This window comes from Hermetia illucens, chromosome 1 (genome assembly GCF_905115235.1).
Source record: "Hermetia illucens chromosome 1, iHerIll2.2.curated.20191125, whole genome shotgun sequence".
NCBI classification, from domain to species: Eukaryota; Metazoa; Arthropoda; class Insecta; order Diptera; family Stratiomyidae; genus Hermetia; species Hermetia illucens.
The window spans coordinates 41,332,971-41,476,467 of NC_051849.1; the positions used below are offsets into that span (position 1 = coordinate 41,332,971).

Consider the following 143,497-nt stretch of genomic DNA (forward strand, 5'->3'; position numbering starts at 1 on the left):
AGCAGAAAAAGTTTTATACCGTAAGGTTGAAGAGATTGGCTGACCGTCATATTCACGGGAAGCGCTAGGGTCGTACTCGCTGTGAATACCGAATTTCCTTAGTTTCAAAAATAGAGAACGTAACTTGATGATAGGTAATGGAAGTGTTCTTAGGTATTAAGAGGGTTTTAGAGTGTGAGGAGTATTGACAAATGCCCCATCAAAAACTGGGAACAGGTATTACTTAAGGATAAGCCAACACTAAAAGATGTATTGCAAAAATTATTTCGTCGAAAACCAGCTAGATATTTCACGCATTAGCTAACGCCGTAAATACAAAATCTACAGCACTGTTTTCCACCCTGCCCCTCTCTACCAACTGACTGATTGTCGGTAGTGGAAACGAAGATTTAGAGTTAGATTAGTGGTGTAACATTCCAGGATCACAACCGATGTGAGGACAGGCGCGATCAATATGGGATTGTATCCACCGTGGTCATGTAATTCGCGTTAACGGGAGCTCACTACCGAAGATTGGCCTAAGCATCGAAGTCCATGGGTAACGACCAAAAACCTTACGGAAAAAACGATGGCTTGGTAACCTAGATGGTGATTTGAGAACCTCTCGACTCCACTCGACCACTTATGAGCGAGAAAAGTGGCGCATTCAATCAAGATGAGCCGGCCACTCCTGCGGACAATTACGCAGTGACAACTAATTATAATACTTCGGTCTACCTATATTAGAGAGTGACTTCCAAGTAATGAAGATATACTTTAAGAATATTGTCATCTGCCATATGTGCGTGTGCATATTACGTTTGAATGAAGGAAGCGAGAACTCTGAACCCTGTGTGCGTTTTCAAGTATCATAGATAGACGTTATCGATTGCCTATAGAGAGTACCTGCTGGTTTAGCTATTTTATAGTTCATAAAAAATGGTGCCCTCTCGTAGGCAAAAAGAACTCTAACAGAATAAAATAGAAAATTGGTATAATCCACAAAACTAATTTTCGTACCGTATTTAATATACTATGAGTATCATAAAAATTTTTCGCGACTATCTTGTTTTCTACACAGTATCTAATTATTTGTGTAGGTTATAGGTAGGTATTCCCCAATAAATATGTTGAATGAGAATCAAATTCGAAATTTATATTGGGTAAACGATAATATAATCATATTGATTACATTTACAAGACATCACATTGATATTAGTCTTACATTTACTGGAACTGTATTTTTATCATAGCATATTTATATCAGCAATAAATATCCATACATTCCTGAACAGAAATTTTTGAATACACAATGATTCTAACTTTCACGAAAAATCATATAAATGAAATCTACCGAATAAGAAAAGAATGAAAGAATTTTATTTAAAAAAAAAATCTTTATTCATCAGCGTTATTCCCTTCAAAGTGCTCGTCATTTAAAATAATGGACTCAAATAATAATAATTGAATATATTATAGAACTTAAAAATTCGCAGTGTAATGGTGCCTTATTAATTCATCTTCATCATCACAGTTTGCTCTCACAAGACCCGCGGAATGCTCCAACCGTCTAAAAACTTCCACGTAGAAGGCGTGTGTGTGTGTGTGTGTGTGTGGTGGGGAGAAGCTACAGCTTCTGAGCACTCAGGCCGTGGTGGCCCATTGTACTCGCCTCCCCCGTCTAACGGAATATTCCGGATTCCGGATTCCGGATCGTAGAAGGCAGTATTCACTGTATCTATATCCTTGGGAGACTAATTCGTTCAACACCTTGAATCGTGCATTACATTTTTTGTTTAATTTTTTCCATCACCGTCAACGGCGCAACAACCGGTACCCGGTCTAGGCCTTCCTTAAAGAGAAACTTTAGACATTAGGCCAGATAAGAGGGGGAGGAAAGGGAGGGTTTCCCCCCGGGCTCGGAGTTTTCTAAGGGACCCGGAATAGAGATTTCAGTAAAAAGAGAAATAATATGTTGGTCTACATAAGTTTCACCCCAGAAGCGTATAATTTTCACCCCGGGCCCGGATTTTCTCTTTACGGCCTACTAGACATTCCGGTTTTGCAACGAAGGCCACCAATTCGATATCCCTAAGAGTTGTCTGACATCTTTTTTTAGGTCAACGTTCTATCTAAGGCACGGTACTTTTTCTACCATCGACATTACCCTTATAAAGTTTCCGGGCTGGGTCATCGTCACCCATACGAAATAAGTGACCCGCTCACCGCAACCTTAGCCGGATTTTATCCACAATTAGACGGTTGTAATTTGGCTTCTAAATTTCATCGTTATGTAGGCTACGGAATTGTACATCCTCTTGTAGGAGGCCAAAGATTCTTGGAAGGATTCCTCTCTCGAGGACTGACAAGATCATTGTCTTGTACAGTAAGAACTTTGATTCGGTGATGAGACCTTTCGAGAGTCACCAATCGTGCGCGGGTTTCGTCGTCGAAACTGTTATCAGTTGTGCTTTTGATCTTATCATAGATAGGGGAAATTATTACCGGTCTCGAAATTGTAGCCTCCTATCTTTATTGTTCTCATTAGGTCAGTGCCATCTGATGCTTTTACTTCCCTGGTTTCTGGTGCTGACCTCGTTTCCATAGTGTCAATATAGTCATTATAGGCCAGAAGTTGGGTGGACTTGAAGATGAAGCACCGCCATCTCGCAATTTACATCAGCATCGTGAATCTTTTTTTCCAGGACGAGGTTAAAGGCGATTCATAATAGGGCATGGCCACAGGGTTCTTGAAAGTGAGCCAGTTTCTTTTATATGGTCTTGCATATTGTTCAGCGTCAGCCTTGTCAATCTTATTAATTTATTCAGGGTACCGAATTGTCTCACGGCGGTGTACAGTTTTATGTTGTCTATGCTACCATAGGCGGTCTTGAAGTCGATGAACAGATGGTGTAACTGATGGCCATATTTCATCGTTTGTAGCACAGAAAAAATCTGATCTGTTGTTGATTTGCCTAGAGTGAAGCTTGTTTGGTATTGGCCGCTAATGTTCTGGGCGTATGGTGCTGTCCAACCTAGCAGAATATCTTGTAAGTAGATAGTAGTCAGCACACGATACTTCAATAATTGCTACACTGCCAAATATCTCCCTGCGTGTGAGTGGGTCATTGCCGGTATACAGTATTCTTCCGTTTCATAGTTAGCCTAAATCGTCAAAACAGTCATTTCGACCTTTTTGCCGACTGGAAGAAAGTATGTTTGTGGCTGTATCAGTGATAACGTTCTACAGGTGGTTGTCGTTTATCAATGCTTCATTTTCATTACCTCTGCTAACTACTGTTATTGCGGCATCCATTTCCCCTTATTTGGTTGTAATTCCCAGGGCAGTTAGTATAAAATTCAATTGTTCCCAACTTTTGGTTAGTAATTATCATTTTGGAACAAGTTTTGCACGCACTTTTCCCAACCTCAAATTCGATTCGTCGTTAGATTTCATTAATATCCTGATAGTCTTCCCCAAGCTATTTTAATGATTCTTTGCAAGATTTCCCGGAAATATGAAAAACTGTGACCACATTTTCAATTTTTCAAAGGTCTCAGGATTCTAAAGTAGCTCAAATGGTACAGAAATTTATGATACGTTATAACTGATTCAAAAGAAAATCGATATTTTGTGGCTTGTACATAAACTTTGTTCTGCAAGTATACTAGAAGCTGTACAGGCAAAAAACTACTTTATAATGGACTATCGTCAGTCACTTCCTTTCAGTGGCAATCATCGGTTGTTTCTTTTTATTAAGTGGGTCAAATTGGTATTGATATTTAAGAGGACGTGATATTTAAGATTGCAAAAAAAGTAAAAAGATTTTGCCGAAGTCGTTGGTGATGGAAAGTCCAAAGCCTGCGAAAAAGAAAAGGTACATTAAATTTTAGTCAATTTAATATAACTTTCATTTCGTAATTATTCCCAAGCTTCGTCTATTTACTTTCTGTTCCAATTTTACCTTACATTATTCAATTAAATTATAAATATTTTTATAAATTCGTGATAAGGTTATACCCATTATATAATATCCTGTTCTTTTTTGAAAGAGAAAGTTCTCAAGTTGCAGAAATGTGAATTCATTTGGTAGCCAATTTCTCTATAGAGAATGAGTATCTCCATCTTGAACTACATTAACTTCATCTCAGTTCAATCGCATCTGACTATTTTTCGAACATATGGAGACTTTGATATTCGTGTAAACACCCTTTATAGACGGTGTGTTCAAATGTTAACATCATCATCAGCGGCGCAACTATCGGTGTTCGGTCTAGGCCTGCCTTAACAAGGAACTGCAGATATCCCGGTTTTGCGCCGAGGTCCACCAATCCAATATCCCTAAAAGCTGTCTGACGTCTTGACCTACGCCATCGCTCCATCTCAGGCAGGGTCAGGATATTGCCCTTATAGCATGCAGGGGGCAAAAATTCTTCGGGGGATTCTTCTCTAGAAGGCGGTCAAGAGTTCGTAATTTTCTTCTCCGAGGAATACATGAGGACTGGCAAGATCATTGTCTTGTATAGTAAGAGCTCTGTCCCCATGGTGAGACGTTTTAAACGGAACAGTTTTGGTAAGCTGAAATAGGCTCTGCTGGCTGCCAACAAACGTGTGTGTCATCGTAGCTGTTATCGGTTGTGATTTTCGACCCTAGATAGGAGAAGTTATCAACGGTCTCAAAGTTGTAGTCTCCTAACTTTATTCTTTCCGTTTGACCAGTGCGGTTTGATGTAGTTGGTTGGTTGGTTTTTGGTACTAGTGTAGCCACCACTTACCACCGCGTACTTTATCTTGCCTTTATTGATGCGCAGCCCAAGATCTCGCGCCAATCGCCGCCTGCTCGATCTGGATGAAGCCAGTTTGTACGTCTCGGGTGGTTCTTCCCATGATGTCGATATCGTCAGTATAGGACAGTAGTTGGGTGGACTTCCCCCTTTTTATGTATGAGACAGATAATGCCTCGTTGCCAGTCGTCAGGCATTGATTCGCCGTCGAACACCTTGAGCACAAGTTGATGAACCACTTGGTGTAACTGGTCGCCTCGAAATTTAACCAATTCGACTGTAATTCCACCGGCTCCTGGCGACTTATGATTTTTGAACCGATGAATTGCATGGATTGTTTCTTCTATACTTGGTGGTGGCAGTATTTGTCCGTCGTCTTCAGTTGGCGGGACCTCCAACTCGCCGATAATAATGATAATAATAATCGTTGGCGCAACAATCCATATTGGATCGGGGCCTTGAAGTGTGTTAGAGCACTTCATTCAAGACCGTAACGGTACACTAGGAGGCAATGTGGTCAGCATTACGCTCGCCCGAGATTATTACCCTGATTTGACTCAGGTACTCATTCACAGCTGAGTCGACTGGTATCCGACGTCAAATCACGATACAAATTCCACTGCCACCAGTGAGATTTGAACCGCGACCTTCCGTATGACAGCCTAGTGCTCTAACCACTGAGCTATCCGGACACCAACTCGCCGATGTTCTGGTTATTCAGTAGTTCATCAAAGTACTCAACCCATCGCTCCAATATGCCCATTCTGTCGGAAATCAGATTTCCCTCTTTGTCTCGGCAGGATGAATATCGAGATGTGTAAGGCTTCATCCTGCTGACTTGTTGGTAAAACTTGCGCGCCTGATGCGATTGCTTCCTGTACTTCTCGAGTTTATACACTTGTTGGTTCCCCCAGGCTTCCTTTTCCGTGTGTGAAGTCGCTTCTCCGCTCAATGGAGTTCATAATAAGTCACCGCGCGTGCCCGCGTCCTTTGAGAATGGAACATTATTCTGTATATAGCATTCTTCCGTTCCACTGCTTGTGAACGGGACAAAGGCTGAAGAAAAAGAAAGAAAGATTGCTGGTTTACATTCATCGTCAAATCAGCCGTTCCGACTCTTTTTGTGGCTGGGGCCAAGTATGTTTGTGGCCGTATCCATGATAACGTTCTTCAGGTGATTATTTGTTGATGCTTCATCTGCAAGATCTCTGTTAACTGCGGTTATTGAGGAATCCATTTCTCTTATTCGAGCTCGGAGCACCATGTCAACGAGATAGTGATCCGAGTCTATATCCGCGTCTATATATTCTGACATTCATCAAGGCTGAGAGGTGGCGGCGATCAACATGTGGTCAATTTGGTTGAAAGTGGTCCCATCTGGAGAGGTCCACGTATGTTTGTGGACCGCTTTCCGCGTAAACCAAGTACTTCCAATAACCATTTCGTGTGTTACTGCTAATTGAATAATCGGCCGTCCGTTATCATTTGTATTTTGATGTAAGCTATGGGAGCCAACGTATCACCTGCATATGGGCATCGTCCCTACCTGGCTTAATGAGGCTTCTATTTACTTTATTCTATTTTAAATTTATCTGGCAAGCGCAGAGTGCATAGCCGTTCGCTTATGTTTTCAAAGCCGATAACAGCAGATTTAATTTTTTGGGTGGCTAAGAAACCTACTCCGAGCATATGGTTTATCCCTCGGTGGATATAGCGCGTCAACCATGCCTACGCGTTGTCGCTCACGGTTACCTGAAACGCGCTTCGACTCCCCCTTCCACTTGCCGGGACGCTCGCACTAGTCCTCTATTGTTCTGTGGTAAATGTGGTAAATCTTCAGCCCTGTCAGTTTCATCAGCGTAATCGAGGTGTTTGAGGAAAGATGTCACCGACCATTGAATTCCTCCACGTTTTCGGGACAAGGCAGTATGAAGAATGTCATCCATAAAAAGAATAAATAATATCGGTGACAGGATGCAATACTGGCGAACTCCGCTTTGGACCTCAAAACCCTCCGAGATTTTACCTCGGTACAGCACGGGCCATTATAGGCCGCTCCGCTACGTAGAGCACTCCAAATACACTCCCTGTTTGCGCTTTCGAATGCTTCCTCGTAATCAATGAAGAGCAGGTGCAGGGAACATCTAAATTTCCTACTCGGTATCGGAGTTTGAGCGCTTCACTCCCACCATAGCTCGCAGCCGCCAATAGAGCTTTCAATTCCTTCCGTTCATCGATCCGCTTCCACGATTCCGCAGTCAACCAGATTCTTTGACGCCCCTTTTGGCAGATTCAACACGCAAGCAAACATAAGCCACCATCAGAGGTGGTCCCATTCGAGGCCGATACCAGCGGTTTTCTTGTTACGCATATTCAGAAGACAATTCCTAGATCTACTTCTTATCGCGAAATAGTCAATCTGATTGCTCGTAAGTTAAAACCCAACTGACCTTATGGCAGGCTCTGTGCTCCATCAATGTGCCATTAATGACGAGGCGGTGGAACTTTCAGAAACCCACGAGCCTCCCACCATTTCCGCTCCGGTTGTCGAGACTGTGTTTCCGCAATACATGTCCGAGCAAATTGTTATCAGATCCCACCTTGGCATTTAGATCACCTACCACGATCACAATGCCACTTTTGGGAAGCTTCCCCTGAACCCGTTCAATTGCTCGAAGAAAAAATCCTTCTCCACTACATCGGAAGTCTCCATTGGTGAGTAGTATTGTCCAATTGTAATGCTCCTTGACCTGGACCAAACTCTTGCAGTTAGAAATCTGTCAGGAACGGACTCTCAGGCCAATAGAGCGCGCCTTGTGGTAGCCGTCGGAAGCATCCTGACACCGAATTCGCCTCTGCTACCACTTGGCTTTCCAGAATACAAAAGCACATTGCTACTAGGGTGGCAAGAGGGAGAGGACTACTCTCTAGAGTTCCAAACTCTTTTTTTCGTTTAGGTGCACAATGTGCAATTTATATCGTTGGAATTCCCGCTCAAATTGGAGAGGGGGGCGCGTCCGTGCAGTCCAAAAACCAATCATAGTCCGTTTTTGATAGCCAATGGTCGTTGCCGTCAAGTCAGTCCCTATCCGAGGCGTTGTTGACGTTTCAGTAGCAACGAAGTTTCAAAATTTGCAAGTTCCTAGCTCACAAATTTCTATCCCTTTTAGTCGTCACTTAGGTGAAGCAGGAAAGGCTTTGATTGTATTCTTAAGCCCCAACTCAGAGGGTCTAGGAAAACAAATTTTTTTTGATAACCACTACCATTTTTATAGTACGATTTGTCTTTAGCCTTAAAATAGGCCTCAAGGTCGGTGATTATCTCTTCATCGGCATTAAATTTCTTTACAGCGAGTATTCTCTTAAGGTCTGAGAACAGAAAAAGTCGCGTGGGGCCAGGTCTGGAAAAGCAATTCGAAGGCCAATTCATACAATTTTGCCATCTCAAGTGTCATGCAATCATCGTTCCTCATGGGGAAACAAGAATTTATACCTGAGGCGTCTAGCTTCCGGTTTGGCGGCTTTTTTGCTAATTATATGTTGTGGTACCTTTGTAGAACTTCTTGGAAATTTTATAATAACCCACCTAATGACTACATATATTGAGTGCAATCTAATATATAAAGCATTTTTTTCAGATGCAGAAATGCTTGCCGGCAAATCATGAAAATTTTAGGGTGTGTAATTTTTGGTGGATTCATTTATGAGAATATTCCGAAAAATCAAAAAAGCGCCAAGTCAACTATGTAAGTAATCTTTCTTCAATTTGATTAGAATTGCTAAAATATACAATAGATAATTTACTGGTAATGAATTTAAAATAAAACAAAATTGGAGATTTGCTTCAATTATAGTTCGGAGAAATTCACATTATCAAAAATCAAACAGTTCTGGGGTAGTTGTCCTTTGCGAAATTTTTTTGGCAATTTATTTGTGTAAAACTTGCATGCAGATGAAATTCTCTTTTTGGAATTATGCCAGCTTATCTTAATAATTTACCATACAAAAAGTTGTAATCTTCAATGGCACGAGTCATTTTCCCCGCTCTATGTTAAGAAAACAGTTTTAGTAGCAGAGAAAGGGAAAAAAAAAAACTTAAACTAAGTGTTGACGAATTGGATATAGTACAGATACCCCGGAACAAGTCGTGATTATGCATTTAGTTTGCCAGACCACCACCACTCCCCTTAATATGATGTTGCCATTTAAAGTTTGAAAATGCATTAAATTTGCACAAAAGTGATAGCTTTGACCCGTTTATATCTTTGCTAGTAATAGTGCGATTTCAACCATCCACCACTATAGTCTATAGTTTAGCCTTCATTACTGCAATATTTGACGATTCTAGGATAAACTTAAGGGGGGCTCCGAGCCAATTTCTAAAAAAACACTTAATATGTAATATCATATAATATGCTATTATTAACTTGATTTAAACAGGTATCGATATGGAGAACATTTTCCAACCTAGACACCATGTGTAAGGACCATCATATTTTTCAGATATTTGGGTTAGGTAATTTCTGAGAACGGTTTCAGAAAGTACTAATCGAAACCTTTCACTTAATACCCACACCTCATACTCAGTGAAAAAAATTGAATATCCCCTTTTGCATGTGTGGAGTACCCGATTAAGCTCAACCTGGAACTATGTTACTCATAGCATGCAATGGGATGCACACGTCCCACCTTTCTAGCAAATTTTATGGCAATAGAAGAAAGCGTTTCTCAGATAATAGGTGTGAGAGAGGTAGACAGTACACAGATTCTAATCAAGTTTTGTTGTACACAATGCCTTAAAAAGCAGATTAAAAATAGAAGAAATGTTTCCTTCATTGTCTGGATCGCGCCAGAGTTCTTCAACGTAGCTGAACGATCGTAACGATTTGCCTTTCATGAACCCACTTTCGCAAAGCTGTATTCCACATCTAAAATTGCTGCTTGAAGTGTTCGACGCTTGCTTCAAGGAGGCCATTTTCCCTAGACTCGCGTTGATCAGTAAGGGTGAAGGAGACCCGGAGCTCCCATCTGCATACCCACCGCTGTGTATGCTTGACACGGCCAGAAAAGTGCTCGAGAAGCTCATCAGGAGTAGACTCGCTGGAGCGATCCGCGCTTCCGGGGACTTATCCGCAAGGCAGTTCGGGTTCAGAACAGGGAGATCTATTGTGGATGCTGTTATGGAGGTCGTAGATGCGGTTCATCAACCCGAGGCACACAGCCGCCGATCTCGACGGATAGTGAGGGATTATATGAAAGACCGCTCCCTGCTCTATGAGACGTTAGAAGGCCAAAGGAGGATGGACATCACGCAGGGAGTAGCACAGGGATCCATCCTAGGGCCGGACCTCTGGAACGCTTACTTCGATGGTCTGCTGAGACTCGATATGCCCGAAGAGTCACGCCTGGTCGGTTATGCAGACGACGTTGCGGCACTTGTTGCCGGACGCACTGTTCAACAGGAGCAAAGCAGACTTGGCATATTGATGCAACGGGTAAGCGGACTGCTCACGATTTCAGCCGGAAGGAGAAACCCAACCCTGCGTCCCATATCGATCGGCAAGTTGACTATAGAGTCAAAACCAGCGGTTAAATACCTTGGTTTAATGCTCGACTCGAAGATGAGCTTCTTCGAGCAAATCAAGGCAGCAGTGGACAGGGCCCAGTTGCAGCCTATTGGGGGCCCTATATCTACTAGGAGACGTCTTCTTATGGGCGCAGGCAGTTCTGCTCTATGGCGCGAAGGTATGGGCTGATTCCCTTGACAAGGAGATGCATCGTAAGCGCCTTGCTCAAGTGCAAAGGCTGGGAGCTTTGTGAGTGGCGTCTGCTTATGGCACCGTCTCCGAACCAGCCGTGATGGTGATCCCGGGAGTGATCCCCGTTGCCCTCCTTCCCAAGGAGCGCAAAGCTATATTCCGCCGTAAGGGCGAGAACTTCAGAGAGGTGGCTTCCCGTGAAGAACGTCAATAGACCCTTACCGAGTGGCAAAATAAGCCAAGTAGCAGATGGGCTGCGCGGCTCATCCACAATTTAGACCCGTGGTTGAACCGAACGCACGATGAGATTGATTACTTCCTTGCCCAACTTCTAAGCGGTCATGGAGTCTTACCTGCAGAGGATTGGGAAAGCGCGATCTCCTGATTGTGTGTTCTACAATGGAGTGGCGGATGACTCTGTATACACCTTTTTCTCTTGCGAAAGGTGAGACGGCTTTCGTCAGGTGCTTTATGCAAACACAGGGGAGCTCTCTTGCGACAACATTGGTGCTCAGAGGTGGCGGTGAGGAAGACGGGCGGCAACCCTGTTGGCCCAACCAAGACTAAGTGGCCGAGGAGAACCTCCATAGTTGTAGCACCGGGTTGAGGTTGAACTCGATCGGCGGAGGAATCGAACGGTAAGGGGTTCTCTAAACTAACAACTCCCTTCCACCCCTCGCCTCCCGTTATTGAATTCCCTGACTTGAAGGCTCCCAAACCCGAGAGCGGGAAAACTAGCCGGAAGTAATGTTTGAAACGGTTCCAGGCAAGTTCTCTGATGGCAAGGAGGTGTTTAGTTAGTAGTCCGATAGCGTGCTGTTGCGGGAGTCCAATACTCAATGCGGAAACGCATTCACATACCCTACTCCCAAAAAAACAACATTCAAAAATTATCGAAAGTCACTACACACATTCCAACACCCCCAAGTGTAGCTGTAAATGGGGACTTATCAACGTATGTTTGTATGCTAAAGATATAGTTCTGCACAGTGTTTGGCAAAAACCAATCTGAACTGTTCGTTTCAATAACTCAGACTTATCAAATCAATGCAGAGATAATACGGTCAAAATTACTCCAGCTCCTGCCGAATTCCCCTGTTCTCATGGATTTATGTCTCCGTTGTCGGTTTTCTTAGTGATGGGATTCTTCGTTTGCAGATCTCCTTTTCAAAATTATTTGGTTCGTTGAAAGCTGAACCCGTTCAATGCAATTTTCTTCTTTTCTCTTCTATTCCTCCTTTATTTTGGGATTGCATCAAAATACTCCCCATATTTATATTTAATCAAATAGAGTTAATAATAGTATATTGTTATATTTTAGAAATTTACAGGAAGGGCTCTTAAGCTCCTCATAGTAGTACAGACTTGCAGTAATATGCACCACAATATGGAGACGCATATTAGAAAGTTTGATAGAACTCTAAGTATTATTAATAATGTCATAGATGTACATACATATATCGTATGTTCACTTTTTGTGGAGTTTAAGCCATCCACACAATCTCTTGGTTGTTATTGCTTTTTATCTTTGATTTTTCAATGAGTCTCTAATTTTATTATCTTCACAGTTAATGCTGTGCAATTGATAAGATTACAGCAGCCAGCCAAACATGACAAATCGGGAAACCAGAAGCTGGAGGCTTCAGGTATGAAAGGTTTTGTGTATTTCTTATATAAAGACATTTGAGAGTGCATTTGCCCCATTAGTACCACTTTCGGGTGATATTGGACAGCAGCAACAATTTTGACCTATTATGACTTTGTTGGTAAAAGTGCGATCTACACCAAACTTGGTAGAATCATGCTCTATGTTATAGTCTATATTACTGCGATTCGTAGTACTAAGATAGGAGGGGACGGGGGTTTGCAGCCAATTGCTAAAAATTATAGTAATATACTATTAATAACCTTATTTGCAAAGATATCGGTATGGAGGGAATTTCGGAGTCTAGGCACCATATAGTGGCAGCCTTTTAATTTTTTTCCAGAGTAGTTTCTGAGAATGTGTCCGTTAAAGAGATGCTCACTTTCGACCCCCATCTTTCTAACAAATGTCAAAACTAACACCGGTTTCGAAAAGTACTAATCGAGATTTTTCATTTAATACTCCACGTGACTATATTTGGTGACATACAGTATATAAATATATGCACCCTCCTTTGGCACGTATAAGGACCCCCCCCCCCCTTTAAATTTGACATAAAAGGATGTAACTCACTTTGAGGGTTCACGGTTTTCACCTCTCTATAAAATTTGGTGTCAATCGCTATAACCGTCTCCGAGAAAAATGCGTGTGATGGACAGACAGTAAACCGATTTAATAAGGTTTCATGACGACCGGAAGCCGCATTCCGAGTACCGAGAACAAGGCGCTGAAACACAACTATCGTATCGTCGTCATTGAAAAAAGTTAAAGGGAGTGGAAATTGCCTGTATCGTTTCATTTAAGACACCCTACCATATTAAGGTAGGTATGCATATACATTAAAGCCCTGGTGTCATATGACAACACAAACTGAAAACTCTATACCAACAGACGGACAGACAGACGGTTTGTAAACTAATGCTAATAAGGTCTTGATTCATACAAAATTTTAAGAAACACAACAAATCCCTATCACATTACTGCCAGATTGTAGGAAAAAGGGAACTAAATTTTACATATTTAATATTTATTTTGCACTTTTTCCAGAAGCTTCACTGGAACTGCAACAAGAAGTAATCAATTTACAGAAGGTAATGCTTGTTATGTTTCCTCTTGTAATATTGTTTGCATTGGTGGCAATCTCGAGGATGTATCCAATACTCTGCAAAAGGCTACAAGTTCAGTAAGTAACTCCATAATGGTTCAAATTGTATCTATCTTAAATTCTTCTTTCAGGATGCAGTGTGCTCCAGTGGTTACAATTTGACCATTTATAACACTACTTTCCCTAATTCAACATTACAAGAGAATTGGCTTGCTGGTGATTACAATATTATCAAACTTTATCTCCTGGACGTTAACTTGACAGAAGTTGAGGCGAAGGCATTTGAGAACTCAGTTTTCAAATATTTGACTGATCTTGAGATATCCAAAGCAAACATTTCCAACTTGCCCAATGGGGTATTTTCAAAACTGCAATATTTAGGTAGTTTGAAGCTGGATGCTAGTGTAAGAAACTTTTCTTCAGAATACTTGCAAGGGGTAGCACCCTATATCATACACCTTGACATACACGGAATGTCAACGGAAACATCGCCAAAAGCGTTGTTTGGAAGTCTGCCCTTAGAGGGTTTGAAATCGCTGGACTTACGTTATAATAATTTCGGGGATAAAATTGCAAGTGACAGCTTTGAAAATGTTAAAGCAACTTCTATTCTGTTGTTGGCGTCCTGCAATATTAGTAATTTGCCGGTTGGGGTGTTTGATTCTTTTGCGGATGGTTTACAATACTTGGATTTACGAAATAATAACTTAACCACGGTTAGTGGAGACATTTTCGAGCCGCTTATTTCGCTTTACAAATACGTTCAAATTGGTTTGGGTGGAAATCGCTGGAATTGCAGTCCCAGACTCATTTCACTAGCCAAGCTAATGGAAGAGTTTCCACTCGTATTCGAAGATCAGCTCTATTGTGCATCACCGCTAGAACTAGAGGGAATACCTTTGAATTCAAATATTCTATCAAACTTCCTAAACACAACAGGGACTGAGGGCAAAATGAATCGCACAACAAGTAGAAGTACTTCTGCTACCGACGCTTTTCATGAAAGTACCACCGCAGCTAACATGAAGCCAAATGCAGCATTAACTGAAGTCGTGTGCGGTACAAATGAGAATAATGGACACGAAACTGGCAATTCCAACGAAGTGGGGAGTGTTTTAACCATTGAAGATGCGGTGGCTAAATTCAACATCTCCAAAGTGTCAGTCAATAGCGTGGAAATTATCATCGACGGCAATAGTGAAGACCTCACATTGTTATGGTTCAGTGGCGCTTCCAACAACGAGGGAAATATGGAAAACCATTACAAGGACTATAGTTCGGAATGTGCAGAGCTTGGAACGCATAGGTATATTATAAGCGATCTCGAGTTGGGAGTGCTCTACACCATTTGTGTCATTCGGAATGATGATTCTGAAGTACCACCAATGAGCTGTCAATCCTACTTTGTCGAGATCGAATGCGTCGGAGATGACTGGATTTCACAACTTCCTGGTACTACAATTATGGCCACTTGTGGAATAGGAATTGCAGCGGCTATGCTTTTAGGCGCCGTTGTAATGTTTTGTGTTGTTCGTTGTTGCCCCACTCTGTTGGAAGGTTGTGACCGAATCGTGGTTCTTGATAAAAATATAAAGGAGAGGAAGGACAAGGACCCAACGAAAAGGTAACGTTACTGGTAGTTATAATAAATGTACTGGAATCATTGCCTTGCATCTAGGTGGAAGATAGCAAAAAAATGCCGTTCCGTTCCCTCGACTTATGAAGTGATCCCCTGCCGCACGTTCACAGCAATTCGGAAAGACAGCATGTATTTTAAAAGAATTCCTGAACATTCACCACCGCCACTACCCAAGAGGTCGTCCGTAGGAATTGCCTCGGAATTTCCTGCAGAAGGCAACAAATTAAGTTTGGTGACTGATCTTGATGATGGTTATTTTGTACCTTGTAGCCGCGCTTAGGGATATTGGAACCAATTTCTTTTCTTCGAAAGTATTAATACAGATTCAATGTATGTTTTTAACAACTAAAAGTACAGTCTGAGACAAAGAATGATGTTTATTTGATTGTAGACCGGAAACTCGTGGGTATTTCTTAAGGTTTGTTCACATTTTAATAAAAAAGCAAGCGTTTGCATGTAGAGATCCATGAGGAGTGTCTGTATATATGGATCTAGACAATGAGACAGTCTAGGACTTTTCGTTCATACACACTTGAATGTCTTGTTCCTCAATTGTCAAATATAGCAAACCTTACTACGATCATTGCTTAATCATCAGCGGTGGAACAATCGGTGGATTAGACCGACCAGAGTAAGGAACTCTAGACATCCTCATTTTACACCGAGTTCAAGAAGACTATACATGGGGGAAGCAACTTCAACGTCAAAGAAGAACGGAATCTCATTGTGCACCTTTCGTGTAGGGACGAAGTATGTAAGTGGTATTGGTGTGTCGATGTCGCTTAGATGTTTTTTCTGTGTATGTTTCTACATCTTATCCAACAGGAAATGGATGTATCCGAAAGATTGATTTTGGGTGCATCTACAATACTTATTTCCTCCTCACTTCCTAGGAAAGCAAATATGGATCCATTGATGAAAATATTGGGCGTGTTTATTTCCACCAACCTTCCCATAGAGGAACTCTGAAGCATCATTCGTTCAGTGATTCCATTAAGATACATTACCATTAATCCGAAATGCATCTTTAACAGCAGTACAATGTTTGTTGTTATAACTGATGCTGTTACCCGCAAACTGCAACCGCGTGGGCGCTCACCAATGCACTGCATCACATACACGGCACTAACGCACTATAGTCTTCTTGACCGAGGTTTACCAATTCGATATCTCTAACATCTGCCTGACTCTCAGGCAGGGTCTGCCACATCTTTTTTTCTACCATAGATATTGCCCGTCTAAACTTTCCGGCTGGATCATCCATCAAATTAGGTAGTTCACTCAAACCAGTACATTCAGCTGGATTTTATGCACGACTAGGCGGTCACTGTGTCAAAAAATACTTTTTAGAAGAAAAACGTAGGAGTACCATTTAGCACAGTGCAACAGATAAGGGTAGGTTTTAAACCGGCAAACACCCTCTGTAGAGATCAGAATAGCAATATGATCAGCGACGCGATTTCAATAAAAGCAAGATATGTTTAGCATTTTCAACACCTCTTGAACCCAATGATGACACATTTCCACTGAACTGTCATTCCAGATGGTCCAACCGGAGAATAAGTGCCTACACCTCGGACTTTGTGCAAAGCAGAGGCAGCTTTGCTTAAAATAAAATCACATACAGCTCCCAGAATCAATGGCATCCCAGCGGAGCCCCAAGAACGGGCAATGGTGTTCACCAGTCGAATAAACTAATTAGCAGAATCTATACAACCGAATAAATACTGGTTGAAAAGTGTAATTTGTCCGGTGTCCAAAAAGAGTGATCATCTGCGTTGCGAAAACTATAGGAATATCTCCTTGATTTTGACATACTTCTGACGAATATAATCGAGCAATGACTGGGAGATTATACAGACAGCTTCATCGAGGAATACCCAGGAGGATTCAGATCTGGATGACCGAAAACAGACCAGATATTCGCAGTTAAGCAGGTGCTTTAAAAAGTACTGGGAATGGATGCACTAGCTGTTCGTTACTTCTGTGAGGCGTACGATAGTGTAGCTAGTAACACCCTGTACAGAATAATGATCGAGTTAAAAACCCCATCGAAGGTATTCCGGAAAGGATTTTGAAACGAGTGCTGAAAGGCAGACCCGAAGGTAACCGACCAAAAGGGAAGCCAAGGAAAGTCTTTAGATCGTGATAATTGGACGCGATGCATCCAAGAGGCCAAGGCTCGATTCGGAATGTAGTGGCATCGAAATATCCTTTTCTCGCACGCGGCTTCGAGCTCGTCAGATCGTCTGAATCTTGTAGAGTGAGAGCTTTTACCCTATGGTGGAATGTTTTATTGGAAAAGTTTTTGTAAATTGAAATGGGCTCTGTTGGTTGCCGACAACTATGAGTGGATTCCATCATAATAGCTGTTATCTGCGTCATTTTCGATCCTAGATGGGAGAAATTATCAACGGTTGGTTTGGTTTCTCTTATCTTTATTGTTTTCAGTCGAAGTTGTTATTGTTCGTCCTCATTAATATGAGGCCCAAAATCTCGCTCCGGCTGCCACCTTCTCGCAGCTAATGACAATATCGTCGGCATAGGTCAGTAGCTGGGTGAACTTGAAGAGTGCAATGCACATTAAAATTATTGAGGCATTGCATTTGGAGTGAAAAAATTGTCTCAAAAAATTTGTCTAGTTATAATGATCATCCAAGGGGCAATTAGCGCCCATTAGGCAACAGTTCAAAACAGGCTTGGGGACAGAATGTCTACCAAGGTACAAAAGTTGAAGCCCTTAGGGAAGTCACCGGAGGAGTACGGAATTTCGGCGGATTCGAGACATATTGTTCGAGACCCTTTATTTGATACCTCACAAGACTATATTTGTTTCTGCATGCATGGGGATCCCTTAAACCCCCTCCCTTAATCTCACTGTATGTGAGATAATTCACAGGTCCCGCGTTTCGACCGAATTTCGTACCAATAGGAGCAACGGTCTCTGAGAAGTAGATATGACAGATAGGAGACGCAGAAACCTGCGGTGCCAAAAATACCACAAGCGACCCAAGTCACGTCTAACCGTACTGCCAACCTAAAAGCTCTGATCGGAAAGGTGAAGAGAATCCGACGAATTCAGAAAGGAAATCTCATAAGTTAAAAAGAGGCAAAACTGATTGGAATAGTGGAGCGGCGAAATGGGCTCGCAGTCAGTGGTTTTGTGTGTGCAAAAATAAGTGGTGTATATATATATAGCTACTACACGCTACCAACTTCAACACTGTCTGAATTCAAGGAAACGCTTGACAATCTTGTTCTCGAAGCAAGGGAATGAAGTCCAAAGGTGATTGCCGGTGACTTCAATGCTTGATCCCTTGAGTGGGGTAGCAGAGAAATAAATGCAACGGGCCGTGGTTTAGTAGAAGCTTTTGCATATTTGGATATAGTTCTGACCAACGAAGGTGATGTAAACACCTTTTGGAAAGCGGGATCTGGCTCCTATATAAACTTGACCTTTATCAGCCCTGTACTGGCGTGTGGTATGCACATGAAACATGAAGGAATGCTTTAGACGGCTCCGTTCGGAAGCTGACATAATCCCGTGAGGGAGCTCCTAGGGAATCGTGATGGGGCGATTCAGAGGCCGTTCATCTCAGCGAATCACATGCCTCCTCTTGTTAAAAGTCATGCAGGAAATCATACCATTACTTTCAAGCCGGCCATCAAATACTTAGGAGTGATGATAGAGAGTAAACACAGTTATAATCAACAAGCGCAGTATGTTTCCAACAAAGTATCCACTACAACTATGACAATGTTATGGAGAGAAGAATTTGAGGCAACATACTTAGTTCTATCCTCAGTAATAAGTCCGTGATCCGGAAAAGTGTGAAAAAAAGTACAGGTGAACGTCCCCCTTAGTTGGGACAACTTCGCCATGCTGCATCCTACCTAATGACCCCCCGCCCCTCATTACAGAGGTTTAATGCAATTGAGCTAGCCCTCCAGCTTGATGGTTCGTTGCGGTGGGCTTACAATCCGTTATCCACGGATTGCAAGCCCACAATTCAATGTGGCATTGGCATTTTGTCTCTTAGGGAGCAACAATTTGACACAAAAAGAACTACTTTGATTGACTATAACCTTGTTAACAACAGTAGGATTTCTATCAAATTTTCCCATATAATGCTTTCTATTAAAACCTATATTACTGCGTCATATCTAACATAAGATCAACTTAAGGGGGTTCGCAGTAAATTTTCAAAGCATAACAATATACTCTTTTTGACTTTATTTATGCATATATCCTAACTGAGAGTATTTTGAGGCCTAGATGTCATGTGCACGGACCACTATAATTTTTTTCAGATTTTTCGGTTGGGTTGTTTCTGAGAATGGGTCGTTGTATTAGCTGAACCCTTTCGGACCACCGCATTCCTTCCTTTTGCAATCAGTGTAAACAGCTAATACCTGTTTCAAAAAGTACTAATCGATACTTTTCATTTGATACATTACATGGCTATACTCGGTGAAAAAATGGTGCACCCCTCTTTTACGTTGGAAGTGAAATTCAATGCCCACCTTGCCAAAAAACTTCGTGTAAATAGGAGTAACCGTTTCTGAGAAAAGTGCAGGAGAGAGGCAGACAGACGGACAGAGAGTAAATCAATTTTGTTGTTGCAAACAAAATCTGAATAATGATTTAATAGTGGGTGAGTTCTAGACCTGAGACGTGGATATTAATCGAAAACTACCTTTTTGTAAAGACGTTCTACAAATCCTTCACGAAAATGCTAGAAGAACGAATTAAACTGCAAACCGATAAAACGATTGGTGAATACTAAGAAGTCGACAATTAACCAGCTATTCATAGTCAACCAGATACTAGACAAATGGTGGGAATTCAATATTGAAGTTAATCAAATATTCGCTGTCTTCAAGCAAACATATGTATTGACCGAAAAGTAATGCTTGACTTGCGGGTTTCATCGAAACTGGTAAGCCTTACTAGAGTAATAATGTTTCACATAATCGCTCAGGTCAGAATTAATAATAGCCTGACAGATGCGTTTAAGACGAGCGTCGGATTAAAACAAGGAGATGGGCGGGTACCTCCTGTTCGATTTCGCACTGGAACAAGTTATACGAAAGTTGCCTGTGGGCAGAAAAGACATGCTGCTCTATGAGACCCTCCAAATGGTCGCAAATACGGACGATATTAACATCATGGGGCGATCTTTCCCATAAGCAAAGAATATTTGTATAAACTTCGACTGAGCAGGAAACAAAGTTGGTCTACAAATTAGCCAAAACAAAACGGAAATTATGATGCAAGCGAGAAAAATGGCGTCCACCGGACAACTTTGTATACTTAGGTATACAACTGACGAAAGATGGAAATGAAGTTGGCGAAATAAAACGCCAATTCAGCTCGCATCAGAGCCCTCTACTCGGTTCTTCCGATTCTATACGCCAACTGCATACACATGTGAAACATGGACTCCAACACAAGCTTCTGAAAAACTGGTTAATAACCTCGGGTGGAAGGTCCTGAGGTGAATAATAAGAGCTAAACGATGAAACGACCAATGGCGAATCAAATGAAACCTTGAATTGTACCAAATATTTGACGACCTGAAAGTCTCCAGATTAATCAAACTGCGGAAGTTGTATTGGGCTGGTGATGTTCAACGTGTGGATAACATTTGGATACCTTAAAGTATATTTGAAGGGAGAGCAGAAGGACGAAGGCCGGTGGAAAACCTCGAAAGCGACGGTAAATTCTGTAGTCGAAAACAACGCATCGCCCAGCACGTTTTGAAATTGGAGGGTGCAATCGATAGATCAAGATGATTGGAGGAAGAATATCTTGAAGGTTATGCTCCGAATTGAACTGTAGAGCCTCGACGACCAGCTGAGTGCGCGTTATCGTTTAACACCCTCCACTCTAGGAAAAGAACCGCCACTCAAGGGGATGTCACCGTGATGTTGATTACTTCTCCTCCGACCACATTAAAGAAGGTGGGTTCGTTAGCGAAATTGAGCATCTGCGGCTCAGTCTTCTCCAGATATTCCCCATGCCATTATTCTTGGTATGTTGAATAGCTCTTATGAATGTTTTACTGGGACCTTCTTCCTCGTCCTATCTTCCTGCTGACTTTTTTCGGTTAATTTCATTTTATCGTGTTGTCATCACATAGATCATTGTCCAAGCAGTACATTCTTTGGGATACAACAGTGACATTTTGCAATATACACCTACTGACTTAAAGCATGATGATGTCTAGCGATCATGCAGCCCTTACAGCTAGGAGTAGTTTCTTCCTAAACTCTTCGCATTGCTTATTATCGTAACTTGATTACAAGGTACTGACGGTGCACACCATGAATTTTTATCCGATGGTCAGCCAACGAACAAAGAGTAATATTTAGGTGTGGTTGCGAACGAAAGTAACTTCTTCACAAGAGTATACAAAAACTTCACCAGAGATTCACCCACAAATTAATTCATAGAAATTTATTTGAATTCACAAAAACGGTAAATAGTAATATCAAAGACAGTCATCACCACATTAATTCTGTCATCCAAACTTCACTTTAGTTATAAGGTCGATTAACGCCAGTGGACAGTCAGGATACATGAAACTGCAATCAACCCCACTGGCACCATACCTTTCCGCTGCTTCATAGGCACTTCTGTAAACTCTTTCGTCTTCACTGAACGCGTTGTGCATTGAAGGGCTGATGATATAGGGAAGACATTAATATAAATCCAACAAGACTAGCAGAAATCTTCACCTCAAAACAAAACTAAATATCTCAGCAATCAAATTTTCATTTTCCAAGTCGAAAGGATGTCTTGCCACCTCACAAACGCTCTTCAGCAAACAAGTTTCATGGAATCCATAACTGAAATTTGCCTAAAATTACTTCGGTTCCTATAATGGCATTCAAGAGGTGCAAACTACCAACCTAATCATCAAATCCTCTAACGCCATATATACCTGTCCAGCTGATGCATCTGCCGGATGGGTGCCATTCGGAAGGACATACTTGTCGTACGAAAGTGTTCGCGTTTGCATTCGAGAATGTCCTGGCCACTTTGGGATGTCGTAAAAATTGGAAAGTAACCACGGGCAAACGTAGTTCACTTGAAAGCCCCAATCAATGAAAAATTTCATATCTTTCAGAGGTACTGGAACCGATATAGACATTGTGATCTTGAATGAAAATTAAATGAATCTTAGATAACCATCAGTTAAACTGATGACGTGAACGTGATACCTGAAGAACTGTGCTGGCAGGGAATAGTAACCATCCTGACGCCGTAAAGTTGTGAACGATAATAAGGGAAAGAACTAATAGCAGCTGTCTTGAATTCATCTTGAATGGCATACTTGAAGATACTTTTAGTTTAGTTTCATTTATGACTGTAACAAAATTGACACATCAGTCAAACTCCCGTGATAATATCACACCAATTATTTATTCGTTTATTTTCTAATAAACGATAAATTTGTCTAAGAAATTACCATGGTATCTTTCTACAGGTGGAACGTTATCCATATTTACATATGCTAAACAGGGGTAGGTAAAAATACACGATGTGAAATATTTATTTTGTAATTAATGAGAAAATTTTGCTGGCAACTGCATCAATTCATGCATTGGGAGCAGGTGAAAAAACGACTGTTTGTGAAAATATACAGTTACCCAAATCTGAGTCGTAGCATAAGGTTTATACTGATTACTAGCTACGTATTCGCTATAGAATAAATATCCCATCCAAAATAATGTTTTAATAGATTTTGTTCTTGAGTAAGGCTTTTGGGGCCTGAAGAACACTCAACATTCGAACTGAATTCGTGTAAAATAGATTCTCACTAATATGGTTTTACTCTCTGCTCCTTTGCCTTTTATTTATTGTTGGATAGTAAAAAGCACTGGTGCGAACCGTTCACTAAGCTAAGGCAGCATATCAGCTATAAAATCCACATCCTCAGAATCCTACTAAGTTTGGTGGAAATCGCACTATTATTAACGAAGTTGTAATCGGTCAAATTTGTCACTTCTGTGCAAATCCAAGACTTTGAATGTCAGTATCATGCGAAAGTGGGTATTATCATATAATATATGCATATATTACGTGCTAAGTTCTAATCGGAGAAATCTCCACTCAAATATTTTATATAAAAAATATACAAAACCTTTCATATCTGAAGCGTCCAGCTTCCGGTTTCCCGACTTGTTCAACGTTTCACTTCAACAGAATAAGTTCAGGTTTTAATTGCGGGTCAAGCTATTGCCCCTGACTTTTCTTTAAAATCCCTTTCACGTCATAACAATGTGGTTCCATGATTATTCCAACTGCTCTCCATATTATTTCTAAAACTAGCGTATTAAGTTCTCCGAAAACAACTGTGATCCGACAGAAGCCGCGCATCTTTAACAGGTCGCTCACGATATGGGGAATGTCATTCCCGAGGTGCCCGAGTAAGTAGTTCTCATCGCCTAGTTGGCGGTATACGTGTGTCTTAGATAGAAATATTGAGAAAGCCTCTCCGCGAAGAAGGTACCGCGATTGAGATGCATACGTCGGGACGCACTGGTAGCCCCTCGAGCCAACGAAAGCTCTCTGCCGACGTCGACGGGGTGATGCGAGCCTAGCTCTGCCAAGGTAATAGTTGTGGCGTGTATCAGGGGGCGTCCTCCTTGCGACCTTGGTTGAGTAGTGTGCATTGACGGATCAAATAGCAGGGAGGAAGGAAGAATTGAATACGTTCGGCCGCAGCACGAAAATGCGTTGCTCACCACAGCTTCCAGCCAAAGAGGTAGCAAGGTCTGAAACTCCCGACGAGATATGGCTCAAATAAAGAGGAAATCTTGAAGAGTGATGCAGTGATGATGTGAGGACGGCAACCCTAATACACTGTAGTATTCCTCTTCCGGTAAAAAGCCCAGAGAAAAACGCTAGACCGAGAGCCGCTGAATTCTATTATAAGCCGAGTGGGAGCGCAGTCAACTGTCCTTACTGGAGCCGAAGAGGAAAAGCTTACCAGGAAACGCTCGGTAATGGTGAAGCACATGCGATCGGATACGTTCGTCCAGAAACAAACAAAGGCGTGAGCAACGCGCTGATGTGACTGGAAGAACTCCTGGATCGTATTTCCCTATACCGGCGGACATAGATGGCAATCGTACTTCCGGTTGAGAACACTGTAAGCGCTAAGTGAATCGCAGACATCTTACTGCACAGCGAACTGTTGAAAAAGCGGAAAGAGGAAAACACGTCTGAAGGGCATCCAGAGTTAAAAACAAGTCGGAATACCGGAAGCTCGCGCTTCGGGTATAAAGGTTTTGTGTTCATCTTATGTGAGAAACTTCAACGCACATTTTGCTGTCCGTATATAGCTACAAATCCAACATAATCCTTCATATTTTTCCAAACTACGAGACATACGTACATATTACAGCCATAGATATTACGCTCACCCTAAACAAACAAACTGCCTATTACCGAATACTGTACACATATATGCACGTATATAAATTGATCGTACCCATTTTTCCGATTTACTTTTTATATCTATTTGAATTAGGCACTATCCGCAAAGTTCATTAGCACGCATCTATTATATACCTACATACACACATGTCTGGCTGACAAATAACTAAAAAACTAAAACAAAATAATTATCTGCGACCCAATTCATAAGAACTCATTTCGTTGTGGTATTGACGAATTGATATGTCATGATGACGTCGTGCAGGTTGTAGAGTGCACGAAATTCACAAAAAATGGTAAAGTTTCACCCCCTATAACTTTGTTAATAATAGTTGGATTTTCTTCAAACTTGACCAAACTGTGCATTATGTTCTTCATTACACGCACGCCTAATTTTGTACTTCTGGGATGAACATAAGGGGGGGGTGCCGGGTAAATTTCTAAAATGTGGAAATATACTATTATTAACTTTATTTGTGCAGATATCGGAACCGGATATATTTTGAGGCCTAGATTTCGTAGAGATGCACCACTGTGATTTTTTTCAGATTTTTCGGCTGGATAGGTTCTGAGAACGAGACCTGTTACACTTTTTGGGGGTAATATTTTGAGCGCTCACTCCTCCATGTTTCACCCAATATCAAATATTACACCAGTTTCAAAAAGTACTAATTGAGACCTTTCATTTGATACCCTACATGGCTACATTCTGCGAAAAAAAAATTTGCACCCTCCATTCACATGTATGGGAAGCCCCCCTTAAACGTAACACAAGATGGCGCCACTTACTGCATGTAAAGGGATCACCAGATTACATACTCTCACCAATTTTCGTGACAATCGGTCTAGTCGTTTGCGAATAAATCGGGTGTGATAGACAGACAGACAGATAGACAGACAGACCTGTGAGGAGTGGCCAGATCTCCCTTCAGGCGCGACCCCAGCTGGTGGATAGGGGCATACCTATTGATGTGTAAATATGTGTTCATGCACTTTTCTTTTTTGATTGTGCATGGGCTAGTGTTTGCTCATCTCTGGTGCGCGGACCAAAATGGCTATGGGAAGGATACCCAGAACATAAAAGCACCATGGAAGACGAGAGAAGGAGGAAACTTACGGTGCAGGGGCTCGGAACCCCAGTACCGGCGGCTTTTGGGAGTGAGCAAGCGGGCTCCCGGTCGTCGATATCCCTCGACCGCAGTGCCTCGGTGGTGGACAACTTGGCCACCTTGGCATATAATGCTACAAGTGATTTGGATCTGGAGAAGGAAGTATTCAAGCGAAGTACGACTTTACCGAGAACACCAATAACAAGACCAAACAAAGATGAACTAAAAGCAGCTTTTTGGACAACAAAAACCGTGACAACACCCACCGCACATGTTCAAGATGCTCGACAGCAGGAGGTGCTCCAGGAACAAGGAAGAGATCCATTCAAAAGAAGCTCATCAACTTTGAGATCTCCACCAATGCCAAAGACGATGAAGGATAAAGTACAGGCCAAAAGTGAAGGACCATGTAAAAGGAGTAACCCTGCCGGGACTTATAGGGAGCAGAGTCCCGATCCGGAGGAATTACTCTTCACCCAGCTTGGGGCAAAAATAGTTGAGCTGTCCGAGTTTATCAAGGACAAGCACAACGTGCACCAAGCCATAAAGAATATGGTGAGGGCTATTAGAGTTCTCTATAATAGATCGCAGATGGAGGAAAAGAATAATAAGAACACGCCGAACCCCGCTGTGCCAACAATATCACAAGCGACCCAAGTGACGCCTAACCGTACTACCATCGAATCCCAGCGAAATAAGCGAGTATGTGAAAAAGAGGGGGATCCTTTAAGTAATCAGCAGGCGCCTAAGAGAAAAAAAGGCGGACAGGACATCCGGAAAACCAACACCAACAGGTCAGAAGGAGGAAACCATACAGCGAATCTAGGAAACTCGGCCAGCGTTGCGAAGCCTAAGACCAGCGAAAACGATGGATGGACTAAAGTTACCAACAAAAAAGCGGAACGAAAGGCAAAAGTGCGAACTCGTCCAGATGTAATTGTTATCTCCAGTAAGGGCAATGTGTCCTACGCGGAGATACTCAAAAAGGTCAAAGCGGATCCCGACCTAAAAGATCTGAGCGGAAATGTAAATCGAATCCGAAGAACTCAGAAAGGGGATCTCATGTTCGAGCTGAAAAGATCCAGCGTGAGCAAAACTGATGACTTTCGCACTCAAGTGAAAAACTCACTTGGGGAGAATGCCGCAGTGCGTGCCCAAAAACATGAGATCTACCTTCAATGTAAGGATCTCGATGAAGTAACATCGAAAGAAGAAATTTGTATTGCTCTGAAGGAGCAATTCATGTTGAAAGAACACACCGAGGAGTCTATTGTGGGCTTACGAAAAGCCTATGGTGGTACTCAAACAGCCACAATACGAGTACCAGCGGAGGTAGCACAGATGTTATTGGCTGCCGGAAGGGTTCGGATTGGATGGGTTGTCTGCCGTCTAAGGGAACAAATTTCACTGAAGAGGTGCTTTAAATGCCTCATGTTTGGACACTTCGCGAAGGCATGCACCAGCAGCATTGGTCGATCCGATCGATGCAGAATAGGGACCCCAAGTGCCTATTGTGCGAAGGAAAAGAGGGATAGGATAACCGGCATATTGCCGGGAGTGGTAAATGTCCAGAATTTAGGAAGGCGCTCACTGCAATGAGAAAATGAGGTTTATTCAAATAAACCTGAATCATTGCAGGGTCGCTCAGGATTTACTTGAACAGGCCACGTTCGAATCTGAGATGGAAATCGCCATCATAAGCGAACCGTATAGACACCGTCACGGTGGCATATGGGTCAAAGATTCGACTGGTGGAGCGGCGATATGGGCTTGCGGTCGACAGGCCATACAATGTACTGCAAGTCAGGCAGGCAGTGGCTTCGTGTGGGTGAAAATAAGTGGTGTATATGTATACAGCTGCTACGCCCCGCCAAGTTTGACACTGTCTGAATTCGAGCAAATGCTTGATAATCTTGTTCTCGACGCGAAGGGACGAAGTCCAAAGGTGATTGCTGGTGATTTCAATGCTTGGGCCCTAGAGTGGGGTAGTAGGGAATCAAATGCTAGGGGGCGCAGTTTATTAGAAGCTTTTGCGCAGATGGACATAGTTTTGGCTAACGAAGGTGCTGTAAACACCTTCCAGAAAGAGGGATCAGGCTCGGTTGTAGACCTGACCTTTGTCAGCCCTTCGCTGGCGCGTGGTATGTCCTGGTGCGTCAGCGAACGTTACACCCACAGCGATCACCAGGCAGTTTTCTTTGAGACATGTGTCGAACTTCAGGGCAAAGAGCTATCATGCCCGAAACCGAAAAAGATTTCAGGCTGGTCTACAAAATCTTTGGATGAGCAGAGCTTCTTAGAGGTGTGGTTGGATCAACCTGATATAGCAAGCGCCTCTACGGAAAGAGCTGTCCATCTGGCTCAATGCATCGCCAAAGCATGTGACGCGTCCATGTCTAGGAGGTGCGCATTCCCCCGTAGAAGACCAAACTACTGGTGGAATGATGAACTGACCGGCCTTCGATCAGCCTGCCACCGAGCGAGCAGAGCGGCTCAGAGGGCGGTAGGTAGAATCGATCAGGGGCAGAAAGAGTGCGCCTACAAGGCAGCCCGCAAAACCCTCAAGCTCGCCATCCAGCGAAGCAAGAGGAAATGCTTTAGGGAGCTCTGCTCAGAAGCGGACGTAAATCCGTGGGGGAGAGCTTATGGAATCGTGATGGGACGATTTAGAGGCCGTTCGTCTCCGCAGATCACGTGCCCCGCCCTCTTGTTGAAAATCATCCAGGGGTTATTCCCCCAGCAAGAGGAGAACACCGGCACATTCCAACCACCTCTGAATGTGATGGCAATCCCGCCAGTCACCAGAGATGAGCTCCTGGAGATCTGCGGCAGAATAGGAGACAATAAAGCACCGGGTCTGGATGGAGTACCGAATAAGACCCTTAAGCTTGCCGTGAAATCCAGGCCGGACATGTTTGCTGAGTTGTTCGAAGCGTGCATGTCCGAGGGAATATTTCCAGCGGTATGGAAGCGGCAGAAGTTGGTGCTTCTGCCTAAGCCTGGTAAACCACCAGGTGAACCATCCTCATACCGACCCATATGTCTTTTGGACACGGTGGGGAAAATGCTAGAGCGGGTAATCTATAATAGATTACTCCCAGTAGTTGAGAGCCAAGGCGGCCTTTCAGATCGGCAGTATGGGTTCCGTAAAGCCAGATCAACCATTGATGCCATCAAATTGGTTACTGGCTTGGCCGAAGATGCAATCCACGGAAAGGGTAGTACCAGTAAATATTGCGTGGTAGTAACCCTGGATGTGAAAAATGCATTCAATTCGGCCAATTGCAATCTAATCCGGAAATCCCTAGCGAAGGTTGGTATTCCCGCCTACCTCGCCGCAATTGTCGATAGTTATTTAACTGAAAGGAGGCTCTGGTACGACACTGATGACGGACCGCAGGAGTACGTCATTACCGCGGGTGTCCACTACTGTGGAACATCATGTACAACGATGTACTTAATCTTCCCCTTCCGGAGGAAGCCACAGTGGTGGGTTACGCTGACGACATTGCACTGGTTGTTGTCGCAAAGCATCTCGAAGATGCTGAGTTATACTCAAGCGAGGCAATCAGTGCTGTCAAATGCTGGTTGGAGAGCTCTGGTCTGATGCTTGCGGAAGAAAAATCGGAAGCGGTCCTCATCACGAAGCGCCGGAAGAGAAATTACGCCTGTGTTAGAGTCGGGAATCATATCATCACTTCCAAGCCGGCCATCAAATACTTGGGGGTGTTGATAGACAGGAAGCTCAGCAATAAGCAACACGTACAGTATGTTTATGATAAATCATCCACTGCCAGTATGGCCCTGGCAAGGATGATGCCGAACGTGGGAGGGCCACGGCATACCTCTAGGTTGCTTATAGCCAGGGTGGTGACGTCAATCATGCTCTATGCGACCCCAGTTTGGAGCGAGGCATTGCGGATGTCAGTTAACACTAGCAAACTGAATGCAGTCTACAGGAGGACAGCTCTGAGGGTATGCTCTGCCTTCAGGACTGTCTCAGATGATGCAGCATTCGTCATCTCTGGAATGATGCCCATTGACATCTTGGCAGATGAGATGGCGAATATATACCATGCGAAGCCAATCTCTCCCTTATTGCAGACGAAGAAGGCTGAGAGGGAGAGATCCATAAATAGATGGCAAGAGCGGTGGGAACGCTCGGGAAAGGGTCGGTGGACTCACAGGCTCATTCCTGCCATCAAGGAGTGGTTGGAGAGACGACACGGTGAGATTAATTATAATCTCACCCAGTTTCTCACGGGACATGGAGGATATCTCCAATACCTTCACAGGTTTAAATTGGAGACCTCACCCGACTGTCCAAATTGCGATGGAGTCCCAGAGGACCCAGAGCATGTATTCTTCCACTGTCCGAGATTTGTGGAAGAAAGGAGGAACCTAGAGGAGACTCTAGGAGAGGTGCTGGTACCAGAAAATCTGGTGCCGAAAATGCTAGCACATCAAGAGAATTGGGATGCGGTCAACTCCATGATCGCATCAATTCAAGTAAAATTGCGAAAGGCAGAGGAAAGGAGAAAAACGCGGTCACGTGCGCCGCGTATAGAAGAAATGGGATTAAGCTAGAGTGAGCTGACTCCGCCCCGTGATGTTATACCTTATGGTGGTTCCGCGGGGCAGGGAGGGAGTCAGGGGTGGTTTTAGTGGGTAAAAATCCCACACGCTGGTGTGTCCAGACCAGTGTCTTTTGAAGATTTCCACCTCCTTAAAAAAAAAAAAAAAAAAAAGAAAAAAAGACAGACGGACAGACAAACACCGTCTCGATTCTAATAAGGTTTTGTTTCACACAGAACCTTAAAAAAGAGCAAACGAAAAAGGAATAGCAGGCAAGACATTTGCGGGCGTTTTCATTGTTATCGGCTATAGGATGAACCTCGAAAACAATAGAGCAGAAGAGTCTTCCGTACGGAAAACGAAGGGTATGGAAGTTGTTGCTGAATTAATCACAAAGACAATTAACAAGAGATCATACTGCGGGGCGGTCAAGGGGCTACTGGTCGAGAATGTTCTCGTTTCTGGTCTTGGGTCTTTGCAATCCCTTGCAATCCGGGATCTTTACTAAATGTAGTAGAAGTGAAGAAGACCATCAAGCGTGAATATCCGAAGGATGCCCGGATGGTGCTATAAGTTTCTCAACTTCAAAAACTTGCTGTGGTGAAGATCATCGAGCAAACTTCCTAACAGCTGGAAAGTCAAAAGTGGATGCGCAATATGCAGCTTACGAACGCAGATAACCCACACCAAGTATTATAGATACTTGAACTATGGACACACGTCCATAACTTGCCAGACATCTAACATGAAGACAGCAAAAACGTGTGACGAAAAAGAAAATTGCATTTTTTGTAATAGTCGTGGTGCGTCTGGTGCGAGTGTTTACATACTTCGCGCTCGGGGTGATATGCATTCTCCAGGGCTGAACTAGTAAGGGCTATGACATAATCCGCATCCAACAGTTTGCTGCGATGCTAAAAAGTGATCTCATGCTATTATAATTAACGCAATACCGCAACAGGGACCCACCGAATTCGAGTTCTTGACCAAGGTCGCGGGGATGGCTTTCTCTAGATTCGGTGCTTAGCGATAACGTTTCTTGACGCTTACCACAAAGCAGCGACCAAATGCGGCTATGTCCGACTTTTGATGGAGGCTTAATTGAAACCTGTTAGGGATAGAAATGGCGGTCAAAGCCGGGCTAGTAATTTTAAACACCGGATCCATGCCAACGTTCCAGTGCTCAGGAAGCGAATGTTGTCAGCGTTCACGAGGCCGACCCATCTCCTGCGTGTAGAACGTCGAGAAAATGAACAACGGGTGATGCGTCAAAACTCTGGAAATAGGCAAAGTCGCATTGGAGAGCACTTGGGGGGGGGGGGGGGGGGGGGGAGCGGTTGGTGGCATTGCAGCTGACATTATCATTAATTCAGTTATGAACCTGATAACGACGGCCTGTAATGCTTCCATTTCCCGGACATGCCGTGACAAGCCTTCAATGTACTGCTGGACGGCGGAAATTGTCGCCCTGCAAAAGGAGTGCCATAACTTTCGCCGTTTGACATGCCCGGGAGAATACATGCGCCACAATGTTAGAGTACAGATCAGCTAAAAGAAGACTCCGCAGAGTGAGAAAAAAAACAATCCTCCCAACTGGCAGGACCTAGCTAACGAGGGTATACAGGGATGTCGGGGGAATCTCTGCGCAAAACCCTACATATCTAGTACCGACCACATGGACTGCATTGTACGGGTATTATTCCCCAGACATACCCAACGAATTGATGGCAACCGCGCAGAAGACGTCCAGGACTGCGTGCTTTTCAACATGAGGAAACTCAACGAGATGGTTCTTATTATGAAATTAATGAGCTGGTGTTCCACCAAAGGCCAAACTGGCTTCTCGGTGCGTCCAATGCTTGCCGAAAGGAGAACACTTTTCTCAGTCGCTGGAAGGGGACGAGGCTCGCACTGAACTGCCGTCGGCATACCGACCTCTACGTATGGTTGACACGTCGAAGCACTTCGTCTTAAACCCCAAGGCAGTTTGGGTTAAGAGCAAAAATATCGATGGCGGATGCCGTTATAGAGATCATAGATACGATTCATCGATGCTATGCACACATCCGCCGATCTCGACGATAGTACTTCTTGTAACGCTTGATTTCAGAAATGCCTTTATTTCGGTAGGTTGAATAGATATGCTAGCTTTATTAGAAAGTTAATTCCACATGCATCATATCTTTTTCGAATGGTCGAAAATTATCTGAGAGATCACGTGCTCTTCATAGAGCAGGATCAGAGTAGGATGGAAATTAAGTCAAGGCAGCATGGAGATTTATCCTAGGGCCAGAACTCTGGAAGACCCTGTTCAATAGCCTGCTAAGACTCGAAATGCCAGAGGAGTCGCACGGAGGTGTATCATAAGTGCAGAGATGGGGAGTTTTGCGATTGGCGTCTAACTATCGCATTTCTCAAAACCGGCTGTGATGGTGATCCTACTAGCCGGAAGGGAGAAGAGAGGTGATTTGTCAATTTAATGCAGACGAGAGCCGACGGGAAATATCCCAATCTGCTTTTGATGTATGCGAAAATGTCATCGATTGAATTGCTTAATGCCAATTTCGGAATAAAAGTTGTCTGGTGGACATGATGACGCGTAAATAAGGCTTCTCCGTGTTCCACTTGAAACAACTCGGATGTAGGAAGGCGCTTCAGATGATAGGACCGCCGTAGGCCCTTGAGTGGAAGCGTTCCTTGGAAAGCCATCCTGAAAGCCCTTGTACCGACTTCTGAAAAGACGTTGAGACAGTATTATTAAGAACAGCAGTAAAAGGCTTATTTTTGTAGCCAGTGTGTCGTTCAATGAATAGCCGTGCCTCATGGTGCACGTAGATAACAGTGACTTAGTTGAGTGTGAGGAACCTTTGCTTAGAAGGTACTTTATCAACCAATACGTAAACATAGCAGGCAGTATGGAACTATTTGGATGACCACATACGTAGAGTGTAGATTATTTCAATAATAAACAAGTCGGGAAGCCGGGAGCTGAACGCTTCAGCTATGAAAGGTTTTGTGTATTTCTTTTATAAAGACATTTGAATTTGTTGTGAATTTGTTCCATTTGTACGTAGTACGTAATATGCGCATATATTATGTGAGAAAATTCACTTTTGGGTGATATTGACATTCAAAATTTTGAATTTCCAAAGAAGTGACAACTTTGACCTATTATAACTTTGTTAGTAATAGTGCGATTTCCACCAAACTATATTATAGCCTACATTCCTGCAAAATTTCGTGGTGCTAGGATGAACTTAAGGGGGGTTCTGCAGACAATTACTGAAAATTATAGTAATATACTATTATTAACTTTATTTGAAGGGATATCGGTATGCAGGGTATTTCGGAGCCTAGAGTTTCTGAGAATAGCCCCGTTAAAAGAATGATTACTTTCGACCCCCCAACTCCTCGCTTTCCAGATGTCAAAACTAAGACCGGCTTCGGAAAGTAATAATCAAGACCTTTCATTTGATACCCCACAAGACTATATTTGATGAAAAAAACTGTACACTCCCCTTTTGTATGTATGGGGACCTCCCCTTAAATTCGACTCAACTACGTCACTGTTTCGTGAGCGTTCACAGTTCCCACCTTTCCACCAAATTGGGTGTCAATCACTGCTACAGTCTCCAAGAAAAATGCGTGTGATGGACAGACAGTAAACCGAATTTAATAAGGTTTTGTTTTACACAAAACCTTAAAAAGGTTAGGTTCCAAACATGCAGATATTTTTCGCCGCATATCCCAGAATAATCCTTTCGCGTCGGTTTTTCTTGGAAATATTATTAGCTTATGAAAGCTTTAGAATGACCCATACAGGATAATGTTCCCATTAAGTCCCATGATTGCCCTCTAAATGAAATTGCACACTTGCTGTATCCAAAGAGAAACCCAGCGGGCCATTTTCTATACACTAAAAAAGGCGGGAAAAAACACTAATAAACTTTAAAAAAAGTTCAACAAGGCAACAATTTACCTTTTAAAATTTTTAAATGGTCTTAGTTTGCAAAGCGTGGTACAGTTCACACGTTAAAATGTCATTTATTTTTTCTCCAAGATGAGGAGAGCGTCCTCTAGTGTTAGCGAAAAACACCTTTTTTGGAGATGGGTTGTTGGTATATGTTGCCCTGTACTTCAATAATGAGCGATGATATCGGTCTGAAAAAACTGTTACGTATACTCAAAATATTAATAAATATATGGTGGAAAATTCGCATTTGTATCTTTATTCAATTCTTTACAAAAAAATCCTAAAAAAGCGGAGAAAACAGCCTTTACACGAGATGACTTCTTTACGAACGCAAAACCATAAAAATTATTTGTAATATTTATGTACGTAGTTAGTTATGTCTTGTGCAGGCTCATTAAGAAGAGAGAATAAGGGCAGGATTCTCGTCGAACCAGAAACTTTCTAAGAGAGAACTTTAACTAAATTTGGTTAGTTACGCAAATTCAGGGCGCTCGCATTATTTTAACCCAGGGTCTGGTATTTACTGCCTAACACCTGCCTTATGCATTAGTATTTATTTAACTTTATCTATAATAGTTAAGCCGCCATTTGCTGACTAATGCGGGTATACCCATGTCAAGGCAACACCCTTTAGCGGTTGCATTTGGGGGTGTTATCTCATCGATCCTCTCTCCGCAGTACGAAACCCTAAATGCGGAAGATAAAAGTAAACCAACAAGCGTGAACAACCTGCGGTTAGTACGTAAATTCTTTACTGACAGTGATTGTATGCTGATATTAGGATGGTCAATAGCATTAGGCAATAACTGGATACTGAATTGTTTCCTACCATAAAAGATAAAGAGGAGCTATCTAGTCTGCTGTCTGACTTACTGGCTCAAACCATTATTCTTAGTCTGATTAAATAAAAACAATTCTCACCTAATTTTTCGATGGTTGGATGACATACGCTAATTTTTTTTCCGTTGATTGCAATTTGCCGTAATCAGTTCAATGGGAACGGCAAATTCGACATATGCATGTTTATGAGCGATTATGTCGATTTGATATCCCTTTTGATGTTACTATTCCCCTTTTCAAAAGATAAAGGTATTTGATCGATATGAAAACAGTCAAAAGCGGTAGTTCTTGGACGGAGGAAATATACTTATGCGATGGATATATATATGGTTAGTTCGACAAGCAAGAGAAGTTCTTATCTAAATTGCATTAAGCGCAACCTATTTCTTGTGAGTACTTCAATCATCCAAGGTTTCCTATTTATTTGTGACTTCCAGGTCCCTTAAAAGTTATGCTTTTAAAACTAATTACTCCTGTTTCCGCCAAAATATTAACTAAAACAATCCTGAAAGTTGGACCAGATTGACAGCCTCCAAAACATTGTGGAGCAGTTTGCGGAATCTGCTCCACCTGCTCTTGATCGATATCGAGAAAGCTTACGATAACATGAAAACATTGAGGAAGGCTGACAACTCCATTGCAAGTGATGCTGCTGAATTGAACTCACTATACCAGGTTGGTCGCCAAACGACGATTTTATGACCTTAATTATCTTTCTTGGATGCACCATTGCAGGAATAGCGTTCGCCAGTGAAGGCCAAAGCGAGGTTGTCAGCCGGTATGGTAATGGCAACTGTTTTATTCGGAAAGGTGTCATTCATCTCTATTTTCTTCATGATCGACGCACTATTAATGCATAGTATTACTATGAAATGCTGGATGCCTCAAAATTGGCATTTCGCGAAAACGGGAAGACAAAATCCGTCAGAAGCGTGGTTCTTCTTCATGACAACGCAAGGCCTCACGTAGCCAACTCAACGAAACAGAAATTGGACTCCTTTGGCTGGGAAACTTTGAAACATCCATGGACTTATTTCCTTGCGATTTACATTACAATTTGGGTCACTAAATAAAGCGCTTGGACGATAGCGGTTACAAAACTGCACTAGCTATATAGCACTTTTGTAAATCAAACATAATAAACAGAATAATTTTTTAAAAAGCTAATCCCATTTATATTTTATACGCGCTTGTAAATTCGAAAAAAAAGTCGTAGGAAAAGTTGAGGATATCTGACCCACGCAGTGAAATCATTTCACCGGAAAGGATGGACCTCGGGCGGAAGGCAAGGGAACAGAGGAAGAGGATACCAAACATGCACCTAGTGGCCTTAAATGAAGGCCACCATAATCGGTCGGCAGTATGTCTGAGTGGACTTTATACGTAAGAGGGGCACCCCTGAATATCACACACCAGCGAAGCTTCTGGAAGACCATCGAGGATGAACTAAGGAAATGACAATCCACGAGTGTAGCACTTTGCTCTACATAACGCATTGCCCTTTGATTTGCGAGAAGAAAGCAAGTAACCAAGCAAAAAAGCCGAAAATACAATAGTTTCACAACTATCGTAAGTTTACTAAGCAGCTTAAAGATATCTAGTTTAGTCAAAGTTTGCGCGATTTTCTTCACTAATCTGCTTGATACGCTGGATGTTTAGTTTGAACACATTTGCGCATTATACGCGGTGAAGTGTTAACTGTCGTGATACGCCCATAAAATTTGATAAGACGGAATAATAATAATCGTTGGCACAATAATCCTTTTTAGGTTAGGGCATTGAATTCTGTTAGAACACTTCATTCAAGTCCGCAACGTTACACTACAGTACACTGTAGCAGGTAATGTGGTCAGCATTGCGCTCGCCCGAGATTATAACCCTGAATTGACTCAGGTACTCATTCGCAGCTGAGTCGACTGGTATCTGACATCCAGTCACGATAACAAATCCCTCTGTCGGAAGTGAGATTCGAATCGCGACCTTCCGCTACGACAGCCCATCGCTCTAATCACTTGATAAGAGAGAATATTTTGACGTCACCCTTGGACCTGAAGATTTAATCCTCGTGTTCTTAAGGGTCACTTTCAAGTTTTTTAGGTATATTAATGGCGCTAGGTTGGGTGAGCTGATTAGGTATGAATTGGAGTCCACTCACGAATTTGGTATTAAATAAAGTTTTTGTTTTGCGTCGAATACGCAAATTGGAGGCTCTACACCATCCCTTTGATGAACTATATCGGAGTACCTGGCCTCAGACACTGGCGTATCCACGTCGTTAACGCTGAGTTGGTCGTTGTTGTTGATGACGTCTCTTCTCCCGGCCTTTCCATTCTGCTTTTAGAATTCTTTTCCTTGTTGAACATGTAATTTTGCACTTTTAATCTTATTCATCCTCAGATTTCTTCCTACTCTTCCAGCTTTTCACCTCACTATAAATATTGTTATCATTTTGTACATTAGTATTTCTGGAAACTCACCTGCGCACGCTCAGTTATCAATGACCTTTGCTAGCAGAGAATCTATAACGAAATCACCTTTGGAGAGGTATGATGTAAACTTACAAAGAGTAGTTGTCATTTTTCATTTGAAAAATGTAGTTTTCGATGCCCAATGTTTCATTGGATAGAAATTTGTGGTCTAGCAACCTGCAAATTTGGAAACTCTAGTGCTACCGAAAAGTCAACAACGCTTCAGACAGGGATGGACCTTATAGTGAAGACCTTTGGCTATCAAAATGGATTATGATTGGTTCCTAGAAATTGCCACGTGAACTGTAGTGTAACGTCTTGAATGACGTGCTCTAACACACTTCAAGGCCCTAATCCAATATGGATTGTTCCAGTAGCGGAAACTTCAAATATGTTTTCTATGAGCAATTATTACGCAGTGCAAGCGAGACTTCCTAAAAGTGACATTGTGATCGTGATGAGTAGTCTGAACGACAACACCATGCTCGAACATATGTTGGGAAAGCACAGTCTTTGTGATTGCAACGATGGAGGGTGAGGGGTTTTTGGATTTCTGCAGATCCATCGCCTTGCCATTGAGGGCACATCGTTCGAACACAAAACTTGATATACGGCCAGTTGAGGTTACAATTTATCTACACCGTGAAAACAATCAGATCGGCCACTTCGCAATCAGTAGCCTATTTAGGAGTCGTCTCCTGGATGTGCGTAACAAAAGTAGCACTGATAACAGCGCCGATCTGGTGCTGGTGGTTGCTTACATTTTCACGCGTGTTGTGTCCGCCAATTCTTGCAGGATTGCTATTCCTAAGTACAATATCTTCCGCTTGTATGATCCAGTTCTTGCTCGATAGTGGCAGATTTTTCTTGTTTATTGGACGGCAGGTACACTGAGTAACCCACCTGAGAATATCGATCAGCATTGGGCTGCCATAAAAACAGTGGAGGAAGAAAAGACTAAATTTTGTTTTCTAAATTCTGGATAAAGAGCTTTTATTGCCCATATACCAGTATTTCGAGGACCAGTTCTCCTCTTCCTCAGTGAATTTTAGTCTAAACTGCTTATAGACCAGCTTGTCCTTCAATACCTAAATCAAGACCTTAATTGCTAGTTAATATTTAACTTCTTACCTAATTAACCCAAAAAGCCAAAAGTTGATGTTTCCTAAATCATTCTTTCATCCTCAGGTATCTTGTGGCTTATTAAACTTTTTGATGCGTCTAATTCAAGGAAGTCATTAACCTCCTTAATTACCCTTAGGTAATTTTCCGTTGTCAGGTTTCTCCTCGATGATGTGTCTGGCAACCAATGATTTGAGCGCATGCATTGGTTTATTTTTCGTTTTCACCAGATTTGCTTCCCCTATATATTCACTGAACTTTATTATTAGTCTTCTAGTGTGCCCTATATAATCAGTGCAGGTTATCTGATCGATTCCGCTTTTCTAGCTGTCATCCTTGGGGTCCTGGATGCTTCCTAATCGTGTCTTCAGGTGATGTGGTCCGCTGGTAAATATCACTTCGATGTCGCGTTTCTTTAGGAGATTTTTGACCTAGTAGCTGATTTGGGAATGGATGATGATCCTGCCTATGTAAAAAATGTCATCATTATTCCTTCTTTTGTCTTCCAGCTGAAACCGTTCTTTGCCACAGCTTCAATAATTTGGCGTTTCTCATCATTCAAACACTTTTCTGATAATGGTGTGGTGAGCATGCGATAAAAATGCTCTTTTCACGGGTGCTGCGTAGATCATTTGGCACGTCTCAAAGGGACGTCATAAGATCTGGCTAACGGAAGGAATTGAAGTCTCTATTGAATGCTGCAAACAATGTGGGGCGTGACGTGCTCAAACGACGATACCGTGCGAACTTTCGGGAAATTGAACGTTATGTGCGCCCTAACAAATGAGATTTTTTATTGCGCCGGTGAGGGAAGCGGAAGATGTTGCCGAACGCAATGATTTTAGAAGTGCATTCCGTAACACGAAAGAGCTTGGATGGGGGGGGGGGATTCGAACTGATGCGGTACCTCTACTCTGTCAGCATTCACACATTTTAGCTTTCATCCGGTAACATTTAGATGAATTTAGAACCGCTTATTGACAAAACTCCGCATAAATCTTTTCGTGACAATCATTCGTATTCGTAATTATTTATTCAGTAGCTAGTTTTCCACCACCACCAACCAACTACCTTTTCTGCCACTCAGGCGCTCATGATAATTCTTCTGACTGCGCTGGTGCTTCATTGAAAAAATCTGCCACTTTGTTTGGCTCGCGTTTGTCCTTATCAATAAGAAATTCGCAGTCATCATTGCAGGCACCCAATTTAGAAGTGTTTCGTTCAGTTAACCAAGTTTCAGCAGCAACTGGTGGCACTGTCTGAGTGTTGGAACGGATTAAGTTGTTGCGACTCTGCCGTTTTTATCGCAAACACTTTTTGCTAATACTTAGGCAACCGAGTCTTTCAGTTTCGGTGATCAGACAATGCATGCATTCACGGAAATAGGCTTTATCATATTATGGGTATATATACGCAGTGAAATCGTTGGGGTGAAAACCCCCAGGTCTTACCTATCGCTGTTCTTTAGTACCAAAAGAATTCGCAGGATTCCTGATATTGTTCCTAGATACGGTGCTTCCACGTTTGCTTGGAGTCGGGTGTATTCCTAAATATTTTACTCTTTGTTCCAGGTGGATCTTTGCCCCTGGTAAGATGGGCAACGTGTGGCTGCCCACCAATCGTTCCTAGTGAACATAACTAGTTCAGTCTTCCAGGCGTTCACGTTGAGTTCGTTACGGAGGCACCAACTGTCGATCAACGCAATTTCAAACTTGCGTCAAATGCTTGTGCGAAGACCTCTCCCTCCGTCAGGAGTCATAGCAAGGTGGACATTACCAGCAACCACAGCAAATCCTCCCTCTGGGTAGCCCCTAAGACATCATGTCATGTCGATTTTTCTCCACTAATTACACAACTGATTAACAGCAGGTCCATTTCATGCTGTCTCCTCGCGCCACAAATCGTCGCAAATGGGCCATAACTGAAGGGGCTTTCGATGTCGTATTCTTTTCGGACATCGCCTTGGCGTGAGCTCATGGAGTGTTGTTTCCGTGGAATTCCAATTCCGGCAGGCATGATGTCTACAGCAAAGTGGCCACCTATGGATGTATGTGTCTTTCTATCTTGTTCTTTTTTTAGTAGAAAGGGGGTTAAACTGATAGGTCGGGAACTTCTTGCGTTCGTATAGGAAGGTTTTCCTGGTTTAGGAATAAACACTACCTTCACATCACGCCAGTTAATCGAAATTCAAGCGTGATATACATTCCGAATATGTAGACCCAGGTCATCTATTCCCTCTATTACTAAAACAGGAATAATTAAATCCAGGTCGGAAGCTTGTATTTATGGAACGAGTTAAATGCCAATGTCACTCGCTCCAGTAACACTCCTTTGCATGACAAAGGTCAATCTTTCGGGTAAAGTCTGTGCACATGGCGGCCTTCAACGGTCCTCATCTATACTTCGGATTTCAGATTTCACATCCCTTCAATGGCTTTATGAGCCGATACTTGTAACGAGACGGTCCCAAACCTGCCGGCAGCCCGTTTGTTCCTAAATTTTCTTAATATCCGGGTCAGGAACTCTGATAGTGAGGATAGTTGCTGCTGTGGAATGTAATGGTGTTGCTCAGCACCATTACACTCCTCTGCTGGAAGCCACAGAATGAACTTTTCGAATGATGTCATCTCAAAGACCTTCAGCGTTAATGGCGCACACTCCCACACATCATTGATGGCGGAGTAGTACTGTCTGAGCCTACCGAATTAAAGCAAAGCTTAATGACTTGTGAGGACGCAGTCCTTACAGCTAGGAAGGGTTTCCTACTACGCAACTCGGTATTGTAACCAGATGCGTTATGGGGAGGGTCCTTTCCTCTCCACCTAGGCACCATGCGGAGGTTGTGGTTTGCCCGAATACGGTTTGCACGACGGAAATTTGCCAGTAGGCGATTTGCCTGAAGGTGGTTTCGCCAGAAAATAGTTTGCTCGGAGGCTGTTTTCTGCCCAGAAAGAGGTGAGTGGCTTTACCCTTAGTAGGTGGCGCCGACTAGAGCGGGATCAGGAGTACTAGGTTGGTTTCCATTTGAATGTTATCATAATTGCCCACCATGGAATTGTTTTACCAGGGAAAGTAAGTCGATCTCAACAGACCCCCTTTTAACCGAGACAAGGCTATTTTAAACTGGGGGTCATCTGGAACCCAGAGTTAACCGTTTACAGCCACGTCTTAACCCTTGCCATTCAACTCTAGTTACATTTGTCAAAATTTCGCTTGAGGTTTTGAATACAGCTTAGCTTTGGGTATCACCACCGGTTCCCTAGAGGATCTTCCTTACTGAATCGCCTCCAAACCATTTGTTTTCATTGTTGAATTCCTCATTGGTAAACTTGGTAGCAATATCGGAACTGGTCTCTATGGGATTCCTAGCCTTTTCCTAGTTAATAATAAACAACAAGTCTCCATCCCAAAAAAATCTCAAGGAGTTTTACTTTGTATTTTCAAAAACTGAGGACTACCGCATTATCTCGTTCCTCTCCTCTTGTTCTAAAACCCTGGTAGATACGTCAGCTATTAATTGATGATTAATTCAATATAAAAGGGTAACAGCTTCCTGAATTATCTACAATTCTACAATATAAGGCCGCTTATTTTTTGCATTAATAACCTCCCAGTCTTATTCACCTTAACGTACTTGCTCTACTTTTTTGGTGAACAATCTTCGCAATTTCTGAGCTCCTTTCATGAGCTGGATCGACGACAAGGGTTTTTCAAAATTCTCACTTTGACGAAGTCGTAAATCGTGCTTCCAAAATATCTGGTTTTCTATTGCGTTCGTTTTCCGACTACATTTTAATTATAACACTTTTCAACTATGTCGTTAGAGACGTCCTTGAATATTGCTCTGTGATTTGGTCTCCCCTCCGCAAGTCTGACTGCCTTGCTTTCCAAACTGTACAATGAAAAGCCCTTCTCTTTGAAAAGGACTTTCCCCGTGAGAACTATCGTTCCCAATCTGCACACTCAACCTCCCTTATTTGCAATAACACTGGATCTCCAATGATTTGTGTACTCCTTTAGAGCTCTATAATTGCTTAATCTCTCGTAAAATACATAGCGTGGGCATATTCGAGGTTTCCTTCACAAAGCCCAATAACTTCTTACACTGATCACGAGATTATAGTATGTCTTCATGTCCAAGAGCAGATTTCAGATCTACCGATATGAGTGGCAGGTGGATAGGTAGCACCAAGCGATACTTTCATCTAGATATCAATCTATGAGTCTATACATAAACTTCCCCCACGAACTGTGCCACAAATCAGGTAATTGCACTGATAATTGTAATAATCAGTCAGTTTATTACTTACAATTGCTGCTTTGAGGTGTTTTGCTTTAATTAATTGCAAAAAGTGTGATTGAAAGCCATAATTGAAATAACAAATCAGCAGCAATTTGAATCAAGAAGATGGTGCAGTCGAAGTCCTTTCAGCTAGAAAAGGCTAAACATCAAAAATCTATCAGGTGCGAATATTAAAAGTAATTATTATTGGTCGACCAGATATGCCATAATTTCATTCAAGAAAAGTGTGTAACCGGAATAAAATCGGAAAAAATAATATCGTGTTCTAATATATTTTCCTGAAAGGAATTTGACTCTATAATATGCCTAAAACTGTGCTAGATTTCTAATTACGTTTAAGGGTATATTGTAAAAAACGGCAACATTTTTGAAATTCACCATTCATCTTACAGATGCAAGAATCCAGGACGCATCGTATCTAGGATTTTAGGACTGATTGCTCTCGCAGGATTTATATCTTGGTTCATCCTGGCTAATATTCCGGAGGGAAAAAATGTTCAAACCACGGCAAGGTGTAGTTAATTATTTGACTTAAATTATTTTCTTGTGTAGTATTGTGTTGTGATTGTGATGTAACTTTTTGTGTCCCTAAATCCCTTTTTGACCCCCAACTTTTACGTACCCAAAGATACTTTGTGCAACTGATCTTATGCCAGTAAATTTAGCTTTTTCAGTATTCTATAATTTAGAAGACATATACATATATATTTGTTGAAATCAGATGTTTCTCTGAATATAGTCTTTCGAAACTTGAGCATATTGAAACTCGGAGGGCGGAAATTTCGTGTGCTGATGCATTGAAAATGTTGCAAAAGCATTGGGGAAACCGCTCTGTCGAAACCTCGGGCCTACGAGGTACAAAGACTTTAAAAGTGGCCTTACAGTGACAGCAGATTTAACTCGTTTCGGACGCCCATCCACGTTAAACATCATCATTATCAACGGTACAACAATCGGTATCTGGTCTAGGCTAGCTTTAGTAAGGAACTCCTGGCATCCCGATTTTGTGCCGAGGTCGTGACAGATGATCTGAATTCCAAATTGGATTCGATAATACCTTCCTCGGACATATGATTGGGAAACACGGTCTTGGTGATCCGCACGACAAAGGCGAGAGGTTTGTGGATTTTGATAATTTCATCAGTGATCGATCACATAAGCTGCCATAAGGGAAGTTAGGTCTCAACTGACAAAGTGTAAACCCGTACAGATACGATTGTTACCTCCAGTAAGGGCAATCTGTCCTACGCGGAGATACCCAGAAAGGTAAGCTAATCCCGACCTAAAAAATGTGAGCGGAAATGTGAACCGAATCCGAAGAACCCAGAAAGGGATCTCATGTTCGAGCTGAAAAGATCCAGCGTGGGCAAAACTGATTAGTTTTGCACTCAGGTGAAAAACTCACTTGGGGAGAATGCCGCAGTGCGTGCCCAAAAACATGAGATCTACATACAATGTAAGGATCTAGATGAAGTAGCATCGAAAGCAGAAATTTGTATTGCTCTGAAGGAGCAATTCAAGTTGGAAGAACTTGCCGAGGAGTCTATTGTGAGTTTACGAAAAGCCTATGATGATACTCAAACGGCCACAATACGAGTACCAGCGGAGGCAGCGCAGAAGTTGTTGGCGGGCAGAAGGGGTTGGATTGGATGGGTTGTCTGCCGTTTAACAGAACAGACTTCACTGAAGATGTGTTTCAAATGCCTCATGTTTGGGCACTTCGCGAAGGTATGCACCAACAGCATTGATGGATCCGATCGATGCAGAAGGTGTGGGGAGAAGGGCCATATTGCCAGGGAGTGCAATAGGGACCCCAAATGCCTATTGTGCGAGGTGAAAGAGGGACAGGATAACCGGCATATTGCCGGAAATAGTAAATGTCCTGAATTTAGGAAGACGCTCACTGCAATAAGAAAAGGAGGTATATTCAAATAAACTTCAATCATTGCAGGGTCGCTCAGGATTTACTTGAGCAGACCACGTTCGAATCTGAAATGAACCGTACAGAAACCGTCACGGTGGCGTATGGGTCACAGATTCGACTGGTGGAGCGCCGGTATGGGCTTTCAGTCGACAGGCCATACAATCTACTGCAAGTCAGGCAGTCAGTGGCTTTGTGAGGGCAAAAATAAGTGGTGTATATGTATACAGCTGCTACGCCCCACCAAGTCTGACACTGCTTGAATTCGAGGAAATGCTTGATAACCTTGTTCTCGACGCAAGGGAATGAAGTCCAAAGGTGATTGCTGGTGATTTCAACGCTTGGGCTCGTGAGTGGGGTAGCAGAGAATCAAATGCCAGGGGGCGCAGTTTATTAGAAGCTTTTGCGCAGATGGACATAGTTTTGGCTAACGAAGGTGCTGTGAACACCTTTCAAAAAAGTGGGTCAGGTTCGGTTGTAGACCTGACCTTTGTCAGCCCTGCGCAGGCGCGTGGTGCGTCAACGAACGCTACACCCACAGCGATCACCAGGCGATCTTCTTTGAGACATGTATCCAGCCACAGGGCAAACACCCATCATATCCGAAACCGAGAAAGATTTCAGGCTGGTATGCAAAAAATTTGGATGAATAGACCTTCATAGAGGTGTAGTTAGATCAACCTGCTAAAGTAGGCGCCTCTATGGAAAGAGCCGTCCACGTGGCCCAATGCATCGCGAAAGCATGTGACGCGTCATTCCCCAGTAGGAGACCTACTGGTGAAATGGCGAACTGGCTGGTTTTCGATCAGCCTGCCACCGAGCCAGAAGAGCGGCTCAGAGGGCGGTAGGTAGAGTCGATCAGAGGCAAAAAGAGCGCGTCTCTAAGGCAGCACGAAAAGCCCTCAAGCTCGCCATCCAGCGAAGCAAGAGGAAATGCTTTAGGGAGCTCTGCTCAGAAGCGGACGTAAATCCGTGGGGGAGAGCTTATGGAATCGTGATGGGACGATTTAGAGGCCGTTCGTCTCCGCAGATCACGTGCCCCGCCCTCTTGTTGAAAATCATCCAGGGGTTATTCCCCCAGCAAGAGGAGAGAGACGAGCTGCTGGATATCTGCGGTAGAATAGGAAACAATAAAGCGCCGGGACTGAACGGAGTACCGAATAAGGCCCTTAAGCTTGCCGTGAAATCCAGACCGGACATGTTTGCTGAGTTGTTCGAAGCATGCATGTCCGAGGGGATGGTTCCAGCGGCATGGTTGGTACTTCCGCCTAAGCCAGGTAAACCTCCAGGTGAACCATCCTCATACGACCCATATGTAAAAAAATAAAATTAGGTAACTTTTTGTACTTTTAGAATGAAATTAAGGGGGGTTTCTGGTAAATTTACAAAATATGGTAATATTATTATTATTAACAGTTATCGGAATGGGCTGTATTTTGAAGCCTAGATTTCGTATAGATGCATCCTTGAGATTTTTTTTTAAGTTTTTTTTTGGATCTAATGGTTACACTTTTGAGGCAGACATTTGGACCCCTCACTTTCTTATGTTTCAACCAATATTAAAAATTTTAAAAATATTATTTATTATATTATTAATTAAAAATAAATCAAAATAATAATAATAATGCAAAAAATAAATACGAAAGCAAAGTGTACATAAAAGAATTAGAAATCCCTCGCTCAGAGCTCTGGATAATCACATAGTGTCATTGTAAACATTGATTTCTTCATATCAAAAATAAACAAAAAGTTGCTTTTCTTCTGTTGGGAATTTAATAAGAAATAACGAACGTCAGAGTTCACTTTATACAAGGTCAAGGTAGGTAGGTATCCATGCCCGCTCCGAGGAGCCCAATTAGCATTATAGTGCGCCGTTTTGATGCTATAAACTCCTAAGACCATGACTGCTGTTATGAGAGCAGAGAGACAGAGTCCCGACGGTTCAGATCTTCAGAGCCAGCCTGTAGCATTCACGACGGAAAGCAGCTCTCCCACCCTGCAGCTACAAATCTCCCTCAAGTCTCCAAAGAATGGTTTACCCAGTGTCCTTAGCCTGACTCTAGCTAGAGGTGGGCATTCGCAGAGGAAGTGCATGAGGGTTTCCCCCCTTTCTCCGCAGCTTCGGCAATACAAATTGTATGTTATGCCGAGCCTGGCGGCATGGTCCCCTATGGGTCAGTGCCCCATGTAGAACACTGTAATCTTGAATGCATTGGCGCAGGACTTCTCGTGTTCGGGCTATGTTATAAGCTTCCTTGACTTGGTACAAGTGTTAAGTCTTCGCCATCTAAGACTCGCAGCTGCTAAGTAGTGTGAGTAGATTCCGCCCTTCAAAGCCACCAAAGAGACAGCGACTGTATACGCCGAAGGGCTGCCAGAACAGAGCCCTGCCTGGCCAGTCTGTCAACCCGTTCATTTCCCTCTATGTTCCTATGTTCGGGACACCACATTTTGGTACTGTCTCACCAGCCTGGAATATGTCGTCGCTGAGTACAAGGCCTTAGTGGCCGCTTAGCTGCCGGTCACAATGGCTATGTTAGGCTTGGGGATTGGATCATGCTCCACCCTTCAACAGACTTCCAGTATCGCCCATACTTCCACTTAGAATACATTGGCGAGACCTTGGGAGATCATGCGATTCGGATACACTGTGTGTATTCGAGAAAACTCCCTCGCCGACTCCGAAGACCATCTTTGATCCATTGGTGGAGAATACTGTGTCATAACCTTGCAACACACCGCCGGTCTTCCACTTTGCCCTGATTGGAAAGTCCACAACAAGGTTTCTCGTGAAGTTCAGCTTGCGTATGGCACAGTCCGTGGGAAATGTTCAGATTTCTTGAGGTACTCCGTCTAGGGTGTTACTGTGGCCATAGGACTTCGCTACCCAGCATCCGAACTCATGTAGTCTGACGGCACCGCACGCAACAAGGTATTTAATGTGGAGGTCTCGGGGGAGGAGATGCAGGCCCCCAGTAGCGCCTGCAAACGCGTGTTGTTTTTTTTGCTCGAAGCTTGCCACCATACAATAGAGCCGCACATTAGGATTGGACTCGGCACTGCGGTGTACATCCAGAGAATCATCCTCGGCCGGAGACCCCATTGCTCTGCAAAGGTTCTCTTACAGGCATAGAAGGCTACAAGGCCTTCTTAACCCTCAGTTCTATGTTCAATCTCCAATTTAGATTTGGATCCAGGATTACACCTAGACACTTTCTATTGGAAGAAAGAACCAATCTTTGTTCATTCATCCGTGGTAGGTGGAATTCAGGTATCCTTGTCTTGGTGGTGAATTTCATCAGTTCCGTTTTGGTTGAGTTTATGTCGAGTCCGCATCTTGCGGCCCACAGGCGCACTTTTCGCAATGCTCCTCCCATGATGGCGCTCATAATGAACGGAAACATTCCTGACACTAATATCACCAAGTCGTCGGCATACGCCACTACTTTTACCCCGCTGCTGTCCAAAATTTATAAGATTTCGTCCATCACTATTTACCAGAGCACCGGAGAGATGGCGCCGCCCGAGGCCGTGCTTCTGTTTATAGCTCTGGTCAAGTGGTTGCTGGCGTCATTTTCCCGATAGTACGCCGGCTCATCGTTATCGCTATTTTTTTTTACCGTTAACCACTCACCATACTCTCCTGATTTGATACCTTGTGGCTTCTACCTCTTCAGGCAACTACATTTGGCATTGAAAGCAAAGTGCTATACTGGTATTGAGACTATACCAAAGACGCCGACCCCGATTCTGAAGGACATTCCGACAGAATACAGAATTCATTCGACACGCTAATTGATAGTGCGAAATGTTGTATCGATGTGAAAGAAATAAATTGTGTTATTTTTGAAAAGGACTCGTTTACTTTGCCACAGATCTTGTATACATCGTTATATTATAATTCTCATCGAACACCATCCATTGATGGATTCCTTCTTTTTCACCTCCTGTTGATATTGAACCTTGGGACTGAAACGAACACCTCAAACTCCTAAGTTTCAAAATGGTCTGAACTCAAAGTTCATTATCCTGTTACAACACTGTCAATTTTGTCTGATTTTTTTTTAAATGTAAACTGGCAATTTGGCTATTGAGCATTATATAAACTGTATTTCATTAAATAACTTAAACTATCCGCACTATCACTTATGTCAATTTTTTTTAAAATAAATCCACACTATGCATCTTGAACTAGAGTGACCTCCAAAACGGGAAAATTTTCCGAATAGTGTGGATCCACGTCGAATGTGTGAAGTGACTCCGGTAGAGCACGCACCTACCTCAAACCAATCCCATGGAATTCCGACGCTAGCTCAGAGTATGTAAGATATCGCTTTTCGGAAGTAAAGTGCTAAATAACTTTTGTTTGAGAATACCCACAATAATAAGTAGCTCTCATTCTTAGTCGATATAAATCATTAAATTAAGGGACTGAAAGGGCCTATATTTTCCGAAATAAAGTAAGTTTCTAGTTCACTTTCCAAGTACTAAAACCGCTGACTTCAACTTCACACCTCGAACACTAACAATGAACGTCTTCATCGCTGTCCCATTCTTTTACACACTTAATGGCTTCGCCTTTTTCGGCCGTTGATTTCTGTCTCCCGGGCGGATTCGTTGTCGCTGATGTTGGAAGCGGCTTTCTTGTTTTACGGCACACCTATTTATTACCTCCAGCTACCCTTGGCAGATGAATCTAAGGAGGCTATCCCCAGTGCCGGCAAAACGACTGGGTCTAAATACAAATCCGCCTTTGTCTTTAGGGAATTGTCGATCGACAAATTCATTGTCGCCATCAACGGCACAACAACCGGTATCCGGTTTAGGCCCGGTTAAATAAGGAACTCCAAGATATCTGGCTTTGCGCCGAGGTCCACCAATTCGACATCCCAGCGCTCCATCACAGGCAAGGTCTGCCTCGCCTTCTCATTCTACCATAGATGACCTTATAGACTTTCTGGGCTGGATCATCCTCATCGATACTGATTGAGTGACCGCCCACCACAAGCTGGAGTCGAATTTTATCCACAACCAGACGGTCGTGGTATCGCTCATAGATTTCCTTGTTATGTGGCCAAGAGTTCGCAATTTGTTTTGCGAAGAACCCAGATTTCCGAGGAATACATAAGGACTGACAAGATCATAGTCTTGTACAGTAAGAGGCTTTACCCTATGGTGAGACGTTTCGAGCGGAACAGTTTTTGTAAGCTGAAATAGGCTCTGTTGGCTGCCAACAACCGTGCGCGGATGCGTGAGAGGACGCATGATAGGGCATCCCTTTGTCTTAGACGGTTGCTGATGTCGAATGGTCTTGAGAGTGATCCTGCTGCTTTTATCTGGCCTCGTACATTGGTCAGGGTCAGTCTAGTCAGTCTTATTAATTTCGTCGCGATACCGAATTCTCTCATGGCCGTGTATAGTTTTACCCTGGCTATGCTGTTGTAGGCGATGAAAACATGGTGCAACTGATGTCCATATTCCAATAGTTTCCCATCACTTGCCGCAGAGAGAAAATCTGATCTGTTGCTGATTTGCCTGGAGTGAAGTGGAGTGGTATGGGCCAATGATGTTCTGGGCATATGGAGCTATCCGGCCTAGTAAGATAGAGGAGAATATCTTACAGATGGTACTCAGCAACATGATACCTCTATAATTGCTGCATTGATTCGCTCTTCCGCACCTTGAGCCTCAGTTGATGAAACATTCGGTGTAGTTGGTCGCCTCCATATTTAACCAATTCGACTGTAATTTCATCGACTTATGGTTTTTATGTCGGTGGATTGCATGGAATATTTCTTCTATGCTTGATGGTGGCAGCATTTGTCCGTCGTCTTCAGTTGTCGAAACCTCCAACTCGCCGATATTTTGGTTGTTGGGCAGTTCAACATAGTTCTCAACCCATCGCTCCAATATGCCCATTCTGTCGGAAATCAGATTTCCCTCTTTATCTCAACAGGATGAGCATCGAGGTGTATATCGCTGCATCCTACTGGCTTATTGGTAAAACTTTCGCGCCTGGTGCGGTTCCTCCCTGTAGTTTCCTAGTTCACAGAACTGTTGGTTCTCCCGGGCTTCCTTCTTTCGTCTGTGAAGTCGCTTCTCCGTTCGGCGGAGTTCTTGGTAGGTCTCTGCGCATGTCCGCGTTCTTTGAGAATGCAACAATACTCGGTATTCTTTCGTTTCGTTGCTTGCTTACATTCATGGTCAAACCAGCCGTTCCGAATTTTCTTGCGGCTGCGACCAAGTATGTTTTTGGCCGTATCAATGATAACGCTCTTCAGGTGGTTGTGAAAATCATGCAATGCAAAGAATATTATTTGATCTGTTAACTGCAGTTATTGCAGAATCGATTTCTTTTTATTGGTGTTACGGAGGAATGTGTTGGGAATGGTTCCAGTATTCACTATCACCTGATTGCCAGAGAGGATTGTAGATAAAACTTCCGCGCCTAGTGCGGCTGCTCTCTGTACTTTTCGAGTTCACAGACCTGTTGGTTCTCCCAGGATTCCTTTTTCCGTCTGTGAAGTCGCTTCTCCGCTCGCCGGAGTTCCTTCTAAGCCTCCGTGCGTGCCCGCGTCCTTTGAGAACGGAGCATTACTCGGTATGAAGGGTTCTTCCTTTCCATTGCTAGCTTACATTCATCGTCAAACCAGCCAATCCGACTCTTTTTGCGGGTGGGGCCAAGTATCTTTGTGGCCATATTTATGATAACGTTCTTCAGGTGGTTGTGAAGATTATTTGTTGCTGCTTCATCTCCAGGACATTTGTTAGCTGCGGTTATTGCAACGTGATGGTGATCCGAGTCTATATTGGCCCCCCTATATGTTCTGGCCCAAAGGTTGGGGCGTTCATTCAGCACATGGTAAATTTATTTGAAAATGGTCCCGTCTGGAGAGGCTCACGTATGCTTGTGGACCGCTTTCCGCGCAAATCAGGTACTTCCAACAACCATTCCGTGTGACACTGCTAATTGAATAATCCGGAGTCCGTTATCATTTGTATTTTGATGTAAGCTATGGGAACCAACGTATCTTCTGATTACGGGGTCCTTCCCTACTTGGCTGTTAAAATCCCCAAGTATGATTTTGATATGATATCTGGGGCAGGCTTCTAGGGTTCGTTCAACTGCCTCGTAGAAGGTATCCTTCTCCGACTCTGCAGTCTCCTCTTTAGGGGCGTGAACGTTAATGAGGCTTATATTTCTAAACTTGCCTCGCAAGCGCAGGGTGCATAGCCTTTCGCTTATGTTTTCAAAGCCGATAACAGAAGGTTTCATTTAGTAGATGGCCAATATAATATATGGTGTAGTGGCTCTTCTCCAAGAACCCGGTCCCTGTCCAACGCATTTCCTGCAATGGTTTTACATCGGCCCTATGTTGGAGCAGGGTATTGGCTAACTGCTTGGCAGCTCTATATAGGGAGCGCACGTTCAATGAGAAAATGCGCAAATCGTTATTCCTTTATCGTTGCTAGGTTCGTCGTTGTATTATCCGTCCAGTCCGAGGCTTCTGTTGTGGCTTCGTAACAAGTTGTTTTCCGTATAGGGTTGTCAGCCCTACCCAACCCCCAACCTGCAGGACCAGTTGGTACAATTTGTTCTTTCTCCGCCTGTAGATTTTTGTTAAGAAAGAGCTCCCAGCGATCGCCACGTGGAGGTGGAGATAGGGTTTGGTAGTAGAGCAGTTGGTGTTGGTTCAGCAGGTTTTATGCTCCATCCACGTTTCGCTCCGAGATTTATACTGCGCTTTGATCACCATTCTTTTGCATTCCCTTTCTCTAAACCTTCGAAACTATTTGAAATAATAATAACTTGTTTTTTCTTATTAGCTGGTGTTGATATCTTCATTTTTGCAAATACCGATATTTCGGGAACCACTTGTTCCCTCAATCAGTGCTATTTGTTAGCACACTGGTGACAACTCAGCCCTCGGTACGGTAGTCATACCTTCGCTTAGTGTTTGACTAGCTTGGATTCAAGTTTGCCTCTAGATCACATCTGAGCTCTCTCGTTATAATAAGGGAGGGAGGAAGGAAGCTGCTTCTAAAAAAAATTCCATTGGCCGGAAGGTGGACTGCCCTGCATGCATATATATCCATCCGACTTATCGATTATCCGATTTAATATTGATGAAATATAACAAAAAAATGGATAGATAAATGAACCTGACGTGTTCCGAACTGGTGTTTCATTTTTTATAGAACGGCTGTCAGCACTGAAAAAAAGGATAGCTTTATGAGTGATGATGTTATTTGCAATCGTGATTACTGTGATATTACTTGCATCGGAGGACACGTCAATGATGTAGCTACCTTTCTGAAAAATCAATCTGATTCTGTAAGTAATTTTCTTTTGATTTCTAACTGGAGTTCATCTAAATTTTCTCTTCCAGGAGTTGCTATGCTATACCAACAACAAGTTAACCATTTATGGAACTGAGTTTCCCAATGCGACTTTAATGAAAAAATGGCTCACAGGAGATTACCTCATCGCGAGCCTGACTCTAAAAGATACAAATTTGGAAATAATTGAGCCAGGGGCTTTTGATAGTTCTTGTTTTAAAAACCTCACTTCCCTTGAAATTTCCAATGCCAACATTCATTATTTTCCAAAGGGAGTGCTTGCAGATTTAACTTTGTTGAGTGACTTGAAATTGGACAGTAGTGTAGAGGATTTCTCACCAGAGTATCTCGCAGGCATAACGGAGATCATTACATCGCTACAAGTGAGAAGAATTCCTGCAAGGAAATCTCCAAACGATTTATTCGGGATCCTCCCTTTAACAAAACTTAACTCCTTGAACTTGTGCTATAATAACTTCGGAGATACAATTACTGTGGATACTTTCGAAAATATTACACCGTCGAAAAATCTGTTCTTGTGTGGCAGCCAAATAAATTCCTTGCCCATTGGTACATTCAACTCCCTTAAGAATGGATTTATGTATTTAGATTTGCGGAATAATAATTTGACACAAGTTTCTGCCGAAGTATTCGAGCCAGTTATTCCGCTCTATAAGTTACTTGAAATAAAGTTAGGAGGAAATCCTTGGGATTGTACCTACAAACTTTCACAATTAGCTAAACTCATTGAACAGAATAAACGATACTTCGAAGGTCCTTTTATTTGTGATTCGCCACCTGAATTGGCTGGAAAAAATTTATCTGTTAGCATTTTACCTGAGCCTCCATCAACAACCACCACCACTGAAAAAACAACAACGGAAACTACAGAGGAAACAACTGAGAAAACCACTGTGACTTCGGAAACCACCGAGACAACTGAAACTACACAAAGCTCAACCAGAACAACTGAAGGTTCCATTGAAACCACTACCCCAAACAACTCCTGCGATTCAAAGGATCCTTCTTTGGTTGAGTTCACTTGCGAGACCGATGTAATTGGAGATGATGATATCTGCATATCCGACAATCCAGAGGCGAAAAGAATTTTGCGGGTCAAGAAAATGGATGTGAATTTTAACATAGTAAAGGTTTCGCGTGGTTCCGTACAGATTACCATTGACGCAATTGAGGGGAATTCCTCAATTCTATGGTTCTACGATACATCCAGGAATCTGAAGGAGGTCCAGAATAACTACAGAAACTACTGCTTAGGTTGTGCAAATCTCGATACGCAGGATTTTATAATAAACGGGCTGGAACTGGGGGAGCTTTACACTTTTTGTATGGTTAAGGATAATAACTCTGATACTTCTCCCTTGAACTGTCGCTCATACTTTGTGGATTATGAATGCAACGATCAAGAATGGATACTGCAACAATCACAAATGACAATTGTTGCAATTTTTGTAGCGGGTGCCCTCCTTACTATGTTCCTTGGTGCTGTTGTGATGTTCTGGCTTATTCAATGCAACCCCACTTTATTGAAAGGTTGTGAACGAATCATGGTTCTAAATAAGAATGCAAAGAATATTATTGTTCTCCCAAAGGATAAATGTAAAGGGGCACTCAGTGGGGAGATGGAGAAAACTCCGAGTAAAAGGTAATTTCTTCCCAAATGTTATGATATCGGTGATTTAAGAAAACCTCGCTTTAAGAGCATCACAGCAACTTAACCTTACTTGGGATCTAATCTAATCTTTCTTCTCCACTGATAGGGACATCAAGCGAAAACTTTCCACAGAAACTGTAGCAAGTTCTCGAAGCTGTGATCCTCCAAACTATGAAACAATACCCTACGAACCTGTTGCAACGATGCGGAAGGATAGCATGTATTTCGAACGACTCCCAAAGCACTCACCACCGCCACTACCAAAGAGGTTATCTGAAGGAAGTGTTTCAAACTTTCCAGGGGAAGTCGACAAAGTTATTATAGCTGAAAAATTAACTGAAAATGGATATTTGGTTCCCAACAGTCAAGCTTAACAGCACCAAAACCTTACTGTTCCACCTAGGTCATAAATCAGCCTAGAAAATTTCAAAGTCCAAGAATTCAATTATTATCATTATCACATTTTTGTAAAATAAAAATATGTATCCGTAAATATGCAACAAAAAACTAAATTTTACTTATGCAGATGTTTCTCAGATGTAATGCTTATGAAGATATTTCAAACTTTCATTAAAAGTTCTAAGCAGAGAAATTAAACTTCGAAATTGGTTGATTCAGTTTTCATAAATAAAGCCCTGATGAAAATCGGGTTCGCATCTCTCCTATGCATTTTCACTGCGAGCAAGCTTTGTCCTTATGGGAAACAGTTCTTGATAGCAGCGGTAGCTAATGCTTCTGACACTACAAATGCTGACTCCAGTCCCGGCATGGAAAAAATTGAACCCTTTTCAACAAAGGCATCCGAAATTCTACTTTCCTCTACGTCATATGACCAGGTATCCAGGATAATTCCACTGTATGTATGTAGTTTAGCTGAAGATTTCAAGCGATTTTTACATTCCTGTAAATTACGATGCCGATGTCGGGTTACATACATTCCAGCCTGAAGCCCACATCTTGGTTTTATCCGAAAGATGGATACCTGCTTCAAAACCCTGTTCAGTTTTTAAACCATCGGTTTAAATCACAAGAAGCATTTTTCAGGTTCATCTCAGTTTCATCTATGTATAAGGATAACTTAATAACTTAATATCTTCTGTTGAGATAGTAGATCCTTATAAGAATTATAATAGATTCTGTTCTTTCTATATCTGCAGACGAACATCGAAGGATAGCAGCATAAATATATCCAGATTACTACATGAGACGTAAGCTCTCATGGTCAGGTAAAAGTTTGGCTGCAAAACCCCAAAATCTATTAGATCTTCTTTCATCTTATCATCGCCATCAACGGCGCAACCACTGGTACGCAGTCAAGATCTGCCTTAGTAAGGAGGTCTAGACATCCCGGTTTTGCGGCGAGGTGGTTGGCGTCCTTGCCTACGGAATTGGTACATCTCAGGAAAGGTCCGCTTCATCTTCTTTTTCATCTTTTCCCCATTTCCCCCTCCTCCTCCCACTTACGTACCATCGTCCGCGGTAACCTGAAATGCGCTTAAAACTTCCCGCGGGATTACTCAAGGTGCCTGCACTCCTCCCGTACTACTTTGCGCCAAAAGCTGTTGGGGAGACCCATCCGTCTGCCATCCCAGGAGAGTGGGATCTAATGCATGGGATAGCTAGCAATGGAATTCCCACGCTCCGTTCATATTGCGTGCTGGTAACAGGTCTGTTTGCCGACCAAATTTTTCGTTTGAAATATTTTCGTACTCCGATGATACGATGCAGACAGATGTTGACGAAGGGTTGAAGCTTTCGACTGACAATGGTGGCCACTTTCCATATAACAACATAGAAAGAACATTAGCGCAGAACACAGAATCTTTGTGTTGAGATGACTGCATTTCCGGATTTTAAGCAAAGCAGCGAAGGCGGATTTAACGTTGATAATGCGTCGGCAACATTCAGTTCGGTGCCACCATCAGCAGAAGCCGTACCTCCTAGATATACAAATTGATCGGCGCTTCGATGCTCTACCCATTAAAGCAGATACTTATATATATACTTTCACCAATAGAAGACCCAACTGCTGGTGAAATAGTGAATTGTCACATCTTCAGTCAGCGTGCCATCGGACCAGACGAGCAGCTAAGAGAGCAATGGGTAGGATTGACCAGAAGGTGAAACAGCGAGCTTATAAGGAAGCCTGAGGAAACCTGAAGCTGGCTATAGAACGAAGCAAGAGGGACTGCTTGAAGCAACTATGCGCAGAGGCGGATATAGACCCATGGGGAAGCGCCAACATGATTGTGATGGGGAGATTCAGACGTTAGGCAGCTCTACAAATTATATGTCCAGATCTCCTACTGAAAATCGTTCGGGGTTTGTTTTTTCAGGAGAACACAAGGGGTTACAGTCTACAGACATCTTTAGATGTGGTTGTAATTGCCCCGGTAACTAAGGAAGAAGTACTGGAGATTTGCGGTAGGCTGGGAGACAACATAGCGCCCGGCATCGACGGCATACCAAACAAAGCCCTTAAGCTGACCGTTAAGTCGAGGCCAGACATGTAGAAAGTCTGGGAGGCTTATCAGACCGACAATTCGGCTTCTGTGCGGCCAGATCAATGATCGACGCTATCACTGGTTTAGCTGAAAATACGATGCACGGAAGGGGTGGCACTAGCAAGTATTGTGCTGTAATAACCCTTGACGCGTAAAATGCGTTCAACTCTGCCAGTTGGAACTTTATGGAACGTCATGTATAATGATGTCTTCACTATCCCAGTTGCTAGAGAAGCCACAATAGTGGGTGATTGTTGCTGCAAAAATCTGGCGGATGTGGAATTAAATTCATCCGAAGCAAGCACTGCTATAAAAGAGTGGCTGAAATTTGCAAGTTTTGCACTCGCGGAGGATAAAACAGAGGCGGTGCTAATCACGAAGCGGCGTAAGGAAACCACTGCCCGTATCAGAATGGGGAAGCATGTCATCGCTGCATAGCCAGCAATTAAATATCTTGGAGTGATGATAGATGGGAATCTGAATTTCAGCAGCACTTACAAAATGTTTGTACCAAGGCGGCCAATGTTAGCATGGACCTGGAATGACGTCAAATGTTGGGGACCCGTGATGCACTCGTAGACTCGACTAACTAGAGTGGTGAGCTCTATACTCCTTTGCGCAGCGCCAATTTGTGAACTGCATTGCATACTGCATGCAATGCTCAAAAGATGAGCGCGGGGTATAGAAAGACCTCTCTAAGAGTGTGCTGGTTAAGGAACCATCTCAGACGAGGTCTATTCAGTAGGCGGTATGATACCGATCGACATTTGATGATGAGATGACACCTCTCTATGATGGACCCGATTCTTCCCCTGATCGGCAAATGAAAAACGCTGAAAAGGAGGAATCTTTAAGCAGGTGGCAGCAACAGTGGGAACAGCCAAAAAGGGTCGATGGACCCACAGATTGATTCCCAGCATCAAGGTGTGGATTCAGAGAACGCATAGTGAGATAAACTATGATCTAACGTAGTTTCTCACGGGACATCGCGGTTACCGTAAATACCTCTATAGGCTTAAACTGGACAGCTCACCCAACTGTACCAGCTGCGGTTTTCGTCCATTGTCCTAGATTCGCTGAGGAAAAGAAGAGTCTAGAGAAGGCATTGGGAGGAACACTAGCACCAGAAAATATGATTGGAAAAATGCTTGTATGCCAGGAGATCTAGAATGTAGTGAACGACATGGTAGGGCGAAGGGAGACCTAGAGTCATGTCCACCCTACGACGAAATACTTTGAAGTGGTTACGCGGACAAGTGGACTGGAGTTAGGGGGTGGGTTTAGTGGGTACTGGTACATGTGTACCAGTGTCTTTGGAAGATTTCCACCTCCGGAAAAAAAGACAGACAGTAAACCGATTTTAATAAGATTTTGTTTTACACAAAACCTTAAAAAGGCTACAGCGGTTGGTTTTTTGATAAATAGGATGAAACGACGATTTTTTTCGTTTCGTTTTAAGTTTTATGTTTTCAGATTTTCAATAGTTAACTGCCATGGCCTTGACTTTGCTGGGACAAGAAAAACGGTCTCTGCACAGCTCCTTTTTGCTGGAAGAAGGCAAATTGGGACTGGCTACTGCCTGGTATCCAAAACTCACCATTCACGGTCACATTTTAACCCTGTGATCATTCAGCTTTTGCCACGGTTTAATTACTAACCACGGTTGGTTAGTTTGAAATGCACTTCTGATTCCTTAGAGGATCCCCCTTGCTGAGTTCCTTCAACAGGACAAGACAGGACAACGACTTTTATGTCAGACGTTCTTAAAAACAGTCGAACCATCTATGGTCCAAAGTTTCAACTGAAAATTCGTCCTAATCAAATACAAGTTTTATATTTTTGATAACTGAAAATATTCACTGAATTGTCATGTACTTTTGCAAAATTCATTACAATATAATTGCAGGCCGACTCTTGGTGCTCAAATGGTGGAGAGGGTAATCCGCGAAACTAATGTATGCAAACGTAATTTTTGTAATATTGCCTGCAATGGTGGAAGTTCAAGTGATGTGTCTTCATTTCTTAAAAATCAATCTGATTCTGTAAGTATAGTGTCCTTTCTATTAATGGGGAAGCATAATTTACCTAAGCTTTCTTTTTCAGGGGCTGCTATGTTCGTTCAACAACAAGCTAACCATTCAAGAAACTGAGTTTCCAAATGCTACATTAATGGAAGGTTGGCTCGTAGGTGATTACTTTATCGCGGAGCTGACTATTCTTAATACAAATATAGAAACTATTGAGCAGAGTGCCTTCAATAGCTCGTGTTTTACAAATCTGACTAGCCTCGAAATTTCTCATGCCAATATTCATTATTTTCCAAAAGGAATACTTGCCCCTTTACATTTCTTGGAGGACCTAATACTAGACAATAGTGTGAAGGAACTCTCACCAGAGTATCTGGAAGGCGTAACGAGTACCATCAGATCATTGAAAGTAAGCGGCATTACAACAAGGAACAAGCCAAATTCTTTGTTCGGAATTCTTCCGTTGCCAAAACTGGGAACGCTCGATTTGCGTTACGATAACTTCGGAGATACAATTGAGGTCGATACTTTCGAAAATGCTACACCAACTGGAAATTTATTTTTGCCTGCCAGTCAAATTAGTTTTTTGCCAGTTGGTATATTCGATTCGTTTCGAAAAGGATTTCAAAATTTAGATTTACGAAATAATAATTTGATAGAAGTTTCTGGTGAAGTCTTCGAACCACTTATTCCTTTGTACATAATACTGAAAATACGATTAGGTGGAAATCCTTGGGACTGCACCTATAAGCTTTCACAATTGGCCGAACTCATAGAACAGAACACGAGAAAATTTGAAGGACCTTTCATTTGCGCTTCACCGCCTGAGCTGACAGGAAAGAATCTAAGTTCCAGCATTTTACCGGCACCTCCGTCGACGACCACTGAGGAAACAACTGAAATCTCCATTGAAATCACTACAACAAACTGTGGCGAGAAAGACCTGTCTCTGGCTGAATTTATCTGTAAAAATGACATAATTGGGGATAATGACGTCTGTATGAATATGCCTAACCAGCCTGAAGCGCATAAGATTTTGCTTATCAAAAAAATGGATGCAAGTTTCAATATATCCAGGGTCTCATGTGGTTCAGTACAGATTTCTATTAACGCTACCGAAGGGAATTTCACAATTCTCTGGTTCCGTGGTGCATCCAAAAACCGAAAGGAAGTCAACACTAATAGCAGAAACTACTGCTTAGGATGTGCAAATTTAGATTCGCAGAATATCGTAATTAATCATCTCGACCTGGGAGAACTCTATACTTTTTGTGTGATTAAGGATAACCGCTCAAATATATCACCTTTGAATTGTCGGTCATACTTCGTAGACTACGAATGCAATGGTGAATGCTGGATACTACACCAATCTCAAACCATTACCATTGGTAGTTTTGCAGCCTGTGCCCTCCTTGTTGCATTTTTCGGTGCCCTCGTAATGTTTTGGATTATTCATTGTAATCCCACATTGCTGAAAGGTTGTGAGTGGATCGTAGTAGTAAACAAGAATGCAGTGGATGTAGTAGTTCAACCAAAAGGTAAAAAAAAGAAAAAATCGAAAAAACACATCGAGATAACTTCAATTAAGAGGTAATTTTTTCATAAAACTCCTTTACTCTGGTTCACTTGCTCTACTAGCAATTTAAAAAGTTTTCTTTCTATTACTCCGAAAGGGTCACCCGACGAAAACTGTCTCCTGCCATTGCAGTAAGCTCGCGGAACTGTGATTTACCAAACTATGAAGCCATATCTTATAAAACGTCTACAACAAAACGAAGGAGTATCTCATATTTCAACCGAGTTTCCAAGAGTTCTCCGCCACCACTTCCGAAAAGGGCCACGAAAGGAAAGGTCGAATTTCAAGGGCAAAACAGTACGGTTACAGTGGCAGAAGAGTCAACTGAACATGGGTACTTGGTGCCCAACAGCTTAGTTTAACAGCGGAAGAAGCCTTCCTTTATTAATTTGCTTGGAAAGCAGCACTCTTTTTTTTTTCGATGTAACATTTTTATTTACCTGTTCTTTTAATAGATATTTACATACAAATTATTGTTATCATGTAATAAAATGAGAGGTGTCAATAACGAATTTATCTGAAGAATTTCAAAAGAAGGAACCTTCAGATTCCTGAGGCTAATTGCTATTGCAAAATAACTGAACGGCTGTTATGGAAACTATTGCCTATGGTATAGTGATATAACAACTATGGCTTATGTACATATAACTAACCACTTCAATGACCCTTGCAGGAATCAAGGAATCTTCATCAAGGTATACGATCATCATAATTTACAACGCCTCATAAACCGTAAGACGAGAAGGAGAGTGGGGTAAAGTCACGTGATTGCCGAGATTTCTCACTCCGAATATGACAATCATTATTACGTAAAAACTTGAGATCTCTGAAGCCATTATAAGGTAGGATCCCAAGACCTTCTTAATCTGCAGTTTGGCTCAGGAATGTGTAAGGCCCTTTTTAGACCCGTCAGTTCCCGTGACGTCATGTACAACATTTCACGCAAGAATATGATATAGTATATGGTACGTTCAGCTGGTCCCGGAATAACTCCGCCATGGTATTAACATAGTACGCTGGTCCCAAGCCCAGGTAAAGGAGGAAGATTTGAGACATCGTACTTTGTACTATCCTCAGTAAAACAAAAAAAAAACAAAAACAAAAAACGCTGAGATCAGGGAAAGAGATAAATAGAGTATTGTTGGAGTTATTCCGCTATGCTAAATTCTACCTGATCTCTCTTGGTGACAGGTACAGGTGACAGGCCGACCAAGAAAATGCATCCAATGTCGTTAGAAACAAGATGATCGGATCGAGTAATAAGCATCGGAAAAATGCTAGTGGGTCCATCGCAGTCGACGAGGCAGGACGGAAATCGATTCTGTCGAGAAATTGCAAAGGTTCTTGACGCATAGACGGGGTCAAGACGTAAGTAAATTAGTCAAAACAAAACAAATACGGGTCTTCACGCTAAATGCTGGCACCCTAACCGGAAAGACCCTTCGGAAAAGGCGCATTGATATCTACGCTCTGCAAGAAACCCGATGGTCTGGTGTCAAAAGCTGCGACATTGAACTCGAACGCGGTAAAAATGGCTATAAACTTCTCTATTTTGGTAGCCAACACATTCAATACGGTGTTGGCATTGCCATCTTAGAGGGTTTCCGAAATGCCATTAGAGAATTCGAACGATTTGATGATCGGCTGATGAAGCTCACCATTATATCAGCTGATCGGTCTATTCACTTCTTCACCGCGTACGCACCACAGAAAGGTCGACTTGATGCCGAGAAAAAGACCTTCAACGTGCCCGCTGACGACTATACCATCATTGCCGATGACCTTAATGCTCATGTGGGTGAAAAGGCAGACGGTAACAGGTGCCATTGGGGAGAGGGGTTTGGAGCGTGCAATGAGGGTGTCGAGCGTATAATTGATTTTGTGGACTCCCTTGACCTTGTACTTACGAATGCATGGTTCATGAAACGATGTTTTGATCTTCCTACATTTTATAGTGGGAACAGTAAAAGGCAAATCGACTACATTCTCATAGGACGCCGACATTTTACCACTGTCACTGATTGCAAAGCCGTTCCGTATGAGACCATCGCACCTCAACATCGACCGTTGATTACCGTCCTGCGAATTAAGCCACCAATAAAACAGCGCGAAAAACGTACTCGCTGGCAACTTCGCGAGAAGAAAGAAGAAATAACCTCACTTAAGCGATTACCAACCATTACGAATGTAGAAGAATCATGCAACCAGTTTAGTTTAGTTTAGTTAACTGGGGAGAGCCGCAGCTCCGAGCACTCAGGCCATTATTAGGCCCATTGTACTATCCCCGTAAGTTGCCTATTCAATGGCTTCCCGCCTACGGTGTTCGCAGGCTTTGGCGAATCTGAGAACATTCTCTAGAGGCAGAGAGTGTGCAGATTCTTCATTGAAGAAAACCTTGCCAAGGTGTCTTCGTCTGAGATCTGAGGATGCCGGGCAGCTGCATAAAAAGTGCAGGGCCGTCTCCTCCTCCTCCTCAGATTGGCTGCACACAGCCGAAACCACTACCCCAATCTTTATCATGCAACCAAATGAAAGACACGATCCACAAAGCGGCCTCTGTAACCCTCGGGATCACCACGTCAGGTAAGCGGTACGTCAACCGAGATACTGCAATAACGATGTTGAAATGAAGGTCCGTGAAAAGAAACTCCTGTATCACAAATTCCTCGACAATAAAACACTGACCAGTTGCCAAATTTATAAGAATGCCAACCGGAAAACAAAGAAAGCAATCGCTGTCAGGCGAGCGGACCATTACGAAAATCTTTACGATAAACTGAACACTCGGAATGGCGAGAGAGATTTGCATCGACTTGCTAAAATCCCAAATGAACGTACACAGGATATCGAACACTTCTGCGCGGTTACTCGTGGAGAAATACCGTGAGATTGCAATTCTGAATTAAAGAAAGCGTTTGACTGTGTGCCACACGCATTCATCTGGTATGCTCTACGACAATACTTAGTGCTAGAAGAACTCGTGCGCTGGGTTCAGTTGCTCTACCGCGATCGAAAAAGTAAGGTTCGGAATGAGACGGGTGTACCAAAACCGGTTCGTGTCTTTGTTGGTATTCATCAAAGTAGGGCCCTGTTACCACTCCTTTTTATTCATGTTATGGACACTGTCACACGGGACATCCAACGTCCAGCACCTTATACACTGCTTTATGTAGATAATGTTTTCCTAGCATCTAATAGCAAAAATGTTCTCGAGCAACTTGTCCAAAAATGGAAAGATCGCCTCATGCAACACAGTCTCAGATTGAATCTGAATAAAACTGAATTTTCGACGATCTCCATTAAACCGACACAATCACTGTCAGCGGCAGTAACCTACCCAGAACTGGGCGATTTAAATACCTCGGGTCAACCCTATAGAGAAATGCGCTATGAAATTTCTTCATGCATTAACGCAACCTAGATGAAATGGTGTTCCACAACTGGTGTTCTTTGTGATCGGCAATGTCGCCCGTCCTGTCGTTCTCTATGGTTCTGAATGTTGGCCGACAGTAAAATACAATGATCGACGTCTTGCGGTAATGGAGGCGAAGATGTTGCGTTGGACTAGTGGCATGACACGTTTTGATGACATGGGGTATCGTGATCGTGGGAAAATTGCGAGAGAGGCTAACGAGAATTTACTTGCCAAGATTGGTCTGAATATCGAAGTCAATGGTAAACGACCAAAAGGACGTTCGAAACAACTGTGGCTTGATACGCTGGATGGTGATATAAAAGTTTCGTGATTGCATCCACATCAGCCATTCGATAGGGTCAAATGGCAAGGCCGATCACAACGAGCTTACCCCGCCTGTAAACGTGAAAAAGGCTGAAGAAATAGAAGAACATTATCCCAAAATCTGAAATCAAAACGAATATTGGGAAATCCGCGCAGTTACATACCGGGTGAAGAGATCCAGAATGAATCACATGCCATTCCATGTTTATATCGTGTATTTGACAATGTCAATGTGACAGTAATATTAGATTTATTTCGGTACACGACCTTGTTCCTGGCATACAAATTATTTTCAAGTGGAGTTTCCCGAAGGAAACGTAATTGTGCAAAGTGACTATTACGTACTAGATGTATATTCACCAGTAACTTAACAAAACGTAGTGATAAATATAGCATATAGTGGTCAAAGGACAGTACGGGCTCCAGGGTGAAAGCGTAGATTGGTACCCACGATAGGGTGCAAAACCTCGAAAAGGCTTCCTGAGCCAACAGCAACTACTCTGTTACCAAATCTTGTCTCTACCTCCACGTGGTGCGAGGACCAGATATACGTGGGAAAAACAAAAAGAAGTATGAGGTTTGCACGAAGGAAAGGACTGGCAGTGAGCAGAATAAAAACGTCAGTAGCCAAGAAAATCTCCCCCTCGGATACCATCTTGTCGTCATGGGGGAGCTAGTGGTAGTTTACTACTACACTAAGGGTGTGTAAACACACACAAAGATTAAAACAAAGGATTATAATTCTCCAAGTGGTTAGACGTCGCTGACTTCGAATCCACCCGCGACTTTGAGAAATGTTGTGGCCGAGGCACGGATTTTGGAGGCCTCACCGAATTTATGTTCCCCCACGAATAAATCTGTGAAAGAGAGAGGCTCTCCACTTCAGTGGAAAACCTACACCCGGTGTCAACGGCACGGTCAGCCAAAAAGGATAGTACAACAACTCCCTTAATGAGAGGAACTGGAAATCTGACCACGGCGTCGTTGACACTGTTACCTAATTCTTCTAAAATACGGGGGCGAAGGCCGACAGAAGGAAACTTCAGCCACAAAGGAGGAGCGACTACAAGCTTGCCTATCAGAACCGTCTCGTCCGTCTGTTTCCAGAAAAACGGAAGAAAGGGAAGCTGGTAATGCGGACGCAACTGGTCTAATGCCGGTATGTGAAAATAGATCCATGCAGCCGGACTCCGTGAACCTGGGAGAGCTTCTACCCGACGACAACGGAAGGCCCTGTGGTATTGGATCAGCCAAGGGGACTAGGATCTTCTTCGATGAAAGGTCCTCGAGACCAAGGGCCTGCGTTCTGTTGTCAAAATTGTTAGAGGCAACAGTGCTGTTCCCAGGACCTTGTTGCGGTCAACTTACAATACCAGGTTAATGGTAATAGGAGAAATGTCTTAATTGCCTCTGCTTACTTACGCTATGATTCTTGTGGCCTCTGCGACGCAAGAACTAGGGGATCTGGTAGTATATGCAGAATCAAGTGGCCTTGAACTTCTAATAAGTTGTAATGCGAACGCTCAACATATTTGTTGGGGTAGTAGCAAATGCAATCCTAAAGGAGAGAAGCTGTTTGATTTTATCACTTCAGTTGGTCTGATGACCGCTAACGTTCGTGGAGCCAAGAAGAGGTGAAGTAATTGATCTAACAATCTGCACTTCAAAGTTGTTACAGTTGATTAGAAACTGGCGAGTGCTAGATGAGGACTCACTCTCAGATCACCGTTACTTAGAATTTAGTCTAACTATTGAAGGTGAACAGCCTGTGACACAAAGATGAAATCCTGGGAAAACAGATTGGACGAAGTTCACGGAACTTCTTGGCAACAAAGTTGGGCTCCCTAGGCGACTAAGGACAATAGAAGATCAATTGAAAACTCTGAATCGCACACTTTTAGAGTGCTTTGAAGAGGATTGTCCTATTTCCCGAGGCCAACGTGGTAAAGAGGTTCCATGGTGGAACCGATAACTGCAGAGACTCAGGAAATCAACCAGACCACTTCTAAATCGTGCTTCTAAAAGCAATAAAGATAAAGACTGGCTAAACTTCTGGAACTCACAGCGTGAATATAAGAGGCTCGTAAAACGTTCAAAACGAGACACTTTTAGAGCATACTGTGAGCAACTGGAAGGTGAAAGAGAGACTTCGAAACTGTGCAGAGTCCCTAATAAGGATGAGTCGGCCAAGTTGGACTCCCTTAGAAAACCGGATGGTACTTTCACGAACTACAGAGGTGAGTCTATACAGACTCTCTTGGAAGTACACCACCCAGGAGAACAGGTCTCAGAAGCGAGAAGAAGAGAATTGGCGGTTTCTGCAAACGCGTCAACACGAAGGTGTTGCAAAGGGGATTGGGACACTGCGAGAACGGTTGTTGCTAATGAAAAGACGAGAGCTGCCATACACTTCTGTGAAGTTTGCTGATCAACTCACTACTATGCGAACTCCAAAATCTTGATGACTTGACACAGCCGAGATATAATCTCATCATTGATTTGAGATAGAATTTCCGGAGTTGCTGGAGATGAATAGAGCCTGGAAATACCTGGTCTACGCAAAGGATCCATTTTCGAGAATTCTATGCACCCTCTTGGGAATTCGTCCCAATCTCAGCGGAAATTTCAGCTGGACGGTGGAGAAGAGTGCTTCGGCGAGTATTGAAACTGTTGCCTGCAGTGCGGCGTGGTATTGATGATGCTGCCGCCATCGACTCTTGGTCACCAGTTTCCACGATGACCTCAATCCAAACACGGTCTCTGATGATGGCCGGGATTGTTTCGCTGCGAGTAATAAAGCGGGACTAGTCTGCGCCTCGCTACACAGTTATGTGCGCGAATTATGGGAAACGCTCGACGAACCTCTGGTGCAACAAGGGGCGGTTAGATGTTATACTTGCCCTCACCGTTATTTCATAATAGAAGAGGATGATGAAGAGGTTCATTTCTTCAGTTTACTTCATCTGCGTCTACGCGAAACTGCTGAAGCAGATGCAGCAATGCTCCTGGTCGTCGTGACCTCTAGACGTCGAACCGCCCCATTACGGGAGCCCGACCCAGTTACCAAGTCAGACGACTCCCGCCGGTTATCCGTGCGAGACCTCAAATTTCTTCTTCTTCTTACTTTTGGTGGTGCATTTTATCCCTAGCTGTCCGATGTGGTGATAGCTTCCTCAGTGAGTAATCAGCAAGACCGCAAAGTTCCTGCATTTTCCTCACCTTCCCCCTGAGACGTTGCGGTGGCATACAGCCATTTAGACTGAAGCTATCCGCCCCTCCTTTTTTCACAACTCAGCTCTAATCCTCCCGAGGAAAACGTCAGTCCTCTCAGTATATAGGGTTCATTATATTTGACGCGGCATGGGGTGAACGTTTAAGTCGGTATGGGCAGCCACAAGGCCAACATGTTATCTGCCCCCCTCCGATGAAGAGGAAAGGAATGCGGGGACCGCTCGTCGCGTAGATGCCTGAATTGGCTCAAGGCTAAATCTTCCCCGTCCATCCCTCGCGTGTTAGGTTTGTTTTTAGTGTAATTGTGTCCCTTACCTAATTTGGCCGGCTGCCAGTTTAGCTCCTTTGAAATTGAAATTTTTAGTGGTATCAACCCGCCTCGATACGTGGAGCTACAGTTATTGTCACTTGCGTTAGAAACTGATACGTAGGACTGTGACACAATCACTGACTTCCAGTTTCCATACACCAACGACTCCTGGATTTCCTTTCCATGAGTCAGCTTGAGTCATAATATGGAGTTGTCAAAATCAATGGTCTGTGCACAGAAAATGAGGGAGGCCACTTCCTTCCCGTTGGGGCAGTCCGATATTAAGTGAATGACTGGCACCCTCTCCCCTTCAATAAAGTGGCAAATTGCAAACCGAGAACCGGGCGCATCCGGTACGGAACAGGAAACTAAACCGAGGTTGATATACTCTAACCATTTCTTTCTTACAAAACAAAACCTCAAAATAAACGTTGAGTCTTGTAGTAGCGTTACGGCTTATGAAATATTTGCATGCATTTATGGATATAGCACACAAATTACTTGGCATCTCAATCTAGACCGCTGACATGATAATTTCTTAAACAAACTGGCAACTGGTCATCCCGTCTGTGACAACCGGGGGCAAAAACCTAGTTGAAGTCTTAATTTGCTTTTTAAATTTCAGGGAGCAAAGTGTACGTCTCCAGCACGTTTAATATGTTTCCGTTCAGAATATTTCTCATAATACTTTTTACGTACAAAATTTGTAACTACGCAACCGTCGGGTGGTTGCTATTTCCAGCTAGCACTGTGTTACAGGTAAACGTTTTCCAATTTAATTCCTCAAGTAATAATCGAATAATTACAATAAATATGTAAATCGTTTCGAAGATAACAATGTCTGTATCCGCGCCCGTTGAACTCAAGGATATGAGACTTTATTTCGATTGGGGATTCCAAGTTAACTACAATCTACCTTACGATTTGTCGAATTTCTACGACGTTGCAAAGTGGCCAGGACATTCTAGACAACACACAAGGGCTATTTCCTATGACAAATACAACATCCAGAACAGCACTCATCCCGCAGATGCAACTGCAGGCGAAGTGTACATGGCGTTGGAGGAACTTATGATCGGGTCAGTATCCCTCTCATCGCTTTTCTACAAAAGTGAATTGTGTCCTTTTCTTAATTAAATTATCAATTAATTTGTGATGAGTTATTATTTCAAAAATATTCTTTAACAATTCGAGGTTGCCTTTAGTTTAGGATTCCATGAAACGTGTTTACTGAAAAGTGTTTGTGAAGTAGCGCGACATCCTTTCGACTTGGAAAGTGAAAATTTAATTGCGGAAATCGTCAATTTTGTTTTGAGGTAAATAAGTCCTTTTATTTTAAAGAAATATCTGAAGAAGTATTTATTTTTGCAGTCCGTCTCTACACAAATCGTTTGGGGATAATGAGAAAGTTTACAGAGCTGCGTATGAATCCGCAGAAAGATATGGAGCCAGTGGTATTGATTGCGATTTTATATATCCCGAGTGCCCGGTGGCCTTCGTCGAAGCTGTAACCAAAGTCGAATTTGAATAGATTTAACATAAACACGATATTTCTTATGAAACTGTTTAAAGTTTAATCAACTCCGATAAACATTAAAAGATTTGATAATTGCAATGAAAAATTCCTAGTGTCCTTAATTGTCAGTGAGATTCATCATCATCAACGGCGCAACAACCGGTGTGCGGTCTAGGCCTGCCTTAATAAGGAACTCCAGACATCTCGGTTTTGCGTCGAGATCCACCAATTCGGTATCCCTAAAAGCTGTCTGGCGTCCTGACCTACGCCATGTCTCCATCTCTGGCAGGGTCTGCCTCGTCTTCTTTTTCTACTATAGATATTGCCCTTATAGACTTTCCGGGCTGGATCATCCTCATCCATACAAATTAAGTGACCCGCCCACAGTAACCTATTGAGCCGGATTTTATCTACGTAATTATGTAGGCTACGGAATCGTCCATCCTCATGTAGGGGTCCAAAAATTCCTGAGAGGATTCTTCTCTCGAATGCGGCCAAGAATTCGCAATTTTGCTTGCTAAGGACCCAGGCCTCCGAGGAATACATGAGGACTATCAAGATCATTGTCTTGTACAGTAAAAGCTTTGACCTGGAGGTTTGTAAGGCTTAGGCAAGAGTACCTACTATTGCCGCTTCCAAGCCGCTGGAAATATCCCCTCGGACATGCACGCTTCGAAAAGCTCAGCGAACATATCCGGGCTGGATTTCACGGCGCTTTGTTGTCTCCTATTCTACTGCAGATCTCCTACAGCTCGTCTCTGGCAACTGGCGGAATTGTGGCACATTCAAAGATGGCTGGAATGTATCAATACCCACCTCTTCCTGGGGAAATAACCCCTGGATCATTTTCAGCATTTTTCGCCCTGCCTGATGTCTGTGGGGGTAGCGTTCGTTTTAAAAAGTGTTTACGATAACTTAGTTAGCCAAAACTATGTCCATCTGCGCAAAAGATTCTAATAAACTGCGCCCTCTTGCATTTGATTCTCTGCTACCCCACGCAAGGGCCCAACCGTTGAAATCACTACCAATCACCTTTAGACTTCGTCCCCTTGCGTCGAAAACAAGATTATCAAGCATTTCCTCGAATTCGGACAGTGTCAAACTTGGTTGGACGTAACAGCTGTATACATATACACTACTTATTTTCATCCACACAAAGCCACTGGCTGCCTAACTTGCAGTACATTGTATGGCCTGTCTACCGCAAGCCCATATCGCCGCTCCATCAGTCGAATCTGTCACCCATATGCCACAGTGACGGTTTCTATACGGTTCACTTATGATGGCGATTTCCATCTAGGATTCGAACGTGGTCTGCTCAAGTAAATCTTTACCGACCGTGCAATGATTGAAATTCTGGTCACACTCAAACAAAAACTTTCTATCGTATGCAGTTGGTTGCGACAGGATAGTAAAAACCACTCCGGAAGTGTTCAAAGGACAACCTATGCGAAAAACAAACTGGGTGTTATCAGAACACTCAACAAAAAATGTCCAGGCAATGCAGTTCATGGTAACAGAAGGAAAAGACTTTGGGGCAGCGTGTTGAGTGGATCATTACCGATAATACCCGCCATGTCAGGAGGTTCGAACTGCCATAAGCACTTCGAAGGACGGGATGGGACCTAGTCTGGATCGGATGCAGAATTTCTAGTGCAGGAGAAAAGGGCCAAATTTTATTTACTAAATGCCGAATAAAGAGTTTTTATTGCTCATATTCCGGTATTTCGGGGACCAGTTGTCCTTTTCCTCACTAACTTTTTGACAAAAACCCAACTGAAGAAATGGTACAGGAGGTTCACCAATATATACTTCCGTTGACACATTATACGGTCATTAGTGGGCCAGAGGAATTACCTACTATCTTCCTAAAGAAGACACGGGAAAGGGCCTCGCGAACACACTATCGTTACTTGCCAATCCTCTAAAAGTTCATAACGTCCATTATTAATGGAAAGATCAATGCAGCCTAGAGAATAACAAACTTCTGCCCGAGAGCAGCAGTAGAGCAGATAATTGGCTAATTCTAGAACCTTCCTAACAATCTTTGATAATCCAGGATCAGGGCTTTCAAATGTGTTAGAGTACTTCATTCAAGAACGTAACGGTATACTACAAGATTACAGTAACGTTGAGGAGGCAAAGTAATCAGCATTGCGCTCGCCCGTGATTATTACCTGGTTTCACTCAAGTACTCATTCACACCTGAGTCGACTGGTGTCCGACATCCGATACAAATCCCACTGCCCCCTGAGATTTTAAACACGACTTTTCATATGGACCCTCAATTTATAGCCAAAAAGCGTACTGCGGTCATGCTTAGGCCTGCACAAGGTGGTTTTCGCCCGTATATAAGGGAACGACAATACCAGGAAACTACTTCGGCCAAGGCGAGGTAGCAGTAACAGGCAGTGAATTCAAGAAGCTCCGCTCTTCGGTAGATTTCTACGATGGAATTCACATTAATCGCGGTGATCCGTAGACCACCAAGCGATATCGTTGTGACTACACACCCAACGGCGGGATGTTGTTTGTATAAATATTCTGTTATACTGTTTATTATTGTGTGTGTAGCGTATGCTGTATGTTTTCATACATGGTCAGTATTTTATTGAGGATGGTGTTCATCTCGCCACTTGCAACTTGTTGGGGCTTCTTAGCTCCGTCTTGTCGGACTACTTCTGCCAAGGCGTTGCCCGGACAATTCGTGCAGAAGGGAAGTATCATCCAACACCGCTGACACCTTCGTCCTTTGGGCCGATCTCGGCGCCTGCTGCCTTGTGACCTTAACATTGCTATATGCAGGACATCCACGGTACGAAGCCGGATGTCCTCCCCTTCCGTAGTTGGCAAGGAAGATTTTTTCGTTCAGCGAATATTCGGCTGCGACATGGCCTTTCCCGCACTTTAGACATCGCAAGGTCATTTGGCAGTTCACTGATGCCAATTAGATCGCTTTCCCAACTCTCCAGGTTCATCGTACTAAAATGTAAATCTCTTTATAATAAAACGCGACACTGAGAGGAACTTGACCTCAGTTCCCGTCTCCCGAAGCATTTTGAGCACCTTATCGGGCTCTTCCTCCACATCCAAGCCTTTCAGAAGGAATGTTTGCACCTTCTCTTTCTTTGGTGTGTAGGTGAAGTGAGGAGCCTTCACTCGCTCGAGGACCTCCCTTGCTTTCTTCTAATCCGCTATATGTTTACATTTGATTTGAAATCTCTCGGCCCCATCTTTTTGATAACAAAATTCGAGAGCCCCGAGTGGCTAAATCTCTACCACCTAATTCGTAAACATTAATGGGGGCACCCTTTCCCCCTTTTTTTATTTCGGGTGCTATTTGTGTCCCTGGTCGGACCATTTTTTAAATTTTCGGTCCTACTTATGTTATTCTTTTCATCAGTTCTCATTTTATCTTAATTTTTGTTTTTCTTTTTTAATTTTTTTTGATACATGAAGCAAAAACCCGCCCAGTTTTCCCTCTTCACTGCTGTTATTGCCGCACTTTTCACTACCGCAATCAGCCTGGTTAGCACTCTCGTCTGGGACATTTCCACCACCACTGTTGTCACCACCTCTCATACCGTCAGCTCGTTGGTTTCCTATGTCTCCCATATGGATAGATTAGTCGGTAAAATCTTGCTCGCCCTTCAAGCAGCCCGGCTCCTTCATTGCTGCTGGAGTATTTGAAGAAAGCCCCAACTTTTACTTGGCTACCTTTGGAGACGGCGGACCCACCTCCCCAAACATTAGCTGTTCCGTAAGCTGTTCTTTTTTCTCTATTAATATTGACATTTGATTTTTCAGATCTCCGGGTGTCTTCGCCAGCTCGCTATTTCTTCATTCAAGATTGACTATCCTTACTTTTGCTTCTTTTAGATCTGGATCCGCCTCGTTACGGGCTCCACGGCCGATCCGAATACCCCTAGACTTGTGGGGGTCGAGCCCGCCAACCGTCGACTACTCGCCGCTCATTCCGGTCAAGTAGCTAACAAGTCCAAAAAACGATTTTTTGATGATGCAGATTGGCCAGTCTCTAAGTAAAGTTCAGCTGAAGTTTCCTAATCTTATGTACTTGCAAGCCTTTGTCGTGAATCGTTTACATGGTTCTGTCTCTCACACGCAAGATTATTTTTCGACACCTTCTCTAGCTTGATAGTTCCATTCTTACATTTGATCATGCTTTATCTTGATAGTCTCTTTTGTCACCTCCAACACCACCAATCAGCGTACATGCAAGCTCATATAGTTCAATACGTTCAGGTTCGGCAATATTTCCCCAGAAATGCGAATAAAGTATATAACGATGGTAATATGATAAGAATAAAAACTAAGACTGAAGGAATCATCCTGAACTTGACCATAGCGTACAAAGTAGAATTTTATTTGAGTTCCCAAAAAACAGCTATAACACGTAAATCATTTTATTCTAAAATCACATTATTTCAGTTGCTTTTTTTTAAAGTCTCAACTTAGTCGAAATATTAGAAGTATCCACCGCTGTATTAACTTTGTCACTCAAACTTCACCTTAGTTATAGCATCGATGAACGCCAGTGGACAGTCAGGATACATGAAACCGCAATCGACCCCACTGGCACCATACCTTTCCGCTGCTTCATAGGCACTTCTGTAAACTCTCTCGTTTTCAATGAACGCATTGTGTATTGAAGGGCTGTTAGTATAGTGAAGACACATTAATATTAATCCAACTAGACCAGCTGAAATCCTCACCTCAATACAAAACTAAATATCTCAGCAATCAAATTTTCATTTTCCAAGTCAAAAGGATGTCTTGCCACCTCACAAACACTCTTCAGTAAACAAGTTTCGTGGAATCCATAACTGAAATTTGCCTAAACTAACTTTAGTTCATGTGATGCCATTCAAGAGGTGCAAACTACCAACCTAACCATCAAATCCTCTAGCGCCATATACACTTGTTCAGCTGATGCATCGGCCGGATGGGTACCATTCCGAAGGATATACTTGTCATAGGAAAGTGCTCGTGTTTGCATTCGAGAATGTCCTGGCCACTTTGGGATGTCGTAAAAATTGGAAAGTAACCACGGACAGACGTAGTTGACTTGAAAGCCCCAATCAATGAAAAATTTCATATCCTTCAAAGGCACTGGAACCGATATAGACATTGTTATCTTAAAAGAAAGTCAAATGAATCTTGGATTAACATTAGCCAGACTGATGACTTTTACCTGGAGACTTGTGCTGGCAGGGAATAGTAACCATCCTGATGCGGTAAAGCGTTGAGTGACATAAATGAGCAATATAGCTAATAACATGTGTCTTGAGCACATTCTGAATGACGTAAGATAGATACAGTTTAGCTTTAACTACGACTATAACAAAATTGAGACGTGTATAAGTCCAACTCCCGCAATAATAGCATGGCAATGGTCTGGAAAATCAACAATAAATTTGTTTAAGAAATTACCATAGTGTTTTTCTAGAAATAGAACGTTATGTATATTTACATATGGTAAACATGGCTAGGTAAAAATACACGATGTGGAATACTTATTTTGTGATTAATGAGAAAATCGTGCTAGCAATTTCTTCACTTCATAGATTGAGAGCACGTGATCGAACAATTGTTGATTAGAATTTACACTTACCCAAATCTCAGCTGGTGTATAGTTTCTTAACAATTTCTTGAAAGAATATTCCCTGAATACCTTTTTCTTTTGAAAAGGGAATACCCTTTTTTTTAAAAAAAAGCTTTAGGACCCTAGAACAGGGCAAGATCTATTTGACACTCGACATTGGAACTTCACAGCTGCAAAATAAAACCTTACTAGGATCGATTTGTTTACCTATTGTTGGAAGATGAGAGTGTTGAAAAAGCGCGGCTGACATGCGAGCTACCTAAACTCCAAAACAGATTCTGTTATTGGCAATGGCTCATGTTATTCCTCCTAATTTTCCCTGAAATTTCCTCTTGCCTCATAACATTATAGACCGCTACAACTTTTCAACAGGTTTCCCTTATGAAATTCTCTGGTACAAATCCGAGATCGGAACAGCTTCCATATTCGGCCTATGCAGTGTGAATATCGTAGATTTAAAAAGATCATGCTCTATTTGCTTTACAACATATGGACAATATGGTGAGCAGTCATACACAAAATGTAAAGGGTATTCTGCACACTTCTAACGGACTTCATCAAGACGATACTTTCGTTAAGAAGTCGATGAGAACCAAGAATGCGAAAGCTGGTTCGTTCGATATTGTTCGGTAAGTACAAAATATTCACGGTGCACTTAACCGATATGAGAACTCCATTTTTAAGGTTTTGTGTAAAACAGCCTTATTAAAATCGGTTTACTGTCTGGCTGTCTGTCTGTCTATTTTTTTATGGATGGAGGTGCTAATCTTACAAAGACACTGCCTCGCCATTCTGCAGCAGCGTGTAGGATTCTCATCCACCATCCTTCCAGACTCCTCCATTAACCGGTTAGTTATATTTACCCTCCCCCGATTACTCTCACACGCTAGTGCTTCATCCCAAACTGATGCCGCGTATAATAGTGTGGAGCGAACCACTCCGGCCACAAGTAATCTGTGACTGCATCTTGGGCCTCCAATGTTAGACATCATCCGCGCTAATAATATGCTGGTATCCCTTAAATTTGATTTTAGCGTCAATCATCAGGTATTCGATAACCGGTTTCGAAATGATGATGTGACCACCAACACCAATATTAACCTCTTCTACAGTTGGTAATCAAGACCGCCTCCGTCTTTTGTTCCGTAAGATCAAGCTGAACCATTTTGTTAGCGTGAAGTGCACGCTGTCTTCAGATTGTTTCGCGACGACAAGCACAGCTATATCACCTGCGAAACCGATTATCGTGGCCTCCTTTGGCACGGAAAGGAGAAGGAGCCCATTGTACATCACGTTCCACAAGAGAGGACCCAACACTGAGCCCTGTGGTACTCCTGCGGTGACGGTATACTGCTTGGATCCCTCATCCGTATTGTACCAAAATGTCCTCTCCGAAAGGTAACTGTCGAGGAGCTTAGTCAAATAACTAGGGAGACCCGTTTTAGCTAGTGAGCTTTTTATCCACTCCCAACTAGCGGAATTGAACGCATTTTAGACGTCTAGCGTCACCAGGGCACAGCATTTTTTAGACGACATCGCGTCTCGAGCTAGTTACGTGCTACGCTCTAATAGAACAAATGCACACTCAAATGGCTTTATAAAAGAAATGCACAAAACCTTTCATACCTGAAGCGTCCAGCTTCCGGTTACACGACTTGTTTTCTGAATGATTTTATTTTTCAAGCAGTGTACCAGACAGATGGGGCACAGGAACCCCAATATTTTGCAACTTTCTCACAAACAATGTACCAACGGCAGACGGCATCATTTAGGTGCGAACAGTTTGCCACCCTATTGAGCCGGATTTTATCCACAACCAGACGGTCGTGTTGTCGTTCATAGATTTCGTCGTTATGTAGGCTGGGTTCCAGAATACCCCGATAATATAATTGATGAAAGTTTGAAAGCTTGCATTTACTACTTCCACATAGTGGCACCCAGAGAACATTGGCCCGGAACAGCCTTAACTTGATGTTAGTGTTTAGGTAGTCGAGTGACATCAAATTCGTTGCCGCTATCAGCAAAAACCATACTATCTATATATATAAATTGTTCGACACCTTCGTTGCTCTGACCATTAATGCGAATAAAAAAAGTACGTTGACCAGTCAGACTGGGTTTGATGGTGTTAATTTTCAGTCCGACACTGGTCTCCTCTCTTTCCAAATCCAGAGCCAGTTGGCCAAGGTCTATGGCTCTGAAGTCGACGTTATCAGGGCAGCCGAATTATTTGAGTAAAGATGACATAGCCCAAGAAGGAGAAAAAAGGGTATGGGGGACCAGGATGCAACCTTGGTGGACTGCGTTTTCTATTTCATATTCTTCTACCACAATGCAGCGCATGAGATTTTGCGCCATCATATGCTGCTCTGATAATAGTTATGTTATTAGTTTCGCCGGAGATACATTTTCTGTTCATGACGTCGAAAGCTTTCTCGATGAAGGGAGGCGGGGATCTGAACTCCGCGCATTGTTCCAAAATGGTCCGCAGGATGCTGACATGGTCAGGACAGGACAGCCTGCTGCTTGTCGATTAAGCTTTTGGAATGTTTTTTGATTCCATGAAACACGTCGACCGGTCGACTGCTTAAAGAAGTGAATAATAATTTCAGGGACATAATTAAACTAAGGATGCCAAACTCATCACTACCAAGGATCAGATGTCAACCTAAGATACATGAAGAGGGCAACACAACGAAGGATATATTGCAAATTGGTTAGTGGAATTTGCCAAAATAAGAGATGTGTACAGCAAACACACCGTAAGGAATACATTGGAACTTATTAAAAAACTGAATGATACTGGCGACATAAACTTGAGGAAGACATTAATATCTTTCGATGTGAAGACACTATTATCCGAATACACCAGTGAAACAAGCACTTTTCCAGAGAAAAGTATCGCTCCGCTAATTCGACCAAACGTCAGAATTTAGTGAAAGGTGAAAACGTCGATAAGCTTATTATTACTTTACAAGAACGAAAACTACTTCACCTTAAAGGAAAATTCCACATCAAGGGTTCAATGATACACTATATCGAATCATCAGGGAATCATCGAAAAGGGATTAATGCCAGAAATTTGGTTGCGATATGTCGACGAAGTGTCCACCGTAATACAAAAGGATAAGGCTGTGAACATTAAATAAGATACATCCGAAAATTCAATGCACCATGGACATGGAAGCAAGGGATCCCATCCATTCTTGGCCGTGCAAATCATAAGCAACAAAGGCAAATTCGAATTTGAAGTTTATAGGAAACCAACAGCAACCCAGCGCATACATACACAGCTTAGAAAATGGTGGCCATAATTTGATGGTACACGGGCCCTGCATATATCTGCGGAAAATAGCTAGTTTCGACTGGGAAGAGGAGCGAATTGTCGACACAGCTGAGAAGTACGGCTGCAAGGAGACCAATATTAAAAAACTAATTAGACGCTGACATCGGTCTCGAAAGGGATCACCATCTAATACTCACTTACGTGTTGTGCCCGCCTTTTTTCGCAGGGTTAGAAAGCTGCGAACCCCCAAAATCAATATCGACCACTTATATGATCTAGCTGACATTCGACAGAAAGAGAACTGTCTTGCGGCTGATATCTTGATTTTTCTGGCTGAGAATATTGATGAACACAAGAACGCTACCTTGTTGATAATAACAATCGTTGGCGCAACAATCCATGTTGGATCAGGGCCTTGAAATGTGTTAGAGCACTTCATTCAAGACCGTAACGGTACACTAGGAGGCAATGTGGTCAGCATTGCGCTCGCCCGAGAGCGACATATAATGGTGCAACCTGCTCCAACGAAATAAAGTCCCTGCGGAATTTGAATTCCCAGTTGCACATTGTCACCGATATTATTTCTTCTCGTTTTCGGTGCTAACTTGCCTGGAGAATGTGGAGGAATTCAACGGACCATAACATCTTTCCTCAAACAACTCGGGTACACTGATAATATCTGTTTGCTCCCTCACCGGGTCGTGGACTTGGCCAAATGGTTCTGGAATTCAAGAGAGAAGAATTGAACAACCGAAGTGAAACCAAGGTTCTCAGTTCGACGGGTCATCGCAACCAATTTGTATAACCCGAAAGTGACGTTTCTACTGACGGTAGCTTCGAACTTGATATCACTGGACCTATTAGCAACACTAGGTCCACCCTTACTGCTTTAACTAAAATCTAGAAATGCAATTATTTTAACACCAGGATCAAGTTGAGCCTAACCTGTGTTAAAACTTTTTTTGTTGTTATATGGGTGTGGTATATGGAAAGTGGGCTTCACTGCAATTCAGAAGCTCCAAACCCTCATCAACAATTCTGAACGACTTATCATCGAAGCATCCGCCCTGATAAAGTTTTCAACAAAGAATGGAAATGGCAGTGGATAGATTACATACTAAGGAAGGGCGACAACGCCGCTACTGGCTATGCTGTTCAATGTCTTAGGTTGCCTTTGTTTGAGTTCCCGGTCACAGCAACATAGAAGGAGATGAGCGGGCCAACAGAATGGTCAGGACGGCTCCACTCGTGAGAGACCCTCGATGGGTGCAGTTAACGTCGCGCTGTGAAAGGTGTAATCCACTCGAACTACTTAACATCTATTGACTTTATGGCGGTCACCACAGTAAGTCAAGGTTCTCAGCTTGACCTTTTATAACAAGATCGATTACGAGAGCTTTTGGGCCAGACACGTAAAAATGCGTACAGGATTCAGACAGTTTACACAAGACACTGGCCTATGGAGGCCCATGTCGTCAAAATCCGCCTACCCTACAATTTGCATTGAATTAGTTGTGGAAAAGAGCCGAAAACCCTCCATCATTTCCATTACGGTTGCTCAGCTCTAGCTGAAGGCAAACGGCGGACACGGCTACCCTTCGTATAAGCTACTAGCTGGTCCAAAAAATTTAAGTTGGCTGAATTCTGCGCTCTTTGCCCTTTTCACAGCAGCCACAACCTTAGGAGTTTCTGGATATCCAAATGGTGCAGAACAACGTTAATTGGGCTTCTCGGGGCGACCACTGATATTTACCTATGATCCTAGGATACTCGATGGCCGTTCTGGTAACACATAGCGAAGAAAATTGGTGGAGGAGTGTATTGAATCTGATGAATTTTCATCCACACTTCCTAAAGATAGAAAAGTTTCGTAAATTTCGTAAATTTGAAAATTCTTATCACCGTGAGATTCCATTTCAGCTGAGAAAATTCTCTTCATAATCACATAATCACTCTTTACAGAAAATGACAATACATGCAACATTAAGTACAAATAAATTGTTTACTTGTCCAAACCATGGATGTCGTTAGTTGTCAAGTTTTTAGCCAAATGAAATGAATAATTTCAAAATTTATCAAAAAGCAAAAACAATGTGAACCAACTCTGAGACGTGAAAGCAATTAGTTAACAGATAACAGCACATTATCAGTGAAACCACTGCTGGCAACCATCGGTCATTGAACAAACTACAATAGTAGTTTCTCTTAATGAGAACAAAACTACTGGAAATGATCAATTGCCAGGCCACATTGTTTACACTAAACCTAACCGAAGTATGCACTTCTGGGCAAGCCGGTGCCCTTACGGCAGGCAGTGTTAAAGATAACTCTACTCCCGAGTGGCCAAATTCTTACCGCTTAAGATAGTAAGGAGTTCTTTCTAAGGACATAACATGAAAGAGGGAATCTATGGCAACGACCAAGGACTGAATGAGTCCACGAGTAGCTGAAAATGTTGTCGTAACTGTTGTTCGAAAAGATTGTCTAATTTCTGGTATGAAAATTTAAAAAAAATTAAAGGAAAACCGAAAGATTTTACTGGGAATATGACCCCTTCGTGCACCTTTTGTTTGTTAATTTCTATCGGACTTACCAACAGCGTTGATTGTAATGCACTTCGAACCAAGAATCCCAACAAAACTGTTTCGATTCGCGAAAAGCATGAAGGAAAATAAGGAATGCCAAGTGAAAATCCCAAACGAATTGACACAGTTGTCCTATGGAATCAAGGCTCAAATAAGGACTCTCTTTAACTCTTATTCTAATATATCGCAAGGAAGCTAACTTTAATGGTAGTCAGAGGTAAATTGTTCAAAAAATCCGCACAGCTGGTCAATAATTGGTGCCAAGAAAGTGTACCAACAGGTGAAGTCAAGGGGAACAAAATGGAAACTTAATTCATGATTTGAATGCGAGAAATTACACACATGAAGCAGGATATCACCATGAGCCAAAATAATTTCCTGCAAATTTACCAGGACAATGAACGTCAGGAAATTCAGGGGCAAATCATGATTGCTCATAAGATATTTAACGGGGTCCATAGAAAGAGGAAATCAAGCATCTATAAGACATTAAAATGCTACTAATATCTATCATTATCAAACTCCCAGATTCCCATCAGGCGTCATCTGAAAACACGGATAGAGCCTTTAAACGAGATTGTGGAGGCAAAGCACAAAGGAAGTAAGCCAAGGAGAGTCTCGCAAAAGATGAGGATAATCAATTGAAAAATCTAGAAGCTCGTTTTTCAGCATGACCAACGCTATTTGAAAAGAAAAACGTGCATCGGAAAACATTATTCTTCATCATATAACGTCAATAGCTATACAAATATGCAGATGTATCAGTTACAATCAGGAGACACTTTAGAACTGGGTGATCAAATCATTATACATTAAACGATAATTTGCATTAGCGCCCATACTCACGGATTATTGAAATTCTAGCAGGTCCAAGTACGTTCCGTGATTCTTTCATCTAAGTTTGAGCCATATATTCAAACTTAGATACGTGGTTAACACTTTTTGACCACTCAGTTGGGTAGAAAGTGACAGATGTCTAGAACCATTCCGGACATCTGTAAAAATGATCGTCACATCCAAATTTCAGTATAGTTTGTACGTTGTATTTCTAATCATATTCTTCTCATTGCTACATCCTGGATTGGGGAAGACGGAAATTGATAGATCGCTCAGTACGCACTTATCGAGACAAAAACGTTTCTTCGTCTTTCTAAAATCTTCAACATTTTCCGTCGGCATGTCCGGTGCTAAAAGAGTGTCCCAGCCTTCACCGACATCAACTAATATCGTTATCGGTCTTGGATGTGCTTACGATTTACCTACAAAAGTTGACGATTGGAGGTGGAGGTTGAAGTTTAGAAACAGAAACACAAAACCGCCAAGTAAGGATAAAGTGAGTTAACTGAATTGTTTTATAATATCTATTTTATTTAGATACTAACTAACTGCTTTTACCGAAAAGAAATTAGTGCAACTCCCAGCATTGTAGCCATTTAATAATCGTGTATGCTATAAGTTTCTCATGGGTTTATAGCTGCCACTTCCATATTTCTTTTGGAAGCTCCGAGATTTAACATTCACGGACAACTCCAGGAATATGTGTACGATTCAATTAAACGATTTTTCTGTGTGGGGTATAAGTGTATCGATATATGTTCATGGAAAGTAAACGAACGAAGTATAATGAACAAGATTTGACGGTTCTATGCTTCAAAGAAGACTGCATTATAAGCGGAATGAGGATTTGGTCTGAAGCACCAGCGGTAATTTAGGAATTTAGTTCAATTCAAACCATTCAACTTTCACCTAAAAAGTCCTGAGGCTATATAATAAAAGACAACTTAGTAAGCCAAATTCAACTTAATTCTCAAAGATAACTTCCTCCAAGGTTGATGTTTCCAAGTGATTATTAGCTAGTTTTTGCCTTCAAAGACGGTCTCTGTAAAATCAATAATTTTTTTCTTTGAATGACAACACAAAGAACTAATAATTTAATTTGACAGCAAATTGCTAAGGCTTTTTCTTCTTCAGCCTTTGTCTTGTCCAGAAGCAGGGTCGGCTTCACTCCATCGGTTCCGCACAATTGTTCGGCCAGTTTTGATGAAGTCGTGACGCTCGCAAACAGCCATCCAAAGTCGTAAGTGTTTCGACCGGCCGTTTGGTAGAATTCGATGTTTAAATCAATCTTGAAAAGTGAATTTTTCCACGATCCGTGGAAATCGGATCGCGAATATCCTCATTTCAGATGTGATCAAGGCGAGTTACGCCCCTGACCCAACTCAACATACAACTCCATTTCCGCGACCCCGCGGTCACCATTCATTATCCAACGCTCAGGACCATAGAGAACAAAAGGGCAGACAGCACTGCGATAAATTTTATGAGACGTTCGTTGATCCGTCGATCACCAAGTCCAGTCCAATTGCCACTTCATCCAGGTTGCCCTGATGGGTGAAGCAATCTCATAACGTAACACACAAAAGCAAATATGGGTTCAAAATCAGCGGAAATATACACTTTCTATAAAGTATTCATCAAAATTTTGAAAAACACTAAACACTGAAAATGATTTTGGCGAATAGGTGGTTCCAGTGATAGGAGATCTGCGTTAGACCAATTATTTACGATTAAGCAGATATTAAAGGAATACTGACTCTGTCAACTATCTGTTGATTTGAAAGAGGTCTATGGCAGTATTGATCTTGCGGTACTGTACAAAATAATGCTAAAATTCGGCATCCCATCCGTTCACCAAATCGTCGATGGCAGACACAATTCCGAGTTCGGAATACACTGACTGGTCCACTTGTCACCAGAACAAGATTGAAACAGAAATATGGCCGGTACACTACGCTTTTGAATTTAGTACTTGAGTATGTAATGAGAAAATTCCTCGTCGAAAACGGAAGGTCGCTCTTATCTCTAAATAGTAAATAGAGCACACGCAAGTATCCCTTAAATAATTTATGGCACAAATCCTTGTTTTTTGGTCTTCACGATTTCCTTAAAAGCTGTCTGGTAACCTACCCTACGCTATTCCTCCATCTGAGGCAGGGTCTGCCACGTCCTCTTTTTCTACTATAAATGTTGCCCACCCACCGCGGCCTATTGAATCAAGCTTTATCAACAGTTACACAATTGTGGAATTACTTACTTACTTAGTCAACGAAATCGTCTCCAGGGACTAACGATTCTTCGGAAGATTTTTCTCTCGAATGCGGCGAAAAGTTTGCAACTTTTCTTTCTATGAAATCAAGTGTCCGAGGAATACATGAGGATCTTTCTTGTACAGTAGCTCGTTTCACGCATATGTATATAGTTCCATTCGGTGGCGACCTAAAGCAAATCGAACCAAATGAAACCCTTCCACACATACAGGGTTCCAATCGGCAAACTCCTCACCCAAATAAAACCCGACAACTTTTACAACTCATCATTAAAATGCACTCTCTGTGAAGTTAACACGTAAGTTGAACCGTGCGTGTGTGAAAACCTTAATTGCTTTTTGTTTCCTTCACACGAATTTAAACTGTATTGGAACCTGATAAAACTTACTTGTGCCGTAGGAGCATTCAGTTCTATAAGGTTTCAAATAGGTGCCCAATAGACCCCCACTTAAAACCTAAACACCGTTTCACACTTGTCGGCAGCGACCTAAACTAAACATAAAACATACCTAAACTAAACCTAAAATAAACTGATTTGAATGAAACCGTATACGTGTGAAAAGCGCCTAAGGGCTAAGGGCGGATTTCGCCGTTACAACTGCTATCGGCTATGATTGTTAACCCTAGACAGGGGAAATTATCAACGATTTCAGTGTTATATTATCCTATCTTTGTTACTCTCAGTTGACTAGTGCTGTTTAATGTTAAAAAGGTTAAAAATGAAACGTAATGGACCATCCCCTTGTCTTAGACCCTTGTTATTGTCGGAAACTCTCGAAAGCGATCCTGCTACTTTTATCTGGCTCGGCACATTCGTCAGGATCTTCTATATTCTATCTATCTTCTATTAATTTTGTCGATGCCACTCTCTCGGTCGTTTAGAGTTTTATCCTGACCTAGTTAGTTAGTTACTTAAAAGGCTCTAAAACATCCCCTTAGAAAAACCTCCTGGCTCCTGCTGGTTAAATTGACAAAGGTAAAACAGCAAGTCATTCCGGGCTCTTGGGTGCAACATCACCTCAACATTCAATTTTCAAAAATCCTCTGTTACTCTTGCATGTTCTATCGTGTGAAGTGGAAGCGGAAGTTCAAACTCACATATTTTTAAACCATTCATCTTGCTTTTCCGATGCTTCAACAGCTCTTGAAGTAAAAGTTCTGATTCTGTCATATTTTTGACGTAGGTCTTCTTTTTCTCATATTTCTTACAGTAGATTCATTCCGCAATGCTTTTATACTCTTTTACGCCAAACGTCGGCCATCTTGGGAGAGTGGGTTCCACTACATAACGTAACCATCAATGCAATTGTTACCTTCCTTAATGTGTGCCACTTCCGGTTTCCGATCACAGTGCGTATGCGTGCCAGGCCTGTGCATGTCAGGCCAGCGTGTACTACTCTGTACTCCGATGATACGACGTAGCCAGGTGTTGACGAAGGGTCGGATCATTTGAGTAACATTGGCGTTCACTTCCCATGTGCTACTCCAATATAGCAACACAGAAACAGCGTTAGCACAGAACAATCTGAACTTGATCTTGTACTTCCAGATCTTCGAGAAGGCAGTGAAAGCGGATCTAGCGCTGTTAATACATTTTGCATTAATCGTAAGTGTCACCGTCGGCAAAATCCTTTAAAATCCATTTTACCACCGTGCAGCACTTGACGCTTTGTGCATCATATGTCACTCTGATAATGGCTATTGGTTTTCTTCCTGCGTAGAGCACACCAAATACCCTCCCTGGTCAAATTATGGAAAGCTTTTTCGAGACCACGCAGCTAAGCGGCTTTGCTCCGTTTGAGTAAATTAATGGCCGAAATTTCTCTTCTGCTTGAACAGTCCTTATCCCCATATTTCGGTGACTAGTCATTTCATAGACAAGAATAGGAATCTCACCGGATGTGATACAGTTAAGAACCATGGTGAAATATTTTTTTGAGAATTGCGGGGTCCTAAATCTGCATCAACCTGCTTACGGGCCGGACCAAATGGGGAGTAACTTACTTCCTCTTTTTCCTCGTTTCCTCGTTCCTCGTTTATGGCTTAGCACCCAATTTATAAAAATATTAGGCGACGACGGCTTTACGGTTTCTTACCAGGGTAGAGGCAAATCATCAGACGCTGCCTCACCTTTACCCTGGGAGCAGCGTGACCAAAGCGACTCGCATGACTACGAATTATATTCAGCGCAAATCCGCCCATACTATTGACCAAAGTTTGACCAGAACTGAAAACATTTTTCTAAGAATCGCGCATAGATGCGGACTTAAGACCCCGCAATTCATAAAAAAATATTTTCAGCTCTGACCGGTAGAATTCTGCACAACTATGTCAACTGGTTCAATGGCAGCAACAGACTTCACCTACTCAATTCATTTAATCAAATTTGAAAAAAAACTCCAACCAGTTCTGGAATGGAAGAACATAAAAATTGTATCGGTTTCCAAGAAAGACAAAGATCCCTCGAACATAGTAAACTACAGACCTATTTCTCTAATTGACGTGTATTCAAAAATTTTAAATGCCATGATGAAGGCGAGACTTACATTGCTTATGGAAACTAAGGGTACTCTCTCGGAACACTGCAGTAAAAGCTATTACATTGGACATCAGACATGAGAGAGTTGACCTCAAAACTTTGGTCAATATTATGAGAATGAATAAAATCCCAGCTAACATCTACACGTGGGTGTTGAGGTCTCCTGAAGTTAGGCACCTAATGCTGGACAAACGGTCTGAAACAGTTAGAAATGGCTTACCCCAGGGAAGCGTTCTGAACCCAACGCTTTTCAACTTATACATAACCACTCTTTATAACAAAATATATGAATTAGTACATATCTATCAAAATGCTGATGACTTTCTGCACAGCAGCAGTACATAAAGATAATCAGCGTATCGACAAACTTCTATAGAACAAAGTCAACACCGCCAATATGATAGGAAAGGCAATGAGAGCGGCAAGAATTGTCATATTCTCTACGGGCTCCTCCTGTGGGCTCAAACCCAAAAAAGCAGTTGAACTGTTTCAAACAGTGGTTAGACCGGTTTTCAATTTCGCTGCTACTTCTACTGTTAGATCACCCAAATATCTAGAAAATACTGATGAAAACAGCACCTTTCCACGTTTCCCATGCACTTGCTAATGAACCTCCACACAAATTTAGAAAAAACCTCCTAACAACCAAAGAGTTGATGAGGCTTAAAAGAACTTCACCATCCTCTTATAAAGAAATGACCGAAAGCCCGTCTGCCAACAATGGCCTCTCGAAAGTATATAATTGTTTCAGGGAAGTTTTTAACCTCAAGGTAACTCACGAGAGTAATTGCTCAACTAGAAGACTGGAAGTCTCAAATGGGTCGAACAAGTATGAATGAGAACGATGACGGTCCTCTCTACGGAACTCATAGGTATTAAGCAGGCTACACTGCTGGCCAAGAATAAAGCTAAGGAGAAAGTAGTCATTATAACGGACAATTAAAAAATCTGTACACTGCTCAAGAACCAAAAGACCAACCATCAAATCGTATGAGAGATCGTCAGCGAAATTGAGAGTTCAGTCATATGGGTCCAGGCAAAAAGTGGAATCCACCTTAATAGAAGGGTGCACTGAGCAGCTAAAGGAACCATCTATAGTGGGTCCAAACGAACAAGCCCACTTGCTGAGAATGACACGTTCAAAACAGGATCAGGCAGTTATAGTATCAAGAAATCTCCAGAGCAGGGTTTTTGCTAGCTTCTTCCCCACACCACCTGTGAAATTACCAGAATTCATTGATTCGTAAACAGCTCCCACAATCATGACCCTCAACAGACACTATTCGGGTCGTGGATACTTCAAGTGTTTTCTCTTTACAATTGGTAAACTACACAAAACTACTACACATACAAGGAGTCTCAGCTATAAAGGGCAAATTGCCTCTACGACTAAGTGACAGCTGGCATACATAGGGCCAGAGCCTAGCCATTTTTCGTCTTCAGGCATGGTCATCGTAAGCCGGACCAGGGAACTTAGCTCACTCTGATGTAGCCTACCAGGACATCGTGGGACAATTACCTAGATACTCTTCCTCAAATTGGAGGAAAAGCATACGCGTGTGGCTTCCTATTGTCTGGATTGTAAATGCTATTGTTTCATTCACAAAAAATAGTTCCATACACCGATTCGGCAGTGGTAGCGGTAGATTATCTGATGCAGTTAAGCAAGTTTAGACAGCATTGTACGAGTATCTCCAGCCCAATGGACACCTGAGGCGATTACTAATTTGTGATATTTCAGTGGTTGACCCTGCGGATTCTTGTCATCTAAGCACTATCAAGGTACGTCCAAAGAGAGGAGACATTTTTGATTGCTTTTAGTGAAACTGCCGATTTTCTATAAAACTGTACTGAACTTTTCAAACAGCTCAAGATGTATCTTTGCGTTCTCCATGTTTGTATATCTTACTAATCAATCCGCTTTTGTTGGAATAACCAAATGTCTATTTATTCGCCATTTATTTATGAATAAAAAACATCAAAAATGTAATATTTTTCTGTCCATTCTAGTATTATATGCCCCAAATATTTTTGTTTGTACTAAAGTTAACCGCCTAACTTTATGAGTTTGTCTAGTGTATCCTCTCCGTAGCAAACTCATAGACTTCGCTTCCAATCTTTTTATAAGAAAACATTATTCTTAACAATTAAGACGTCAATACTTCAACAAATATAAAGACGCCCCCGGCAACAAGCAGGAGACTGTTTAGAACTGGGTTATCCAATCGTTATACATTAAATGATAATTTTTATTTGGGTTCATACTTTGAAGCTGCTCATGAATTATTCAAATTTTAACAGGTCCAAGTACGGTCCGTGATTCTCTCATCTAAAAGTAAAGCAAGATATTCATTAAGTCGTTAACACTTTTTGGCCATCCAATTGAATGGAATGTACGAATGTCTAGAGCCATTTTGGACACCTGTAAAAATGAATATTGCATCTGAAGTTCGGTGTACTTTATACCTTGTGATTTTTAATCTTTTTTTACCATTGCTGCATCCGTCACTCGCGAAGACTGAAATAGATGGGTCGCTCAGCACGCGTTTATCTAGACAAAAACGTTTCTTTGTTTTTCTGAAGTCTTCAACAATGTCCGTGGGTATGGCCGTTGCTAAAAGAGTGTCCCAACCTTCACCGACATCAACAGTTATCGTTATCGGTCTTGGAAGTGCCTACGATTTACCTACAAAAGTTGACGATTGGAGGTGGAGGTTGAAGTTTAGAAATAGAACCATGAATCCACCAAATAAAGACAAAGTGAGTGAATAAGAATTACTTTGTACCCTAGTTAATTAAAAAGTTTCGTTCAGTTTATTGATAAAATTCAGTGAAAATGTCAGCGTTTAGCAGCATCCGTTTGATTAAAACTTTTCAATATATTCATTGCATCAGGGTCCATTAAAAACATATGACAAAGATAAGCATCTACTGTCAGCTCGAACTCCCATATCGATAAGCTAACATGTTTGCAAAGGTGGAAGTGACCCTTCTGTACTTCTGAGTCCTTATCCTTATGTGTTAAAACGATTATACAAATTTCAACTTTTTAACTGGAAATGCTTCGTTAAATTATTATATCATAACAAGACTAACTCAGTCAACAAACGAACGACCCTTTTAAAGCTATCCAAGAAGACAAGTCTAATTGATTCAATAGTTAGACCAATCAACCAAGTGAGCCCTTGTCAACGCGAATTACACGTTCATACCATCGGAAACGCCTCTCTCGTAATTTGTCCATGATCGGTACAATCCCCATTTCGTATGTGATCATGGCATGTTACGCCACCGGTCGAATGCATCCGCAAAGCGTGGTACATTATTTTTTATAGTCGGCTAGCACTCGAAAGCAAATATTACGACAGGGCGTACGGCGCTATGGTACATTTTAGATTTGCAACGTTCGTTGATGCGTCGATAAAAAGAACACTAGTCTTCACAATGCGATTCATTACTGGCTGATAGCATTGGTCCGAGAATTTCTGGGTAATTCGTTGCCACTGATAGTACTGGTGCCTGTTTTATTGGGGTCGGTAGTCAAAAATTCAACTTTATTCAGAGTCAGTTCGAAACACTTCACACTTCGAACTTTACTTTTGGGATCGTGGCAGAGCAATTTAACCCAGCGCACGAGTTCTCCTGGTATTAGGTGTTGCCGTCAAGCATTCTAGACGAGTTCATGTGGCATACATTCAAACGCCTTCTCTAGATCCACAAATGCAATTCAAAGCTCTTTCTCACGGTGTTCCTCCATTAGTAATCGCAGTTCTTAACAAATCCGGCTTGATTCATTTACTACCTTTCTTTTCCCATATTGGAACCGTGATGATTTCTTACCAGTTAGTTAATTTTCTACCTTCCTCCATAACCTGATTGAAGAACTCGCTGAGTCTCAGCTCTCTGCTTTCGAGAACTCATATGTGACCTCTTTCAGTCCTACTGCTTCCTCCGATTTCATTTCTTTAATTGTTTCCTCGACTTCAGTGGCGTTGACATGAAGGTCCTGGGAGTTTAATGTGAGTATCTGCCATGTAGGCATAATCCAACGGTCCTCTTCGGACACGGATTGATTTGGAGATTACAATCAGAGCTCCGCCATGACTGGCACAGCGGTACTGATTTATACTGAATGAAGATTCAATATTCATACCAGTGGATGCGAGGCCTATCTATCACCTCTGTTGCAACTAAGTGGTAGTTGTACAACGCAACATTAAGCTTGAGCTCCAAGGAGCTCTGCCCCCGATGTAGGCATGACCACAACCACCATAAAACTCCCAAAAGGGGGCCAACCGCAAATAACCGGCCCGAGTGCAGATCCTCCAGAAATTCTCATGAAGGGCTCCCAGGGACCATCCCGGTTCCTATGGTTCAAGATAACCTCGAATGATACTTCATGGCAAGAATCACTTCAGATGAGTCCTCTTTAGGCTCAGGCCTCATCGACTTCCTCGAGCACGTGATGCAGGGCACAGTGGCGTGGATAGTTACGGATAGTTGATTTACATTGGTATCTGTCGCGTGGACCTAATCCAACGGTCTTCTTAAGACAGGGATTGATTTTATGACTGCAATCAGAGCCCCGCTAAGACAAGCATAACGATACCAGTCTATACTGAGTCCATGCAACATCAAATTCGAGGCTAGAAGGTCTTTATTCGCTTGGACGCAACAACCGAGCTAAACGCACATCCAACAGGAATTCTCCTTAAACATGTGAATTCAGGGGCTATCCCGGTTCCCATGGTATCAGTATACCCCTGGTAAGGTTCCGTGACCTATTCGTACTCCAGATGAGTGTGAGTGCAGACTCGAGTCTGGTCGACCTGATTAGGCCTTTAGAACATACGCCTTCTGCATCACGGCCAGCAAACCAATGTGATATAGCGTCTCCCTCTCCGTCTTCCTAACCGCCACTTTTGAGAACCAGTGGTGCTGACAGAATTGCTTCAAATATCAACAGTGAATGTGGAAACGGAGGATGATCAAATTTTCCCGGCTCGAAGATCTAAAGTGTTCATTATCTGTGCGCGTTGGTATCAGATTTTTGGCAATTCGATATAGATTTCTCTTGTGGTCTCGAGGATCCAGTTTATTGTAAAGATTTTTATCGTCATTCCAGAGCGAAGTATCTCGGTTGATGAGCCACCTCCCATGCCTGTTGACCCCGAGAATTGCATGAGCTGCCTTGTGGATTGTATTTTTAACGGTCTACGATTCAGTGTCAATTGCAAACACAATAACCACATTCTCGATCTAAAATTGACCAACATTTCTGATACCCGGTTCATTTTATTTTATACAATCCGCCTCTGGAAGGTAATTTCTATGTAAATCGACCCGATACAGCCGCGTCGCACTTCCCCCAAACTCAACATCCACAAGGCTGATTTCCGAGCTTTAAAAGATTTTCTTAAAGCAGTTGACAGGAGTGGGGTGTTGGGAAATTAATCAGGCAATTAGGCTGTTTTAGTATTTCGTGACTTTTTGAAAAACCTTCTTCCCTGCTTCGTTTCTGTTCGTCATCCTCATCATTATCAATGGCGCAACAACCGGTATCCGGTCTAGACCTGCTTAATTAGAAACTTCAGACACCCTGGTTTTGCGTCGAGGTCCACCAATTCGATATCCCTAAAAGCTGTCTAGCGTTCTGACCTACGCCATTATTACATCTCAGGCAGGGTCTGACTCGTCTTCTTTTTCTACCATAGATATAGACTCTTTGGGCTAGATCATCCTCACTTATACGGATTAAGTGACCCGCCCACCGCAACCTGTTGAGCCGGGTTTTAGGTTTAGCTCATAGATTTCGTCGCTATGTAGGCTACGGAATCGTTCATTCTCATGTAGGGGATCAAAAATTCTTCGGAAGATTCTTCTCTGGAATGCGGCTTAGAATTCGCAATTTTTCTTGCTAAGTCTCCGAGGAATACATGGGGACTCACAAGATCATAGTCTTGTACAGTGAGTTCCTGAATCAAATCAGGGTAATAATCTCTCTAATAATCTCTCTCATTCCGCTCGCCCGAGATTACCCTGATTTGACTCAGGTACTCATTCACAGCTGAGTCAACTGGTATCCGACGTCAAATCACGATACAAATTCCACTGCCATCAGTAAGATTTGAACCGCGACTTTTCGTTAGACAACCTTGTGCAACCACTCAGCTATCCAGACACATATGCATATATTAGGTGAGAATATCCTTTCGCCTGATGGTGACATTGGGTTAGGTAGTTTCTGAGAATGGGTCCGTTTCATTTTTCATTCGATTAAAGGTCACCAGAAAAGTCAAAACTAACAGACAATTGCATCCCATCCACGCAACGACCGTCGCTCCAATGCCCACTATTTAGACGTAGCTAACAGGCGCTACTGTACGTGGATGGCAGGTTTAGCATTTACAAACACTACAACCAAACTGATCTCAGTCATCCCATCCAACATCTCCCTCAATAAGACGAGTTTCCAGTCGCGAGCTCGTCTCGACATAGGGTGAACCATCATCTCTTCTTTACATAGACACCATCACACTACAAGTCAAACAACCTGACCGTGAGAGGACTCGATTTCACGTACTCCGACCAGGAATTTTTTGATGATTTGTATCACTTAGGCATTACCAATGCATGTGTCATACGGCCGTATGAGATGAACGCCTCCACATGTAATTCGAAACCCGTAAATCTCTTTCTTCTTCGTCAAAGCTAGCAGCTAGCATTAAATTTCCTTATGAAATTCAAATCTCTCTACAATGACCTCATCCATCTATACACAGTCCTCCAGAGCGATCCAATAAGATACTCATACTAACACCATCCCCCACCCATAGATATCCCAAACATACCCAAATAAAACAGTATTTACCACAACGACAAACTAGTCTTATTCAATAGGCCTGGCCTTGTATACTAAATCGCCCAATAACCTAGACCACCTCGGCAAGCGCCCGATTCTTTCCCACTAAACGTTTTCCAATCTATCGTCCTTCATCCACCATCCCAAGGGCAATTCTTTAAGACTTTTCCCCTTTTATTTATTGTTAGAGATACGATCCAGCATTAAGTTAAGTCATAAGCTAATCCTCTAAATGAATTCGGATAGTAAAGTTTGAGTTATCAAAGAGATTTTTCGATATAGCAAGTCGGAATCTTCAAAAGACACTGGCCTAGACACAGCAATACATGAGATTTTTACGCACTAAAACTACCCCGGCTCTCCCCGACCCATGGAACATTTACTTCACGGGTCGAGGTTAGCTAACTCTAGTTTGGTTTACTTTCTTTTATACGCGGCGACCGTAACCACGCTTCCCTCCTCTCCTCTGCCTTTCGAAGTTTACTCGCAATAAATCCGATCATGGAATTGATCGCATCCCAATCCTCCTCTATTAAAGATCTCTCTATTAAAAAATCTCTCCCCTTATTATTATTCATTTGCATTAAAGGAGAGACGGACTTCGGGTTGTATATGTTTGTCATCTCATCTGTCAAGACGTCAATTGGCATCTTTCCATAAATATAGTACGCTGCATTATCTGAGACAGGCCTGAAGGTACACACCCTTAGGACTATCCTTCTATAGACTGCAATCATTTTATGACGTCAAATGAGATCTACAATGTCTTTCCCCAAACTGGGACTGCATAGAGCAGAATCCACCCTGACCATGAGCAGTTTCCAAGTATGCTATACTTGCTAATGAAGACGACTCCGTTTTTTCCTCCGCAAGTGCCATTTCAGCGCTCTCTAACCGACCCTTAACGGTGCTAAAGGTTTCGGATAAGTAGAACTCAGCATCTTCTATATGCTTCGCAACTAGCAGCGAGATAGACGGGAATTCCAACTTTCAATTGGCCCAATTTAATTCGTTTCTCACGTCCAAGGTCATTACCACACAATATTTGCTGGAACTACCCTTTTGGTGGCCTGCATCTTCAGCCAAGCGGGTTGATATTACTTATCGTCACAAAGTAATGTTAGAAAACTTAAATTTTCACTAGCATTAAGAATTATCTCGTCTATATAAGTTGACCAACATGTGGAAGTCATTGCAGGCCAACGTTCTATCGCTACAATATATTCGGTACAAAAGAATAACGTCGAAGGGAGGAGGTACACGGTATAAGTTTTAGTTGCTCAAGTCAGAAGGGAGAAGATGAGAAGGATATGATTCTCCTCAGACTCAGAATTGAGACATACAACGAAATAACTTTTTTTCATAATTTTCACCCCAGGTACGGATATGCGGAATGCTTTAAACAACCTAGGTAAGATGTTTTTCGCAGAAATAAAGGGATCCATAGACACAAACTACCACTTTCAATCTATAATACAATTCTTCCAAATTCCGTCATACTTCTCTCTGAAGTGTCTTGCCTATTTGGATTGATTTCATTATACTCACGTTCTTATGATGATACTATTTTGCCTAGTCTGAAGTCTGAACCAAGTCGCTTCCGCTACCGATCGTGTCAAATAATACCATTAGTCATTCGTTCTTTCGCAATATCTTGGCGCCTAGTCTATCCCAAAGAACACATACATACATCTACATCTATAGTAAAGAATATAATCATCCACCCATGAATTCAAAGCTACTTGATATGAGTCCCTGAATTACTAATCAAGTTGCGGCAAATTTTGTTAGACCTTTGTAACCAGATTTTGAATTACTGCCCCATTGATAATTGATTTATTCCACTTGCGTGACAAGCATATGTACACCTTTGCATACTGAATATTCCAAAAACGGTTTCTAGCCACTGATGAAGTGCTCAGACACTGGTCGCGAAAAAACGATGGACCTCATATCGAAAATATTACTACTGTTCCTAGTAAGCGCAGGATTGCCTTTAATTCATGGCAATTCAAGCTTCCTTGAAACTCCAAGGGGACTATTACGACGGAAACGTGTGGTTGTTTTTAACACGCCTTCGTTTACTCAGATTTCAATTGCCGAATCTAAGAACCTCATAAACCCTTATCCGAGTTCAACAAATATCGCCCTGGAACTCACAGCATATCACAACATGCCAGGATCAATTGACGATTGGCGCTGGCGGAAACCTGCGAAATCAAAAAGTGTGACATCAACAACTAAAAAAGTAAGTGTAATATATTGAGTGTTGCGAATCCAAGTGAATCCTAAATACGGTGCCATTTTATTTTGAACGAGTCTGTGCTTCAGGTTTCCTTATAATCATAACTTAAGACTGTGCAAGTCGCAGAGGTGAACAAATCAAGTGATGATCTCATGACTAGCCATGCTAGAGCCACACCACTGACAAGACTTCCCACGATAACATTCTGGCCAAGGTCTTAGCTAAAGCGTCTTCTTCAATTCTGCAATTGTCCAAAGAAGTCTCTTGTTTCCAGAATGTACTACATTTCCTTTTGGTTTGATTCGCACCCCCAGCAACCGCGTATCGATGCTCTCTGCGAGTTTGCCAGAAGTAAATGTAAATCCGCTGTCGGACTAATGCTTCCTGCGTCCACCGAGTGCGACTTTATGTACTGGAACCGGTACCAGGCAGACTATTAACTGCGAAATTCCGGTTCAGAAGACAGAACATTTCAGTAGAGGAAAGGAGGTTTGATGAAAATCTGTCTTTTACGCTACTCCGATATCTAACACGAATTTGATGGAATAGTATTGTCCTCATTTTATATCGAAAAAAATATTCATGCTAGGTATTGGCAGAAGAGTGAAATGACAATCCTCGTATACTTTCGATACATTATTCACACTGAATCTTGATAGATAACTTAACCCTATAAATACAAAAATTGTTTGCGCTATATTTTTTTCATATTTGACAACAATACCAATACGGTCCGGTGAAATGCACTTCAACTCCTTTCAGGAGATATCGTCAACAGTGGCAGCGATGATACCATCAAAATTCAAAAGAGAGACGACGATGGTTACGGTTTCGCACCAGGGCAGAGGCAACTCATCAGACGCTGCCTCACCTCTGCCCTGGAAGCAGCGTGACTGAAGCGGCTAGCAGCTGCTATACGCCCCCGCCTATAATTCGCAAAACACGACAAGAGTGCGAATTATATTCAACGTAAATCCGCCCACAGTTCGAACCAAAGCTTGATAATTTTTGTTTTGGGATTGAGGAGTCCTGAGTCCGCATCCACTTGATGTCAGACTGGACAGTTTTTCCATTGCTTGCCGCACAGAGAAAATCCGATGCTGATTTGCCTGGTTGCTTGGAAGTGAAGCTTCTTTTGGTATGGGCCAATGATGTTCTGGGCATATGGGGCTATTTGGCCTAGCAAGAGAGCGGAGAATATCTTATAGATTGTACTCAGCAACGTGATACCTGTATAATTGCTGCACTGCGTGATATCTCCCTTTTTTTATGAAACAGATAATGCCTCGTTGCCAGTTGCCAAGCATTGATTCGCTGTCCCACATCTTGAGTATCAGTTGATGAACCACTTGGTGTAGTTGGTCGCCTCCATATTTAATCAATTCGGTAGTAATCCCATCGGCATTGCAGGGACTGTTTCTTCAATGCTTCGTGGTGATTGCCATCGTCTTCAGTTGGCGGGACCTCCAACTTGCCGATATTTTGGTTGTTGAGAAGTTCATCAAAATACTTAATCCATCGCTCCAATATGCCCATTCAATCGGAAATCAGATTTCCCTCTTTGCCTCGGCAGGATGAACATCGCGGTGTATAAGGCTTCATCCTGCTAACTTATTGATAAAACTTGCGCGCCTGGTGCGGCTGCTCACGCTTGTTCTTCCAACGGTTTTTCATCGACCCCAACTCCTCTAGCCTGCTGAAAATTTTATGCATTTCCTCTATCTGAGCCATAACCCCATTTATGAACTAAAATTCTTCCCTACTATTCGTTGCTCGAAAATCGCCTCAGTTGGTTCTATTCTGTGTATCCGTAAAGAGTCCGATAAGAACACAGCGATCACAAACGATGCCCTTCATACAGCCAATTTGTAGTAGAGAACGAACAGTGAACAGTGCGAAGTACTGTTATATGCGAAAGCTGCCGTCCTCAGGTACTCATCCCCCCATTCTGCGGCTAATCGTTCACCAAGTAACGAATATAATTACCTAGGGGGGATTGTGCCTTTCCACAGCGTTAGCCTGTTTATGGAACACAGTGGTTTGCATTTTTTTATATTTAACAACTAGCAGGGTGCCTTAAACACCTCTCCTGTAAAAGAAGCATCCTGATCGGTGACAATTAACTTGGGTAACGAATATCGGCTGATTATCTCATCAAACAATATTTTGGCAAAAGTATTAGCCCCCTGGTCCGGAATAGCCACGAAGTCTACAAATCGCAATAAGTCATCCAGCATAGACAGGATGTATTTATTGCCCTTCGACGCCTCAAGCAATGATCCCAAAAGTCTACAATATCTCGTCAAAAGGTGTGCTACCCACAGACGTAGGCACTAGCGGCATTTTGTTTTGTGGCATTTCACTTTATAAGCAATTCACCAACAAACAAGCACCCGACCAAGCTTTCCTGCTACATCGCCTACTAAAAATTACGACCTTCAAATGACCTTAACATCATACTACGGGAATTTTTTTTGGCGACGTTAACCTTCTGCAAGTGGTGTCCTTCTATTTTAACTACCCCGTAAGCGGCCTATGATACGTTACAACCTTGAAAGGCTTTCAAATCAGGTAGTAACGGTAGTTTTTAACTGCTACTAGCATCCACACCCGGCTACCAGCATACTAGCATACGCTACCGGCCTTTCCCTACTCCAATACAGTCCCCAAGGCTTCACCGCTAGCATCCGCTACTAACCTGAATTTCTCCTCGAAATTCAGGTATGTTAGTGCAGGTGGGGAGGCCAGCTTGTATTTAAGCTCTTCAGCAGGCTAACTTCCGCCTGGTCTCTGTCAATCAATCTTTCCTATACATATATTTGCGACACCCGACAGCACACAGATACCTTCCAATGTTGGCACTCAAAACGGCTGCCCTTCTTTGAAGTGTTGACGCCCATCACCTTCTCCTACCTTTGGGATACGTCTCCAATTCTTAGGGGCTTTGCGGGGAGACAGTCCAGCCCACCGGGTGTACTTCGTTTGAGTATCTTGATGATAGAAATATTATAATTTCTCATCTATTTGGCGAAGCAATCCGTATCTGCATGTTATGATCATTTAATCCACAAGAGACGGAACTTCACCGGATGTTATACGGTTAAGAATCGTGGTATAGCACTCCTTTCATCTATGCAACTGCTCGTCATTGCAGATAAAGAGTCGACGACTTAACCCCTCATCCCCACATGCAAGTTTTTTTTTAATGTGAATCGTCGTTGTTGTCAAGCATCTAGCCCGTTCCCGATGCTCCTCCTCCAATCATCTTAATCTATCGACGGCGTCCCCCAATTTCGAAATCCGAGTAGTAATGCGCTGTTTTAGTTAACAGAACTGCCCAGCTCTTCCGGAATTTGCGGAGATACGGTTTAAAGTTGGGAAATCATTCCCATCTGCTTCTCTGAACAATGCACTTAAAAATTCCATCACATGTCCAAGCAAACAAAGTGTTGTCAGAGTCCACCCATTCAGATCACCCATCACGATGACAATATCGCCTCTAGGAAGCCTCTCTTTAACTGCTAATATTTGCTCATAGAAACCATCCCTCTTCTCTACATCGGAAATCCCCATTGACGTATAGCACTATACAATTGTGGTGTTCCTTAATTTGGAGCGGAATCTTACAATTAAAATCCTGTTAGAAATCGGTTCTCGAGTGAAGAGCTTTGCAGTAGCCGTGAGTAACATCCGACACAAATCCCCAAATTTTCAGCGTATATCACTGAAATTCTGGCTCGAGTTAGACGAAGGGAGCATTCTGGGGACCCCCGATACCGTTCTTAAGGAGCGTGCGCACATTTCAAAAACCAACCATAAACCGTTTTCGATAGCCAAAGGTCTTCGGTGTGAAATCAGTTCCTATCCAAAGCATTAAATGTGGCATGCTGTGAGCTCAGACTCCTTGAGTTCAAAATAACTTTGCTTATAGAAATTGACAGCAATAATCGTGGCACCTATTCGAGGGAGGAAGTAGTGTCCTATCGTATGGGATATTGCAGTTACACAGATTGTGTCGTAACCATGCTTCCCGTTCATGTAGAAGGAACTGAACATCATGATCCGCTCTCGATTGTTTGAACTGACATACGTCTTCCCGAAATTCGTGATACCTCGTAGATTGGACCAATTTTGTTAAGTACCTTCTTGATATTCTTAAACAAGCTATTGGCGTCCAGTAGAGCCGTGTGCATATAATGCATCTTGGAATGGAATCCTCCAAATAGAAGATTGTACAGGTAAAAGTCCTTTCGTAACCTTTCCGAAGCAAAATACTGTTGTCAGCATATATTCTTAAATAGGCATATTCCTCGTTGACCTGTTTAAGATCAGTTGAAAGTTCCTATGACATGGTTAAATTTTAATTGTCCGGCACATGTTCTCGATATTGGAGGAAACTGCATACTGAAACTTCCTCTATTTTAGCAGTATTTGGGCAAGATCATCTTGAAACTTAGGCCGGGCATGTAGTAGGCCGTTCAAACTGGAATCAGTCGATGTTTTTACCGATGCATCATCCCTTTTATTGATGTCCTAACGACACTTCTGTTAAGTAATCATAGGACCGTGCTCCCGTAAATTTGTAAATTTTTTCGCGGCTGATACAACATGAGGAACAGCTTCCGTTTCGAAGATTCGTTGTAGTATAGTAAGGGACTCTGCCGTAGATATATTGGACACTAACATCGTAACTTTCAATGACCTGTTGGGGACCTTACCCAAGAGCAGCCAACCTTATTTCATTTTTTAAACCACAACAGATTTAGTTGTTTTCTCGTGGCTGCAATATTTCTTCTAATACTAAGTTGATGCCTACTTTGACGTTCTGGTCTCAACCAGGCCCTCATTTGGTAGATAGATCGTTAATCTTTGTAGTACATAGGCCAGAATTTTCAACTCGAAATTAGAAGTTAAGTTACTACATCTTATCCTGACCTCAACCGCTTTAAATTTTTTCCACTTTAGATCCAGGGTCTAGCAAAATTTGCAGAAGTAAATTCTGACCTGTTTGGTCTGTCCCTTTTGCTAGTACCTTTGCTAATATCACAGACGCCTTCCCTGATGTCCCATTTGACAGGCAAGCCACATTGACACTTAATGCTTTTTTCAAATGCAGCATGGTGTGGTGTTCCTTGTTGCATTCCAGACTCCAGACCTTGCTATTGCATTTCCACATTTTCGGCATATCCTAGACAGCTCCACAATTTTTTTCTTCTCCTCCACCGAAAGTTTTCCTAAACCTTCATGAGTAAACATCGCATGCTTCCCTTTACAATACTTACATCACTCACCTAACCACCTTTGACTTATGCCGAAAAACTCTTTTTCTCCGAGAAGTAAATCGGACACGGTTGAGGTTATATCGATTAAAGTAGTTTATACCACTTCAGAGAAAGTTTGGACACAAGGCTCATCTAACACATCTGCTGCAACTAGGGAATACGATGCCCAAGTTGTGCAGCGCAACTTCAAGCTTGAGCCCAGAAAGAGCTTTGTCCAAGATATGGGACAATCACAACCACTATTAAACTCCCACAAGGAGCACAACCGCAAATAACCCGACCGAGAGCTTAGCCTCCAGAAGTTCGTTTAGACCATATGCTCTCAGTGGACCATCCCGGTACCAGTATACTCGTGGTAAAGTTTGGTGACTTACCCCCACACAGATAAATTGCCGTCCAGACTCGGGTCTGATCGCCCTAATTAGACTTTTGGAGCATTCGCCTACTGCATCAGGGCCAGCAAACCAATGTTATACAACAGCTTCCGGTGCCACGACTATGGAGGTTCTCGTCAGCTACTTGGTTCTGGTTTGGCCGACAGGGCTGTGGCCCCATCTTCCTCACCGCCATCTCTGAGGTATTGAAATTTCTGAATCCTGCCAAACGACGTACTGTTGAATATCACGAATCCATAAACCGGAACCATTCCTTATTGGTGCCGGAGAAAACGAGTGTTTGAATTGATGGAAAGTTTAGTAGGTAATTAAGGAGTACTTTTGGTAGCGTTTCCCCATGAATGTGCCAGCACTTAAACCTGATGTTGGACATTCTGCCCCAAAATTAACATTGTCTGAAGTTTTACTACTGCTATTGAAAGTGCCACTATGATCATGATGGGTGATTTGAATGTCAAGGTGGGTTCTGGCCAGACACTGCTTGGGCACGTGATGGGAAAGTATGATCTTGGCGTTCCTAACAATAGTGATTGCGAGATTGGTAGCCTTCTGCAACTTCCATCGTCTTATCATTGATGGCATACAATTTCAACATAGTGTTTGCCAGTCTCTGGATTCAACCGCCTGGCCACGTACAGCTAATCAGACTGACCACAAGACGCCCTGACATCGGCGGTGGTTTGCCATTGTTTGTGTGTCGCATATCAATTTGCTCTCTGGTGTGAAATGCTTCGACCGAGTTCAATACGGCCCACCTACGTGATCCGGTCGTCGTCCAGTAGTGGCCAAAATATCTTTCTGACCGGATGACAGACATTTTCAACACCTCGCCGTAATACATATATTGATGAGAACTAGGTCGTTCTTCTCTCAAGCACAAGTGAAGACGTTGGCTGCGTATAGAAGGAGCAACACTTATACTGATAGTTGAATGAAACTTGGAAGTAGATTGACAAGCTTAGGAAAGAAGATACTAAATAAAATCTCCGGAAATGCAGTATAACGTGCACCGTGGCAAGTGACGTTCTTCATGCAACTTTAATTCGAAGACCTGAAGTAGTTCAATGGACGATTTCGATGCTACTTAACGCATTGGCAGTGCTCAATGCATGTTCACTTGTTTGTATAAAATACAACTGTTTGAACACTAACATCAAGTCGAGGCTGCTCCTTGAGAATGTTTCCTCCGTGCTGCTATTTGAAGAAAGCACATGAAAAAGAAGGGCAGCAAATGCCATCCAGTGAAACCCACTTCCCAAGAGTGGTGACCCACTACCAGAATCACATGACTAAGCGCTGTAAAGATGGAGTGTAGACTTCTCAGAAAGACCTGGGTAAAGCCAAAGGGCATTTCGTCGAACCGGGAAGGACTGCGCGTAGGCATCTTGGATGAGCCGGGCTCCGTTTAGGAAATAATATGCTGTTACCAAATGAAAACTTTCGATATGAAATGCGATTCTCTTCGCAAATTCCATTATACCTTGCCTTGATATGGGTCGTGCCTCTTTGAACTGAATTCACTTCGTACGAGTACACGCAGGTACTTATGATAATTTTCTGCCTAGTGTGAACGATGCCGCTTACTTTTCCGCATATACCAACATTAATTCGATGGTATTCAATATGAATCCCTGAATTTCTAATCAAGTTGCCGGCAAATTCTGTAACCAGATGTTGAATTACTGCCCCAATGATAATTGATTTATTCCACTTGCATAATAAACTTATGTATACATTTGCATACTGAATATTCCAAAAACGGTTTCTTGCCACTGATAAAATGCGGAGACATTGATCGTGAAAAAGCGATGAAACTCATATCAAAGATGTTTCTTCCGTTTCTGCTGGTAAGCGCAGGAGTCCTATTAATTCATGGTAATTCCAGTTTCCTTGAAAGTCCAAGGGGACTATTACGACGGAAACGTGTGGTTGTTTTCAACAAGCCTTCGTTTACTCATATTACAATTGCCGAAGCTAAAAACCTCATCAACCCTTATCCGAGCTCAACAAATATCGTCCTGGAGCTCACTGCATATCACGACATGCCAGGATCAATTGATGATTGGCGCTGGCGGAAACCTGCGAAACTGAAAAATGTGACATCAACAACTAAAAAAGTAAGTGTAAAGTTCTTGTACTCAGTGTTGCGAATCCAAGTGAATTCTGACTGCGGTGCCGCTCCAAGGATATTAGTGACAATCTGAAAATTACGTTCTTGAAAGTTTCACTTACAAACGTTTCATTTCATAAAGTAAAATGTGAAATCTTTGATAAATGTTATCAGTTAGTTCTAGAGTCTCCTAGCCCAACCAGACCATAGATAAACTGATTAAATTTACATCGAGGGCCCAACTAGAGAGGTTACGCTTTGGCTTGTTTGCTATCTAACCAAGTCTAGAAGGGAATGATTTTTTCCGGAGTCTCCTGAGGTAACTTTAGGCCCGGGCAAATCACTCCCTTCCCACAAGCTTGTAGGTTTCTTTATCGTTAAAACTCAAGGCCATAATTCGCAGAGATGAACAAATCAAGTGATGATCTCATGATCAACGAGATTGGAAGCCACAGCAACAAGATCAAGAGGTTGATGCGTAACGAGTAAGAAAATAATTCAATTTAGATGTAATTATTAGAAATCGTTATTGACAAAAGCCACTCTAACCGGGGACCGGGGACATGCCAGTGCTAAGATAATTTTCCAATCTGGACCCCATTAAGGTCTCATATGGGCTTTCCTAACCTAGGCCGCTAAGAAGGCAACTCTAATGACCATGGTAGGCCACCATACGATACTATTCCACCCAAGATTTTAGCTATAATCCAACGTCTCCATCAATGGCGTAATTGTCCGAATTGGCTCTTGTTTCCAGAATGTATTCCTTTTTCAAATTAGAGAATGGAAGTATGAGAGAGTACTTTGAATTAATAGATCGTTGTATAATATAAAATTACTTTTTGCAAATTATTTTTAAGTTTATTAATTTAACTCAATTTAATTATTAAATTAATAATTATTAATTGACCGTGAGGAGTCCTCCTGACTCTGCCAGCTGAAACCAACTCGACTGCCCGAAGTCAAAGCGGACGTGTCCCACGTCATTCGTCCTGGTCCTGTTTTCTTGGTGGACAAAGGGCTTTAGTCGAGCCAAGGAGACCCGTTTAGTTGTACCCCCGACATTGAGACTATAATAATGTCGGCCTCACTCGAGGACTTCGAAGGGGCCCGCATAAAGTGGCCGCAGCGGCCTCCGAGGAGCGTCCGTCCTAATTAGGACGTGCGTACAGGATTCGAGAACAGGGTCGCTGAGGAGTCTCAGATTCTCCCCGTATACAAGTTCCGCGGGACTTGCAGCAAACTCTTCGCAATTGGCTGTTCGGAGACCAAGAAAAACGAGTGGCAGGACCTGCGACCAAGAGGGGTTGTTTTGGGCCATTTTAACGGCCTTCAGCGTCCCGTGCCACTTTTCGAGCATCCCATTGAATTGCGAATGGTAAGCGGTTGTCCGGTGGCATTTAAAGCCGAAGAGTTTGCCCAACTCTGAGAAAAGGGAGGACTTCAACTACATTCCCTGGTTGGTGATTATAACTGCCGTCGTCGTGTCCCGAACTCACATCAAAAAATAATTTTCGCGGTCAATAATTATTTTTCGATGTCGTGGAAAACTCGATTCGCACTTGTGTGCGTGCAACACGCAAGCTGTTCGCTCCACCACAGGTGACGTAATGCAATTAGCTATTCGGGAAAGGCTTCCTAAAGGTGGTATTATGATCGTCGGGGCCGATCTGAACGCAAAGGTGGACTCTGACAAAACCTTGCTCGGGCACATGATGGGGAGACAACAACAGGCCCTAGCGCTGTCATGGTGAAATATAACGTTTTCTCTGTTCACCAGAGATGGACGATTTAGCATGGCGTAAGATACTTCGGGTTCTAGCGTTTGGTTTTTATTGGAATAGCTAGCAATAGAATTCCTCGAACATGCCACCAAACGCACAGTGTAAAAAACCCACTTCTGATTTCCAGTGACCAAATGAGGAAGAACCTCTTTCGACTTTGTCTATTTATGTGCGAAACACAGTTACTCAGACAGTCTTAATGAGTGAACCTCGACGCAAAACTGGATATTACAAAAGTAGGCGTAGACCAAATTCTGGTTATTACGCGTCGATAATTCCACAGAAGGATTCCGGTCCATATAGCGGCGTTTCTGTTCCATTCTTCACCGGCTCATCCCCTGCTTTAGTGCCTTCTAACACTCTATGATGTGAGCCAAGCATAATAAATTTATTAAGGTATTCCCATACCAGACAACAATTCACCTAGTTAGACATAAGACACCCTTGCTATCGGTTAGAACTGTAAAATTCTACCCGCTAATGTTCCCTTTCAAGTTAAAGTAGGCGCACTTGTTAATGGAGTGCATTTCCGCATGAAATATACTGGTATATTTACTCATTGTTTCGAAATGCGTTTACCACAGAGTAGTGACCTCAACACCCGTTCCCTCTGCTCTGAGGGGCTCTTCAGAGTACTAAGTAATTAGAGGCCGTTGCCGAATCGCATTTAAATGTTTTTGACGATATGAAACCTCATCGTCATGCCATCCCTCAGTATCGGCACCTTCAGTTAAACAGCTGTGTACCTCGCTGATACGCCCGAACATTCTGCACTCCTTGCCTGTATCTACATGTGAACGCAAAAAGTAGTCAATTCCAAAAGGACCTCCAGGTGTGAGCATACTCTCAGCACTCGATACACAAGCCAGGCTTGGAAGTTTGTATCATTCCCTCATTGTTGTGCCAAGTTTGGTTGTACCTGCCTAGATATCCACTTCACAGAAAACCAGTATCCTTTCTACTGCAGTAAATATTCAGCGAATTATTTTCGGAAAACACCCCCATTTCTTTCCTGCTATGGACCTATAAATGATTAAATTTTTTTTATAATTTCTCGGTATATTTTTCAAAAGTATTTCTTCCAGAGCCAGCTCCAGTGATATCATTATTTGTTGAAAAATCAAGGACTAGCGGTTTCGTCCAGGGCAGAGACAGCTCATACAACGCTACCTCACCTCTGCCCTGGGAGCAGCGTGTTCAAAAACTGCAACAGGTGGAAAACGCTCCTTTCTATAATCGCAAAACCACGAGAAGGGTGCGAATTATACCCAAGTTAAACCGCCAATAGTTTGAGCCTAAGCTAGGCGATTGCTAGATTATTGTTTGGGATATGGGGATCCTAAGTCCACCTCCACATGATGTTGGACCAGACCAAATGGAGAACAACTGACTCCCACTATTTTCGTCCACGGACCACTCGTTTGGGGCAAATGGCCGCAATCGTTTTTCAACGGTGTTAGAAAGCAGGTTCCTTTTTTGTCCTCTTGCATACCCTCTTCATCCCTTTTCTGGGGTGGGGCCGGCAAATCAAGCTTTACCATGATGATGTGTTTGAGAAAGGTGATCTCAGCGCCCCATATTCTTCTTTCTACCTGCAGGGTTCAAAATTCAACTCTATCGTTCTGGCAAGAAAATAGCCGCAATTTGGGGCAAAATAATTTTCCTAGGCGGAATGGTTTCTATATTTTTTAGCGAAGTCACATATATTATATGATAATATCCACATACAGGTGATATTGACATTTAAAATCTTGAATTTGCACAGAAGCGACAACCTTGACTTATTATAACTTTATTAGTAATAGTGCGATTTAAACCAAACTCGGTAGGATCATGTTCTATATTATACCCTGCGTGAAGTTAAGATGGGTTTTGACGCTAATTACTAAAAATTATAGTAATACACTATTATTAACTTTATTTGAACAGATATCAATATCGATCAACAAATGTCAAAACTTCGGAAAATACTAATCGAGACTTTTCATTTGATACCCCACATGACTACATTTGATGAAAAAAATGTACACCCCCTTTTGTATGTATGGGCACCCCCCTTAAATTCAATGTAGATTTATATAACCCGCTGTATTCGTCAGCGTTCACAGTTCCCACCCACCAAATTTGGTGTGAAGCGCTACTATCGTCTCCGAGAAAAAAAACTGTGTGACGGAGGGACAGACAGACAGAAGAAATTGACCTGAGTTTGGGGAGCTACACGTGCAATATAAAAAATGCGAGGAAAAAATTGTAAATAACTATTACAAAGAGCAAATCAGAATATTTCAAGCGGATGTGTACTGAAGCTAACTCTCACTCATGGGTGGCGCATACAGGTCGGTGATATCATGACTAAAAGACAAGCGCTCCCCACCGATTACTTGTCCAGAATATAGTGAACCCTCTGTTCCCAGCGGATGTGAACGGTACAAGTCTTCCTGCAGTACATTTAAATCCAGACGAAGTTCCGATAGTGGTAAATGAGGGGGTTTTAGACGCAGCGAAAAGATTGATTGAAAATTCCTAATATTGCCCAGAAAGTAGCCTTTCATTGGCGCCGAAGAAGGCCGCCAGGATAGCGCCAAGTACCTTTGCCCAAGTTTTCACGGCATACCTTAGGAAAGAAGAATTCCGCGAGCAATGGAAGCTACAAAAGCACACATTACAAAGGTAGGTAAACCATTGGGTGACACCTCCTCATTTAGACCGATATGTCTGGTCAATACCATTGGCAAACTATTTGAGCGAGCAATATACAATAGACTGCTCGCTATTGCGGAAAAGGAAGAAGGCCTTTCCGACAAACAATTCGGATTTCGTAAGACGAAATCAACTGTCGACCCAATCAGCTTAGTGACTGGTTTGGCTCAGGTTGCAATAAAAGATGAAAAATGCTGCGTAGTAATAACCTTCGACGTAAAAAATGCGTTCAATATTGGACGATGGGCTGATAATATTCCCGACAACTTGCGGGGTGCCAAAGGGTTCTATCCTAGGACCCTTACTGTGGCTAGTTATGTGTGATGGAGTGTTGATGCTGCGCCTTCGTGGTGGTTGGAAAGCATGAAGACGAGATCAAGATCCGCACAAATGAAATCATATGTGAGATCAATTTCTGGTTTGGAAATCCCGACCTTTCACTTGCTGAATATAAAACAGAAGTAGTTCTCATCAAGAGAAGAAAGAACACAACTGTGAAAATCAAAGTTGGCGAACAAACAATTTACTCCCCCCCCCCCCCCCCATCGTTCAAATACTCGGGAGTAATGATTGGCAAAGACATTGAGCACATTGAATGCGTTGCAACTAAAGCGTCTTCCATCGCTGCAACGATCTCGAGAATACTACCAAACATTGGTGAGCCAAGACAAAATTGACGTCTTTTGCTTTCTAGGGTAGTCAGCTCCAGTTTGGGCAACTGTTCTGGAGAACAAAGTAAACTGCAGAAAATTGGGAATGGCGTATCGACTAAGTGCACTCCGGGTATGCAGTGAGTATCGGACAACATCAGGAGAAGCAGCATATCTAAGAGATTAGATTTTTGTCTGCTATTTGTAGTCGAGTCTAAAATTAATAGACAAGGGGTAGCTTCCTCCAAACTACAATTTTTAATTTTGAATGTAAATACAATATATATTTCGGGAACGACTTGCCCCCTTCATCAGTACAAAGCTTCTTTGAAAGGGGGTAAGTCTCTGTACTTTGTAGCTTTGTACTGATGAAGAGGGTAAGTTGCTCCCGAACTATATATCTACATTTAAAACTAAAAATTGTACTTTGGAGGAAGCTATCAATTTAAGCAGCAAATGTACTAGCAAGGATGCTCCCCATTGACATCTTGGCAAATGAAGGCCGGGTAGTCTACGACAAAACGTATGTAGCTGGGGATTCTAGCGTATTTCGACGGCAGCTGGCACGGTGCACAGAATCTATCGAATAGTGACAAAAGAGGTGGGAACAGTCACAAACTGGTCGTTGGACATACCGCATCATTCCGGATATTCGGAGATGGTTTGAACGAAGCCATGGGGAATTAAGCTACGAGTTAACGCAATTAAGGGGGCATGGAGGTTATCGTGCTTATTCACATCGATTTGGTCACGACCCGTCACCATGCTACCCAAGATGTGGTAACGTGGTTGAAAACGCGAATCATTTCATATTTGATTGCCCCAGGTTCACCGTGTACCGAACAAGAATGGAAGCGGTCGCATACAGGTGCTTAACACCCGAAAAGATTGTAGAATTGACGCTGGAGGCAATGGATGGTTAGTACCAGGTTGTAAAGAAACTGTAAGTTATTCACACTTACGCAGGAATAACTACGACGAAAACAAGAAAGGGAGAGAACCATAATGAGCTACAATTAAAGTTGAATCAGCCCCGCTACGTAATACTTTATAGGAGTTCCGTGGTGAGAGTGGAATGAGAAGGAGGTGGTTTTAGTGAGTAGAAGTATTACATAACTGCATGGCAGGAACCAGCAGTAGGTATTGAACGTTTCCCTCCTCCAACGCCAAAAAAAGACAAACAGATAGACAGAAAGACAGACTTACTGTCATCAGGGCCGAAGAAGGGGACCTCCCCCTTCCCCGTTCATAAACGCCTCACACCCTCCGGATATGGGGTTGAAAATTAAACCTTTACCCAGGGTTCAGGAGCTAAATTACCTCATCTAGAATTACAAGTTTTGGGGCACTCAGTCCATAGTTAATTCCAGATTAGTATTCCTTAGAGTGAACAATTAGGACATGAAAACGGTTTGCTGGTTAGAGACAAAACCTTTTCTTCTAAAGATAAGATATCCACTTTACTGTAAAACCGTCTTGTATTCTAGTAAACCTTAGAAACTATTCAATATTCTCAAGCATGCATATTATCATTGCAACGATAATTGCATAGATCGAGACTGCACCTTAAATGTGCAAGCTCGGGTTTGCAGAAATGCATTCCTGTATGTATGTGGATCATAAGTTGATTCTACCTTATTGATTGGCTCAGTCGTGTTGTAACCATGCACATTTCATATTTGACTTTGCATTTTATAATAGAAATTAGTTGGTTAAGTTTCTGTGTAAATGCTGGTGATTCAACCTTTATCAATCGTAATTTAAACGCTTTATTGAAACGGCACAAAAGGTTGGCAATTTTTCCGGAAAACTCAGTCGCTGTACTTACGGTTGCAACGATAATGACTCTCTTAAAAGGAAGTCCGAGTGGAAACTTCATTTCCTATGAAATCGATCAGCTGTTCCCATTACCTGACTCCATCGAGGTTTTCAAGCTAAAATTTAAAACTAACGAATATCAAGTAAAATTTTAGAGACCACAAGCTACACCTGCTTTATGTTTAAAACTCCTGTGAAAAACGACATTTTACTACATCTGATAATTTATCTCCCTTTTCAGCCCACTATGCCACCCACCATGCCACCAGCTCACTTCTATGAAGATCATGATATAATTCATGAAAGCAAGCCTGATTTTTTGATAAGTGAACCATGGTCGGATCACCTTCACCACAATATTTGGACCAGCAAACCAGACTACAAGGACATACTTCTGCATAAGCCCATGGCTTCGCACACGTGGCGAAAAAGCTACAACACTCCATACTACTGGAAACCGCCTAAAAGTAATATTTATCGAAAATCACGACCCAGACCAATTCCAGCATATGAAGAATGGATGGATCACCCCGGGCATAGGGAAAGGAGACAAATTTTTAATTCCCTCGAGGTTACTGCTTCAAAGTTAGTCCAATAAATTTTTCAAAAACATTAGATTTCATTTTATTAAAATTTATTCAATAAAAATTGTAGGTTCGGACTTGATGTTAAAACATGTATATTGCGAACCATTTGTGAGGCGAAACATTTCCTTCTGCCGCCTGGAAAATCCTTGATTCAGGATATCATCCGAATTTTATTTGAGTAAGTAGCTTCATATCCTCAAATTTGATATGCATACGAATAAAGTCCCTTCTTTTATAGTATTCCGGCGCATCCTCACTGGAAGGACGAATACAGCACAGCCACCAGGCACAAGGAAGAAGACTGCAGAAAGGTTTATGGTGGAAAATGCCCAATAAGCGTACTAGAATTTATGCTAAATAATCAAATAGATATTTCCAAACTGTGACTGTGTGTATAAATAATCTTTCCAATTCGTCTCACCTATGTCAATTAAGATTAAGATCAGATTTTTCAATTTCTGAGAGAGTTTTCTTTTGCTTTAATTTGCTACTTACGAAACCCTCATTGCTCTACTTTTCACCTGATGACAAATATCAGATCTGTTTCGAAAAGTACTGGGCGACACTTCTCGTTTGACACACCACATCACTTGATTCGGCAAAAAATGCACGCAAAATTATCGTCTGAGGCAGAAGAAGGTTCAACCGATCACAACTATGTTAAATCTATTAAGAGCCTCGGAGCCGATAAATGGATCCTGCATGACGATACCAATCTATCAGGTTACGATAGGGAGTGGTGCGAGCCTCTTGGAATATGTGTGAGGGTGCTTAACTAACCCTGAAGATGGTCACTAAGTCACCATCGTTCAATAAGGGCTTTTTCTGCCTTCCAGATCAGGATTGTGATACTACTGAAGTCTTGAATCAACTTGGTATCCAAAATAACCTCAGCTGGGAGCAGAGAATTGTAGCACATATTGGTAAAATTAACCATAAAAAGTAGCCAAGTAGATGGAGATTATTTGGTGTTCCGCTTATTTTCCATACGATCAGGACAACGTTTCCAGTGGAACGGTTGTAAAAGCGATCCAATATGTCAAGATTGAAAACATAGGGATAATAGTAGGATATGGTCCTAATCCCGATTATATTTGCTAAAGTTCTAAAATAAGCATGAGTAGATCCAGATTATTATAATAACTGGTAGGGACCAAGCTGCAGATCTTCAACAACGACCAGGAGAAAATTCATGATCACCTCCCTCGGCTTGACCAATTCTTTCAGAGATAGCGGGTACTTGACGATATTACACTCTGGGACGAGAGTCCCATCAATTTGATACTGCCATGCCCCCACCTCAGACCAAACCGTTTGAAGAAAACTGGACGATGTAGAAAATATTGCTAAAGTCGCAAGTCGCGATCTCTAGGAGCCGCATTAAATTCATTTCCAAAATTAAGAAAACAACAAAGAACGTAAAAACTAGTTTAAAAGAAGCTTTGAAGAGAGCTGTCCCAGTTCAACATAGCAGTGAAATCCCAATTCGGCAGAGGACAACGAAAAGGGCGCTCCTCCGCTCTAAAGTCCGATTCAGTTATGGGCTGCAATTGGTACAAAAAGCTTAGAAAACCCTGAAGAAAAAAGATTAACTCACTTGAGGCAACTTCGATGTTTCTACTGAAAGGACTGAAAAGGCGAGTAGATCGGTTCATAAGAAATAACTGTGTCGATTCCCACTGATGGCAGAAAATCCATAGACGCATGACTCCGGGAGCAAGATATCACGGGATCAACCCACTATAAATCACTTGGATATCCTAGTGAGGATGATTATCTACATTATAGTCAAATGAAAGGCTATTGTGGTAGGCTTTTTAATGGCCTGCCTTTTATAGTAGGAACAGCAAACCGCAAATTGACTAGATTCTCATAAGACACTATCATTTCACCATTGTCATTGACTCGTGAGGAGGCAGACGGGGTAACAACTCTGTCGACTGAAACAACGTCAAAATGGCCAAAGGGAAACCTCCACGAGGTGGCACCGGGAAACGCTGTATTCACTATGGTTTGCGGGCCATGATGCAATAGGCGGATGTCCTGAGGCCTCGCATAACAGCTCAAGTCCTCAAGTGCTAGATTACTATTACGCTTTAGTGCGAATATGCTGGACCAATAGCGCGATTTAACTGAGGACGGTTCGAGAGAGAAAGATGAGTTTTGACAAGTCTTGGGTATCGCAGTGTGTAACCACCAATAGACGTGCGGTATCCAAGCATGCCTCAACGACCTCCAATGTATTCAAGGACGGTACACCGACTTACCGGGGGATGGCATAAGCTGTTGGAGCTTGGAGTGCGTTCGGAATCCAGCAGATCCCTAAAGGAATTGAACGGACGATTACACGGGCTTATGAGGAAGCTTTAGCGGACGCATGCGTCCATTGCTCCAGGCGCTCAAGGGTGAAGTTTGACTCGGGGTGGCTGTGGTGTTAAACAAGTCAACCTATGTTATCGACGGGTCAACGGACATCTCAAATCTAAAGTTTACCGCAATATCGTCAACCCTGTTACCCACTATATCTGAGTGTTAACCGACTATAAAGGACAGTGATCGGCATCTTTCGTTAATGGAGACAAAGATGTTGTATTGGACTAGTGGCGTGACATGCCTTGATGACTTCCAAAATGAAGATATCAGCGATCAATATGGTGGAGAACTTGTCATCTTCGATGGTATGGTTTCGTAATTCGCACTAACGAAAATTCACTCGTCATGATTGGTCTAAACAACCAAAAGGCCGGCGGAAAAAACGAAGCGTTAATATGCTGGATGGGGATTTACTTAATACGCTGTATGGGGATTTGAAATTCTCATGACTGCATCCAGATCAAGAAACGGCAAATGTGTGTTAGATCGCACTTAGCATGTTGGCAATGTTTGATTGCCAAACACTGTTGCATCATTCGAGATGAATTCTATAGCGTTGGTACCATAACATTGACAAGGTGATATACCACCCCTCCGTGACTGTCTGTTGTCTGTCTGTCTGCTTGCCAAAATATCTTTATACGGGTTTGTAGGCAGAATCCACACACGGAATACACACCAGCGAAGCAGGACATTCAGCCACGCGAGGCGATCGGTTGAGTTGCCTGGCATGGAATATTTTGCAGTGTCGCGTGTCATTTCAAAGAATACAGCGTCCGGTAGGCGGGGCTTCTCAGTTAGGATCCCAGTTGCGTTCTGCGCAATCATAAAAGTCGGCGACCCGCATATTATTGAAATGACAGTTTATCAATTTCGTGTTGTATTTCTTTATGTATGTGTTGGTTGTTTATAGCTGGTTGCCTAGTTACATGGATTCGCACACACGCAAGTTCTATAGAAACACAATACACAATGCATTAACATTTTGGCAGAACGGACTGCGATCTTGGCTCGGCCTCAAACCGGATGATTCATTTTTTATCTTACTTTTTTTTTGACAAGTTTAACCTCATGTGTATAGTCTTTTTGGCCACGATTTTTTCTGTTTTGGTTTGTTTCCAGCTGTTAAAATGTCAAAATATGTAGTTGTTTGCAATTGGCTGCCGCGCTAGCGCAATATAGGAATATAGGAAGCAGTTGTGATGAATATAGTGTCGCGCAGCGTATATGGGATCGTACCTTTAGAGGCAATTTCCTTCGGTCGATTAAACATCAGGTTTATACTACGCAACTGTGTATACTGGTGAATTGTCTATAGTACAGCATGGCGGTCTTCCATGGTAGTCCCCTCTACTTGATGGACCCATGACCATCAAGTCTTCGCAAATATTCTTTTGTTTCCGTCATCGAAAACTGTGTTTGGAGTATCAGGTGGGATTCGGTGAGTGATTTGAGAAAATTTCTCTAGTACCTCAGGTATATAGTACTCTGAATACTGGAGTGACTTTCGCCATCGCAATCGAAAGTATACAGCAGAAAATTTTCGCTTTAGTGTGTCCAGACTTTCAACTTAGGGCGTCTCACTAGCAATGGCATAGTTCCGGTATAACCCCTAAACTATGCACTTCTCCCATCTGCTGGAGCATTGATAGTGCTAATTTGAATCAGCCTAACAACGTCTTGCCTTAGTGAGCCGACAGTCCAGACGAATTTGCCATGATCAATATCTTAGGTCACCCAAACAAATAATACAAACCTGATTCTTCTGACTGCGCAACCTGACAGTCGCAATTGCACCACAATACATAAGCAACTGGAGTACCACTAGTGGCATATCAACACACAGTCGATACGCAATCGCATCATTGATTTAAGGTAAAATTCCCGAACTTGCTGGGGATACACAGAGCCTGGGAATGCCTGGTCTATACAAAAGATACATTTCAAAAAATTCTATGCAGGCTTTTCGTAATTCACCCCGAGCCTCAAAGGAGACTTCAGCCTGACGGTGAAGAAGAATGTTTCAGCTAGTACTATAACTGTTACCTGCATTGCGTCGTAGTGATGTTAATACTGTCGCCACAGCCCCTATTGACCCTTGTCACCAGTTTCCCCAACGACATCAAGTTACGGTCACGAATTGTGATAAAATCTTTTATCTGCCCCCACCATTCTTATTATCTAGTAGGAGCTGATGATAAAGAGGTACATCTCTTTAGTCCACTTCATACGCTACCTACGGAAACTTGCTGAAGTAGTCGCCACAGATTGTGGTGAAACAGCTGCAGCAGGCGGAGTCATGCTGCTGACCATTGTAACGCTTAAACGTCGAGCCGCCTCCCGATTACCAATTTCGACACAGTGTCGTCCTTTACCAGTCACCATGCCAAATGGTTCCTGCCCGTTGTCCATACCAGACCGTAAATTTTTTCTTTTGTACAGTTTGGGGATGCATTTTATACCCGACTGCCGGGTGTGATGGTAGCTTCCTAAATAGTAATAGTTCACAAAGTTCTTGCTCTTCACTCACCTACCCCGTGAGACACTCTGCTAACCTACAGAAATTCAGACTAAAGTCATTTATCTCTCTTTTATTGTTATTTTTATTAATAACTACCATGACTTATATCACTACGATTCCTTTGACTATCCTTTATATACGTAAATATCCTAAAACGACGCTAAAATTTGTTGTTTACACGTCAGTATATTCTACTATGAACTAAGAAATTTTGATTTTCAGATGTTACCTTAAGTTCGGCCAGTTAATCCGCCTATCTAAGTAGGTGATTCTTTAGTAGCTTTAGTTTCAGTATGCTATCGCAGAGGCTGATTCGAAAAGTATTCAATGCTTCTGGGGCGTCCAAGTTCGTAGATAAAAATAAATGGAGTCTCCCATACCAGCTGCCCTGTTGATCTACACATTATGCTAAAATACCAATGGAAAGTGACAGGACAACTTGGTCGATTCCAATAATATGTCCCTTTATGTTAGTCTACTCATAGCTCATAAAGAGTGACTGTTTCCATCTGGTAATATCTACAAGGTCTATTATCTAGAATCTTTTATCTTGTACTTAGATTTAAAAGTAAAATTGAATTACAATTTGGAGTATCCACACATACTTTCTTATTTTTCAATGAATCATGAATTTTATCACACTTTTTGTAAACACGAACGTCAAAAGTCTGTCTGGGGCACGTAGTAATTTGATATTATTATCATTGAAATGGTAATTATATGTGCATATAAATTGGATGACGTATGTAATTTTGCGTCGAACATATAGGGCATCCAACTGCTGAACCTTCATTCCGATCAAAATTACAATAATCATGTACGTTGCAAGTTTAATTTTGATTTTCACCGTGGTGACAATTTTTTCCTCTTTGGGAGTCGAAGCTCATAATTATACCCGCACCCACGGGACTTTTAATCTCCTTACAAAACGGACTAAGCGACTTGTTGTTTTTCCAAAAGACGCGGCTATCCTGTTCACAGTGTCAATGTCCAAGAACCTTTTAGATGGCCGTCCTACTGGAACAGTAATGATTTATGAACTTGATCACATGGTTCCATTGCCTGATAGCCTCGATGCCTGGAAGCCTAAGCCCAAGAAGATTAACAGCAGTGGTCCTCCGGTAAGAATATCGATGGATTTCAGGAATGTTGGTTAATCTATGCTTTTTTAGTAGTAGTTTTTATACCTTAATTTTCGATTCACATCCTATTTCGAAAGTGATCTTTGGAGTATAAAAAGGAACAAGGAAGTCTAAGTGTTATAAAACAAAGTTTTAAATTCCAGATAAGAAAGTGGGAGTGCATGCAAATATGTTCAAATCACAACTAATCGCAGATGATTCCTTTAACATAATATCTTAATTAAGCTTCCATTCTTTTCCTAGTCTATCCTAAAAGTTCCACCAAGGTGGAAAAATTGTTGACCATGTCCGTGTTTAGCCTTTTTTCGGGAGGAATTTTCGAGATGTGGAGACTCTGGCAGGAATCTAGTCTCTTAACGTCGTTTACTTCCTTCAAAGTATTGGCGTTGTCCAACCACAAATGGTGTCTCTGCTCTATATGTCTGGCAATCGCAGACCTTATGTGTGGGTTATTATTATTTTTAGCGGATTCGGCCTCCCTGAAGTGTTCTAACCCCCTGGTATGGTCTAGCCGTTTTGTTTGCCCTACGTAAATCTTGTCCCAGTCTGGGCAGGAAATCTTATAAATGCCGCTTTTTTTCCGTACACTCTTTTGTCCTTGACTGATTGTAACCGGGTCCTAAGTTGGTATCGTCTGCTGGTCGAGGTAACCCGGAATCCACGTTTATGTTGCCGCCTTTTGATGTTCTGTGTCCAACCCGAGTAGGTTAATATTATCCATTGCCTAGGTGCTGTGTTCACCTCCTGGAAGAGTGCTGAAAGTTTTTGTCTTGAGGCCTGGCGTAGTTTCTTTTCGATCCCGATTTTCGATGAGGTTCCTGTTGTATCCCTTTTTCTTGGTTGTTTCCACTATGTAGTTCATTTTTTTATTTCGTCTCTTCTCTTTGAGTGGTATTGTGGCCATCCTGTAAATCATAAAGTTGTATGCCGCAATCTTATGATGGAAATCGTGGTTTGAGGTGTATGTGATAGTATGGCTGGTTCGGTTTCCTAAAGATGTCGAATTCAAAATCCCCTCTTTCCCGGATTATTTTTAAGTATAGGAACAGTATCTCCCCTTCCTTTTCGATCTACATAGTGGAGTCGATGTTGCTGTGTGCCCAGTTGAATTTCTCGAGGGTTGTTCCTGCTTCTCCTCTTTTGATAATTGCTAATACATCATCCACGTATTTGATCCAGAATCTCGAGAGTGCTCCAGCCTCCTCGAGTTCATTATCCAGGTTCACCATAAATATCTCGCATAGCAACGGTGGAAGGGAGTTGCCCATTGCTGCCCCGGAAGTTGTTTTATAAAATTTATTCGTGAATATGAAATAGGATTCACTCATGCACGTGTAGGCCAGGTTAGTTCTTATACAGGTTAGCCTTCTTCCTCCATTCGTATGAGTTTTCGTGTGTCCTGATCCATTCGTCGTACAAGTGTAGGACTTCCTTCATCAGTACGCTTGGGAACAGCGCTTTTGTGTCGAAGGGTACTAGTATCCCATCACTTTACCATCATCATCACTTTTCTGTCGTTTCCCGCTACTCGTTTTCCTATGTTTAAGCCCAACCTTTCTGAATCCTTCTAAGAGCCACTTCGCAATATTTTGGGTCGGTGAATTCGTTGCTGCTATTATAAATGTATAGATTACCAAATACTTTTAACCAGTAAAAAGGAAAATATCTTCCAAGGCAATCTTTCATTTTCTAACTAACTAAAAAACTGGGAATGACCCCAGTCCACTATTCGCCTGTTCACTTCTACGAGGAGCACAATACATATAATTCACAAAATTGGGTCATACTTCCAGATCAATAATCCTTGGTCAAATAACTCACATCAAAAGGTGTGGAACAGGAAACCCAGTTATAAGGAAACTCTTGAGGATGCATCTCACAGTTGGCGAGAAGGCTACAAGGATCCCTATTTTTGGTACTCGTCTAAGAATCGTATCCAGCAGCTCCGGAAAACGATCCCGCTCAATAAGGAATGGATGGCGCACACTGGTTATCGAGAAAGACGGGAAATATTCGATTCCATTAAAAAAGCAGCTCAAATGAATAAGTAAATTATTTATTAAATATACAAAAAGCATTCAAAACTTCTATAAATTCCAGGATAGATTTGGACGTGAAGAGCTGTATCTTAAGAACAATTTGTGAAGTGAAGCACTTCCTGTTGCCACCTGGGAAATCCTTGATACAGGATATCATACGGATATTGTTTAGGTAGTTTGCAGCATGAAAATGCAGTAACGCAATGATGACTGTCGATGTGATTTTAATTCTAGCATTCCAACACAACCTCATTGGAAAGATGAATACAACAAGGCTGCTCGGCACAAAAAGCGAGATTGCAAGGAAATTTACAGAAGCAGATGTCCAATTAGCGTTTTGGAATTAGTGCTACAAAATCAATCCGATCTGTCGAAATTGTAATTCATCTTTTGATTACGTACCAGATAAATTAATTGGCATAACGAAAGATGCAGTCCTGCCAAATGAAAGAGATAATACTTTAATACTTTTTGGTTTGTTGCATCTTATGACCTAATTGCATCTACTATTTTATAGATGATCTGTAAAACATAATCATCATCATCTTGACACTACAGGCTGAGGTCGAACCCTGGCCGCCTGGATCGTTGTCCTAAAATTGTCTCAATCCCGTGACTGCGTCCTCCAATTTTGGAAATCCAGTGTCCGGATAGCTGAGTGGTTAGAGCACAAGGCTGTCGTACGGAAGGTCGCGGTTCAAATCTCACTGGTGACAGTGGATACCAAACGACTCAGCTGTGAATGAGTACCTGAGTCAAATCAGGGTAATAATCTCAGGCGAGCGCAATGCTGACCACATTGCCTCCTACAGTGTTACTGTAGTGTACCGTTACGGTCTTGAATGAAGTGCTCTAACAAGCTTCAAGGCCCTGATCCAATATGGATTGTTGCGCCAGCGATTATTATTATAGTAGTTACTAAGCGTCCATATATATTGTGCTTTCCCGCCATTCTCTCGTAGTCTCGCTCCGTCGACACGTCATCCGTTCAAAACCTTGTTAGTCAAGCAATCGTCATACAATCGTTGGAAATGCCCCGCTCCCTGGAGGCATTGTAATTTAACAAATTTCGAGACTGCCAGCTTATCGTACAATTCATACAGCTCACGGTTATACCGGATGCAGCATCCATCACGGTCGCCAACTGCTCCGAAAATTTCCCGAAGGGCTTTCCTTGCGAATGTGTTTACCAAATTTTTGTTGGCTTGGGTTAGGGTCCAGGTTTCGCACCCATAACATAGCACTGATCGTATGATGGTTTTGTATACGCGGAGCTTCTGTGCACATGTTTCCATTTGTATCCGTCACTTGACCTCGTCAGTCTCATTGGCGTCGTTTGACAGGTTACTACCCAGATATATAAAGCTGTCTACGAATTCGCGACTTCGATATTGAGGTCCCCTACGTTGATGCCCAACTGAGCTGGTGACTTACTTCTTGATTGCATGATTATTTTCGTTTTGTCCTCATTGATGCGTCGTCCAAATTCTTTCCCAGTGTCAAAAGTATGCAGAAGTTCCTCTTCGTCGTTCAGCTTTCGAGGCGTGATGATGATGTTATTTGCGTACCCTAACATTTGTGTCGACTTAATGAGTAGCATTCCGCTAGTGTTGGTATCCCTTGTTCGTATAGCATATTCGAGTGCTGGGGTGACAAGCGTCGGCGCCAGTTCATTATCCTACTTCGAACTAGTATGTGGATAGAATTGTCCTGCATGTCGGGCAATATGGGGGGAGTTGTAACGCCCGAAACGACAAAGATATAAACGCTTTGGAATTAGGTTAGGTCCTAGCAAACTTATCCATGCCTTCGTTTGACCCAGTTCTAGACATCTGAAATAATTCTGTAAGGGCAGAAACTCTAAAATGAATAGTTCGTCATTTTCTCCATTCCAAAGTAACTTCACCTAGAGCCAGTTGCCGAAAATATGTATGGTAGGAGAAGCCATATGGTAGGTCATACACGCCTTGGCATTCGCTTGTCAAGATGTCGATGGGTCCATGCCTACTGTCACACATAATGGTCTATTGTACCAAACGCGTTGCAATTTTTCTCCTAATTGCTTTTTATTTCAATGCCTAGGCCCCCCAGGAGCTTCAAGATTTGGTTTGAACTTTAATTTTTTATCAGTCATGACTCTCACACATTTGCATGCTGTTTACGAATGTATGGTGTGTTCGCCAACCCTAGTCTTTGTCGATGTTTCCTTCCTTCGTTTAAGAATGAGAACTACCTCGGTTTCACGCTCTTCGAACGCCAGACCAGTGCCTTCTAACCACGATCTGATTACCCAAATTGCCTCGTGTGTAAAAATCTCGACTTCCTTAATATATTATGCCACAATAGTCACACCGATGGCGATCGGCGAAACCGATAATGTTCACCCCTTTGGGGAGCCGTAAGTTCAAAATTCCGTCGCACATTATTATCCACAGGATGAAAACCGATCTTTGTGCACTACAGGTTGTTCGATATGTTTTAGGTTCGTCGTCTGAATCGTAACACAATAGCCTCTCCCAGAGAAATCTATTAATATATGCACCAGGTATTTGGGAGTGCTTAATTTGGTTGAAACGTCAATTATTTTGCTGCACTTCATAGGATTAAAGGCGGTTCTCATATCGATAATAACTTCGGCACAAGACTTTAATTGTTACCTCCCCAACTATTATTATTGGATTGTGGCCACTTGCAACAAGTCGTTCGACTCTTACAAATAGTATGAATTCTATTAATGTGAAGCTTGGCATTTATTTCGCCTAGCTTAGCTCCTGCGTATCCATCGTCTGGACTATTAATTGTGCTTTCGATGGCTCGGTTTCCACAAGCCAAAATTGCAATTCTACCGCTTCTATCTAATATCAAAACACCACTATGGAGGTCTCCGTATTGCTTACATGGATGCAACGTCAATTTTATTACAGCATGGTTTGAGAAAGTAGGTACTGAGCTGCCTAGCAATGACGCCTTAAATGTTCTGTACATTAAAGAAAATAGGAAGAGTGCGTTATAACCAGTTAGTCTGAGAGCTTTGGGCTTGTTGGTTTTTTGGTATTTATCTTCCATCTGTTCGCCTCTCTTTAGCCAAAGTTCATGACTCCGCGAAGGAGCCAGCATTTGGGGTAAAGATGACATGCTATACTCCATTGGACCTCTCCACGTCCTACAGCCAAGCTAGAAATACCGATAACGAAAAGAAAAAGTATCGGTGACAAGACGCAAGCTTGGCCTCTTCTACCTTAATGTAGCACGCGAATTTTGCACCATCATATGCCGCTCCAATTATAGCTGTTAGTTTCTTCGGAATATATCTCCTACTTAGAGCATTCCAAATGCACATCTTGTGCAGTCTGCTGAAATCTTTTTCAAAATCAATCACCACCCGTCAAGATGGTCGACTAGTGGGTTCGCTGCAAACGCACTTGGTGAAGGCCGGTAAAGGAAGAGTGCAAGTATCTCGGGAAGTCCTAGGGGGGAGAGGGGAAAAAGGGGTTTCAGGGAGTACTGTAGAGGATATTGCGACTGGCATATTTGGAATCACTTTTTCCAAGGCTAGATTAAAAACAATGCCTAATGTGGCATCCCCTTAGATAATTGCTAATGACGAAAAGTTTAGAAAGTGACCCTTTTTATCTGATCTCGCACATTGGTCGACCTCAATCTAGTTAGTTTCATTAATTCTGTCTGCACACGCCCAGAGCGTATGGGACTGCGAAGTGATCATTTCTTTTATGGACGCATGCCCACGAACTATTCAGCCAAAAAATAAAAAAAAAGCTGTCCGCATACCTATCTAGGATTCTAAATAAGGTTAAAGTATATTATTCTATTTTTTAGAAATTAACTTCATTCTAGAATCATACTACCAAGTTTAGTGGAAACCGAAATCCTGTGGCTTGGCAGCTTTTTTATGTTGTCTTTATTTGGCAGGACCTCCAACTCGCCAATATTTGGTTGTTGATCTGTTCATGAAGATAGGCAATTTCCCTCTTTGTTTGGGCTGGATGAGCATTAATGGGTGTCTTACTACATCCAACTGACTTGCTGATAAGTCTATTCTTCTTGAGTTCACAGATCTGTTTGTTTTCCAGGTTTTTGAAAGTTTGTGTAAAACACACAAAACAAATATGTTGGAAGCTTTAGCAATAATAACGTTCTTCAGGTAGCTGTGAAAATCATTTTAATATGGTTCATCTCCTGGGCAACTGGTAGCTACGGTTATTGCGGCATCCATTTCCCCTTCAAAGTTTACTTCCCCTGATTGTCAGAGAGGACTCGAGGTGGTGTTGTTTTTCTAACCAGCGAAATGGTGATCCCAGTCAATATTGGGTGCCCATATATTCTGACATTCTTGAAGGCTGAGAGGTGACGGCGTTCGATTAGCACGTAGTCAATCGGTTTGAATCAAGTTCCGTGTCTAGAGACACACGTTTGTTTGTGGTCCGCTTTCCACGCAAATTAGGCAATTCCAACCACCATTTCATGTGACACAGCTAATTGAATAATATGTAATCCGTTATTATTGGTAATTCTATGCAAGCTACGGGAGCAGCCTGCATACGGGCTCCGCCCTATGCATGTGCCTGTTGAAATCTCCAAGTATGACTTCATCTTTCTCCGTCTGCAAGTTTCGTTAAGAAAGAACTGTCAGCGATCACCATCCGAAAGTGGAGATACGGTTTAAAAGCAAGCTTTTGGTTCAGCAAACTTTTTTCAGGCTTTGTGTTCCAGTGCAAGTACCAATCAGCGCATTCGCTCTGGGACCTGCGATAGGTTCTTTCGACATCCTAATCCAAGGTAATAAACCATGCCAAAAACAGTAGCAAAACGCGTGCAGAAATCGCATTTTTGTCCCCAGCTTTTGAAATGCGCATCTCGATTAAGTTATTTATAAAGGTTTTTCAGTGGGCTAAACTTGTTCAATACGTCCATCAATTAATTGATGAAAGTATGTAATTATTTGATTATTAGATCTAGTGTTCTGAGTTATGTAACATTTTATATATACAACGATCTTGAATCTAGAAGGAATGATCCCATAAATGCAAAACCATGCTCGTTACTAGTTGAAAATTTCTTAAACCTATCATCAAAGGAATGTGTGAATTCAGATGAAATTATATGACGAAGTGCGGTACAGATACACATCATATGTAAATTGATTGGTAAACATACATGTACCCATACGTAACAGCAAATAACGGCCACTTGACTTTAACAATAATCATATGCACTTGCTGTTGGTAGAGTGCTCAGAATACGTTAGTTTATTGACTAAAGTACTTAGCGGTCTTCGGTTGAGAAGAAATGGTCAATTGTTTATGGTCATAGAAATAATTTCTAGACATTCACCTTACTTGGAGCCACACAAAAGAACAAATTCCTTGGTCCATTGCATCCAGAATGAGGGATCATAAATTTCTTGTAGTCGCGTCGTTTTTGCCCTTTTTTCTGTTGTTCTTCTTAACACCTGCAGGGAATACAGAACCTGCATCAAGCTCTTCGGTAGTACTGAAAAGAGGTAAACGGTATTTGGATTTCATTCCAAAAAGCAGAATGTTTGTAAGTACGCCCTTGCTCAGAGTCAAAGCTGAGCAGGCTCATTTTCGGGAGAGTCTTATTTACCAGCTTGGTTTCAGTTTCGTGCCAACGTCAAGGACAATGTAATTAAAGTCAACACATTGTGGGCCCACGCCTTCGGCTACAGAGCAAATTATCCAATTGAAAATGATAAAAAGTATCGCCCCTTCCGAAGAGATGTCTACGATACCATCGAGGATCTTTTAAGCAGGCAAAATATTCGGTAGTTCAAATTAGAACCTTTCAAATCTAATCTTGGCAATTTTCAGGCACGGCCTCGACGGACAAGCTTGCACCCTCAAGACATTCTGTACAGCAATTCAAATGGTCGAATCCCAAAGTGGGATGATCTTCAAATTGTTCAAGTTGATTTTCACGTAAGTATCCTTTTTAACTACTGTAGACTCATATATGGGATGCAATGTGTTATTATTCTAGGTTGGAAGAAGGTGAACTTGTACATTTTCCGCATTTCCAAGAGAGGTTCTGCAAAGCGGTGAAATACAATTGTCCATTGTCGTTTCGTGATATATCACCATACACTGACGAAATATAGATAATTTTAGCGAAGATTTTATTTGAAATTGAGAAAAATTGATAACTAGGCTATGATGGGCTTCGGACAATGGAGCTGTTTGATCAATAACTGGTTCCAACAATCCGTAAGAAGTAAAGAGGCGTAAAGAAATATGCCCTGCCGTAAGTGAGTGTGGAATAAGAGAAAGCAAACGTGATATAACATAATTTATTGAAAATAAGCCACTTTGAAATGTGTAAATAAAAAAGACGACTAATAATTTTGAGTGTGACGGGCATTACAAAGCCTAGTAAGCCAAAAACTATTACATATTAGAAAAAGACAGAAATAAGTGTCAACAAATTTTTAATATGATGGCATTCCTAATAAGATCCTTTAATTGGGTGTGAAGTGTAGGCCTTGGCTTCGGTACCAACTGGCTAAACCTTCAGGCAGACTTTATAATTAAAATCCATTTTTCCCTTAGCCATATAGTTGCCGTCTACTCTTAAATGAGGCATATGCCATATCTGTACGTTATAGTTGTGGGTCTACTAATAGGTGCTTCAACTACCTCAGAAATGTCTCCCTATACTTTTCCGCATCTAAGACGACCCACTCCGTCCCACCCACTTCGGCCATCCAGAGATAGTAGGTTCCCTTTCATGACATAACCTAGGGGCAGAGATGAGGCAGTTCCTGTCTGTCCTGAGCGTAGCTGTAAATCGTCTATTTTTGAAGGAATGGAGGATATCGCGGTGTTTATACACCTAGCGACATCGAACTCAGTGCCCCCCAACACTTCCTAGATAAACAAATTTTTCAATGCCTTCAACGTTCTGTTTATTAATACAAATAGGAAGAACCAGACTAAAAATCTTGCTTTGGTAGGGTTTATATTGAATTCGAGTCGCAAATACCCCTCCAATTGTCACACTTAAACAGTGCACCTTTCTTCGCAACCTGAACGGTCCGTCTTTCATTCATTGAAAAAAATCTTTGCAGGATTCACAAAGGAGATTCATCATCATCAACGACGCAACAACCGGTATTCGGTCTAGGCCTGCCTTAATAAGGAACTCCAGACGGTTTTGCGCCGAGGTCCACCAATTGTTGAGTCGGATTTTATCCACGATCAGACAGTCGGGGCATCGCTCATAGATTTCGTCGTTATGTAGGCTACGGAATTGTCCATCCTCATGTAGGGGGCCAAAAATTCTTCGGAGGATTCTTCTCTTGAACGAGGCCAAGGGTTCGCAATTTTTCTTGCTAAGAACTCAAGTCTCCGATAAATACATAAGGACTTAAGGACTGGCAAGATCGTAGTCTTGTACAGTAAGAGCCCTATGGTGAAACGTTTCGAGCGAAACAGTTTTTGTAAGCTGAAATAGGCTCTATTTGCTGTCAACAACCGTGCGCGGATTTCATCGTCATAGCTGTTATCGGTTGTGATTTTCGACCCTAGATAGAAGAAATTTTCAACGTTCTCAAAGTTTTAGTCTTCTATATTTATTGTTCTCGTTTCACCAGTGCGAGTTGATGTCGTTGGCTCTTTTGTTTTTGATGTTGACATTGCGACTATATATTTCGTCTTGCCTTCTTTGATGTACAGCGCAAGATCTCGGGCCTCTGTTCGATCTGGGTGAAGGCAGTCTCGCCTTGTTCTTCCCTGGACGTTGATATCGTCACCATAGGTCAGTAGCTGGATGGACTTAAAGACAATGTTGCCCTTCGCATTTACCTCAGCATCACGGATCACTTTTTCCAGGACCAAGTTAAAGAGGACACATGATAGGACATCCTCTTGTCGTGGACCGTTATTAATGTTGAATGATCTCGATAGTAATCCTGCTGCTTTTCTTTGGCCTCGCACATTGGTCAGGGTCAGTCTAGTCAGTCTTATCAATTTCATTCTGATATCAAATTCTCTCATAACCAATGTACAGTTTTACCCTGGCTATGCTATTATAGGCGGCTTTAAAGTCAATAAAAAGATGGTGCAACTGATGGCCTCCAACAATTTTTTCCATCGCTTGCTGTTGCTGTTGCTGATTTGCCTGGAGTGAAGTGAAGCCTCTTTGGTATGGGCTAATAGCGGTGAATATCTTCTAGATGATACTCTGCAACGTGACACCTCTATAATTGCTGCACTGCGTGATATCCCTCTTTTTATGTATGAGGCAACGAAGCATGCCAGTCGTCAGGCATTGATTCGCTGTCCCATACTTTGAGCAACATTTGATGAACCGCTTAGTTTAATTGGTAGCCTCCATATTTAACCAATTCGGCTGTAATTCCAGGAAGTAGATTGCAGAGAACAATTCAATTCACTTCTTTGTATCTGCACGTTATGTGGTTTGTCTTTCCTTCCGAAAGAGGTAGAACTTCACCGGACAATCTTCAAAATCATGGCAAAGTGGTCCTAGTACCTTCGCTGCTTTTTATTAATAGGGCAGCCCTCCTTATGTTCATCGATCTGCCTTCATGTTTGCGCAGTCATCTCACTCTTATGAGGTCCTTTCGGGAAATGGTCAACAACATCAACCGTAACGGAGACAAATTTACGGCTCAGTTCTCATCAATATTCTTAAGCGGGTTTTTCTGAGTTTACGTCATTTGCGCAATAAGAAAGTTTTCTCACTGCTTGGCAAACAGTTCGCGAAGATAATCGATATTGAATTTAGAGGGATGGCAAGAACCCGTTTTCATGTGAGTAAACCCAATAGCGATATGCAAGTGAAGGTAAGTGACCACATCAGATTATGATTATACCCCTTTCGTTTTGCAAATTCAGAACAGAAATCCTGATAGCCATGAGGTCAATCTGGTTAAATGTTTGTTGTCAGTAGATCGAAACTCAACTAACCTTGTGGCTAGGCCCGCGTTAGAACAGTGTACCGTCAAAGATGAGGCCATGAAAGTTACAGAAATCTACAAACACACATCATCCACCAACATCACAGTGTCATCTTTAGGGAGCCTCTCCTGAGCTATGTGTGATTGCCCAAAGGAAGCATCCTTTCCCAATATTATTAGGTGTATAGCACAACATAAGTGTGATATTCCTCACCCTAGACCGAAATCTCGGAGCGAAGTTTCGATGCCGAAAGCATCAGCGGATTCAAATCTGTTACCACTAGCCATGCCCAAAAACACAATGCGGCCACGAAAAGAGAGGTACCACCAGAGTCCCACCATCTTTCTTGTGTACATATTTTAGAGATCACTCATATAACGTTATCGATTACCAATGATCGCAGCCGTGCAGTCAGGCAAGAGCAAATCGAAATTAAAGATTGCTAGCACTCAAATTCATACCCTTTTTAGTCTCCTTTTAAGACAATCAATAATACTTTGAGTATCACATTGAATACTAGCTCAATGGGCTAGTTGTTAGAGAACTCGATATTTGGGTGGGTTTGTCAGAAATGATCCCTAGGCAATTATGTATAATCCCGATGAAAACTACCAGGGCGCTATACTATTATACTAAGGGCCAGGTGGAAAAGCCAGAAAAAAAGCTTAAAACTGCTCCAAAGCAGAGAACGGTAAAGGAGGAGGGGGGGGTGGCCTCTAAGCAGCCAATAGATACCTGAAGAACAAAACATTAGGCTGATGAGCGTGGTTTTAAGTACTGGAGATAACATGTTTGGTGTCTTTCGGCTTCCTGTAGATCTCCATATCTAATTTATTTTGCGGCCACCTCAACAGCAGCTCTAAGAAAGGTACGCTTTATTTTCCCCCTCCAGGGGGAACTCGATACCTGGATGCAATCTATTGAGGAATCCGGTCTATTTTTCGACACATTGGCCGAAGCTAGCACATGATCCACAGGATGCAAACCTTTCCTATTTCCTCGCATGGCTTGATGAAAGAGACGAGACATATTTTTGAAGTCGCCAAACTGAATGGGTATACCGAGCAGATCATCAAGCTGACATCAACAGCCCAGACTGGGAATAAATTTGAAAATCAACGAAATTTCCCTTTTGTTAATACGAAACCCAAATTCCTTCCAGGATCCACCAAAAATGGCCAAGTCCGGGGTATACGAAATTTCCTACGCAGATTGTAGAAAAGTTGATATTTTACAAACCAAAAGCAACGTGGAAGCATGTCCTCGAGAGCAGTAGAAAGAAAACGATACGCACTACCGTATTTCGGGAACCACCAAGGTTCGCATTTGCAAATATAATAAATAACACTAGCGGAAAAGCAAAAACGAATCTTAATTATTTCAAAAAATTTAATTCCTATAAACACCGCAAAACTACACTTAGATAGACAAATTAGGCGACGCTCTGCCCACTAATGCAGATAAGGAGAGTACGATGACCCGTCAGACTGAGAACCTTGCTTTTGTTGGTGTTTATCTTTAGTCCAACTCCACTTGACCCTGTCTCCAACTCCAAAGCCATTTGACCAAGGTTCAGGACACGCTGAGAGAGCAAACAGTTATTATCAACATAGTCGAGGATTTTGAGGAAAGATGTCATCGTCCGTTGAACTCCTCCATGGCCTCCGGACAAGGCCGCATGAGGAACATCACCGATATAAAGAACAAATAATATCGATGACAAGATGCAATCCTGGCAGACTCTGCTTTGTACTTCAAATTCCTCTGAGAATTTGTCTTGGCGCAGCACGAGATATTTTGAGCAACCAAATAGCTATCAGATAATCAAACATCAATTGTTGAATAGCGAATCAATGCCTGACGATTGACAAGGAGGCATTATCTGTCCCATATATAACAAGTTGGAATACCGGAAGCTGATGCTTCGGGTATAAAAGTTTTTTGTTAATCTTATATGAAAACTTTCTACGCACATTTTTCCATTATTTTTTCAAACTATAAGATATACGCACATATTACAGACATAAATATGAAGATTGCCTATCACCGAATATGATACTTATACAAGCATGTATATAAATTGATCGTACACATTTTTCCGATTTACTTCGTGCATAAAAGCATACATATGTACATATACAATGCGTATATTGGATACCGCTGGTTTAATGTACAAATGTAATCTATCTAAATTAGGCACTACCACTTACACTTACACTTTTCGGGGGTCTCATTTTGAGCCCTCACTCTCCTACGTTCCACTCGATGTCAAATATGGGACCAGTTTTGAAAATTACTAATTGGGCCCCTTTATCTGATCCCCCTCACGACCATATTCTCCGAAAAGAAATGTTGCCTCTTCTTAAACTCAACTCAAAATAACACCACTTACTATATATATAAATGGTTTCATAGACCACGCGTTCTCACCGAATTTCATGACAATCCGTCCAGGCGTTTTCGAATAAATCGGGTGTGACAGACAGACGGAGAGACAGACATCGACTCGATTCTAATAAGATCTTGTTTCACACAAAACCTTAAGAAGGGGAGGGGTGGAGGTATCACGTAATCCAGTAACTATGGAAGTATCACGTTGCTGAGTACTATCGATAAGATATTCTCCGCTATTTTACTAGGCCGTATTACCCCATAGAACAGCTTCGGACCATACCAAAGAGGCTTCATTCTAAGCAAATCAGCAACAGACCAGCTTTTCCTTCTGCAACAAGTAATTGAAAAACTGTTGGAATATGGTCATCAATTGCACCATCTTTTCATCGATATCTAAGGCCACCTGTGATTCTTTAGCCTAGGTAAAACTGTATACACCATGAGACAAGTCGGTGTCCTGGCGAAATTGATAAGACTGACTGATAAAAACAACAGGTTCATTCTCGATGTAATACAAGGGTATGCCCACTCATGCAATCTCTTTAACCTGACCCTGAAAAAAAGGTCCCTTATTCTAAGGTTTATGCGAGAAGAACCATCCTTGTCAAGTACACCCAACTACCAACCTATGCTGACGATGTTAGCATTATGGGAAGAACAACCCCAGACCTACAATCTACCTTCATCTAGATCGAGCAGCCGGTGCGAGATATCGAGTTAGACATTATTGAAGACAAGATGAGACCCAACAGCGTCAAATGGTACCACTCAAATGAAACCAATAAAGATAGAAGGCTAATTTCTCCTATCTAGGGTCGCAAATCATAATCGATACCAGCTATGACGATAAAATCGGACTGTCATCTGGTTGTGGATAAAATCCGGCCGAACAAGTTGCCGTTGGCGGGTCATTCAATCCGCATGGGTGAAGATGATCCAGCCCAGAAGGTCGGTGCAAAGCTGTGATATCTGGATTTTCTCATTAAGGCAGGTCTAGACTGGATACCAGTTGTTGTATCCCATTGTGGTATTGGTTCACCTGTAAGTTGAGCATGTTATGTGTGCTCGTCAAAAAACGCGATTAAGAAACATGAAGATTTGTGGACTAGCGAACTGCAAACCTTTTGTTGCATATTGGCTATAAAAACGGTTACCACGTCTCAAAGATGGACTAACTGGTCGGCTATAGCCCTTTGGTTTCGTCACCGGTCACGAATTGAATTCTACTCCTTAAATATAGAGGCTCGTAAGTATGCTTCCTTTCTACAACTGCTAGGATCAAGCGAGGTAAAATGGTGGAAATATGGAGGACACTTTCCTTCCTACCACCCTGTCGACTTCCGGGAAACGCGCCTGACGATAAGGCAACTTGGCTACATGTTGGTAAAGTAAATGAATGTTTTTCTAAAAATCAAAATGTTTACTTTTCAATCCCCCAAACTCAGGAGGTTCGGCTGTCGTTCGGCATTGGAAAAGTTGCCTTTCTGACCGAACAGCGGATGTTGATCACCTCGAAAAGGTTTTTTTCTCTGACGTATGTCTATGACTATGGCAACATGGCTATTATTACCTTAAGGGGGTCCCGTGTGAAGGTCGTTGGCTTTCTTTTTTAATTTTTTTGTGAAGAATTGGAGAAAGGTACAAATACGAATTTTTCACTGTAGATTTTTTAATATCTTCAGCATTTATAGTAATTTTTCCAGTTCGATCGCATGGTTCGTTATTGAAACACAGAGCAATTTATACACCCAAAAAAAGGTGTTTTTCTGCTGCCACTCTAGAGGGCGCTGGGATTATCTTCAAGAAAAAAAGTAAACAGCATTTTAATGTACAGACTTAACTGCAAACTAGGATTATTAAAAAATATTAGAAACTACATTTTTGGTGCCGTGCTAAACTTTTTTTTTGTGAATTTTGGTGTTTTTTCAAGACTTCTTTAGTGAATAAAAAAAAACTACTGAACGAATCGCAATCATTCTAGGTTGTGGACCCTAGAAATATGTTCTGAATAAGTAGTGAAAATTTCAAAGAATTTCGTTGGTTAGATGTTGGGCTATGGTGGCAGCCGATTTCCAACATGCAGTTTCGAAAAAACGCATTTAAAAAGTAGAATGCGATTTTCAGCCATAAAACCATAACTGGCCATTAATCTACTATACCTGATCCATAAACCTTAGGTTTCTTGAAGAAATACATATACAGCCTTGACTTCAGTTTTTGCCCTTTTAGCGAAGTCGCTCGAACGTCATTCGGACCGATAAATACGAGTTTTATTACGTCGATCGACATAAATCTGGCATGTGACTTAACACGTGTTTAACACTATAATTTCCGAACGACTCCGAATATCAAAAAATTACTTTGTCCATATATTCTACACTATATCTAGATATAATTGATGCCAAAAAAATCGATTCCGCTGATCCGATACACGGGATAACTCCCTTAAATCTCGATATCACGATAAATCTTACGTAATGTAGGGTAGCGTACGTCAGACAAGGCTGCAAAAGCTGCCTGCAGCCGCAACTCTTCCGATAGTTCGCACCTGTATAATATCTCAGTAAGATACTGATGCGTACTACTTATAAATAAAAAAAAAATAATATAAGCCATCGATGGTCTCAAGCCAAGAGGCCGGTGCTGACTGTCCCCATATAGAATTGGTCATCGCAGCCCTAAAGTATCTGTAGAGCTGCTACTTCCAGGCCTAACGAAAGTAGCTGAAACCAGTATAATTTCCACACCCAGCCCGTATTTTTTCTCTACGGCCCTGGCTACTTCCACTTATTGTAGATAAAGGACTAAGAGACCTTCTCCTATGAGTGGAAGATTCCGAATAAGGGGACCCTTGTTAAATGTGGCAATCAAAGGTTGTATGCTTCCAGCCGGCACAAAAAGTATAGCTGAAATAACACTGGAGCGCATTTATAAACACCCTTTAAAGCAGGATAGGAACCTCCTATACTAACCAGATGAACATCCCAATATCATTAGGAGTTTAGATCAGCGCTTCACTTGCTTCTCATTGATTTCGCGAAGACGGGTAGTTCTTCCGAAATGCGGAGTACTCCAGGTTGTCAACCTACGAGCCAGATAATTGTGAACGTCTGATTATCACGTTCACAGTGGCAATTGATAGACCACTTGAGAAAGGGCGATGAGTGCAATGCTAATTACGCCACGCAATAGAAGCACCTATTGTAAATTGTCCAACGGCTGAGTCGGTCTACAAATACCTAGTGCGAAGCAGTCATTAACATTACGTTCTTGCGAAGTCCTAAGTGAATAAAGGAATTCTTTCTATTCCGGAAGCGCCAAACAGCGCCTATAAACAAATCGTTTCGAATAGACCTTTGCCATGGACAAATAAGCATGTAGAATTATGAAAAAACTATTTCTCAATATCTTTGAATTATCTATCTTACGCACCTTCAATTTACAATCGGTCAAAATCGTTTTGTATAGGAGATTCCTATATTTTCTGAAACAACTTCCAAAGTCTGAAATAATAAAAAAACTTGTTTCTTTTTCGTTGGTGTGGATATTTATTCTTGCAAATCCCGATATTTCGGGAAGCACTTGTGCCCTTCATCAGAGCTAACAAGTCTTCTTAATAATAAACAAGTTTTTTATCAATTCAAATAATTAATCGCTGGGAACACCGCATAATTACACTCAGTTAAAAAGAGAATTCCACCCCTGCGTCCCATATCGTTCTGTGAGTCGATAGTTGAAACTTGTTAGCACTGATGAAGGGAACAAGTGGTTCCCGAAATATCGGTATTTGCAAGAATAAATACCCACACCAACGAAAAAAAAAACAAGTTTTTTATTATTTCAGATAATTAATCGTTGGAAACACCGCATAATTACACTCAGACAACTTCCAAAGTAGGCAGTTGGTGCAATTAATATCTCCGGTGTTTGCAAGACTGCATTTAAAATCGGTAAACCACTTTTTTAGATGGGGCTGCGCCACGATAACACTTATCAATCCATTGCTTTGCTTAAAATTTATTTATCACCATCAAAAGCCCTATTTTTTCCAACATATAAAATTCATTTTCATTGTTTGAAAAGTAGCAAAACTAAAATATACGATTGCCCGTGAGCAAGAGGTCGGATTTTGATGAAACTTTGGCGGGTACCATTGAAATCTCGGTGCTCCCTAAAAATCGTATGGATATGCCAGTATTCACGCCATCCATCCATCCATAAATGAGAATTTATTGAGTCGCTCAGTGTAGTGAAATTAATGTAATTGGATTATAAAATTTGGTCATACCTGCTTGCGACAAAAAAGCTTAATAGGCTATATTTAATCCCAAAACACTTTCCTGCTTCCTAATACCATTAGATTTTTCGCCCGCCTTTCGCAGGATTCAATTCTGATCATTTAACCTTACCTTACATGGACCAATCAGTATCTTTCTTGATTAATTCCAGTTAAAAGCCCATCATATTGAATTAAATATATTCTTAAATCGTGGAAAAGGTATATTTATCTGTTTACAAATTTTTAGTTGATATTTAACGCTAATTAAAGACGCATGTGTCATTCTTACCGCTATTAGTTAGCACTGATTCTTACCCAGATTGAATTAAAGTGCTAAATGGTTCTTAAGCGCGAGTTAACTGTTCCAAACGCAGTAAACCAATCTAGATTCAAAGAGGCAAGTATTACCATAGTATCTTCGTTTCCATGACCATGGACCTAACACTAATTTCAGTAGTAGCTGCAGTTGCTTTGAGCTTTTTGAACATTCATCTCGTGAGTGCCCAAGACTACATAAATTTAGCGAATAATTCACAGCCGGATGTGAATAAGAATCGAAGAAATTCAGAGAAAATCCTTTCTCGTAAACGTAGATATCTAATTTTTCCTGAAGGAAGTTCACTTCAACTCGGTGAGTCGTCAACGTTGTTGGTGGAAAAATGCGACAGAAGCGTTCCTTCCTACATATATTTCATTCGTTGAAGTGATTTGTAATTTCTTTGTTCGTTCCCAGTGTATAAAGATATGTGTAAATGATAAAATCATAGCAATTCGGCTTTAAAATGGGACCAGAACCAGATTGACGGTTTTTTGTGTACAAAAAAGTGGAAAAATATTTAGATATTTCATAATCCCAGGAAAATGGGAAAAATAACCCTAGATATATTTTCTATGATATCCGAAACTTATTTAAAAAATTATCTCCTCATCACTTTTCCAGTATTCGATGAAATTATTCCAATTGTCGATTACAACAATTGGCTCATCCTCGGAGTCACGGTGGCTTTGGCTTGGGAATTGCCGAGTAAACCTCCTAGTGAACAACTGGAAGAAATCCGTGACAAACTAAACGATGGAACACTGTTCCTGCGAAAAGATGAAAACGTGAATGATCTGCAATACGTCGATAAGCCGAAAGAACCGCAAAATCTTTTAAGGCCATCATCATATACACCCAGTCAGAATTACTTTTATAGTGAAGGTCGAAGATGGGATAGTGGTTTCCAATCGAAAAATAGTTTTCCTAGTGCCAGTTACTATCCGAAAAGTTCAGGACGATATCCTACATCGTTCTCCCAAGATTACAGAGGATACGTATTCAAAACTAATCCTAACAACTATGCTGGATCATACAAGAGAGTACAGTGGCCGCAGTCGCAAAAGATACCATTTTGGGAGGATTTAGGCAGAAGGTAAGTTGAACAATGATCAATTTAGATAGATTCTTGGGAAGAAGAAATTGAAAGATCTTCCAATTTCAGCCCTAAAATTATTCCTCCTCCTCTCTTTCTACAATTTTTCTTCATTTTTTTCTCATTCTAGAAAATCACCTTCGCCGCCATTAACATATCCCCAAAAAACTTATCCCCAACAAACGTATCCTCAAAGAACGTATCCTCAAAGAACGTATCCCCAAAAAACGTATCCACAAAAGACCTATCCACAAAACACGTATCCCCAAAAAACGTATCCAAACATAGTTTATCCATCCAACAGCAATCGACGCCATCACATATATCCAGTTTTCGGCAAGAGAAGTATTCGTAGTGCTTCGTTAACAAAAGATGAAATATTGCATTTGGAATACCATCGAAAATCTCGTCACCAACTTTACAGTAAAATTGAAAAATATTTCATTTCGTAAATATCTAGAATAAGCGAAATTCCCAGAATTAATAGTTTAAGTGACGTCAATCTGCTTCCAGGCAAGGTAAACATGGCCAGCAGTGCGTACTAAAGCTTTTATGCGAAACTGGACAAAAGCGAAATGAGACTGAACCCGGTAGTTTCCTTGGTGAAATAATGCGAGCAATTTTCACTTTTCCGGAAGGGCATGCGGACCTGCGAAATTCGAAGTATGAAAAGTATGAACAAGCGCATGGGCACGAAGGAAACTGTACAGATCAGTATCCTAATTGCCCTCATACCTTCTGGTTTAATAATATGTAATTGGAAAAAAATAAAAATGATTATCCTGAATCACAGAAATCATTTAAATATAGATTAAATAGAGAAAAGCAAGAACGCTGTTAAGTAGTCAACATAATCAGTTTAGGTAGAATATGTCACTGCGCACTAGGTACCCGCTTTCGACATGGGCTAAGAAGTGAAAATGCGGGTATATTTGCAATGATCTCTAATTTTGACTAATAACCTGTAAATTTAGAAATTTTCCAGCTATATTTATAAGTAACAGGCATACCTCGCGTAAGTTTTCTCACGAGAATGAGTACAATCATAAACCATTCTCCAGTACAACTTCGACCATGGAACCAAGATCACAAAAATTTGGAGGGACAACTAAAGAAATGAAATTCAAAACTCCGAATAACAACAGTTATGCTCCTATAGTACAGCATTTTTTTCATTCCGATTATCTAACACGCATGGTTTTTCCAATTCCTATCAGAATTCCCAAATACAACAGTAACTCCTTAAATGCAGTAATTCTAAATTTCCCGTAAAAATCATTGATTTATTTATACATGTTTCACATGTTTTGTTGTTTTGCTATTGCTGGTATTACGGGTAACTAGATACACAGTTCAGACATTAGATGAATGTCCTGATGGTTGTGCCAACCGATAAGTAGTGTTTTACGTGAAATTACTAGTTCAATTTCAAGCAGTATCACTCTAGGAAAGTGTTCGACAACAGCTAACTGGTGGGGCACAGCGGATGGAAACAGTTGAGCGAGAAGGTGAGAACTCGTTGGGATGGCATTCAAATTCGATTGAAAAGGGAAAATTTGAAACGGATTCAAAATAAAAACGATACGTCCCAAGAAAAATTGTTCTTTTTTTTTTGGAAAAAAGGAAGGAACAAAGGAAGTAAAGAACGTTATTTCGAAATTACTCCACAATTCTTAAGAGTTGTGTTCATATAGGCTACGAGGCAAACCAATGATATCGAATTGGTCGTCTGTTTGCTTTACGTAAAAATTCAGAAAGCGGAACTGGAAGAGTGGTAGCTGAAAATCGAAAGTACGGGATGAAAAGAAAACGTTTGATCATTTTCAGAGGTAAATATTAGGTCCCTCCAAAATAAATTTACCAAAGGATAGAAATGAAGAAAGAATCGAATGAGAGCAATAAGAAGTGAAAAGAGAAGAATCAGAAAACGTTCCGAAGTAGAAGCATTTAAATCCGTACATTATATACTAACAGGAATATGCCACCGTACTCATCCATTATTGGACGTTGAAAAGGGGGAACGACTTTATAATTCTTTTCTTATCTGCTACTTCTGTTTTGTTAACTATGCATATAACTGTATATATTCCTATGGTTGCCATTCACCCCTTGCACAGCAAGGTAGCCACGTATATATGGAATCGTACACGGTCCGATGAAATGCGCTTCAACTCCTTTCAAGAGTACCTGAGAACCCTACACTCCTCTACTGTAATGCGCTAAGTGCTCTTGGAGCGACCACTCATTGCCCATCTTGAGAGAATGGGTTCCATTGTATGCGCATTGTCATCTTGCTTTTCCTGTGTGACCTATCCACTTTCACTTTCGCCTTCTGCTCATATCATCATCATCAACAGCACAACAATTGTTATCCGGTCTAGGCATGCCTTAATAAGGAACTCCAGCCACACCAATTCTATATCCCTAAAAGCTGCCTGGCGTCCTAGCCTACGCCATCGCTCTATCTCAGGCAGGGTCCGCCTCGTCTTCTTGTTCTGCCATAGATATTGCTCTTGTAGGCTTTTCGGGCTGGATCATCCTCATCCATACGGATTAAGTGACCCGCCGTGATATCGCTCATAGATTTCGTCATTATGTAAGCTACGGAATCATAGCTGTTATCGGTTGTGATTTTCAACCCTAGATAGGAGAAATTTTCAACGGCCTCAAAGTTGTAGTCTCCTATCTTCATTGTTTTCGTTTGACTAGTGCGATACGATGTTGTTGGTTGATTGGTTTTTGATGCTGACGTTGCCACCATATACTTCGTCTTGCCTTCGTTAATGTGCAGTCCGAGATCTCGCACCGCCGCCTGCTCGATCTGGATGGAGGTAGACTGTACAATTCGGATTTTTCTTTCCATAGCGTCAATATCGTCAACGTAGGCCAGTAGTTGGGTGGACTTGAAGAGGATAGTGTCTCTTGCATTTACGTCTGCATTGCGAATCACTTTCTCCAGGGTCAGGTTGAAGAGGACGCATGATAGGGCATAGCCTTCCCGTGGACCGTTGTTAATATCGTATGGTCAAGAGAGTGATCTTGCTGCTTTTATCTGGCCTCGCACATTGGTCAGGGTCAGCCTAATCAGTCTTATTAATTTCTTCGGGATTTCGAATTCTCTCATGGCCGTGTACAGTTGCTGTCGTTGGTGGCTTAGGAGTCGATAAAAAGATGGTGCAACTAATGTCCAAATTCCAATAGCTTTTCCATCGCTTACCGCAAAGAGAAAATGTAATCACATCGTCCACGGGTAACTGCATATGCGCCGTCCAAGGTTAACGTACTTCGATGATACATCGCGGACAAGTGTTGACGAAGGCTTCGAGCTTTTCTCTGAAAATTGGGATCACTTCTCGTGTACTACTCCCATATAGTAACACAGGAAGATCATTAACCCAGAACAATCTCAACTTAACTTTAGCATTGAGATAATTGCATTTCCAAATTTTACACAAACCAGCGACAGCGGATCTAGCGCTGTTAGTGCGTCGAACGACATCCAGTTCGGTGCAACAGACAGAATCAATGCTTCCTACATATACAAATTGATCGACGCCTTCGATTCTCTGCCCATTAATGCAGCTAAGGAGAGTTCGATAATTCATCAGACTGAGAACCTTGGTTTTGTTGGTGTTTATCTTCAGTCCAACTTTACTTGTCTCTCTTTCTAAATCCAGAACCTTTTAGCCAAGATTCATGACCCGTTGAGAGAGAGAGAGAGTAGATGTCATCAGCATAGTCGAACTGTTTGAGGAGAAATGCGATCGTCCTTGAAGTACCCCCCATCCTGGTGCTCCTCGTAACGCTTGAAGTCAGAAACGCCTTTAATTCCGTAAGATAAAGAGACATTGTAGGCACACTGGGCAATTCTTTCCACGTGCGGAACTATCTTTTACGGATATTGAGAGACTATCAGAGGAACTCCTTGATCTATGAAGCGCAGGGATTAATCATAGGGCCGGACCTCTGAGACGCTTCCTGTGATAGTCAACTACTCGACATGCCACAAAACTCGCGCCTGATCGGACATGCAGATGATGTCGCGGTGCTTCTTGCTGGACCCACTGTCGAACAAGCACAAAATAGACTCGGCATATTGTTGCGACGGATGGATGACTGCTCATGGTTTCAAACTTGCACTAGAAAAAAAACGAAGAAGTCATTTTACTAAAAAGAAAGTTCCCACCCTGCGTCTCATATCGTTCGGCGAATCGATAGTCGAGCCTGACTGACTCTTGACTCAAAGATGAGCTTTGTTAAGCAAATCAAAGCAAATATTAGGGGTCCCACGTCTAGCAGGCGACGTCTGCTCTACGGCGCAGAAGTATGGGCTGACAATCATGGCAAGGAGGTATGTCGTAAATATCTCACACAAGTACAAAGGCAGGGAGCTTTACGGGTGGCGTCTGCGTGCCCTGTCTCTGAACCGGCCATGATGGTGATCGCAGGAGTAATCCCCATTGCCCTTCTTGCTAAGAAGCATGAAGCCATATACAAACGCGAGGGAGAAAAGCCAAGGGAGGTGATTGCTCGTAAAGAACGGCAACACACCCTAGATGAGGGAAACTCTCTAAGCAAAATTAAATTAGAGGAAGATAGACTGTGCGACTCATTGGCAATTTAAATGCGTGGCTGAATCAGAAGCATGGTGAGACTGACTATTTCCTTACCCTGTTCTTAAGTGAGCATGGAGGTTTTCATGCACAAGATTGGAAAGACACGATCTCCGGATGGTGTGTTTTGCAATGGAGTTATGGACGACGCCCAGTACACCTGAACTCAAGGGACCTCTCTCCCGATGGCTCGACTGGAGGGTTGCTTGAATTGACAGTTCCCTCCCTCGTCTCCCCTCGCGTTGGTGAAAGAAATTCCCTAATTCGAAGATTCCGTAAAGCGGGAAGGTTCGGGGCTAGCCGAAGTAATGTGACAAACGGTTCCAGGCTAGCTCTCTGACGATGGTGATCTGTTTAGTCAGTAATCCGACAACGAACCGTTGCGGAAGTCCAACACTCTGTCCATAAATGTATTCACCTACCCCCGGAATGCCCTTCCCGCGTAGAACACTCCAGATACACTCAATTTCACTCCTTCGAAAAATTTCTCGAAATTGATGAAAACCCGATGCAGTAAAGATCTAAACTCTGCCCGCTGTTGTAAAATGATCCGTAGGATGTTGATATGGTCAATGTAGGAGGATCCGGGGCGGAAACCAGTCTGCTCTCTGTCGATTAAGCTTCGAGATATCCTGAATGCGTTTCAGAATTATTTTAGCAATTATCTTTGCGACGGCCTGGAGCACGTAGATCTCCCTCCAATTGTCCCACTCGAGAATAACTCTGAGTGAATAACTCTGAGTGTGCATTGAAGTACGAGATGATTTCTTCCTTGTTTGAAGGAGCAATCAGAATCGGCTGTTATAGTGACTATCCATTGCATGCACAAGAGGAGCAATTTCAACGAAAGAATCGTCGTTTAGCGTTATCTCAACCTCTTCAGCTGGTGCTCAGAGGTGGTGGCGAGGAAGACGGGGCGGCAACCCTGTCGGCCAAACCAAGTGGCCGGGAGACGCTGTACTCACTTTGACTTGCCGGCCGTGATGCAGTAGGCAAAGGCCTAATCAGGGCGATCAGACCCGAGCCTGCACGGGGACTCATCTGAAGTGGCAATTTGGTCACGAAACCTTACCAGGGGTGTACTGGTACCGGGATAGCCCCTGGACTCTTATACTTCGGGTGAACTCCCGTTGTATGTGAGTACAGCTCGGTTGTTTGCGGGTGGCCCCCTAGTGGGAGTTTCATGGGGGTTGTGGTTATGCTCAAGCGAGAAGAGACATTCGAGCCTCGGCGTGGTGTTGCGTCTCAACACTCCTTAGTTCGGTAGAGATTTAGGTAGGTCTTGCATCCACCAGTATGAATGCTAAGCCATGCACTTGGTATAGACTGGTACCGTTGTTGCTTGTCTCAGCGGGGCTTTGATTGTGGTCAGAAAATCAATCCGTGTCCTAAGAAGACCGTCGGATTAAGTCTTTCAGACAGATGCTCTCGTAAAACCGTCAATGACTCAAACTTAAACTGGAAGACCAAGCTCTTCTGTCGTGGTCATTCGTTTTCGATCTGGCAAGCTTCTTTATATTTCATCATTATCATCGTTAATGCCTTCACAGCGCAATTTGAGTCAATGCTCATTTAAGGGTGGTTTTTCTGAAATCCCAAATAGCAGCCGCTTAATTCCAATTTATTATCTATCACACCCTTATGTCCACTTTTAATTTGTGAACCACTTTCTCCTCCTCATTGTAACTCCCATCATGACGTATAAATTCCAGATCATCTCCATTATATATAAATAGACCTAGAGATGTTTTGGACGAGTACAAACACTAAAACACCCTTTTTGTTTCATCTGAGACTGGAGTCTTATTGAACAATAGGAAGGATGCAATTCGACGTAATTTTTCCTCCGCTCGGTTGTGTACTCCAGGTATGTGGAGTCTTTTTTTCTTTTCCCCTATTTTTCATGCCAAGCACTTATCGTTTTGTCACATATGATATTGTTTTCAGGTTTGTCTTGCCAAATGCAGGGGCAATGGGAATAGGATACATGATATTTTTGAAAATAACGCGCAGGGACAAAAGTTGCCAAGGACTCCGCCCAAATTCTGGAACCAGGTAGTAGTAGTGGTAAGCACGTGCCAGTGGACGCCTCGGTCGCTTTTAGAAAATTGCGGATGGAAAGTATAGGTTGGTTGGCAAAGGTCAACTTAAGATGGTCCTTTGACCAACCCCAGTTACCCAGGTTGATTAACACACAAACAAACACAGCCTTTCATTCTTTTTCCATCCATGTTTTGCGAAAGCACCTTTTTTCCTGGGTCCTTACTCATGTTACGTCCTATGTAACCAAATCATAGTAATTAATTAATCGCCAGAGCCGTCACATAATCTGGATCACTCGTTCTTGCACTAAATTCTTCCTCCAGAAGGCGTTATCTTGGTCAAACCCATAGGCTTTTCAAGCTATCCTCTTTTGAATGTTTTTGAAAACTATGTTCTACAAAAATCGACGTTATCCATCTTGGAGGCAGAGAGGAGTATAGTATACCTTCCATATTGATCAGCAAAATAAAAGTAGTGACTATATATATTGGCGTCAGACTCAGAACATTGGCTTCATTGGTGTTTATCTTCAGTCCAACTCCATTTGTTTCTCTTTTCAAAGCAAAAG

At 42.2% G+C, this 143,497-nt stretch overlaps 11 protein-coding genes across 12 annotated transcripts; 9 read left to right on the plus strand and 2 right to left on the minus strand.

Moving 5' to 3' along the window:
- The first annotated feature begins 3,723 nt into the window (after positions 1-3,723).
- LOC119661556 lies at positions 3,724-15,195 on the plus strand. The gene is made up of 5 exons (XM_038070947.1): positions 3,724-3,857; positions 8,403-8,510; positions 13,216-13,351; positions 13,405-14,897; positions 14,952-15,195. Exons 1-5 carry the CDS (start codon positions 3,826-3,828, stop codon positions 15,190-15,192), a joined length of 2,010 nt encoding a protein of 669 aa, XP_037926875.1. The 5' UTR covers positions 3,724-3,825; the 3' UTR covers positions 15,193-15,195.
- A 6,168-nt stretch (positions 15,196-21,363) lies between these two features.
- Positions 21,364-22,460, minus strand: LOC119646353. Its single transcript, XM_038046790.1, has 5 exons — positions 22,388-22,460; positions 22,140-22,285; positions 21,828-22,075; positions 21,654-21,764; positions 21,364-21,596 (listed from the first exon to the last, which is right to left on the minus strand). Exons 1-5 carry the CDS (start codon positions 22,419-22,421, stop codon positions 21,437-21,439), a joined length of 699 nt encoding a protein of 232 aa, XP_037902718.1. The 5' UTR covers positions 22,422-22,460; the 3' UTR covers positions 21,364-21,436.
- A 20,315-nt stretch (positions 22,461-42,775) lies between these two features.
- Positions 42,776-55,146, plus strand: LOC119661598. The gene is made up of 5 exons (XM_038071000.1): positions 42,776-42,911; positions 43,143-43,262; positions 52,871-53,006; positions 53,062-54,674; positions 54,790-55,146. Exons 1-5 carry the CDS (start codon positions 42,856-42,858, stop codon positions 55,055-55,057), a joined length of 2,193 nt encoding a protein of 730 aa, XP_037926928.1. The 5' UTR covers positions 42,776-42,855; the 3' UTR covers positions 55,058-55,146.
- Positions 55,147-59,112: 3,966 nt separating this feature from the next.
- LOC119647182 lies at positions 59,113-68,726 on the plus strand. Its single transcript, XM_038047991.1, has 3 exons — positions 59,113-59,229; positions 59,291-60,804; positions 68,696-68,726. Exons 1-3 carry the CDS (start codon positions 59,113-59,115, stop codon positions 68,724-68,726), a joined length of 1,662 nt encoding a protein of 553 aa, XP_037903919.1.
- On the plus strand, positions 68,678-69,686 carry LOC119661702. The gene is made up of 4 exons (XM_038071152.1): positions 68,678-68,829; positions 68,902-69,149; positions 69,276-69,386; positions 69,442-69,686. The coding sequence occupies exons 1-4, from the start codon at positions 68,728-68,730 to the stop codon at positions 69,599-69,601; spliced, it is 621 nt and encodes a 206-aa protein (XP_037927080.1). The 5' UTR covers positions 68,678-68,727; the 3' UTR covers positions 69,602-69,686.
- Positions 69,687-73,954: 4,268 nt separating this feature from the next.
- On the minus strand, positions 73,955-75,342 carry LOC119661664. 2 transcript variants are annotated; one of them, XM_038071100.1, is made up of 5 exons: positions 75,219-75,342; positions 74,799-75,001; positions 74,494-74,716; positions 74,320-74,430; positions 73,955-74,260 (listed from the first exon to the last, which is right to left on the minus strand). In XM_038071100.1, exons 2-5 carry the CDS (start codon positions 74,830-74,832, stop codon positions 74,101-74,103), a joined length of 528 nt encoding a protein of 175 aa, XP_037927028.1. In that variant the 5' UTR covers positions 74,833-75,001; positions 75,219-75,342; the 3' UTR covers positions 73,955-74,100. The 2 variants fall into 2 exon arrangements, with proteins under 2 accessions (XP_037927028.1, XP_037927027.1); XM_038071099.1 differs by having other exon boundaries at positions 74,494-74,741; positions 75,219-75,332.
- A 6,704-nt stretch (positions 75,343-82,046) lies between these two features.
- Positions 82,047-82,558, plus strand: LOC119646250. The gene is made up of 2 exons (XM_038046643.1): positions 82,047-82,402; positions 82,455-82,558. The coding sequence occupies exons 1-2, from the start codon at positions 82,084-82,086 to the stop codon at positions 82,463-82,465; spliced, it is 330 nt and encodes a 109-aa protein (XP_037902571.1). The 5' UTR covers positions 82,047-82,083; the 3' UTR covers positions 82,466-82,558.
- Positions 82,559-89,318: 6,760 nt separating this feature from the next.
- On the plus strand, positions 89,319-111,546 carry LOC119647183. The gene is made up of 6 exons (XM_038047992.1): positions 89,319-89,486; positions 95,678-95,836; positions 103,454-103,627; positions 110,814-111,157; positions 111,227-111,337; positions 111,398-111,546. The coding sequence occupies exons 1-6, from the start codon at positions 89,319-89,321 to the stop codon at positions 111,543-111,545; spliced, it is 1,104 nt and encodes a 367-aa protein (XP_037903920.1). The 3' UTR covers position 111,546.
- A 5,312-nt stretch (positions 111,547-116,858) lies between these two features.
- LOC119647184 lies at positions 116,859-119,616 on the plus strand. The gene is made up of 4 exons (XM_038047993.1): positions 116,859-117,174; positions 118,989-119,242; positions 119,296-119,406; positions 119,469-119,616. The coding sequence occupies exons 1-4, from the start codon at positions 116,869-116,871 to the stop codon at positions 119,614-119,616; spliced, it is 819 nt and encodes a 272-aa protein (XP_037903921.1). The 5' UTR covers positions 116,859-116,868.
- Positions 119,617-124,587: 4,971 nt separating this feature from the next.
- LOC119646140 lies at positions 124,588-125,571 on the plus strand. Its single transcript, XM_038046497.1, has 4 exons — positions 124,588-124,796; positions 124,874-125,025; positions 125,084-125,191; positions 125,253-125,571. Exons 1-4 carry the CDS (start codon positions 124,638-124,640, stop codon positions 125,368-125,370), a joined length of 537 nt encoding a protein of 178 aa, XP_037902425.1. The 5' UTR covers positions 124,588-124,637; the 3' UTR covers positions 125,371-125,571.
- A 9,722-nt stretch (positions 125,572-135,293) lies between these two features.
- On the plus strand, positions 135,294-137,038 carry LOC119647190. The gene is made up of 4 exons (XM_038048001.1): positions 135,294-135,492; positions 135,802-136,273; positions 136,404-136,721; positions 136,787-137,038. The coding sequence occupies exons 1-4, from the start codon at positions 135,294-135,296 to the stop codon at positions 137,028-137,030; spliced, it is 1,233 nt and encodes a 410-aa protein (XP_037903929.1). The 3' UTR covers positions 137,031-137,038.
- Positions 137,039-143,497: the final 6,459 nt, after the last annotated feature.

Coding starts and splice junctions, on each gene's coding strand:
- LOC119647182 (XM_038047991.1), top strand. CDS start 59,113: ATGGTGGAGAGGGTAATCCGCGAAACTAATGTATGCAAACGTAATTTT. Junction 59,230..59,290: donor TTAAAAATCAATCTGATTCT/GTAAGTATAGTG, acceptor TTTCTTTTTCAG/GGGCTGCTATGTTCGTTCAA. Junction 60,805..68,695: donor GAGATAACTTCAATTAAGAG/GTAATTTTTTCA, acceptor TTTAAATTTCAG/GGAGCAAAGTGTACGTCTCC.
- LOC119646353 (XM_038046790.1), bottom strand. CDS start 22,421: ATGGATAACGTTCCACCTGTAGAAAGATACCATG. Junction 22,286..22,387: donor ACCTGTAGAAAGATACCATG/GTAATTTCTTAG, acceptor ATTTTGTTACAG/TCATAAATGAAACTAAACTA. Junction 21,597..21,653: donor ATATTTAGTTTTGTTTTGAG/GTGAAGATTTCT, acceptor CTATATCATCAG/CCCTTCAATGCACAACGCGT.
- LOC119661664 (XM_038071099.1), bottom strand. CDS start 74,900: ATGTGCTCAAGACACATGTTATTAGCTATATTGCTCATTTATGTCACT. Junction 74,742..74,798: donor CTGCCAGCACAAGTCTCCAG/GTAAAAGTCATC, acceptor CTTTCTTTTAAG/ATAACAATGTCTATATCGGT. Junction 74,261..74,319: donor ATATTTAGTTTTGTATTGAG/GTGAGGATTTCA, acceptor CTATACTAACAG/CCCTTCAATACACAATGCGT.
- LOC119661598 (XM_038071000.1), top strand. CDS start 42,856: ATGGTGCAGTCGAAGTCCTTTCAGCTAGAAAAGGCTAAACATCAAAAA. Junction 43,263..52,870: donor AATGTTCAAACCACGGCAAG/GTGTAGTTAATT, acceptor CATTTTTTATAG/AACGGCTGTCAGCACTGAAA. Junction 54,675..54,789: donor GAGAAAACTCCGAGTAAAAG/GTAATTTCTTCC, acceptor CTCCACTGATAG/GGACATCAAGCGAAAACTTT.
- LOC119647184 (XM_038047993.1), top strand. CDS start 116,869: ATGTACGTTGCAAGTTTAATTTTGATTTTCACCGTGGTGACAATTTTT. Junction 117,175..118,988: donor TTAACAGCAGTGGTCCTCCG/GTAAGAATATCG, acceptor TCATACTTCCAG/ATCAATAATCCTTGGTCAAA. Junction 119,243..119,295: donor AAAGCAGCTCAAATGAATAA/GTAAATTATTTA, acceptor TATAAATTCCAG/GATAGATTTGGACGTGAAGA.
- LOC119646140 (XM_038046497.1), top strand. CDS start 124,638: ATGAGGGATCATAAATTTCTTGTAGTCGCGTCGTTTTTGCCCTTTTTT. Junction 125,026..125,083: donor ATCGAGGATCTTTTAAGCAG/GCAAAATATTCG, acceptor GGCAATTTTCAG/GCACGGCCTCGACGGACAAG. Junction 125,192..125,252: donor TTGTTCAAGTTGATTTTCAC/GTAAGTATCCTT, acceptor TTATTATTCTAG/GTTGGAAGAAGGTGAACTTG.
- LOC119647183 (XM_038047992.1), top strand. CDS start 89,319: ATGTCCGTGGGTATGGCCGTTGCTAAAAGAGTGTCCCAACCTTCACCG. Junction 89,487..95,677: donor ATCCACCAAATAAAGACAAA/GTGAGTGAATAA, acceptor TCGTTTACTCAG/ATTTCAATTGCCGAATCTAA. Junction 103,628..110,813: donor TGACATCAACAACTAAAAAA/GTAAGTGTAAAG, acceptor CTCCCTTTTCAG/CCCACTATGCCACCCACCAT.
- LOC119661702 (XM_038071152.1), top strand. CDS start 68,728: ATGTTTCCGTTCAGAATATTTCTCATAATACTTTTTACGTACAAAATT. Junction 68,830..68,901: donor CAGCTAGCACTGTGTTACAG/GTAAACGTTTTC, acceptor ATCGTTTCGAAG/ATAACAATGTCTGTATCCGC. Junction 69,150..69,275: donor TTGGAGGAACTTATGATCGG/GTCAGTATCCCT, acceptor GGTTGCCTTTAG/TTTAGGATTCCATGAAACGT.
- LOC119647190 (XM_038048001.1), top strand. CDS start 135,294: ATGGACCTAACACTAATTTCAGTAGTAGCTGCAGTTGCTTTGAGCTTT. Junction 135,493..135,801: donor AGGAAGTTCACTTCAACTCG/GTGAGTCGTCAA, acceptor TCACTTTTCCAG/TATTCGATGAAATTATTCCA. Junction 136,722..136,786: donor ATTGAAAAATATTTCATTTC/GTAAATATCTAG, acceptor ATCTGCTTCCAG/GCAAGGTAAACATGGCCAGC.
- LOC119661556 (XM_038070947.1), top strand. CDS start 3,826: ATGGAAAGTCCAAAGCCTGCGAAAAAGAAAAG. Junction 3,858..8,402: donor AAGCCTGCGAAAAAGAAAAG/GTACATTAAATT, acceptor CATTTTTTTCAG/ATGCAGAAATGCTTGCCGGC. Junction 13,352..13,404: donor TGCAAAAGGCTACAAGTTCA/GTAAGTAACTCC, acceptor TTCTTCTTTCAG/GATGCAGTGTGCTCCAGTGG.
- LOC119646250 (XM_038046643.1), top strand. CDS start 82,084: ATGATCGTCACATCCAAATTTCAGTATAGTTTGTACGTTGTATTTCTA.